This window comes from Neolamprologus brichardi, chromosome 10 (genome assembly GCF_056152115.1).
Source record: "Neolamprologus brichardi isolate AB-2024 chromosome 10, ASM5615211v1, whole genome shotgun sequence".
In the NCBI taxonomy this organism is placed as follows: Eukaryota; Metazoa; Chordata; class Actinopteri; order Cichliformes; family Cichlidae; genus Neolamprologus; species Neolamprologus brichardi.
The window spans coordinates 12,207,351-12,329,246 of record NC_142113.1 but is presented as its reverse complement, the minus strand read 5'-3'; the positions used below and the strand labels follow the sequence as shown (position 1 = coordinate 12,329,246).

Sequence of the window (121,896 nt, the reverse complement as noted above, 5' to 3'; positions counted from 1 at the left end):
TCAACAGCTGTTTGCCATATTAAATGAACAAAAATATGCCATTTGTGCTGTAACTTGCTGTCCATCCCCTGAAGTTGTCTCACTTAACAGGCACTATTTGCTATGTGTACAAGACAACTGGTGCCACCTGTCAAGTTAGCCTGGTGAGACTACAATGAAGAAAAGGACCAATAAGAACGATCTCTGATCCATCTCTGTGTACATCTGTTTACAGTGCCTGTTTCTAAAAGCAGTTCGTATTATCAAAGATTAAAAACAGAACCCCCCTCCCAAAACAAACAAACAAACCAACAAACAACCCCACACTTCAAATATTTTTCTGAATAGAACTATATTGTTTGTAACAGCTTACAAACGACATTTGAAAATCAAATCATACAATATCTGCTGCTTCTCATACGGAGAGACATCCCCAATCACTGGGATTCACTGCATGGAGTGAATGAATCTACTGAAATATGACAAAGTGTGACAGCAAATGTAGCCCTCCCCTCCCCCACCTCTGTGTAGTAAACACAATACATTTCCCAACGAGTTGTTATCACTTCTCCCGTAAGAATTAGAGCAAAACAAAAACAAGATGATTTCTCGCGTAATAACTGTGATTGAATATGAAGATATAGACGAAACGGTGCAGGGCTGCTCATGTGACACCAGGAGACCGCAACATGCTGTCTGTGAACTGATTGGCTGAGAGTATCCACTGGGACAAATGCACAGGCTAGCGCATCCGCATGTGCAGGCTATGCTTGGGTCCATCCACTCGCTCCAACTTCTCAAAGTGTTTCCTAGCATTACGGATATTGATAAGAGTGGCTGCAGATGCTGGAAAAAAAAAGGAGATGTGAGTTCTTATTATTGTCTGTGTAGGTTCTCAGTCATCTAGGACAAGGTAATCTAAGCAGCCTGGAAAGAAAACTGACTGACCTCTCATCTAAGAGATTATTCAGTTCTAAAACCAAATGGTTGAGAGTCCCATGTAATTAAACCCTAGTGAGGATTATTCTTTAAGAGGGTCGTTGACCCACTATTGATCATGTCCCTCATCACATGAGCCATGGTGTGAAAAAAGGTGTGAGTCATTAGCAGCAGAGGTTTGGGGTGAAACCATTAGTCCCTTTTCCATTACTACCTACTTTGATCGATCCGTCACTGATGGCCACAATTTTCAGGGCTTTCCATTACCTCATAGTATCAGGTACTAAAAAAAGTACCCGCTCAGCAGAGTTTCCAAGTGATCTGAGCAAGTACTAAGATGTGACGTCATCAGACTGCATGCCACCGATTGGCTGGTCAGTGGCGTCACTCGATGAGTCACACGATGAGTGAGAGTGTCTCATTCACAAAAATCAAAACCACTATTTTTAAAACCCGGCAACAAGTGAAACGGCTACAAAAAAAAGTCTGACAAAAAGCCACAGACTGAGCAGCAGGTATATCATTGCCTCTACATCCACCTTTGTTGTAGCATTCTTGACGGATATTAATTACGTCATGAGACGCTCTGATGCATTGCTATGACAATGACCGCGCACATTAGGCAGTACTCGATTGTAATGGAAAACCAGTCAATCCGAGTCGAGTCAAGGCAAGTTGATCGGAGCAGGTACTAATGGAAAAGCGGCTATTGTGAGACCTTGCCTCACCCCATCATGTGAGATCATCTGTTGCAAGATCTGAAATGCCTGGGAAGGGATCTCAAAACTTCCTCAAGTCATGAGGTACATGATCAATAGAGGGTCAACAACCCTCTTAAGGGACACTCCCACTAGGGATTTGGTTTTAGAACTGAAGAAGCTTTTTGGATGAAAGGGGAAATATCTTCAAGAAACTTCCAGTCGCTTTTCTTTCTAAGCTCCTTAGATGATGATGATGATTATTATCCTGATTTTTTTCTCATAACTGTGAATCTGCTGCAGAGAAATGTTATCTTCACTACTTACGAATAGAAGGGTCCGACATGATGACCATGACATAAGTGTTGGAGGTGAAGACGTCAATGAAGGCTGCAAAATTTGAGTTCCTTACTTCCATGCTTTGGAAGGAAGCTGCAAGTTTACTGGAATGATAGAATAAATAAAATTAAAGTCAACACACTCCAGCTGATGGCATCTGGAGAGGAGGCGGAGCATCTGCAAAACACTTACCTACAGCTGAGTTTGAACTGTTTGATAATGTTACTGATCTTCTCAAACCTGTGAGCGTCACGCTGCTCTTTGCACTGATAGTGGGAGATCACCTGCATTTACAAAACAACACGGGGAAACGACAAGATAAATGACTCTCATTTCTAAATTTGGATTTCCTGCCCAGACGCTGCAGAGGAAACGGACACTCTCACCAGGAAGGTCGCTCTCTCAAACAGAAGAACTTCATCTGCCTCTATGATCTGTGCAAAATTTCTCAGGTTTGTTTCCAGCTGCTGGACGTTTGGGATGAGCTGGTACACTATGCTGGACCAGGCCTGCAAAGAGAAAAAACCCAACAACGTTCAGCTAAATTTAGGAAAAAAAAGAAAAAGAAATAAAGAAAAACAGCCTCAGCTTTATTAGCTGTGACAATAAATAAATAAATAATATATGGACAGTCAGGTTCAAGACCTTATATAGGGTTTCATCCCAGATTGATGTCCTGAAGCATGTGCAAGCTAAAGGCCTGGACAGTCTTCGCAGATCTTCTTCACGTTCTTTAAAGATCTGTAAAGACAGAAAGGTCACACCAAAAGAGAAGTGGGACCAGCTCAAGATCAAAAGAGACACAAGTAAAATACAAAGAAAAAGTATGAAAGGATGTTATTATAGATGTGATTAACATAACAGGCAGTAAAATTAAGAGGTGAACAATATGACCATTTACAAATATTATTGGTACCCTTAAGAGACCTACGTTTAGGTTGTTCATATTCAGTTCATACTTAAATGGGTCATACTGTAGCTTACACATCAAAGTGAAATAAAAGTTCAAGTTTTAATCAAGAAAAACTAGTGCAAAAGTCTAAAAAGGACCAGTTTAATGAGTAAATATATACAACTCCTTTCCTGTGCTGGTGCCAGAGTCACTTATGTCTTGGTAAGGTTTTATTTTATTTTATTTTTTTGAATAACCAGCCAACAACTCAAGCAAACCTTAATAGTACATACTGTTATATTAACTTGTTTCCCACTTTAAAGGAGTTCACAGACTCAGCTAAATGAAGTTGGAGTGGGAGACTTTTGTTTTTTTAAAGCTTTTTGGTGGAAACACATGGAACTGGTTCTACACTGGGCACTATGGCTGTGCTTGTGGAAAAGACTGAACAGTACAATCTTAGAAAAGATGTAGTATGATCAATATTTTTTTCCTGTTTCTGTTCTGGATGGGCAGTGTCATGTCTGAGTGAACCAGATCAGACTATTAATCAGCACTTGACTCGCAGATTAAATATCATTGTATAACACTGCAAATTCAAGACAGAGCAAAATAGTAACCTGTGAGCGGGACAGCAGCACTAATGATGTATGAAATGTTACTTGAATCTCACCAAATCTCTCTGGTCTTCCTGCACAAGGTCCATTTTGTGCACAAGACAGAACACTTTGGCATCAGGGGAATTCTGCAGGATGGCTTCCAGACATGACTGGTAGTAGTGCATGTCTTTCTCTAGCTCACGGCTCTCAACGTCAAATACGTAAATAAGAACTTCTACATTTCTGAAAATGTTGTCCCTCTGGCTGGTGAAGTAGTTCTCCATGAATGTGTCCTGTCTGTTGGTTTAAAAAGCACAGATAAGTGATTAAAAATAAGGAATAACTTTGGCTTCTCAAAGCTGGTCCAGAAATGGCAAATAATTAGCAAATGTGTGTCTTACCCTCCACAGTCCCACAGGTTTAGAACCAGATTGCCAAGAAACCGTACATGGGAGTGTTCCACGTCAACTATGGTCAACAAATAAAAGCAGAAGAGTTAAATAAATGTAGATAATGAAACGCTCAGCATTAATTAATTAATTAATTAATTTTCATATAAGACGGTGCTCTTACTTGTAGCTCCAAGGCGGCGTGTGTCTCGAGCTATGTAATTGGCAAAGATGATTGATCTCATACTGGTCTTTCCAGACCCACTTTTCCCCATCAGTAGCACCTGAAAAGCACACACACGTGACTCACTATTATAGTGGGAAGGGTAATTAGGTGGATTAATCTCTGATTTTAGAAGTACATGCTTGAAATCAAAGGACACTTCAAAAAGGATAAAATCAGTTCTCTGTAATGATCTAACAGATCTAAGCGATCTTCCCTTGCTTTACCTTTTTCTTCATTGCTGTGCTTGACATCCCCCTCAGCAAACACGAGTGTCGGGTATCTCAGTGAGCTGCGGGTCAGATGACTTCAGGCTGTGTCTGCAGCTGTCCTCCCCTTCCTCTCTTTGGGCTACGGAGAAAATCCCCCCCAGAAAAAAACCCCAAAACGTGTTCATAACACGTGTGAACGCTTAAAACAGAAACAAATCAAACATATCCCGTAACTTTTGATCTTTAATAATCCTCAATAAACTTGCTGGGCTTATATACTCTTCTTTCTCTGTTATAAACACTTGAGCTAATGCTAACTTAGCTAGCCCGAAACAGTCCAGATATAAGGCTAGGTTAGCTTAGCTTAAATAAACGGCTGAATAGCTGCACTAAAATTCAACAGCGTATCATCAACCTACCCGAAAGAGTCGACCAGTTACCTAAACCGGTGCAGTTTTAAACAACAATTTCCCTTCGTTTAAACGAGTACAGTTGATAAACATTACTTGGTGAAAGCAGCAATGAAGTCAGGATCAGCTGCTTCCTGTGTACGCCAAGAGTCACATGATGAGTAATATGGGCTTTGAGCCCCGAGTTCTGTCTCACAGGCGACGTCATAGATTTAAACCTTACAGACGTTTTTAGATTAAAGTCTAAAAGAGAACAACAACCTTCAGTTTAACTCCGAAATAGTTTTAGTTGTAGTCCTTTTTTAAAAAAAAAAAAAAAGAAAAAAGAAAAAAGAAGAGTGACTTTATACTTCAATAGGCTAAAGGCAAACCTTATTTATGAGGCATAATTTAAACCTCCCATATTGATTTGTATCGGAGAGTGGCTGCAATACAATTTATAGATGTATTGTTAATTATTAAAGACCTAAACTTTAACACTTAACATCAAAACAGGTCGTGACTTGTGAATTTCTTTAAAATTATAGCTTTATTCAGTACAATAGCACACCACGTCATGCCTTACATCTTATTTTTTATATATTGTTTTTATTTATTTATTTAGTTATTTTTATACATATGGATAACCTTAATTTATTTTATTGTCTTTCAACCTGGTCCTGTTTTTATTGTAATTTGTATGTGTGTGTGTGTGTTTGTCTTTTTGTGCTCATAATTTTGTTCCGCAATGCATCTGTGATGTATTAACTGAGTGGCAATAAAGGGATATGAATTAAATAAAGAACCAAATAATAACCAAAGTTATGGCTGTAGGCGTGACTGGTTCTGGATTTTTGATTTATTTTTGAAACCTATTACGTGAAGCATTACAACGCGCTTTTAATTTTGCTGCTTTGGAGCGTCTCTATCATGACATTGGGATCAAAGATTTCTCAAAAAAAATTGTGTCTGATTATTATCATTCACACAATTATTTCCACTCACGCAAAAAGCGCTTCTTTACTTACATGATGCAGTTCCGCCTCTTGGCCACTAGAGGTCTGTTATAGACACCCGTAGGCTCAATGTGCGTGAAGGAACAGATTTCAGAATAATAATATAATCACCGAGGTGTCACTTGTGGGTTTAAATGCTAGAATTCATTGTTGAGTATTTTGGCAAATGGCCTGTATTTGTATAGCACTTTACTTAGTCCCTATAAGGACCCCAAAGCGCTTTACACTACATTCAGTCATTCACCCATTCACACACACGATGGCAAGCTACACTGTAGCCACAGCTGCCCTGGGGCGCACTGACAGTAGCGAGGCTGCCGGACACTGGCCCTCTGACCACCACCAGTAGGTAACGGGTGAAGTGTCTTGCCCAAGGACACAACGACCAAGACTGTCAGAGGCGGGTCTCAAACCGGCAACCTTCCGATTACAAGACGAACTGCCAATTCTTGAGCCACGATCGCCCCATTATATCAGCTCTAATGGATAAACTGACACTAAGAAAAAACATTGTTGCCATTGTTGATAGTTCAAAAACAAAACAATAGTAAATATAATAAATATAAAATTGCCCACATTGAGAATCCTGATTTACAGTTGTTTTTTTTTATTGTGACTAACTAGAATAATGTCACTTTAAACTGTGGTAGTACATTTGTGATTTCTTTAACAGATTTGGCTATTTGCTCATTAGCCTTTAAATGTAAGACTTAGCGTGAGAATCACATCAGCAACATAGCAAAGACCGAATCTGTAAGAAGAAAGGATTAAATAAACTGGAACATTACATTTTTTGATCAGAAATTCATTATGCTCGTTCATGTAACACCACTGCACACAAATCTCTTGACATCTCTCAATAGCCATCTAAAGAGATTTTTCTTGTAGAGCCGTTTTAAAGTGGGGTTTTTTTTCTGATCGTATCTGCATACAGTCCAAGTGAATATTCAAAAATAGAATGATTACTGAGGGGGACAACAGACAGAGCAGCTAATTTGGACCACTTGTCTATTTTAAGAGGAAAATTAAAGACTTGACTGGAAAGAAGAGGAAATCTCTCACAAAAGCAAGTCGAGACACTTCACTCACACCTGAGAAAACAGGTGTCATCCTTTACATATTCATAATGTGCTCAGTTTGGTTTTTTTGTGGCAAAATAATTGGAAAGATTACCACTGGAAATTGCTTTTACGAGTATGTGCAGCAGCCCTAACCCTCACAAAGCATGTGCGTACTTCTTAAAGTGGGCATTTCACTCCAAATGAAATATTCATAGTTAACAAAAGGAGGATGAATTGGTTTAATTAAAAAGCACAGAAATAAAAGTGTTATAAAATTTTATTGTTTGCTTACTGTTTATTTTCAGAACCCCTTTTCCAAATAATCAGCAAGATTATTGAAGACCAGAAAAACAAAACAAAAACAAAATTTCAGGCTAATCTTTCAGGAACCTCACGCAAATAAAATAAATCAACAGAAGAAGTCAGTTCACCGATAACTGGGGAGGTCTTCCACTCTTTGATATTAAGAAGACAGAAAGAAATGCATAAATGTTGTCTGCAATCATGCAATCACAAATAAAAATTGAATTCTATCCTCCAAAAATTTTTATCATTTCACCAAAACTATATGAAATTGGCCTATAAATACAGGGTACTAACTGTCAAACTCCCACATCACATTTATGGACTTCTTAAATATACATATTTAACAATAATCATAAATTACTTCCTCTTTATTGGTAAATATATATATTCAAGAATTACATACATTTTCCATACCAAGTAAACCACTTTAATAACGTGATGTTATCATAAATATATCACCAACATGAGGAAAAGTGATACAATAGCCCCCCAAAGGAGACAGAAGATGTAAAAAGGAGAGAAGACATGATGGAAATAAAAAGGTGTTGGGGAGTTATATTCAGGTAGTGTACAGACGCTTTGGAGTCCTCTTCCAGCGCCATTCGACTGCAGTCATTCTTTACATCTGATCTCTAAGTTTGGCGAGCCTTTGAGACAGTTCGTCCTTTGGATATGAGAATGAGAGAAAAGACAGCGATTAAATGAGGATGAAGATGAGACAGTTTTTGTTTGCTGGATCCACAAAGAACTTCTTCCTGTTTTTCCTTCATCTATGCGAGTTTTGCAAATGTGGGAGTAACAGCTATGATGTTAAAAGCATGTGTACCTGTTCTGCAGAGGCCACGCTGGTACCCACTGATCCCGTCTGTCCTTGAGGGAGCTCCATGTTCAGATCCAACCTAAGCAAGAGGCGGACATGGGAAGTGTACACTTTTAAACCAAAATGAAATATCTACTCTTTCATAACACCCTGTAAAACATCAGATCATATCTATGTCTCTACGTCACACACTGGCCCATGTGATCAGATATTTCACAAACAGTGAAAATGTTACCCTGCTTCATCAGCCATTTCGTGCAGCAACGACTCCACTTGATTCTGAAACACACATGACACAGCAGGTTTCACCTTCGAGTCTTTAACGGCCTGACAGCGTGAAAGAATATACGAATAAACCGGCACGGCGTGGGGTACCTGTGGTGTTGTGAGAGTTGTCGTGCTGCTCATCGTATCCTCCATCTGGGCTGTCTGAACATCCAGTGTCTCAAACTGGTGTTCAAATTTATCCATGAGAGCAGAAATCTTAAAACAAGCATTGACAATGTGTTTTAATCAGTTCTTTCTTACTAAAATCATCACATTATATCCACATGTAGACTGTTGTACCTTTTCCAGATTCATACTCTTCAATGTGGCGTCCATGCCTTTCACCACTCCAGCCATTGATTTTGTGACCTGAGACAGAAAAACACCACATCAGTCAAATAGCCACAAACAGAGCTCAAACTGAAATGTTGTCTTCAGCCTCTAACTGATCTTTCTAGGACTACAGCACCTGGTTCATTGTGACTGCAGTTTGGACCCTCGCTGCCACAGCATCTACCCGAGCGCTCATCCGCAGGAAGTTCACAGACTGGTTCTTCTGTCTGATGGCGTTTTCTGCATGAATTCTTGCCACTTCCATGTTTCCTTTCTGGATGGCCTGTGGGGTGGCAGACAAAAATAATGGTTCAGTAAAATCTTGAGCAGTCTTTCATGAACTGATGAATGGATTCTGAGTCATCGCTGCTTACCTTCTTGACTTTAGCCTTCTCTAATTTTTCCTCTTTGTCACATTTCTTGGAATTTCTTTGGAGTTCTTTGGCAGCAAACTTTAGATTGAAGAGATTTTCTGGTACAGCAAGTTAAAGAAGAACAAAGCCCAAATACAAACCCCAAAGACCAAAATCTGCAAACCTCCGTCTCCTCACATAAGTTTGGCCTAAACTAAAACTCTGTAATAATTATTGGAAAAGGAGACAGTTCATAAAGAGACATAAAGATTTTAAATCTGGTATCAGGTGATAGTTCTCACAATTTATTTATTTTTTAACCATGATCTGATGCATTTAAACCACTACAGGAAGATAAAAATTAAATGCATCTCCTTGAATTTCAAGGTAAATAAATGATCACAAAATGTGAAATAAACCGGAAGCTGGTGCTCTGATGTCATGGGAATACTGTGAAACTAAACACTCCAGCCAAAAACACACTCAAACATAGATGTGCAAGCAGAAATTTGATATCAAGGAGAATATGTCTTAAACACAAGTGTTGCCAGGGCGCGTTGTTATCCAGTTTTGAACCCTATACTTTAGTAGAAGATATAAATACAAACTTAGCAGTTCAGTCAGTCTATTCTAGATAAGGGTTGCGTAATTTTGACCCATATTAGTCAGACTCAGATAACAAAAGTCTGACATCATCACGTGACTTTTGGATGGAGAGATTTGCTACAAAAAAATGTCTGTCACACCTTTGAGCCACACAACAATGGTTTGTGTATCTATTTTCTCAGCTTAAATACAGTCATGTGGGCAAAAAGCAGAGTTGCACCAACAGACTGAAGAAACAGCATCACCACTGCATGATCTGTCCACAAGAGAGCACTGACAAGTTCATTTTCCATCCTGTTTATTACCCGTGTTACTTACAATTCTTTTTAATCAAAGTCTATTCAAATGGATTATCTTTAAGATTTACTGTTTATTAAAAATACTATTAGTCAGCTGGATTTTAAAACCCGTAATAACAATGTCAATACAGCCCTTAAAATTCTATTGTCAGTCTGAATAACATTTACATTTAAAAAAAAGTCTCAGATTTGTTCTGATGAGTTATACTGTGACAGGTTACAAAACAGGTATTTTTGGAGTTTTCTAATAATTTGCCTATGTTTGTATGGTTCCCGGAAACCACCGCCGCGCTGTGTTCAACAACACACATCCACCTTGTTCCTTTATTATGATTCGGAGTGCTAGCTAACACCCAAACTTCACGGGAAACTACCGAGCGCCGGCTGCTTTATTTACACCCATTAGCAGTGTAAGCTCTTAAGGCCTTCAGCCCAGCTCGGTCGCCGTGTTACGTCGCCTATACAGACTATGAAAGGTTCAGTTTATTCGGTAAGGCGTTACCTGTGTCTTCGCTCAATATCAAACATGTTCCGCGACGCTTCAGACATCTGTCGCACATTAATCTCAGCAGTCTCGTCAAAAAAACACCGTGTTGTGTTCGCCCGTTTAGCTCGGCGTTAACATTACACCAAGTGACTCTCTCTCACCGCTCTTTTTAAAAGGATACTTTCCATGCTGGGCATCTTGAGGCCGTTCTTTTAAATTCTAACAGTTACACAATAAAATCAACACACAAAAAAGTTGCTAAATATAACAAAACTTCCCAGTAAAACTTCACCTTTTCAGGTTTCGGTCCTCCTCTTCTTCCGCACTTCCTGATGTCTGATCAAAATATGGACGACGTCAGCGTCACGTGGTGACGGTATTCCATTCAGACGTCACGAAGGAGCGGCTAGCCCCCCTCCTCCACCCGAAATGTGAATGAGAATAAAAAAAATAAAAAATAAAAAAATAAATAAAACTAACGTTAAAACACCGCAGTTTTTTCTACGAGTAAACTCCGGCTGAGCACAGTGACCGAGTGAGCACAGACTGATAAAAGTGGACGTGGCGTTGTACCCGGCGGAGTGCCGGTGGGCGGTGAAAGCGGTTGATTGATGATTAGATTTACGGTGTGGATCACGACTGGGAGAGAGGATGACTCACTCCGTCTGATGTGATGTTCACCCCGCAACAGCTCGGCAGTGCGGTGGCACGCCGGTAGTTCAGCCTGACAGGTCGGTGTGCTCTGCCGTTACAAGCCAAACTTTACCAAACACTTCAGATGCGTTTGGAGGGCGCTCAGATACGTTCTTTGTTTCAAACTTGAGTGGTTGTCACTTGCAGTTAAGGAAGACACCGAGCGTCGTGATTTACCGTAAATTTCGTGACGCCTGATTGCCATGGAAACAGGGCTCCTGCGCTGAGAGGAAAGTGTCCGCGTTATAACTTCAGCTTCAGCATCAACCTTTCCAACGAGGTCGCATAAACCTGTTGGATACTTCACAGTTTTCATTTTTCTTGTCTCTGCCCTGGCTTTACTTTCCACCACGAAGCAGGTGAGTTTTTATTTGTATTTTGTAAACGCATAATTATCTCTTCTGCTGGCACAACGCAGTAAATGCACCCTTTTTTCTCCTTCCTTTAGCATATTGCTCAGTTTCAGCCAAAAAAGCAAACAAAGAAACAAAGATTGGCCTGTTTATTTACTTACACTGTCTGTCAACTTGTCAACTAGTAGCTTCTAAATGGAGCGGAAAATCCAGATGCTGGTCACATCTGGAACTAATCTGTAATACATTTTAAGTTCCGAGGACAACACGTTGCTCTGTGGTTGAAACATTAAAGAGCAAAATGTTGTTGGTCCAAGCAGAAATGCCCACCACCAGCCTTTTGTGTGTCCCCCACATCACGATCACCATCTGTGTGCTCAGTATTGTGGAGTGGACTATGCTTCAATCCATTCACAAGCTTCCCTGCCTAAATATTTCAAGAGTTTCACAGCCATAATGCCACCGCAAGTGGTGCATTTGGTGTCGTGGTGGTTTTGTTTTGTTTTTTTGCGCACAGAGAAACAATCCAGGAGAGCCAACGTGTGATGCTTCATTCAGTGGCTGTATGAGTCATATAGTCTTATCTATAAAGAAGCCAAGTGGCAGAGGAGCAGTCCTGCTGCAGGACCGAGCTGATATAACCCCTGAGATTCACTAGAGGCTGCTGTGGGCCATGCTTCCCTGTGCCCTGAGTTGCTGCCACTGACTGCATTTTGCATTGATGACCGTCAAATACTAACACAGGATAGAGGATGCAGAAGGCTGGTCACACGCTGTGCGCAGCACAGTTAATTGAGTGCTGTTTACAGTACGTCACAGGGCCGTGAAAACCATGTGAATGGAATCGGTACAATTTGCGTCTCAGTTTGCATTTTTAAAAATGGGGTTAAAACATTTTCACAGGTATTGTCATTAAGCTTTAGCCACTATGCTCATATTTGATGTAACACGTTAAAATTGAACCATTCCCTTTTCTTTGATCTTTATATAAACTATATACGAGGAGCTATTATGAAGGAGTATTGCATGAAAAATATTCTTAGAACAGCACACTTTTGATTTTAATTGAATCTGACCTGAAAGTTGATTAAATTTATTTATCAAGTTATGCAGATTTAAACATTAGATTTCAAACACTGCTGGTTTCATTTTGATTACCAGCTTATGCTGGTAGTATATAATAAGCTAAATGGACCTATTTCTTAGGTACATTTACAGATACACACATAAGTGGAGCTCTTCTCTGTGGTGTGTTTTCGGTAACAGGCTAAAATCTGACATTTGTCTCTGTACAGAGTGAGTCAGCGTGCATTAATGATGACGTAGACCACCTTTCCCCCACTCTAACTCATTTCCCCTTTACCCCCTTCTTAATTTAAAGAGTTTAACAAAAACTATGTCAGATACAATTTGTTGTGACATTAAAAGACGAGGAACATTTGCGCCATGCTGTGTATTTGCAGAAAGATGTAGTCTGGGGGTATTAACCGCAACCCTGTTTTTATTATGCATGACTCCCTCGGATACCTTTTGACATAGAGGTGCAAGCCAAACAGAGAAATCCAGCTTGCCTTATACAGAACGACCAGGTTCTGTAGTCGCTAAGTTGAATTTCTTCCATGATTACCAGTCAGCTGCTGAATGACAGACAGGTGAGTCACCTGTAACTAGGACATGTAATCATGGAAGAAATTCAACAAACTTGATTACTGAATATTTATCCAATGTGACCAACAAGTAAAATGGTGTGAAAGGCAGCTGGCAGTGTCCATGGCTGGCAGAGAAAAAGCCCCAGGTCAGTGTGGGAGGGGTCGTAAAGTAGAAACAATGTTACATATTTGGCCTGTGTATTTGATTAGCTGATGTACAGGGTCTTAGTTTTATGGTCTGTGGCAGACATTCTGACGCGATCTTATAAGAACATATTTTTATTACATTTGTTGGATTACTGGGAAAATATCATTTGTTACTGTGCGTCATCAGTGGCTTATGTTTAAGCCCTTACTGTGCCACTTATTTGACTTTGCCATATGTTACGATTCTGTTGCCATCTAGTGGCAACACACCAGGCAAGCTAATCACCGAGATATCCTCAATCCTCAGAGATGCCCATTATTCCTAATGCTGAATTGCTGAATTTCAAATCCAACTAATAAACAATTAGCACATATTGCAGTCAGAGAGGAATGAGGGTGGCAAAAGACTTTAGCTCATATATGCATATTTTTTGACTGCATTTTTGACACAATACTTTACAGAGGAGAGAAAAACAAAGTCTACAAAACCTTTCTTTTCGCACACTCTCTTGCAAAGGCTCAGCGCTAGTGGCTTATCCAGCTCTACGTAAAAGTGCATTTTTTCACAGGATGTTATGCTTTCTGATCTCTTTTCCTGCTCCATGCGTTCCCTTGCCAGTGTAAGATGTTAGTCGTAATGTGATGCAAAACTCTGTTTCACAGGTGAAGACGATGGAGCTTCAAACAGAGAAGAGGTTCCACAATCTAACCCTGGAGCAAGTTCAGGCTCTTGACAAAGTTTTGACTGAGGTAATCCCCATCCATGGGCGAGGTAATTTTCCTACACTGCAGGTGAGAGCGAAAGACATCATTCGTGTAGTGAAGGACCGTCTGGTTGAAAGGAACATTCAGGTTAAAGATATACGCCTCAACGGCATGACTGCCAGCCACATCCTCGTTAAAGACAACGGGCTTGGCTACAAAGACTTAGACATCATTTTTGGAGTGGAGCTTCCGAGGCAGGAAGACTTCCAAGTTATTAAGGAGGTGGTGCTGGGGAGCCTGCGAGACCTTCTCCCTTCTGGGGTTAACCGACGTAAGATCACCTGTCTGACAATGAAGGAAGCCTATGTGCAGAAGATGGTGAAAGTTTTCAATGAGCATGATAGATGGAGCCTTATCTCGCTTTCTAACAACAGGGCTAAAACTGTGGGGCTCCGATTTGTTAGTTCCCTCAGACGACAGTTTGAGTTCAGTGTGGACTCCTTCCAGATTATATTAGATCGTATGCTTGAATCTTACTGGGGGAACGAAAGGAAACAAGAATGGAAGTTGGCGCTGACTGCTGGGCCTTCATCTAAAAAGGACGATGACGATGAAAGCAAAGGACAAGAGAAGCCGAGCATTCCTCAGGAGGTTGAACATGATATGAAAGAAGATTCTGCAGTGGTGACTTGCACAGAAAGTCCGTGCCAGGATGAAGCTGTTTCTCCACTCGAGGAAGAGCTTCGTCACGAAGAGGTCGAGAGTGTAGACGAAAAGCCCGAGGTGCAGCAGGTGCTGGAACCGGAGAGCATAAGCTTACAACAGGAGGAAGAGGAAGTGGAGGGCATTGAGGATGTACAATCAGAGGAGGAAATTGTGTTTGAGATGTGTGAGAAAAAAGGAGAAGAGAAAGAACAGTGTGAAATCAATTATCCTGTAGCTGCATCGCCCCAAACTTTATTTTCAGATGTTGGGGATCCTCTGACGACACATGAAAAATACGAGGCACAAGCTTCCCAGCCTGTAGTGTGCACATCACATACAGAAAAACCAGCTCCACAGGATTTAACTCATTGTGAAGAAAAGTTCAACGTAGACTCTGTAAGCTGCAGGACTGATTCTACCCCAAACCCGCAAGATTCAAATCTTGAGTTTTCCTTTCCTCCCCCAGCTAAAAAATCTTGCAGCACATCAGCGGACATTGTGCCAGATTACTGCCCCTCCCCGAAATTACAAAGAAAAATGTCACGGAAGTTGATTAGTAAGCCTGAAAAATGGTCTTTACTAACCGATCTGTCAGACCTCACCACACAGCTGTTTCCAGCCATAGAGCTACCAAAACAACTTCAGCCGAAACCTGCTGTGCTGGAGAGTTCTCAAGTTCACAGTTCAAACATACCAAGCTGTCAGACGGAGAACTCGGAGGGTACAGATGTACTTACAGTTCCCACACACAGTACAGTCAGTACACCGCAGGATGGGACTTGCTCCAGAGAAACTTTAGAACAAACTGTTAAGCCAAAACACTCAAAGGAGCCTCCTGATTCAGAGCCTCAAAACAACCCATGTGCAGCAGGTGTGGTCTCACAGCCTCTGGTATATGAGCATAAACCGGAGCTGGCAGACGCTGTCCCAAACAGCTGTGAGTCAAGCTCATGGCTTGGGGAAGCAGGAGAGCCCACCATCACTGTTGAAGCTGAGTGCATGTACGGAGACTTTAATCAGGCTATGGATCATCTTCGAAACCGCCTCATTGCCACCCACAACCCAGAGGAGATCCGGGGTGGGGGATTGCTAAAATACAGCGACCTGCTAGTGAGGAACTTCCGGCCAGCCAGCGAGACAGAGATAAAGTCCCTGGAGCGATACATGTGCTCCCGCTTCTTCATCGACTTTCCTGACGTAGGCGAGCAGCAGCGGAAGATTGAGGCCTACTTGCAGTGCCATTTCATCGGCAGCGAGGAGACTAGTAAGTATGACTATTTGATGACCCTGCGGCGCGTGATAGATGAGAGCACGGTGTGTTTGATGGGACATGAGAGGAGGCAGACCCTCAACATGATCACAGTGCTGGCTCTAAGGGTGCTGGGCGAGCAAAACGCCATCCCCAACACGGCCAACGTTACCTGCTTCTACCAGCCGGCTCCATACATGACAGAGCCCATTTACAACAGCTACTTCATCACTCAGGCCCAGCCGCCTCTGGTCTACCACCCGTACCCTTTACATGTCCACATGCAGACTGGTCTGGTGTAGCAACGTTGATGTGCCAACAGGGAGGCATGCAAGCTGCTTTCAGCATGGTGCTCTGCAAGCAGAAGCACAAATGCAAGTTTTAGCAACAAAAAACAACCACGGGCGCAGTGGTGTTTAATGTTTTGAAATCCCTCCTGCTTATGACATGAAAGGAAATGAAAGGTCAGAACTGCAAGTGGTCTGGGATCAAAGCACGTCACCCTTTCAAGATGAACACTTTTGACAAAGGAAAGAAACGCAAGGAACCCACTTTTCAGAGAGCTTGTGAAGAGGATCGTATTGAAGCCGAGGGACTTTATTTGTGGCAGCTTCAGCTGCGTTTCGGTGGAGCTCTGAACTGATCATCATCCCGTGATGAGAACATCATATTGTGATACTTTCCTTATGGTTCGATAAACCTCTCTAACAATTAAACAAAATACACCTGTTGGCAACAGAAATCCTAGTTTGAGTAAAGTTTGGGTCATGGTAATTTCTCCAGGGTTAAATCTCCCATATAGGTGTTTTGTAAGTCGACAGCCTTCATAGAGTAAAGTCAAACGTGTGGTTATAACTATGTATTCACTGTAGAGGAATAGGACTGCATTTACTAAAAGAAAACATTAGACGAAATCTCTTGTGGTGTTTCCATAATCTTGGTGCCAAGTTCTGTGTTTTTGTGATTGTAAACATCATTTCAGAGAGCAGAAAAGTTTAGTGCCATTAGGGACTGTGTGGACATTATCGGGTTGATAAGGGGGCCTTTGTAGAAATACACACAAAAAAAAGACCTTCTACATCAAAGCCCTTGTAAGTGTAAATCATACTCTTAGAAAAACAAGAAAGCATCAGAGTTTTTGTTTGGAGAAGACTTCTCTTTAATTATGAAATGAAAACTTTCAAGCTAGCTTCAGATTAAAGAGTTGGCACACAAAAAAAGACAAATTTGAGTTAATTAGGACATCCGTCAATAAATATCAGGCACAATAATGTGTCATAGTTGGCAAAAACTGAGAACAAGACCAGCATATTTTTTTGGGTGACAGATGGAATTTGGTTGGTAATTACCCTGTAGATTGTCATATGTTTTGGCCCGGTTATAGCTGGTCCATAATCTCCTAATGAAACACAGTGAACATCTTATCCGAGAAAAATATTGTTTCACTGAGGGTGTGACTTAATCAGATTTTATTGGCAGTGGAATAGCAACAAAAGGAAAGGTCAAACAAACAGCTTTTGATGGCTGTGTTGCTAAATCCTGACAAGTAAACACACCACTTGCCAACCACTCCATACTTTACAGGAAGGTCAAAAAAGTACAACAAAGACCATATAATCTCTTAATATGTGGGTATTCATGTACAATCTCAATTTTAAAAAAGTTTGGACGCTGGGTAAAATGTGAATAAAAATAGAATGCAGTGATTTGCAAATCTCATAAAGCATTAAAGAACAAAGAAAATGTATCAAATTTTTATACGTTTTATGTTTTCATGAAAAATATTAACTCCTTTTGAAATTGATGGCAGCAGCACATCTCAAAAAAGCTGAGATGGGGCCCACAAAAGACTGGAAAGTAAGTGGTGCTACAAAGGAAATCAGTACTGGATGCCCGTGATGTCCAGGCCCTCGGACAGCACTGCCTTAAACAACATGATTCTGCCATGAATATCACTGCATGAGCCCAGGAACAGTTCAGAAATCACTGTTCACTGTGCCATCTACAAATTCAGGTTAAAGCTCTGTGATGCAAACAAGAAGCCATACGTGAACATGATCCAGAAATGCCGCCATCTTTAAAATGGACTGAAGTAAAGTAGAAAATCTGGTGTGTAGAATTATGGATGCTGAATCCTCCAGACTAAAGAAGCTTGTTATAGCAGCGCTCGGTTTAAAAGCCTTTCATAAATTCAGTATGGGTAATCTGGTGTGGGGGTGCATTAGTGCCTGTGGAACTGGCACCCAGTGCTAAAAGGTATATACAGCAACACGTTCTCCCATGCAGAAGACATTTTTCAGGGAAGGCCTTGCATATTTCAACAAGACAATGCTAAGCTACTTACTGCATCTATTGCAGCAGCATGACTTCCAATAGAAGAGTCCAAGTCTGGCAGTAGACCAAACCTTTCACCATTTAAAAAAATTTGATTCACCATAAAGTGAAAAATACGACAAAGAAGACCCCTAGAATCCAGTATCAGACAAGAATGGGGCAACTTTCCTCTCCCAAAAGTCCAGAAGTTACTCTCCTCAGTTCCAACAGGTTTACTGGCTGTTGTGATGCTACACAGTAGTAATTGTGTCCCTGTCCCAACATTTTTTGAGATGTGTTGCTGCTATCGAATTTAAAATGAGCTACGTTTCTCTTGAAATGCTACCTTTTTTCAGTTTAAACATCTGATATGTTTTCTGTGTTCTACTGTCAATAAAATATGGGTTTGTGAGACTTGCAGATCATTACATTTGAGCACCTCATCATCCACACTATAAAAGCTAATAGATAAAAGATGTTTTCAAAGGTCTTTAATCTTTTATTTTAATACAGAGTATTTATATATAAACCCATATTATTAATGATAACAACAAGGATGGCAGAGAAATAATTTCTGAGGCTTCTTCACACCTAATATGTTTCCTACAGTCCCTTAAAATGTTAAGACACACCTCTGCTCACAATAAGTGACAGATGTCATGCTCCTAGGATTGTTGTTGTTGTGTGTTTCTGAGTGTGTTGATATTTATTATGACATAGTGTAAAATTCTGAGCTTAGATCTGTGCCCATATAAGATTCAAACTTACCTGCATTTTAGAACTAAATTCTCCTATTCCGTGTCAGGGAATTACCACGAACATTTTCCTTCTTATGGATTTGTGACCGAGGGTTTGGCTGTCTTGTTTTTAATTTTGTTCACACAAAAGCTGAGAAATGACAGCATGTTGAATCCCTTTTCCCACAGTCGACAGGCTGAATAGAGTTTGTGTTTGTATAATGTGTTGACAGCTGTTTGTTGTAGTGGACGAGGTAGATGTACGTTCTCTCGGGGTGGTGCCTGCTATTATGTGCAAAAATGTTACTGCTCATTTTAATTATTTCAGCTGTCTTCAGTGCAGCCAGCAGTTATTGCACTTCTGTCTTTGTGTGTTTGTTCACTGTGTATGCATAGTACATGTAATCAGTATTTTAAATAAAACAAACAAAAAAACTAAATCATTTAAGCACAGGTTAGGATATGTGGACTATTCACACTGAGACTGAAGCACAATGTAAATGCACTTAGGTGTTGTCGAGTAATAAAGGTGTTGGACATGCTCGTGACTCTCCACATAAGTATCGAACACATCTAAAGTACTCTGTGGTGCACTATGTAGTGGTTGTATCTATCTTTAGACTCTGGGTTTGTTGTGTATCGTTAAGGAACTGTTATGCAAGTAGAGAAATGTCCCTGTTATGATATCTAGTTGCTCAGATTGTTGTGTTATTGTGATAATAAATCTAACACAACCTCTCTTTGTCTGGAGTCTTTTCCTTTGTGGTCAGACTTCCACTATATCATTTTTAAAAGCTGCATTAAACCTTCAGAGTAATAACCTGTTTGACACTTATCATTCTGTACCAATATTAAACCGTGTGAAAGCCTGTTTATTTCCCTTTAATTCCTTACATTTGTAAGGAAAATGCATTTTGGGGTTGAGCAGCAGAGTTGAGCATGTGGGTTGCACCCATTAAAACCTGGTAAATCTGCTCTGCCAATGCAAAACAGCTGATTCATTGATCAAAACAACCACACTGGCTGACAAATGATGGTTAAAGAATGGGACCCCATCCCACAGCAGTGTGTGACCAAGCGGTTGACCAGCATGGTGGGGAGGTGCCAGGCTACTGTGGCTCTACACGCCAAGGCCCCTGTTGTTAAATGAATACATTTTTAAATTGCTGATATGTCTGGTTTCATTAGACTTCAATCATTCAACACAATAAACAGCACCAAACAAGTGTCAATAGCAGAATATATTTTTCTTCAGTGCAACCTACATGCTCAACTCTGCTGCTCAACCCACAAATGCATTTTCCTTACAAATGTGCCACCATTTAAGGGGAAATAGACCTTCCAGTGGTTTAAGATTTCTTGCCAAGAAGCATTGTTACAAGAAAGAAATGCAAAAAAACCACACTGTCCTTACTTTTTCTGCCACATTTAGAATAATAATATTCTTGTGCTTCATTATGAGTTATTAGTATAATTAGGCAGATTGGTGTATGGTGGTGAAGGTCCTGGGTTCAAATCCACCAGGTGGCTGTGGTCTTTCTGTGTAGAGTTTGGGTTTTCTATCAGGTCAACTACGCAGCTACTTTCATCTTCCCCCTTATTCACCAGGGGATGCCACAGTGGCAGCTCTGCATGTTTGATTGGGCAGATTTTTACGCCGGATACTCAGATACCTCCAGGAATTGGAACTTCCCCTTGTTAGTAAAATGTGTAAACCACTACTCTATGGATCTTCTGCATGTGAGGTCAACTGGTAATTCTAAATAGAATGGCAACCCATCCCAGGACGCATCTCATTTGCCGAATGACATTTGGCTGGAGCCCCACACAACTTTAACCTGTGTAAATGTGGTTAAGAAAAAGGGTGGATGGATCATATAATTAGAAAAATGTCCTGAGGGGTGCTACATCCTTACTCTAGGTTATGTTTTGGCACATTATTAAGATGAGGACCTATAATCAGTCTTGTGAGAGCTGATGGGTGTGTCTATAGGATTTACGTTTTATATGAATAATTCATAGTTTTCCAGGAGCACATTACCAATTTTCACAGTATTTTGGTAAGACCACCCTCAATTGTATAATGCTGCATTTTAAAGGATGTAATTCTAATCATTACCTTATTAATGCTGAAGACAAAACTGGCCAACACACTCTTTTCCTGCTGTGTGCTGCACTCACCCAGCAGCTGTAGTTTACAAAGAAAAAGCCTTTAATCAGATTTTAATCACTTGATATAAGCATTTGAGGATTTAGCAGTTTAAGACTCAATTTAGATATAGAATGAAGGTGTTTTATATAACAAGTCACCTTTTCCTTTTTTTTTTTTGGTTGCTGTTTGGCACACTTATCGCACTAAAAATGACCTTTATCTCTTTATGCACCGAATAGTTAGAAATCATAAGATCCTCCAGCATCACTGCAGTTTCTAGGTGTGGTGGAGCACGGTGCGTCACAGCTCAACCTTGTTTGTTCCTTGTCTGACTCACCCCAGCTTTCAGTGCATTAATGCAGTTAGGCAGTTGCAAATGGTACAGTGAGGTTTATGACTGCCTACCATCACAGTCAGCAGCCCCAGTGTTCAGAAACTCTCGAATCTCTGCCTTCGGTGGCTGTTTACGACCCATTACTAAGACAACTGATGACTCAGTCCCTGTGTTGGGCGAGTAGTCCTTCAAGCTTATGCAGGCTTAGCGTGGACAGATATCAGACATGGAAAATTTTCTAAAAGAAAAAAAAGGGGGGACAAAATTCTAAGAGAAGTTCATTTTCTTTTTTATTAAAAAAAAAACAAAACACAATTAAAACATTATAAAAAACACATTAAGCTTATTCAACCTATGGGAGAACGTTGTCATTGTTGACTAATCTGATGCTTTGAGGCAAGACTAAGCGTCATCTACTGTATGAAAATACTGTATCAAAATAAGAATAGTCTTCCCACACTGAGCCAGGAATTCCAAGACACCAGTTAATGCTGCTGCTCAGCACACCTGATTTTAGACGCCGATTTGTGTTTCGTCTCTCAGAATCTGTCACTAACTGAGCTTTACAATAACTTCGGAGGCCTGCCTCTCTCCTCAGTGACACACGGAGGGGTGAGAAGGTGTGTCTGAATCATAGCATCCAGTGTTGATATGAGAATGTAGGTCATGTAGGGGGTGGGGGGTGGGACAGTGATTGTATAGAGTGATGGAGAAAGCCATCATGTGTGCAGTTGATCTACTATCAAAGTTCGAAACCCATCAGGCTACAAAGAGAAGAAACGGTGATCCAAGGATGACACTTCTGCTGTTAACCAGAAGAAAGCGCAATCAGATGAGACCTTCAGTTTAATCATGCACAGGTTGAAAAAGATTTCTACTTATATTTATATAAAACTAAAAAAAAAAAAAAGGGGGGGGGGGGGGAGGCTGAATCGAAAGTGCCGTCGGCACAGTTCAAACATTCTTACACAAAAATGAGGTTTCATCTTATTTCTCTAATATCTTTATTACTCAGCTGCCACATGGAGGAGATAAATGTGCAAATATTTCCTTTTTCCTCATCACTAATAAAGTATGAAATAGATAAAGTAACCCGAGTATAATGCAATGGAAAAATAAATATTTCTGTGGAAGAGAGCTGGCCAGGGGATTCCTTTGCTTTTGCACAGGCTGGGTAGAGAAGGAGCTGCGGAAATAACCATGAATATTTGCAGGTCTGATCACTCAGAGTACAATAGCACTAAAAACAGTGGCTTTGTTACCCCCGAAAGAAAGAATACACCACTTTTACCCTTTAAAAACAGCACCCAACTCTATCTAAATAACAGTGCTGAAGAGAAGACCCAAGCGAGAAGAAGCTGGGGAAAGACATTTCCTTTCACATTCACAGACCAAGGACATTGAAAGGAATAATATTACTATGGTAATCTATTCTCCGTCTGCTCCCAGGGCGTCAAATACTGCTGTTGTGTCAAAACCACCAGTGTCTCAAAGAAATGCAAAGAGGTGGAGACAGTGTAGTGATGGGTTATGGAAACCAGTCTACCACTCAAATACAAAACAGTTTGGGTCTTATGGACCGCTTGGAGTCGCATTTAAACACAGCAGGTAAACTTTTCTTCTTCAACAAGCAGGTGTAAACAACAATCTTTTTCCTAACCAAGCAGTTTTTGGTGTTCAAATCTCACCAGCAAGTAAAAATTGAAATACAATGAAGCACCCAAATGTGACATAACCCCATCTCAAGACAACATCTGTACAAAGCCAAGAACAACAGCAGTATTTTATGCCCTGGGGTAAGAGCGTGTTGCCATTTTATTTTACCCACTTCTTCCTAATATTGCTAGTCCTCAGTTGAGGAGAGCACAATCAGATGGAAGTTTGTGCTGCAAACGAGAAAGGTTGACATCAGATACCTTAAGTGATTCTGCACCTGTGGCTGTGACCACTACCACAGCAGTTTTGTTGATTTACTCAGTGAAAAAGAAATAAAATTAAACAAAACAAAACTACAGATATCTATACGAGCACCATTTTTTTTGGCATCTCCACATCCTTCTTTGGTGACCAGGAGCAAGAAAGGTTGCTGGAAGGAAGAAGGGGACTTTATATAGTGTTTAAAGTTCTGGACATGAAACCACAGGATGAGGAGGAAGAAGACCAGAGCCGTGTCGTAAGGGCTCTTCCAGAGAAGCAGTAAGGCCGAGGTGAGTTAATCCAGTTGGAGAGGGTCCGTGTTGAACAGAAGCTCTGTTGACCAGGGAAGAAAAAAAAAAATCCGTGGCAACATTTTATGAGCACCGGCTATCAGTTTGAGTCATAATCAGTCTTTAGATAAAAAGAGAAATCATATTTATATATTATATATACACACACACACACAAATTTGTATAAAAAGAAAACGAATAATCCCTGATGTGTTACTCATGTTTTACCGTTCTTTCATTGAGGTTTGGAAAAAAGGGGATGGGTGAGGGGCGACGTGTCAGTGACTCCAGCCCATAAGGTGGCTGACACGGGCTTTCTCAGTCATACGGCGTACTCGTCCTGAGCGGGACATGCCCAGGTTTAGAGGGTCGTCTTTCGACCCATGGCCATCATCCTCCGAGTCGTCTCCGTATCGAACTGTCCTGCGGCCCTGGTTTCGTGTGTTGACCCGCCGAGACTTACATTGGCTGCCTCTCTGGCTGCTAGCTGCTGCTGGAGCTGCTGCTGCTCGTGTCTGCACCTCAGAGTTGTTATCATCCTCGTCCTCTGGCTCCTCCTCTTCCTCTTCTTCCTCCTCCTCCTCTTCTTCTTCCTCCTCCTCCTCCTCCTCCTCCTCTTCTTCCTCCTCATGTTTTAAATCCACCTGTTGCTGCTGCTCCTTCTCTTCCTCCTCCTCCTCCTCTTCTTCTTCTTCCTCATCCTCCTCTGCCTCTTCCTCCTCCTCCTCTTCCTCCTCCTCATCATCCTCCTGCTCCTCTACCTCAAGCTGCAGTCGTGCTCGTTTAGGTCCCTGTGCCTCTGTGTCCTCTCCTCCTTTGTGTCTCCTCTTTCCTGAGGCTGCCACCTTACCCTTAGCTGAGAGGCGTACTGACAGGCAGGGGGCTTTGCTGTAGTCGTGATCTCCTCCTCCCTCCACGTACTTTTCCACCTCAGAGTCAGAGCTGTTGTCGCTGTCAGACGATGAGGAGGAGGAGGAGGATGAGGAGGAGGATGATGACGACGAGGTGGAGGACGACTCCAACGAGGAGCTGTTGGATCCTGACGCCTCCTCTTCATCGTCGGACTGCGACGTTTCTCGCAAGTGCCGCTGTCTGGAGCCGTTACTTAGGTGCAAGTTATTCTGGTGACCTGATGGAAAACAAGAGGGCGGCGGGTCATTTCTGCACCGTAACTTTGCAGAAACACTGAAAAGGGAAAACGTGCATGCTTTTTAGTTACTGCTCGCAATACCGGATTTCTTCACGGGAGTTGCTTGGCTGCGGGTCACCCGATGTGGTCCTTGATTTCTGCTCCTGACACTCGTCCCTGAAGTTGGGGAAGAAGGCTGGACGTCCTCTTCCTCTGCTACACTACCGCTTTGCTGAGCTAAAGAAAAAAAAAAAAGAAAGACACAATGCAATTATCCATCAGAAAAGCTGAGAGTACAGAAGCAACTAATCACATTAGAAGATAGGGCTGGGCTATATCATACCGTTCACAGTAATACCGGTGTAATTTTGGGCAACAATAGGAAAATGAAATATCACAATAGAATATGGGTAAAACGCGCATGCGCAGTGCTTATGTTTACATACGCACATGGCGGCGACGCAGAATGAGAAGAGCGAAAGGGGATCGTTGAATGAAACGATGAACCAGAATTGGTTTGTAAAAATGCTGCAACTTCAGTGGTGTGGAACTGGTTTAGCTTTCGTCCGTCAGATACACAACAAAGCACTATTTTTGGTAGAGCATGCCAGCAGACCGTTGTTATTACCATGTTGTTTGGAAAATACGGCACACTTAAAATCAATCCTTTGATTTTTCTGAAAATCGACAGTGCCCCTTATACCCCCGTGTGCCTTATGTATGAATTCTGGTTGTGTTTACTGACCTCGAAACGATTTTATGTGGTACACGGCGCTCGAAAATCTGTCAAATGTTTTAGTACGACTTTGCTAAGCTACGAACCCGCACCGCTTGATGGATTGTCGGAGCATTACGGCTGTCGTAGTTAGGCGCCCCGCGGAGTGATACGTACTGTGCTTCAACATAATATTACCGTATTGTGTGTGTATAACCTCTTTTTAAGTTTTGTGGATATTATACATGGTTATGCTGAGGATATGTCGGCCAATTTCCACTGGAAATGCCTTTTGGTTAAACTGTCAGCAAGGAATTTGCACTGTTACATTTTCATATAACTTTAATGCACATAAAAACAGCTGCTTGTTTAAGTGAAAATACATTGATTGGGTTTTTTGCACTAATAAAGTTGTGGAGTTGTAAAGCATTTTGTCTAATGTCAATTATATCGTCAGTTATATCGTTATCGCAAAATTTCAAATGTATATTGTGATAAATATTTTTGGTCATATCGCCCTGCTCTATTAGAAGATACTAGAAGCTTTTAGCAGGGGTGAATGTATGTAAGTCAGGTAACACCATCAAAAATAATGCAGAGAGCCTGAATGTCATTTGTTATATTCACCATTTTGTTGTTATGCTAACCTCGATATTAGCTAACTAACACTAAACAAAGTAGAGCCAAATGGACAAATTGAAATGTGACCTGTTTTATAAGTGGGAAAATATACTTTGTTTGCCATTCCTACCATTTCTCTTCAGTTTCTCTGAAAACTGATTTTTTTGTCTTTTGTTTGGTAGCGTTTTCATATTTTCCTTTTTTCATGTCCCCAAGCTTTCAAAACTCCTTGATTAACACGGATATTTCATTAATTCTTCTATCCTGGTTTATTTTCCATGATTTGCTGACCTGCTACAGATTTAGTGACGATATAAATAGATAAATACTGGCTTGTAGCATGTTCCTAAAACTAAAAGCCAAGTTTACACAAAACCTTAGATTGATCAGTATCCACACAGCGTCACCACCACATGCTAAAGGTGGGAAAAGTTGCCTGCATCACTCAGACGGGAGATTTTATTGGCTGACTGACACCTCTAGGCTTGCATGGCCATGCTGAGTACGGCTTTCCCCTTACAGTTGATGTTTGCTGGACAAAGATTTGGGGCAGAACCACTCACTGTTTGTTTGCAGTTTGTTCGATAAACTAAATTTTCCAGACATTTCTAAAAGACGGGATTCTCAATATGCACCTTTGGTCAGCTTTTCTTGCGCTGTGTAGCGTGTTACCTCTGTTGAGATGTGCCTGTATTAATCGTTACAGTTTTATGATGCAGAATTTGATTTAAAATGACAATTTTTAACTCTCTTAATTGGGGGAAACAAACATTCTAGCAGAAACGGAAATTGTTTTTAGAATAGCATAACTAACAGCAAACAGTCACCACTTCCAACAACAGTAAAAAGTGATGCAGGATAAAGAAAAGAGGGCAGAATCTGCTGTTTGGAGCATTTTTGGCCTTGGGGGAAAAAAGAAGAAAAAAAAGGAGAGAATTGCTTTTTGCGTCACATCAACTTTTGCTTAATGCGTTACTCAAGACTAACTGACGTCTTTCCAAATGAATAATTTGTGCCACAAAGTTTGGAAGGAAAAGTGCAAACAGAGTTTGTTTCAAAGCTGCACTTCCCAGCTCTGCTGCAGGAAGCATCAACAGTAAGAAGCCTTATATTGACTTCAGCGTCATTACGTGTGACCTCAGAGTGGAACAGGCAGCTCCTTGTTCCACACATGCCAGTTTTGTTGAAAGATTATGTTTTGTTTCAGTTGTGTAATTTTTTAGTTTATCAAGACATTTATGTTTCTACATCCTATCCAGTCCTGAAGAACGAGTCACTGTAAAGCTATGTGAAGACACAATTATGAAAAAAATGTGTGTTATTATAATTATTAGTTTTTAAAGGTGATGTGTCATGAAAGGCTTCTAAAATACTGGTATATAAATGTTCAGTCATACTGCCCCTGCTACTATATAATAAGTTGTTTATTGACACTTTTAATGAGCCATCTGTACGTACTGTAAAAGCTGAAAAAAAGAAAAATGACACTGATGTTACGCTTTGATTCACAGGAAACAAACATCTGTTAAGTTTTGATACAAACAACCTCTGCAGCTTTTCATTGGATTAAAACCAAACTGAGGTCATTCTGGTTTTTGAAGAGTAAGAGCTATTACTTTAACCAACTCTAAGAGTAGCTCACTGCATGAGTCTACGCAGCAGAAGGATCTCAGGAGCACAGAAAGCCACAACAGTGGAGACGTACCTTTATGTGATCTCTGAGAACGATTCTTTGTTGAGGTCTGGGATTTTTTTTGCTTTGATGCCTTCCCTGACTTGTGCTTTCCTTTTGAGCTGGGCAGGAGAGGGGAACAAGAAAGAAGCAACAGTTCAGAATTATTGTTAACAACACAATAATAAATATAAACAACGACAGGCTGCCTGCAACTTTAAGCAGTTTCTGGAATCGTTTTTCCAACCACGACACCTTGAAATGATATTAAAGAGAAAACATTTCTTTATTTCAGTACGGCACTTCTGAGATGCTTTCAGAAGCTGCAGACACTTTGATGGGCCCGAGTGAAAAATATAATCTGATAACACGGTGCGTCTAGGTTTGTGAATGTGGCCGTGTACCTGTGGGATGGACTATTAGGTGGCGAGCTGCCTCCGTTGTGCAATCTGTTCCTGTAAGTGAGATGTTGACGAGCCCGCCGTTCGTTCTGAATGGCAGACTTGTAGTCAGAAATGATGGAGATGATGTGTTTTTCAAAGAAGGCCGACAAGCTGAGGGTCATGGTATAGATCTAGAAATAAAAGAACGTGATAAGTAAACGCTAAACCAAAGCTTTCTCAGACTGCACCTATAACAACAGCATTTTTTACAGAATGTTTTATTTCTCAGTGAGCTACTCACCTGTGACTTCTTGTTCGGAGTGTATGCTTTAGAGTTGCTGAAAATGAGGCGGATGTCTTTGGCAAACTCCATCGGATTTTCATAATTTCCTACTGCCAGTGTCTCTGACACTGTACCCAGATCCATGGGAGTGTCAATGATGTCTCGATAGTCCTGAACGAAAAAAAGAGAGCAGAAACACTGAAGAACACAGTGATTCACCTGAATGCAACTTCTAGTTTTACACTTGCAGCATGCACTGCAAATGATACTTTAAGCTGTAAAAAGTGTCTGGCATGTGTGGTTTTATTTCAAATGGAGGTTTATGCTGATTGTTTTACCGGATATTCAAAGAGATCCACAGGCTGCCTGAAAGGTTCAGAATTCGTGGAAGCTGTCATTCGACGCAACAGCTCTCGACATTGACCTCGCCAGGCTTTCGGATCCAGAACCACACCACGCTTCTTAGAATTTGCAGTGCCTCCCTGGCAGAGACAAAATGAAAGTCACTGACACTGGGACAACAGCTGGGAGGTTAAAAATCCTGCCAAATATCAACTGCTGCCTTACCCGGTGTCCTGTAGATGTTCCTGGAGTGTCTGAATCTACGTCCAAGTCAAACTGCCAAAAAAAAAAGAAAAAAGAAAAAAAAAAAAACCCCACATAAAAATCCATGTTTCCATTTGCTTTTTGGGACATGTGAATGTGATACAGTGATCTCCAGCTGGGATAGCCTATGTTTCCTTTTCATTTCCAAACCAAGCAAGAGACAAAGGCAACGTCTACATCAGGTCATTAATGGATTACAGGATAACAAATACAGTTGGCTTCCTAAGCTAATCTCTAGCGCAATGGTTCAAATCACATCCTAAAATAAAGTAAGTAATTTTGTAGGAAACATGAAACGTTAAAGAGCTCATTTTCTTTTCTACTGACTTTTTCAGTGATCTGCAGGAATCCTATAGTCAGTCTAATAATACAAACCACACAAACGCAGAAACACTTGTGCAACACCCACCTCAGCTTCACTGCTGACTTCAGACTTCAGTTTACGATACAGATCCAAGACGTCGATGCAACTTTGGTCCCTGAATGAGGCAGCGGGATCAAGGCATCAGAAATGTCTGTTTTCATCATGGTCACTCCACTGTTAAAGCATCGGTGAATTTAACACAGCAGAAACTCTGTCAAGTCTTACCCGATATAGTGAAGGAGAACATCAGTCACCACCTTGGCGGCTGCTACAATGGGGCTTTGAGGTTCATTGAAAGTGCGGGCATTGTGTTCGATGTAACGCACCTCCCACATTAATGCAGAGATCCGCCTGGAGCAGAGGAACGCATCAGTGGTTGAAACTCAGACGTTAACACACCAGGACTTTGAACTCACAGAGAAGGTTTATGAGTGCATGATGCTTCACCTGTAAAAGCGATTCTCCAGACGTGTGCGGATGGAGCTGAGGTCAGTGGGGTAAGCCACTACGGTGCAGTACAGAGGGTAGTCCTGCAAATTTACCGGTAATGCGAACGCCTTTGCTACATCTGGGGAACAAACAAATAAAATCAAACCTAGCAAAGGTCAGGAAAACAAGGTCAGATTGTACTTTACCGCAAAGCTTCATCAACCCTTTTGGGAGGCATACCCAGTGTCAGAAGCTGATCGATGCCATGAATGACTCGCTCACATTCTTCATCTCGTGTATGAGCCCCCCATTCACCTTCCTGAGGCTCATAGAGTAGAGCTTTCAGCTCCTCTTCTGCCACCTCCACACCATCACCAACCTGCTCTGGCAAAGCAGCTGATGGAGCCACAAAAGTGTTAGGACATTAAACAGCAGTTAGTAACCAAGAAAAAAAAAGAGAGAAGTAAAATACTTTTTTTTTGGTAGTTAAAAGTTACACTGCCGGCTATAAAGAATTCTCTGGGTTAAAATTAATGGAATAGAATTCAATAAAAACACAAACAGTGTTACAGTGACAAGAGATTTTGTTACCATTTTGCTACTGAGAGAAAATGGGATAATAAATCTGTGCTGACCGAGAAGAAATACAAGCAATGTAAAATTTTCCATTTATACGAGCCTGTCATTCAGAATGAACTACTTGATGTCAGTATGATGCTATTTGAAAAGGACTTTGGAGAGGTTTCAAATTTTCAGGTACGGTCTAGATCGCTACCTGTTAAAACTGCCATGGCTCCTAATTAACAAACTACAGAAAACAAATGACTGCAGGAAACAATATGTAAAGAGTGTAGGTGGGTGCTGGCATTATTTATATGCAACTCAACAGAACAGTGTGTGTATAATGTCACCCTGTCATTTCTATGGTTATTCCAATAAGGACACGGAAATGAAGGGCAGACGATGTTTTTGTTGTGGGTTTCTACCCCGCTGTTAGATGAATGAGATCTAATGTGTTTATTTTCAATAGAAATGCCATAATGTGCAGTATTTCACTTTTATTGGGTACGATTATGTTTGACATTTTTCTGCGTCTTTTATCTTCTGTAACAGAGCGCCATATTTCAAAATAATACACACATTTCAATAAATATTACCGACCTTCCTCAGGAATAGGCTCCATATCCCAGGGACTCATCTTCTCCCGCTCACCGTTATCCCATCTGATGAAACAAATGTGATAATATGCCACTAGATCATGCTGCGTATGAGATTAGAGATGCTTATCTGATTTTACTGTGGAGAAGGTGACATGAAGCCAGCAAAAAATAAATTAAAAAATTACAGCGAGCTCTGCTCACACACAGACGTACTTTACTGCGTAGCACTGAAACAGGCTGTCGGGATACTCTGGCTGCAGGGGCTCTTGATCCTCCACAGAGCCGAACCACCAGGCGTCGTCAATGATGCTGCGGAACCTCATGCCTGAACAGAGGATCAAACTAAGGTGACGGACAGTCCTTACAATTTTACGTGAGCAGTAAATACAGGAAGGAGACTGCTGGGGAGTGACTAACCAGGTTGCCAGTTGTGCTCTTTAGCCTCGTTGTAAAACTGCTGCAGTACCAGAAAATCAATGACATCAGGCATGTCATGATACCTGGGGAGTGTGGGAATGAAAAAGTGGTCAAATACATGTGGTCACAGTCATTTATTACATTGAATATACAAGTATTGCTCATGCTCACTTTAAGGAGAAAGACTCATTGGTCATTTTCCCTGAGACTGGGTCCAAGAACGCCACTTTTAGGCAGCAGAGGGTAGGAGGTCCCACTTCATACTTAATTCCAACCACTTTCACAGATTCCTGATCCTGAGGCGGAAGAAGAGAAAAGGAGGTCAATGCAGCTGTACAAACGCCTATAAGGAAGGATTACTGTGGCATTCTGTATATTGTGTTTTAAGAGATTCAAGTTGTTTTCATTTACAAAAACAGCAGCAGATTGTGGTGAACTAGTGGGGTTGAAGGGGGACTCAGCAGAGCGCTTAGAGGTTTGCTAATTTTTGCTCAGGTCTAAGAGCAGTGCAAAGTGAGTGAGACCACCAGGTTACCGCTTTCAGGTGGTTACAAAAATTGGCTGCCGTTTTCAGACTCTCCAAACAGCTTGGGCACTAATGGAGCACGCCGGCGCCGATACACAGCACTTGCTATTATATAAAACTGTGCCTCACCCTGAGGTTGAGTCTGTTCCACGGCTGCTTCTGAGGGTTGATGCTGTAAGCCTTAGCTCTGCGAACAGCCCGGACGTAAGCCTGATGGCCCTGTTTGAAGTAGATGAGCTGGAGGAGGACAAGAGAATCATGATTTTAAAAAGTGTGATGTAACATGTATTTCCTGTTTAATATTAGGAGCGTCAGTCCTTACTTCATCTCCCATTTGTGGAACAAAAGGAGAGCGGCGGGGGACAGTCTCCATAATCCAAGATGGCGGCAGCCACTCTTCCGCATCAAGTCCACCCAGAGAGGATGTGGGTTTCTGAGTGTATATGATTTACTACATGTTAAAGTACATACTCGTGCCATGTTGTGTGACAACTAGCAAAATGTGCTTTTACTGTGAATACTGCAGCTGCAGGTGGCTCACTTGTTTGGTCTCCTTGGACTTCTTCTTCCTCTTCTCTTTTTCCCTCGTCCTTGCCTCCTTGGCTTCGTTATCTCCTTCTTCTTCCTCAGAGCTGCTGTAATCTGGAGGCTGTACAGGTCTCCTGGTAGGTCGCTTTGGCGGCTGCAAATTGATCCCAGCATCCGCTGTCCAATCAGAATATTCACTGGAGGAATCGCTGAGAATCAAAGTGGGGTATCGTCAGGCAGGTGATCGGACTATATTTTGAAAATTCTCCTTGATCAGTGTGTTTATTTACCTGGAGCTGCTTTCACTCTGCCACCGAGCATCACCATCTGAAGATGCATCGGTATGCTCCGCCTGTTCTTCTGCCTGCTAACAAAAATACATCCAAAACCTTCAGTATAACATGAATGACTGCTAACAGTTAGCACTTGTTTCTGATTTTATTCCTGTTTACTAAGTGACCTTATAGCACGGTAACTTTACAAATCAAGCAGAACAAGGTGAATCATACTTCTCCATCACTCTCCGAGTCCATCTGGCTGTTAGAGGTACGTCGGTTGCTGGGATTTCTACGCCTGGTTCCAGGACGCCGGATTTGAGCTGACCGGGTTTGATAGGCATGGCGCTTATTAGTTTTCTTCGTGGGCCGCAGGGAGCGCAGGCGTGAAGACAAGAGATCGCTCTATGAAACCCAAAATATCAGGAATGAATTAGCACATGTGCGATTTCTGATGTAACAATAGTGACGCAGAAAATAGCGTACCTTAGGTGCACAGGTTACTGGTTTCTTCTTCCTCTCAGCGTTGTATAGAGAACATTCAATGTCACCTTTGGCTTGTCTGCACTCCTCTGAAACTCTTAAAAATAAATTTAAAAAAGCATTATGAATTTAAAATTCCTATAAAAAAAAGATCTCCTTGCTTTAAAATCAAATCTTTCTATGCAATCCCCTTAAAACTAATCTAATTCCCTTCATCCTCCTCACCTGAATATCCCCTGCAGCACTTCATTGACCACCACTCTGCGGCTCCAGGCCAGCAGGTCCCTCTCGGTGGCCACCTGACTGGGAAGGGCGTTATGCTGCATTTGCCACACCCCATCCACCTGCCCACTTCTGCGAGGTGCAACAACTGGAGAGGAGGGCACCGCCTCTGCGCCTTCACCAGCTGAAAACAAGATTATATATTTTTTTCTTTTAAATATAATTACAGGTTACTTTGGACAAACTCCACTTTTGGAAAAACTTGACAAGAAATTTTTATGTTCAGAGTTTTGCAAAAACAGTAGAATTTCACAAGTATAACCTCAGCCACTGAGAAAGAGCCAAAAATGTTTTCTTCGATTTAATTTAAGTGTATTTATATAGCACCAAATAAAACGAAGCGTCGCCTCAAAGCGCTTTATATTGTACGGTAAAGCCTAGTGGTGCAAGGGATCAAAAATCTCACGATTCAGATCGGATCACGGTTTTAAGTCACGGATTGGATCAATTTTCGGATTAGCAAAAATAGGAAAAAAAAAAGACAAAAATTCAACTCACCATTTACTTATTTAAGTATTTTTAGCCTATTAAAAAACATTCAACTGAAGACTCATTCCACGCACTTATATAAAAACAAATTAAGGTGCAATATGGACATTATGGACCATGCTGGGCATCCTCTGCATCCTCTGCACACGGCCATAAACAACGAGAGGAGTCTGTTCAGTGTCCCACACGCCATCAAACTGTTTAACTCCTCGCTGGAGGGGAAGCGGGGACAAAGGAGGGGGGAACAAGTAAGCTGTAGTGCCTTTTCACTGTGCAATAGTTTTTGTTCATATCCAACGGTGTAATAGACTCACAATACTTGAAATGTGCCGTTCCCTTGTATTCTTATTCCTATTTATTCTATTTATCCCTTTTGTATTCTCTGTATTTATATATGTGTATATATGGTATATTTCTGCTCACATTCTGCAACTTCTGTCGGTGCTGTGCTACTGGAAACTGAATTTCCCGGAGGAACCCATCCGAGGGAAAAATAAAGTGTCATCTAATCTAATGTAATCTATAGGGCAGTACAGGGCTTTGTATCTACCACTCTGCTGTGATATAACGAGCAGTCACGTGGCTTTCCGTTGCCCTGGAGGTCCACCCATTTGTAGTTAGAGCAACAGAAGATGCCTGGGACAGTTCAGCCATAACTTTAAACTTTTCATGCTCATACATGCTTGGAACGATCTTGTCACACTGAAGTGGACGCGCAACGAGATATCATAGCGTGGCTCAAGCACGTTCATTAAACCCCTTGTTTTGCACAACGGAATACGGCCTCCCGTCTGCAGCTAAACACCCCAGTAGCTTTTGTAATATCTTTAGCCCGGTCGGATTGGGCAGCAAAGGGCTGCTTAAATACCGCAAACTCCTCTGCTCCGCCACTTGGACCGCTAGCGCTGGCCATAACTACCGCTTGACAGACTGACCACGCGCACCATACACATACAAATCTTCGGATCACGTGCGTACCGAACCGTGGAGTGGGATCGGTTAGGATTTCGGATCAACCGTGATCCGTTGCACCACTAGTAAAGCACCTGCAATATGGGAGAGAAACCCCCCAAAAATCAGGCGACCACTTGGCAAACAGTGGGAAAATAAAAACTCCCTTTTAACAGGAAGAAACCTTCAGCAGAAGGGAGGGTCTACCGTGGCTGGTTCTGGGAGAGGGGTGGGACACAGGACAAAAGACACTTAAAGTTTTGGGAAAAACTTCGATCATTTTGAGTAAAAAAAAAAAACAAACACACCTTCTTCCCCTTCTGCCTCCCGCTCTGCATTCTGACGCTCATCTTGTTCATTCTGCAGCTGTCTGATGAGATTGTCCAACGGGCTTTCTCCATTTTCTGCCGTTTGCTGGCCAAGAACCTGCTCAACCAACTCTCCATCATCTAAGTAAAGCAAGGAGAAATCAAGCATCAAATACCATCTGTCACTTCTTCTGAATTTTCACCTGTGAATCTGTGCTTACTGTTAGCCATGTATCCCATCTGAGGTATTAGCTGCTCTTCCTTGCAGTTCTCCCGTCCAGGCACCAGGCGCTGGTAGTGAGGAGGATGAGGATTCCCGTCGACATCCACAAGGAAGGGTGGAGGCATGAGGTGTGGCGCCTGTTGCGTCTGCTCATCCAGGACGTAGTTATTAGAGTCACGGATAAGAGGACGATAGTCCGTGTGGAAGAACATCTGGTCGGGAATCTGGAGGGGAACAAGAACAGCGCGCCGCCACAGGGTGACACCGATTCTTATGATTAAAGAACAAAATGTGTAATCACAAATCCACTGTGCTGTCCAAATATTTATTCTAAATGTTCCTTTAAAAGTGAGGAAATGATAGGGGTGATTGTTTTGGGCAAACAAGACTCAGCTAGCAGTTACCTTTTCATATGGTCTGCTGCAGCCAAAACCAAAGATGAGCAAATGGCCGTGTGAGTCAGTGCAGGCAAAATGCTGCCCATCTGCTGAGAACTTGCAGTCAAAAATAGCACCGTGGCCTTGGCCCTCAATCTGCAAACAAACATTTAAAATTGAACTTAAAGCTGGTGAAAAACAAAGCATTGCTGGTAGGTGATGCTCGCTGAGGATCGGTTACCATGTTGAAGAAATTGCGGATCTTGACTCCTTTGGTTAGGTCCCAGATGTAAATGTTGCCATCGTGGCCGGCAGATAACATGATGCGGGAGTCAAATGGATGAGCCTCCAGCACAAACACCTCGTCGTCATGACCCTTGAACAGAGAGACAGCACAGACAATCAAGTAGGCCAATTTGCCATTTTACACCGAATGAGCTGCAGATAATGTCGGCTTCAGCTACTCACAGACAAAATGTGCAGCAGCTGTCCTGTGGATGTGCTCCATACTTTGAGCAGGTAGTTTGACACCGCTGTGATTACGGTGCTGTCAGTGCGGTCCCAGGCAACCATAGTCACCACCAGCTTAGCTTTGTCGTCCCCTGTGGCGGCAGTGCTCCTAAAAAGAACATCCCATCGGACGTGAAATATGATAGCGGCAGAAGTGCCATCACTAAACACTACGAGTCTTCCCTCTCTTACCCTGGAAGCCTTGCAGCCATGTCTAAAGTGGTGCTCTTCCACTCCTGCTGCTGGTAATGCCAAATCTTCACTGTACCGTCGCGACTGCCGCTCACGAACCTTAGGCTGGACACACATACACAGTTATTCTTCACACACTTGTAAAACACACAAAAAATATTTGAAGTCCCTGCAGATTTGAGCAAGCACACTCACCTGTCACTGTTATTGCTGAACTGGACGACCACGACTTTATCCTAAAAGCACAAAAAGTAGGAAAGAATACAAGTTGTGTGAACGAAGCTTAAAAAACACAACAGAGCGGACCAAGCAGGATGTAGCGACTAGATGCTGTTTCTTACCGTGTGAGCATCCATCTCAGAAACCTTCATAGGAGACTCAGCACCAAGATAGTAGACCCTGATCATATGATCAGTGCCTCCAGTAGCCATGAACATGCCACCTATTAACAGAAGAACACATTCAGTCTACAACAATGACCCTCACAGTGTTCTGCCATACTGTATATTAGTTAACTTTTAACCATTTCAAATGATGAAATGCTTTTCATTTTGCAAACACACTACCCTATTTTTTTAAACTGCGGGCAGCATTTATTCCATCACTCAAATGAGATTCTCTTATATGCATCTGTGGAAGTTTGGCCTTCCACGGATAATCCAAATTGTCACTAGGTGTGAATGTGCGAATGAATGTGAGTGTGAATGGTTGTCTGTCCCTGTGTGTTAGCCCTGCGACAGACTGGCGACCTGTCCAGGGTGTACCCTGCCTCTCGCTCTATGACAGCTGGGATAGGCTCCAGCGCCCCCCGCGACCCTGAAAAGGATAAGCGGAAGCGAATGGATGGATGGATGGACTACCCTATTTTTTTAAACTGCGGGCAGCATTTATTCCATCACTCAAATGAGATTCTCTTATATGCATCTGTGGAAGTTTGGCCTTCCACGGATGCATGGATATTAAGTTAATATCTTAAAAGCAACAAAAGTTTACCTAAAATAGGAGATGGAATTGATTTTCAACAGGAGTCACAAAAGTAAAAATTAAAAAAAAATAAGTGCAGTTATTAACTGATCTGTGTTTGCTCTGCTAATCACAGCAGCTGAGATCATGTAACAACAAATTGTTGCCTGGCATGGAGATACACTTACCACTGCTGAAAGATGAAGTGGAGACTTGCACCCCGGGCCGTGAACGCTCCATAAACTTGACTGGCTGATCACTGAAAGAAAGGGAAAACAAAAAACAGAACCTGTGGTTATCTTAATGAAAACCACCAAGCAACCACTAAGCATGGCACATTAGACGCCTCAATACTTACTTAAATTTCATGGTGAGCGAGTGCCACTTCCAGAAACACACCATGCCGTCTGCACCAGTTGATGCCAGGTACCGAGTTGTTCCTCTGGCTGCTGGACAAAACTGGAGGAGGGAGAGAAGGAAAGTTGGTGTTGGTTAGTCACAGGGAAGGACTGTGCAGCATTTCACATAACAAGCCAGCAGCAGGCCCAGGTCAAGTGCTCAAGATAAGATGAAAGCATTAAGTAGATGAATTTGCTTTGAAACATTTAATTCCTGTATGATGTAGTCAAGTTTTTAGTTTTATTTGATACTTCAAATGTTGTAAAAGGGCTCTGCACTTTCTTTTAAGTATCACCTGTATGGATGTGATAGACGCAGCATGAGCCTGCAGCACAGTGATGGGCGCACAGGTGCGTAAGCACCACACTCTGATGACTTTGTCACAGCTGGCAGAAGCAATGAGGCTGTTCTCGTGGTTGACAGCCATGTCACAGATCTCTGCTGAGTGGCCGCGGAGTGTGGCCAGGAGCCGGCCATCATCTGTGGCCCAGATTTTTACCAGGCAATCATCAGAACCCTAAAAACCAATCCGACAGCGACACATTAATAAGACAGCTCCACTGGAAACCACCTTTGGCTGAAGCTCCATGTTGTGTTTTGGAAGAGATCAGTAGTTATCTTAGATCTGGCACGACAACTGGAAGAACAATCGCTAAAATAAAATAGACAGGGATGATGAAATAATAAGAAATTCTTACTCACCGTAAATATTCGACGACCGGTACGGTCAAAGGCCACACAGTAGACTGAAGAAAGGTGGCCAAGGATACGTTTGTGTATTTTCATGTGTTGGTAGGAGGAAGACGGCAGAACCTGGCCAAAACGACCTGTGCCTGTGGCCTGGCGAGCACCCATGATGGACACTTGATGTGAAACACATACGAATAATTAGTAGAAGCAACACACTGCCACTGACAACTTAATACCAGGGGTCTAAGTGCTTAGTGGAAATAAAAGGCATAAATGATATATTGTTGTAAAAATGTATTTAAAAAACAGTTTACACACCAACATTAGGAGAACTTCCATTGCTCACTGGAGGTTCTGGTGGACGTCCTCGGTGGAGTGCAGCGACAGCTGAGCCACTACATACCTTGTGGCTACAACCTATGTTAAAAACAGTGAGTTGAAGAATGAATGCCAAAAATACTGCACTATAGCCCCTTTACCATTAGTACCTACTCCGATCGACTCGCCTCAGATTGACTGGTTTTCCATTACAATCGAGTACCACCTCATGTGTGTAGTAGCTATTACAGGAACACAAAGGTAGACATCAAGGCAACAATATAGCTGCTACTCAATCTGTGGCTTTTCATCAGACTTGGGGACCACAGCATTGTTTTAGTTACCATTTCCCTCGTTGCCGGGTTTCAAAATTGGCGATTTAGATTTTCACAAACAAGACACTCTCATGACTCTTTGGGTGACGTCAATAACCTACCAATTGGTGGCATGCAGTCTGATGACGGCACACTTTAGTACCTGCCCAGATCGTTTGGAACCCTGGCCAGGTAGGTACTATTTTAGTAACTGGTACCAGGTACTAGGACCTAATGGAAAATCCTGAAAGCTGTGGTGAGTTGATCCGAGTAGGTACTAATGAAAAGCACAAAATAAATACATTTAAAAAATCATAGAAAAACAGAAATATGCTCACTTTTGCTGGTGCGAAGCAAGGACTGTCTTCCCAGCCCCAGAAGTGTCTGGACTCCAGGAACACTAGGTGGGATCTCCTTTTCTATAAGTGGGCCTATCCGCTGGCAAATCCTGAGCAAATAGTCTGCAGGAATGTGCTGGTTCAACACCACCTGCACACGTCAGTGATGGTAATTACATATTAATACAACAAATAACAAAACAACACAATAAAGTTAATTTAAATGACTCTAGACAATGGCATAATCCTGAAAAACCAACTGAACTGAATTGATCAGCTAACTGATCACTGAAGAAACTACTATTTTTTAATAACCAACAACAGAACATGGTGAAACAAAATGTTGTGCATGCTGGTTACCACCTCAAATGAGAAAAAACAAAACACGAGTCTCACTTCCTGTAATTTAAGTTGATTATAACATTAACTGACTCATTTTCAATACAGGCAAGAAAGATCCAATCCAAACAGCTCTGCAATCACACATAAGTAGCCTGCAACTGTTTCATTTTCCTCTTCCTGTTTATTGCTGCCTGATATTATAATGTGTACATGGTTTTGTCATGCAGATAGTTGAAAAACAATCAAGGGAACCGGGGGGGAGAGGTAGAGAAAGAGGAGGGAGAGAAAAGCTTGCAGCGAATCAGCGAATCAAAAGAGCTTCTTGCTATTCTTCCGGTTCGCTCGCCAACGCAACTGCGATATCATTGGCTCCAAAAGAAGACTGACACAGCGCTGGATCTAGTTCAGCCTATCACTATCGGCTCTTATCTTCATTCTCCGCCCACTAGCCCACACAATAGCATAGCCTGTATATAGTTATTTATCAACAGGCCTGCACTAATATGGATTCTTAAATAGGTTAAAATAAATACAAACATGCTGAAAACACACCGTTTTGGTTGGTTAAAATAATTAAAACGTTCACATCCATGGAAAGGTTATTGTCAACCGAAAGCGGAATAAAAAGATCCATATTATTAAAAAGTTATTAATGACTATTCACACTCACCCAATCTTGGAAGTTCCGTTTGTATTTCTTCCCGTCCCAACTCCATCGTTGCGGGACCAACTAAAGTTAAAAGAGACGATATCAGAGAGGACACAAAATTGCGAGGCTCGTCCCGGCAGGGAATCGCGCTCCTTTATCTAGCATCGATCAAAACTACTAAAAAGCTGGCCCCAAAAAGCGTCAAGATGGGCATCACTACGGAAACCGCACATGAGAATAAACTCAGAAAGGTTCAGCTGAACCTACCTCATACTCCTCCAGCTCCTCGATCAGGATCTAACAACACAGAGACACAGTTAGCTACGGATGCTAACAAACCTACTTATTTAGACGATTTTAACCAGTACGACTTGCTATTTTGTTCATCGTAGGTTATTACCTTTGCGGCTTTTTTACATGGTCCAGACAGCAGAAATCTGGCAATGAGGTAATAGAGTTCTGAAAAGAAAAACAGTAAATGAGCTTGGTACTAACTGATGTAGCTATTGAGCAGCGCTAGCGTTAGCCAGCTCCGGGCTGCGCTCGGTTAATTAGCTCGCTACCTGGCAAACAACTGGAAACAGCGTAAATGCAAAATATTTAGTCGTGAATTAAAGCAGCGGTCAGTACTCACCAGCTTCGATTTGTGAACACTGTTCTCTTGCCATCACTTGGTAAGACAGGCGACATTAAGACAAACTGATGTTTTAGCTCGCTGGTTAGCCGCCGGCTAGCTAAGAGTAGCTAGGTGTGTGTAGCTAAAACAGGCTAGTGAATGGCCTCCTCTCGCAAGTTGTTCCCATACTATCCGCTGCCTTGGATTAGTGCCCTCTAGTGAATCAACACAGTACCGGACGGAGGGCTTTCTTCAGAAAGAATGAATCCATGTTACAAATAAAACTCGTTCAAATTTCACAGATTTTACACAAAAATTGAATGTTAATACTTTTCAGTGGTAAGATAACATTTTTCAGGATTAATAGTTTTCAGTTTTTCAGTTTTAATATTTTAAAGGGTAAATGTATTCGCAAATGTATTTTGTTATTTTTATTTATTTATTTATTTTGGGGGAGGGGGCACCAATGCTATTTTGTGAATAAAAATATTTGTGGTTTTAAATATATTGTTGTCAGTCAATATACAGTTGCAATTGTTGGAGCAATCTCACTGATCTTAATATATTTGGGCATACAAAAAGTATTTCCAAATAAGTAAGTTTTCTATCAGTTCATTTTCTAGTAGGTACAAATCAGTGACTGTAGAAAACAGTTATTGATACAAATGCATTCGTCTTACAGTCTCTAGCATCTGGGTGTCATTGTGGAAGAATCATCCTTAACTTTAACAGTAACAAAGAAAATATGCAGCTTGTTAAATTGTGAAATAGTATAGCATTTATTTCCACCAGCTCACCTTTGCAAGGCTGAGTTCTAAAGAGTGGGCTTGAACATCATTGCCTTTGTGGAGACAATGTTAGAGAGGCAGGGTTGAGAGGGTTTGGGCATGTGCAGAGGAGGGATAGTGGATGCGTTGGGTAAAGCATGTTGAAGATGAAGCTGCCAGGCAGGAGGAAAAGAGAACAAGCATAGAGGAGATTCATGGATGTTTTTTGTTTAGGAAGGTTCCTAACTCAGTGAAGTGACTGGAATTATCTGCTAAACAGCCAATAAGAGCTGTTCTTAAAATGCTTAGGAAGGGAGCTCTAGAAATAGAAAGCAGACTGTATCATTTTTCAACAGGTAAATATAAGAAAAGAAGATGTATTTAATTTTACAGGCTTTTAGAGGTAAATTATTGTAATGCTGCAATCACAGGTTTATCCATTCAGTGTTTTCTATAGTTTATATATAAAAACCCAGCCATTTCACTTCAGTGATAACCAGAAACAGCTCAAAGCCAGCAAACTCTATAAAGGAAGTCCCAAGTGAGAATGAGTGATGGAGGCCTAATAAAAATATTACAAAAATAATAAGGCAATTACTAATAAAAATATTAATTTTTAATAAAATAATTATGTAATTCACAAATGGGAAGAATTGATGGATGATCAATTTTTTTTATATATATATATAAGGTGTAGATAGACGTCTCTGGGCACTGTGTGTGAGGTCCCAGGGGCTGAGACTCAGGTGGAGCTTTATCCATAGGAAAGCTGCATTGTTTTTAACAGCTTCACCAAATGAACCTGAAATCTGTGTTTAACAGAAGACCTGTAAGATGTGTAGAAAAACACCTAACATTATTTGATTGATCATGGATAGTTCCTGTGATAATTAAAGTACCGTTACTGTGCCACCTGGGTAAATGTGCACATGGCTCAGATATTAGTCTACTACACTGACACAGTCCCATTAATAGCTATATTCTGACAGACATCTCACTGTGTTTGTAACAGACTCAATAGAGAAAAGTCTCTGCGCAATTCTGAGATAAAAAACTCAGTTTAGATCATTTCTGATATGTTTCATGAACACGCCAGTATAATAAGTGCGGCTCGGCTCGTAGCAGGGCTGCGTAAAGAGTTTAGGACGGAGCCATAGTTTTGGCACTTTGCTTACAGTTTCGAACCATCCACCTGTGTCAATTACAGATTCGTTCATAACATCTTGCAACAATATCTTTGTAATGAAGGTTGTTCTCATTTGTAAGACCCACATAAAACAACAGGGTAAGAACACATTATGGTGAAGTATGTGTCCATTTGGGTAGTAAAAGAAGATAGGAAGTACTTTTGAAAGAGGGTGTAGAGGATGTTGTGCATAGGTTAAAAGAGAGGCAACTGATCTGTTGTGGTGACCCCTAAAGGGAGTAAGTGAAAGAAGGAGAAGAAAACCTCATGGCCTTTCTTACTTTAGTAAGTAACACTAAATTATGCAGTTTTACTCGAAATGATGCAGAACTGTTGAGACATATATTTTCATTATTTTATTACTGTCACCCTGGGTGAAGTTTTCTGGGTGATGCACAGTCATGTTTTACACCCTGACATGTTTTCATGATGAAATGTTTTTGAAACACACATTTTTGCACACGTAGAAACAAATTTGACAGACTTATGTATTTAAATAGTTCATGCGTAAACATTAATGATATATTATTCACACGTGTTGACAAAAAACCACAGAATGTATCGGTGTTATACTGAAGCTGAACCCTGCACACGATTCCTTGAAAATCTAAAAACTGAAAAAGCTCCATTCATTGGCTTAGATAGAAAGACTCATGGAAAGGTTGAGAGCATGTCTGAGTCTCAAATAACCACCAAGGTGAGGTCACTATTTTATTTGGGAAGCTGAAAATAAATACCCTATGCTTTCCTTCTTTGTAACTAGCAAAAAATGAACAAACAAAGATTACGTATAAACTTCTTTTGAAGTTTCTCACCGTGCACGGCTGGCTGACACAACACCCATCATCACAGATCACAGCTCCAAAGCTGTGATTGTTATTGGATTTTTGAGTTGTGGCTTCACGTACTCGCTCACATACGTACACTCTCAAGGTTCCCTCGTGATCTCCAGTTAAATTGAAAAAAAAAAAAGTTCTCTTGCCGTTTGCTGTGGTTTGTTCAAATATTGCTTTTGAGAGAATTGGCAGCTTATGTTCACTTCGTCATTGTTTGAAGAGGACTCTTTGTGTGTGAGTGTGTGTTTATGTGTGTGGTTTGACTCCACGATAAAGCTTTTTATATATAGAATAACAGTGGAGCGATGGTGTAGATTTATTTCTCCTCACGTAGAGCCATGTGGTCTTTGCCCTGTTCATGAATAGCTATTCACCGGGAAAATTGTAAAGGAAAATGATGTGCGACGACTGGCAGACTCACACGCTTTCTCGCAGGCAGTTGCAAAAGAGTTTTCTTTGGAGACAAAACATCTATGTGGCCTGAAAATGATTTTATATCCTGTGGTGTCATTCTCCCTTCTGGCAGTATCCTTACATACACCCTTCTGTTACGGTCATGAAACCCACTCGAAGCATTTGGCCTTGTTTCCCCTCCTGAGGAGTGATTTAGAGACACATATCCTGTGAGAGGTCTATTAGACAGCATATCTTTTGACAGATGAAGTGAAGGAGTGGGGGTGTTGGCCTATTTGATCATGCTTTGGATGCAACTCTCACAACAGAATTGTTTTAGTGTTACATGCTACCTTGTCTTTAGACATAGGAAAAACCACAAATCAGTCTAACTTTGTACAAATGCCTCCAGAACTGATCTGCAGGAGTGTGATCTGAACATGTGCTTCAGCTGCCTTTTTCAAAAGGAGCTAACCTTTCCTGTCACATAAATTTTCTTGTGTTTATATGCCACCCTAGAAATAATACAGATTTATAAATAAAGCATTGTGCAAAAGCAAAGAGCCACCCGTTATTTCTTTATATTTTGATTGGAAACTGAAAAATAGGTCCAGTGATTTTTGTACAAACAAGAACATAGAGTATATAGGGCAAAAACAGAGTTTTCACAATTGTAATGAGCTTGAAAGTCAATCTAAACTCTCTTAGGCAGCTTTCTTCTTCAGGAATAGTTCTCCAAGGGTTCTTGAAGGACGTTCAAAGCTCTTCTTTGGATGTTCACTGTCAAGATGATCCCACACCGCTTCAATAACGTTCAGGTCTGGGCTCTGGGCAGGACAATTCTAGACTGACAGATGTTTGGACCCCAGTTGCTTTGACCTACAACACAGCATTTAAAAGCATATCTGCTTATCCACTAACATCTCAACCATTTTCATTGTTTGTGAAGTATGCATGGTATGCATGAGTAGTGACCTGTAGTGACCTAGCTGTAATGTAAAATAGCAAACCAGAGAAACTCAGTGAGGTACAACTCTTCCAGCCTCAACCAACTGCATATACTGGAGTGACTCATTTGAGCTGTTGCACTCTTAGCAGTTTACCCATGCAGATATTACGCACTGAACTAAAGGTGGCGCTGCAGCGTCCACTGATTGGTTGGACTGAGGAGAAAGTAGGGGACAGGTACGACTCAGCGGTGCGTCTCTCAGACCAACAAACTTTACGTGGTCTCTGTGGCTGACCCAGAGACCACGAGTCACACAAATAAGCCGAACAGTGTTGTGTGAAACAGCCAAATTGTGATCTTCAAAACGCCTTAAAATCTTCAGTTGTGTTGCACCCACGCGATATTCTACCTGTAGTGCAGGCACGTGCAGAGGAGGGGGCTAGAGGGGCTTGAGCACCCGCCCCTTTCCTGATGGGTGCCCAAAGTGCCCTTTTGTTGAGGCAACTTTTTAAAATTTTTTTTTTTTTTAATGTGTGTGTGCGTGCAGAGTCCTGTCTGTGCCCCTCAACAATAATATTTAACTATTAATCACAGTTTTGCTAAATAAAAGGATCTGGCTTGCATCAGTCACATGATCAAATTTAACCAATGATCGCCCTTGACGGCAGAACGCGCTGGTTACGAGCCGGGAACGAGCTCACAAAGAGCACGCGCATTTTTTGCGGTCCAGAGCTGTAGGAGAAACACAGGTTAACTCAGAGACACAGACTGATGCGACAAAACCAGTAAGTAGGTGTACAGCGTACACTGTAGTGTATAGCACACAGGAGTATTAGCTTATTACGTACACGTTGGTAAGCTGTCTTGTTGCAACTGACGAACTGAAACAAACGAGCGTGCTGTGTGTGCAACAGCGTGACAAACATTACCTGTCCTTTTATTAACTGCACAAGTAGTGCTGGTCATAGCTGCTGGCTACCTGTGTAAGGCTGTCATGGGTCTGTAGTTCTGTCACCGTTTTAGGGAACATATTTAGTTTTAAAGTAAGTTTCCGGGCTTTTCCTGCCTTTCTGGAGGGATTATATTTCACTAAAAAACGGTCTAATATGCATGTCCACATAATTATGCATTATTATAATTATAATATATTAAAAAGCACACGCTGTATTTTAAAGAACATACATTAAGAAGCAGATTATATTAGATTTATATTTTAAATAAGACAAAATTTGGATTTTACAGCAGTAAAATGATTGTATCTCTACAGTTTAAAAATGTAATAAGCTTTGCCCCTGCACAGAGTGGATAGTGAAACAAATGGAATCATCATAAATACATTATTTCATATTTATTACTTCCCCCTCCTCATTGCTTTATTATTGTAGCTCTAGTAATAAATAATAATGTAAGGATTCTGGATCAGCACCGTGATGCCCATAGTATATACAGTATTCTGAAGAAGGTCTAAAATGTCACTGTGTGTTCGTGCATGTGTGTGTTTTATTTAGATGGATTTAAAAAAAAAAATATTACTCATGATATAACATTGTCCAGACATGGCTGGTAAGGACATGAGGAGGAAACAGTAGAGCTGTGTGAGGCTACTAAAGGCAGTGCTATAACATTTTTCTGTCATCATTTTATTATAGATTAAGTGCAAGAGTTGTTACGTGTGGATAATTAAATTATAGTTTATTGCAATAGCAAGTTGTGCCTTGTTCTCACATAGACAGCAAGTGGAGAGTGATATATGAAATGATGGGATGGAAGGAAGAAGAGAAGCAAAGAGTGATTCACAGGCAGAGCCTAAATTATTTCTCACAGTTTTTTGTTGCCTTATGGTTCCAAGCGCTGTCACCAATCTTTGCATTTTGTTATTATCTCATGACACTTGTTTAATCAGCTACCATCTCTCCTATGGACTTTTTAATGTCTACAGTCTCAGATCAACACAGCCCTGCCCTTCCCATATTAGATTCTTGATGAATGTGTGTTGTTGTTATTCAGCCTGGCTCAATGTGCCCCTTTTTAACTTTGAGCACCCGCCCCTTTAAACCTCTCTGCACGGCCCTGCTGTAGTGTATTCTACCAAACGCAGACGACTTATCTAAGCCACGCCCCCTTACGGTAACCCTGTGGAGAGGGCGGTATTGGATGGCACTTTCCTCCAATAACGTCGTGAGAACAGGCGGGGCTTAAAAGGCCGCCTCCGCTCTTCGCCAGACTGCAACCAGCCTGCTCACATAACTTAATATAGTATGTGGACCAGTGGGCGGGGCTGTGAGCGCGGGCGCACTCTGGCTGCTGCCGGAGGCTCTTCATTCAGCCTGCATGAATCCGCGGACAGGAGCCGGACTGACCAGCGCGCTCTAATGAACGTGTGAGGTTTGTAGGCTGGGTCACCTCAGCAGCGTGCTGCAGCCTAAATACAGCCAGCGGCAGGAATCGTTAGCAAGACTGCAGTGCAGTTTCACATGTGAGCAACTTTCTGGAATGTAACACGTCTGAGTTTTATTTGTTAAAACCCAGACTCACACACACAAACACATACAGCCGCTCCTGTTTGGATCCTTATTCGGCAGAATAAGGTGAGTGTCCGGTTTTGTGCTCGTTACTTGTTACGGTTGTTATAAATGTGGCTTCAAATTGGAAACTTTCAAATAATAATAATATTTTAAAAAGTTGTTTTTAGTAGCTACCCTCTTCTCCTGATTCAGTCTGCTTCACAGTGTTTATAATAGCAATAGATGGTATATCTGCTTCTTTATGTCCCAATCAAACACATACATAACTGTTTAGATTGTTTTTTGTTTTTTTTTTATTTCTGTTTACTAAGTGAAGAAAGTCTTAGTCCTTTAGTGTGTGTTATAATCATTATATTGTGGGGAGCTGTGTAAGAATCTTAGTAAGTGCAGTAACTACTGTATAATGGAATCTATGTGCTGACATAGCTCTGAAATGTCAGTTTTTTCCATATGGAGACACTTGACTCCATCTGAAAAAGGAAGATTCTTGTGTGTGTGTGATTTGAAATATGAGGAATGAAATATGAATGTGGCTTAATTGGCACGAACAGACAAACAAACTAGAGTCTGATAAGCCAAGACACTTGTCCTAGTAAAATCAGCTCTGATATACATCTGAATGTCTGATCTGAATGACCGATGCTATGTCAGTGACAGCTGTAGTTCGGGGACCTGATGCGAAACAAAACCCAGAGCCAGGGATCCGGGGCATTTTGGTTGTTTTTTTTCTTTGCTCCAAAGTGTGCTGCTGTCAGAGTCTAAAAGATTATCCTGTGTGTCCATCTACTTACACTCGTGTTGAGGCTTGTGCCATTTTTCCGGCTTGCTGTGTCAGTGCTGAGGTTGGCCCAGGAGCCATGAGCAGTGATGAGGATGTGTGCTGACAGCTGAGCGGGGCAGGATGAGGCTGTTCCATGACTGACTGAACTGGGCTGTTCATTGCACCATATGCTCCTCTTTATATCGTGCTGCTAAACATTTGGGCCTGCCTCATGACTCATGCTGTCTTCGTCTCCCTTCAGCCAATTCTAATCCTGCTGCTAAATGGGACAATCAGAACATTGTTACACGGTGAGCTAGAAAAAGTTGTGGATTCCACTTTTGGCATTAGGTTTACCACTATGAAAACAGTATAAAGGAGTCAATCAAAATCCTTTTACAGCTTCCAGTAACCGACAGGTATCATGGAGAAGGCCATCCACCACTTGTCAGACTAAAAAATTTGGCCTCTGGGTGATAAACAAATGTAGAGTGAGCCTGGACCACCTGTGTCAGTAGTGCACTGTGAACCACTGACACAGGTGTGGGTGTTTCGTTTTTTTTGTGTGTGTGGTAACCCAGAAACCCAGAAGACTGGTTTGAGGGTGTCAGGTAGTGGGGTTTAACCATTTACAGTGCTGATCACCTGATACACGAGTCTGTGCACAGAAGAAAAAAGGGAAACCCAATCTGCTGAGGTTCTGCTAAGATGTGTTCGAGGCAAACAAGGATTTCAGAGTTTTGAGAAATGCTGCCACAAATGTTACACATCTGTTTGTTTTTTTTATAACCAACATTTATTGTAATGTAATCGCTTGCCCTGTACTCAGTGGAATGGCAATTTGAGACTTTTCTGCTCTCAAATTGAACGTTTTCTTCTCTAATCTTCTTCATGTGGTCTTTTTTAGTTTTAGTCTCCTCCCCTGGAGACCTTTAAATGCAGGGAATATAAGTTATGAGTTCTATCAGGATTTATTTCACCTTTAAGTATAAACTGAGCATGAGGCCATGTAGACATTTCTGTCCTGACATATAACTGTGATTAGTGTCTGTGATTTTCTTCTTCTTCTTTCATCTCTTTGCTGAAACTATGCTGTGGTGAAGGTTAGTTAACTGATGACACATAGCCTCTTCTCTGATGTTACAGAGCATGTTGTGGGGAAAGTAGGTTACTGGGCCATGTCCTGCAAGCTTAAACTGAAAGCTAGTCTGAATATTGCTAGAGCTGCTTAGTGTGACTGGGCATGCACAAATGGTGTAGGTCTGTGTAACAGCAAAGGGACTCCTCCTGCTTTCTGTCTCTTTAAGAAAACAGAGCTGCGCTCCACATAGAATGAATGTTGAATGTTCAACCCATGATGATTCATCACAAACGCATGAAATGGGGTGTAATCTCACAACAGGTTGATTAATAGATCAGAGGTTGCAAATAACCAAGTCCCGCTTACCTCCGAACGCCAGAGGTGTCATCTTTGTGTGTGTGATTAGCTCATTTTGGCCTTATTGTCTCAGTACTGACATTGACTTCAAGTCTTATCACGGTGTTTTGCTTTTTTCTTTAACAAACCATATTAATTTAAAATCTTCCACATAAAACTAGAAGGCATACAAATACAATGTAAGACTTTAGGTTAGCCAGTTATTTCCACAGACATCAAGAAAAGCAGACATGAGCACCACAGTGGCATGCGTACTTGGACAGAGCAGCAGCCAAAACATTTAAATAGGTAAGTTCGAGGTAATAAAACAGAAAAAAAGCTGAGAGAGATGGGAAACAGGCTCCCTGACTACATGAAAGAGGCATTCAGAGTATTTGTAATTTCCATCAGAGCTAGACTTTCACTGCTTCTTACCAACAACAGCTCTTGTTGTTTCAAGTGTTTTGTGTGCTCTCTGTCCCAGAGGAGATGTGCATGAAGCAAGTTACTTTGTCCCGTGTGAGTCAAGATAACAGCTTTTTTGTGACACTATTAAACACAAACAGGAAGTGTGTGTTGTAGAAAACAGCACAAATGAATGACCGTGGAAAGAAAAACACCGTTCTGGCAAATCAGTTTTGACCTCACAGGTTTTAATGGTTAAAGACTTATTTATCAGTGGAAAAAGTTGCGATTAAAAAACATACAAAGGGAAAACAACAAAAACACAACACATCTGACACACAGTCATAATTCCATCAGTTTTAATAAGATTGTGTTTTGAAGATGGCTGCAGACCCTCACTGTTGCACCTCTCTCCTGATCTCCTCTTTACATATCAGTAACAATTTGAAACAGAAATTTGAGATTAGGATTCATCTCTCCATCAAACCTGTTGCCACTGATTTTCAGTCCAGTTCTTGTGTAATCTGGCACACCTCAGCCTTTTCTCCCTATTCACCGAGGCCATTTCTGAGGCTTCAGTGAACAGCAGATGCATCTCTGTCTTTGTTGCTGCTGAATTCTTTCATGTTTCTTAAGAATTTTAGATACTGTTCATCTGCCCTGGGTAGTCTTTTCTTTTGCCCTTGACTTTTTCATTTCTCTCAAAAGCTTTTAAGGACACAAAGCGAGATATGCCAATTTTGTACAGCTAGCAGCTCCTTGGAAATAATTTTGTTAGTGTAAAAAAACAATTTTATTCCTGTTGAAAATGTGCTATGTTTTGCTTTTTCATAGATTCACCTAAAGAAATGGGAAGAAAATGTGTTTTTCAAAAGGCTTCTATTAAAGTTCCTAAAGGTACTTGTTAAAATTGATTATTTGCTCAGTTGTCTGTTATGTGAGAACACAACTGGGTCATCTTTTGAGTTAGGTACATTTTTATGCTTGATTGTCTCAGTGTGAAGTGACGTAATGAATTAACAAGAGAAATGACTCCTCTTTGAAAAACCTTTCCTAGCCTGGAGAACTGCTACTCAAATCCAAAAATTATAAGAAAGGCTGGCTCCTTGGAAGCAAAAATATTGAGAATTGAAGGGTTGTTAAAGACTTTTACAGTCTATAAATCTATAAATGCAACTGACTTTTGCAACATTGTTGCAGAAATGCTGTTGTTTGTGTTGTGGTTTGACTGAGACTTCTCGTAATTGGCCCCATTGTCCATGGCTCGCTTGTCTCCTACAAAAGCCACAGTGATTTTTAATGAACTTCCCCAACAGCCAACTCTGTCGTAAACACCAGGGTGAAAAAATGAAATTAGTTTAATTTAAAGTGTCAGTCAAATTGTTATTATTATTATTGTATTTTAATTAATTTGTTTATTTTTTAACTATATTATATTAAAATTTTGATATTCATATATTTTTTTCACATTCAGTTTTATGTCTAAGTTAACTATAATAACCTTGTTTAGGACAGAGCTGAATGTTAAGGAAGTTAAGTAAACCTGAAATCACTGTGGCTTCTCTAGGAACTTCCTTCAACTGTAGTTAAAGTTTAATGACCATAATCTTACAACCAAGTGACCCAAGGACAATGGAGCCAATTACAAGAAGTAATTAACTCAGTCATACCACAACACAAACAGCAGCATTTCTGCAACAATGTTATTATAGTCGGTTCTATTTATGGAAAACATTTTTTATTTAGTTACATGTACAGTGCAAAAGTCTTGAACCACCTTCTTCTAAAGAGCCAGAATTTCTTGCTCAACCAACACCTTTGAATTCTTAATTTGGTGTCCAAGTCTAATGAAGTTGTCAAAGGCAATAGTTTTATTGCTGTGCACTTGCTGACCCCGATGTTATCCCAGATCATATCAGCTTTCTGTTAGCTGAGCTTTCTGATGTTGCGCTCTATTGCTCTATATCTTAGTAGTTATAGGCTTTCATTTCCTGGAGATGTGTTTTGGATCTTTGTCACAATGACAAACAAACTGAGCTCAGACCATGATGTTGTGTTAGCTCTGCTGGGTAAGCAGTGTTGCCATTAATTTTGAACAAATCTCCAACAGCTGTCAACAGCAAAGTCTTGCAAAGACGCAGCAATTTGAACCAAAAATCTCAAATTTACACTTATGAGAACAAAATGCAGTTTTTCATTGGTTCATTCAGGGTATTTCTTTGTCCTATTGTGTCTTTTTATTACTTGTTGGAATTGGTAACCCATAGGAATCAACCCTTAAGGCCCAGTTTACGCAGTCTCATCCGAATAGTTGGTGTTAATGTGTGTCCGCTACTTGAACTCTGGGAAGTAATGTGTCTCTAATGTGAGATGCTGGTAACTCTAATGAACTTATCCCCTGTGGCAGACATAACTCGTGGTCTTCTCTTCCTGGGATTGTCCCCATGAGGATTAGTTTCATCAAGGGTTTTTTTAAGGCCCAATTATAATTGGTTAATAAAAATATAGAAAAACCACAATTATGATTTATATCAAACCAACCAAACCAAAAAAAGCAGCGAAGGCTTACATCTGAGAAGCTGGAACCAGGGAAATTGCTTCAGTGATTCACTATCAAACTAGAGGGCACCATCCTTGGTCTGAGACAGCTTAATCAAGCAATATCACACAAGAGTGAGTGCTGTTTATTGAATATTAGTACAGCTCTGAATGGTTTGCAGGGACAAGGCCACAGCCATGCCGATATTCTCTAAAGCACTAGGGCCTTGAGTGAGATATTGCTTTCTCAGGTATAAAATAAATTTAAAGTAATAAATGGCAAGAGATTGTGCTTTTTTAAAAAAAAATATATATATAGTGTGGTTTATTTTTTTATGTATTCGCCTCAACCGTACGCTATTAAAAATGGACTGCTGCCAGAAAATACATAAACACATTACCTTGTCGGCTCCTTTGTGTAGGCATTTTTTTTATTTATAGTGGAACTTTATTTCCACTCTTTGCCTCAAGTTCCATGTTACATGATTTTGCTATTGCACTGATTCTCAGGTTATGGTTGGTGTAAGAAGTAAGCGTCTTTGCCTCTTTGCAAATTCTGTGTAACATCTGTCACAGCTGGGCAGAGAATATTTCAGAGCCTTTCTGTTGCAGATGTTACCCTGGAGACAGCTGGCTTTAAAGCAGCCACAATTTAGCTTTACAATCAAATATAGGCGAACAACTATAATTAGCAACTTTGAATGCATGTGAAATGTGTATTGTCCAATAAAAATCAGTCAAATTGCTTAGTTAAAATGATTATAAAAACACTGAAGTGACGCTTACCCTTTTAAAGGCCAATCCACAGCCTTTATTTGTTGGCTTTAGATCGCTGTTGTCTGGTAATTCTGATTCTTAGGTAACATATTCCAGAGAACTCCTGATGGGAAGTAAGAAATGGTTCCAGCTGAAAGCTTGTACTAAATGGTCCATGGAATCACATGGCACACACCTTATCATTTCCTTATATCAGTGCTGGCATATTTTTGTGACAGTGATAATGAAATTGTTACACTGACTCTGGGGAATTCTGCTTATTTCCTCTCATAAATTTTTCTTAAGAATCAATAAAAGAGCCAGTTAAGAAAGTGGCCTATAAGGATAATCAATGATGGCAGAGGTGTCAGTACAGTGTGTAGCAGTATTTGGGTTAAGGCCAAAAGCCACTGTTTATTTACACCATTCATTGCTACAGGGTCTATCTTCTATGGTGCTAGAAGCAACAGTCGCCATTAAATTAAACTAATACCAAGTGAAACTGACAGTTTTAAATTATGAACTTCTCTAAACTATGATTTTTTTTCAGGTTGTTTTCTTTTGTTTGTTGATAATCTTGTGCGGCCTACTGTGTATGTCTAAATAATTTCTATTTGTAGTGTTTGTTCAGACTGTTATAGTTTTTTATCAAACTTTGCAGCTGACAAAGCCGCACACATCCCAGTCTCATCTTTAGACTCTTTCGACCTGTTGGTCTGACGTGCTGTTTGGGAATTTTTAGACTTGTGAATACTTGATCAATCTCCAGTAAGAAGATAATGTGGAAGCATTTATAGCCGTAAGGGCAGACATAAGACAGACATGCAGACTGTTATCATTAATCAGAGCCGTTCCTTTTTGTTCCATACCCCTCTATACCGAGGCCTGCTTGCCTTTTGCTTCCTTTGGCCAGTGGAACTATGTTGCACATGACTCCTGAGAGTATGACTGGTATTCATGTCACCCTCTTTGGCCTTGTAACTATGACAGACAAAATGTTCAGCACCAGTTATATAACTGCCTCTACTGACGTCATCGGCCTTGCTGGTGTCGCTGAACTCTTGCTCTAAAGCACACAGTGATTGTCCTCAGTAGCTGCAGGCTCAGAGCCATTACGCCATCATTAAGACATTTGGCTTTTTCAAATCTATTTATTCCTTTTATAAAAAGAAAAAGCTTTCCTTTTTCTGGCACTGAGACCAGTCACATTATGTGAATTTGCTTCCTCTCTTTTTATTTGTGGCATGAAATGACATTACCTGAAACTAACATGTGTGAGAGCTCCTCAGTGACACTGCACTAATACTGACCTTTCGGAAAGGTTTGTATGGTACTTCATCATTCAAAGGAGTGCGGATCTACATAAATGAGGTTCTTTTAGAAGCTGTTATCATCATCTGAGTGATACACAGTGTGCTTTGTCTACAAATAAATGCTTCCCTCCCCCCCCCGTGTGTCTCTAAAATATAGCTGATTCACAGGATGTAACATTTATTCTTGCTTCACTACAAAAGGTTACGTTTAAGAATCGGGTGTGGCCACACATTGTGTGTCAGATGAAGAAGAAAAATGGGCCTCGCAGTATGTGTGTGACCTAGATCTAGTGATTCAGATCTCCAGTTGAGGGTGTTGGCTGCATGTGCATTACAACGTTGTTTGCTTCAGTGGAGTCACAACAAGATCGTGTCAGGTCTGATGGCGAAATGAAAAGAGCCCTCCCACACACATTTCTTTCTTCCTTTAATGTTAAGTAAGCCATATGTAATCTGTGATGTCATGGAGCAAAACCTGAACATGTCCACTGATGGCGAACTGGAGAGTTCACATAGTGCTGTGATACTTGAATTTCATTCTTAGTCTGGGTCCAGCCAAGGAATTTATTAACTTTCCTACTAAAACTTTCCAGTTTCTGAGGTTTTTTTAAAAACAATTTAAGTGTTTAAACTTTTTTACTGATATTCACTCACTGTCCACTTTATTAGGTACATCTTGCTAGTACTGGGTTGAACTCCCTTTCCCACCATTTAGCACCACCTTAATTCTTCATGGCACAGATAAAACAAGGTGAACTCAATGTCACGTTTAAGAAGTCAGTTTGAGATGATTTGAGTTTTGAGAGATTATCCCGTAGAAAGCCATCATCAGGGTACAGTGTGGCCATAAGTGGTTGGACAATATTCATTACCTCATCCAAGCTTTCATGTTGTTTTCACTCCAAACGACCCGACCGTCTGAATGTTGCAATGCAAGACTCATCAGACCAGGCAACATTTTTCCAGTCTTCTCCCAGCACAGTGGAAAGTAGCATAAGAAAGGGCACAAAGCATTTTTGCCCAGAGTAATGAAACACCTCTTCGTTACACCCAGAAAATTTCCCCTCACTGGAAATCTCCTTTCTTCCCTTTTCCGATGCTCGATTTGAACTTCAGCAGGTCGTCTTGACCATGTCTACATGTATAAATGTGATTGGCCGATTACATTTTTTCAATTAACGAGTAGTTGAACAGGTGTACCTAAAAAAATAGCTGGTGAGTGCACGTGCATCTTAAGAGAAACAAAGAAACATATGATAAAATGGATGAAAATCTACAGGAAGTTCTATTCCACCATCAAGAGGAAGCCAAAAATACTTTTTTTCAGTTTTTCTTACAGAGCTGGCAGTGATTTTAGGATTCCTGAAGGACACTTCATGATTCATGAATTATTATCACATTAAAGCATGAGTAATGTGCACACACAGTTCCACTCAGATGCAAAGGCCTCTTTACGCTTAGCTGTCTGATAGAGAGAAAACCAGTTGTGTTTCTTTTCATATTTGCACATATACACTGTAACAAAGGTTTATGCTCACAATAAACATGGTGGAATTTCAGTTATTAAAATCAATGTAGGTACAAGAAATCCTTTTAAGCCAAAAGTTCTTTTGTTTGCGAGATGCAGCCAGTCAGAAGAAAGTTAACAAAAAGCTAAACAAAGCTAAAGTAGCTGCACCTGAACTGTGTGGCATGGACAGCTACTCCAAGAAGTCCAAGAAGACAAATGTAGTGTAGGAAAGAAGCATCACAGGTAAAAACTTAAAAATATGAAAACTAGTCATTATGCGGGTTGTTTTCCAGAGACTTCTGATGATCCAGCCTTCTGTCATTAATAATGTAGATGTTATTAATCCACTTTCTCAGTTGACTGAGCATCCATCCTGATTACGTGTTAACATTTGTACTACTTTTAAACCACTCATCGGATGAATAAAAGATGCACGATGAGCAGGTTTTGTATCCTGTAGTTCAGCTGAAATGTTAAACTGCCTAAAATAACATGAAATATTTTCATGTAGCTCAAAAATAATCAAATCGAATCAAATATCTGCAGTCCACTGCTTTTTGTTTCTGTAGAATAAGAATTAGGCAGAATGGATATTTGGCCATAGAGGAAGCCAATATTCAATGTGTTTTAGTCTTTCCTCAAAGAGAATAATTTATAAGCTGCTTTCTACTGTTCTGTGAAACTTAAGAGAGGTTTGCGTGCTCTCAGGAGGAGAGCCTTGAAGATATGGAAGCCATCGTTTCATAACCAGGAAAATGAAACAGCAGTAGATAGGAATGGAGACATAAGGTCATTTTTTCCATGGACTCTTTGCAAAAGGCTATTTAAGTTCACTTCAGAGTCTGTGCATAACAGAGGGGCCGGTTGCAGTTTCATAAACACTCACTGGTGAATTCATAACAATGACGTTCGGGTGAACAACTCAAAAATGCTTCATTTGGAGGCGATGTTTAAGAATGAGCCGGAATCTAATCAAAGATCTAACCTGGGATCTGAGCTTGAGTGGTGAAAAGAAAGAGCTCCGCTGCCCTTTCCACCCATGCCCCAGAATGGTGACCCACATATTTGCTCACACTGCCTTAGGTAATTGCACCTTTTTTTTCTTTTTTTTTCCTGAGCAGCAGCAGCAGACAATAACAGGCTTGGAGTAACTGTGATTCATTTGGAATTGTTGAAAGAATATAATTATAAGAAAATTTGAGAGTGGATCTACCTGGTGAAAGGATGTTTGTTTTGTGGGACTGCTTTCTCATTGAAAGGATGCGACCACCCACATTCACCACACACTCTGTGCTGTGCGGTGAATGTGTAATTACAAGGCACTTTTGACTAAAGTGTTACCAAAAAGTAAACGTGGAATATATAAAGAAGAAAATCTACATAAAATATGCAGGTTGACTAATGGTTGACTAGGTTGATGGCTGTGAGTTGTGAATTAGTAACTGTGAGGTTGATGTGAACTAGGATTCATTTCCTTAGCTGATTAGCTGATTATTCAACAGGTACATTAACAGGTGCAGTTAGGAAAACAGGGTAAAAGAACAGTTTTTTTTCCCCCCACAGGTGTGGATGTGTTAAACTCCTCTGAGTAGAGTGGGGTTCAGCTGTTGCCTGGGGCAGGATTAGTGTGGAGCGTCTGTTTGGTGGTGATGGGCAAAGCTTGTGGGAAAACTCTCCCGAGAAGGGACATAATGAATTGTTTCTTTACTGTTTTCCTTTTTTCATTTCATGAATTTGAATGAGCTCTAAGGCTTTAGCCGTGGTGCTCCATCTATACTCAATTACACGGTGTGAAAAGTCATTGAGCATCACCTCCGGATGTGATTTTTCTTCCTTCTGTGAGACAGAGCCCACTATTTTGAAGCATTAAGCCACATATGTCTTGAAATTCTTTTCATTTGTTCTTCTTTAACAAGTGGCGTTGAGGTAGATCGTTTGTAGGCTGTAGCTGAGCCCACACTAACAAATTTCTGCTAAAATGAAAGCAACTGCTGCACACTGATAATATGGTGGTGTAGGTCGACACAGCAAAAAAGTGTCAACGATGATGTCTTTAAAAAAATAGCAACAGAAAGCTACTCTCCCGTCTTACTGCAGTGTTATTTTCATTTGAGTCAGAAAATAAACTTAATCGTGTTGCATCAAGTCACTGTGTGCCACACCGAGCACACAGTCCATATAAAGAAATTTAAAATTAGGTGAGAACTCCTGTAGCAACCCAAGCAAGTGACCATAGTTTATCATAGTTTAAGAAAGATGATACATGAAAATATTGACACAGGGCTGATCAGAAAGACTAGTGTATTTAGAGGTATATTTTACTTTATTTTACAGTAGAAAAATATTAATTATGGAAGCAATAAATGTTAGTATATTGGCAACGCAGTGGCTTATAATATACACTTTATTAGGTACACTTTTCTAGTACTGGATTGGACCCCTTTTACCTTCAGAACACTTTAATTCTTCAATAAACTGCGCGAAACCTTCCTCAGAGATTTTGCTCCATATTGACATGATAGCATCTCACTGAAGATTGTAGGCTACACATTCATGATGCGAATCTCTCGTTACATCACCTCCCAAAGGTCATTTGAGTTCAGTGAACTCATTGCGACGATCAATAAACCAGTTTCAGATGATTTGAGCTTTGCCACATGGTGCATTACCCTGCTTGAAAAAGCCATGAAAAAGATGGGTGCACTGTGGTCATAAATGGATGAACAATACTCGGGTCTGCTGTGGTGTACTATGGGGTCCCAGCGTTTCATTTTGTTTAAGCCAAATTTGGACCCTAAAGTCAAGATATTGCAGCAGTAATTTGACTCGTCAGACTAGGCATGTTTTGCTCAATGTGGTGAGTCTGTGGGAATTGTAGTCTCAGTTTCTTGTTCTTATCTGGCAGTAGTGGAACGCTGTGTGATCTTCTGCTGCTATAGCCCATATATTCAATGTTGGATCTGTTGTTTATTCAGAGGTGCTCTTCTGCAGTCCTTGGTTGTGATGAGTGGTTGTCTTGAGTTATGCTGCCTTCCTATCGGCTTGAGTAGCTTGGGCCCTTCTCCTGTAACCTCTGGCATCAACAGGGTATTTACCCCCAGAGAACTGCTGCTCTCTGGAGACTTCTCTTTTTCAGATCATTCTCTATAAACCCTAAAGATGGTTTTGTGGAAAATCCCTGTAGATCAGCAATTTCTGAAATACTCAGAGCAACCTCTCTGGCCCACTTAAATCAAATTTCTTTTCCATTATGACGATCGGTCATCATCAGACTATGTTTTCATGCCCAGTTTTAGTCATGTGATTGGCTGATTAGATATTTGCACTAAAGAGCAGTTTCAACATGTGTACTTACAGTATTAAACTGTGTAGATTTTGGCACATATACTGTAAAATTAACAGTGACATGCTGGAAAACCTTGATGCCAGTATTAAACTTTAGGTTAACATGTACATTTATTGCGTAGCAGTCTTGAAGCATGTATCTCATTTGTTGTTGTGAGTTGAGAGTGAGTTAAAACTGCTGTAAGGAGAAATCAAAGCATGCAGCCAGCAAGGTTGCTTTGGCACTTTATTAATAGTCAACAGTATAACAAATGACTTCCTGAGTTATGTATGAGAAATCTTGTCGACCAGGAGAAAAATGGAAACCGGCAGCTTGATGGGCATAGCTGGGAGAAAGTAGACACTACACATTGTTACCATGGGAACACAGAGTGAACAGCAGTGCCACCGTCTAATTAATGAAAGTCAGTGCTTCAGCAGAGGGCCGCAATGACATCATCAATACCAGCAGCACAGATGTAGCGAGAGGCAATATTGCTTAATGTCTGAGTAATTATACAAATAGTCACTTTTCACTGATGAAGCTGGGAGCAGTCTGGAAAAAGGTGCAGCGTGTAAAGAACGCAATGATGTGACTTCATTATGGAGTGACGCCCGCTTATGAGCACTAAATGTCATCTCATTATCCAATAGCATGACCTACATAAAAAGAGCGCCACTAATCTCTATGTAGGCGGATGGTGAATAATGCAGTAAAATGTGGGAGATCTTTATGAATCTTAGATGTCTTGTTGGTTGCTGGCAAGGTAACAATGGACTTCAGAATGTTTCTCCTGTACTATCTGCTCAATGCTTTGGTACTGTAATGTGTGTGTAGTGTGTAGGGCTGTTCGATATAACGATATATATCGGATGACGATATAAAAACGTATATCGTTTCATTTTACGCTATCGTTTGTTTCGTGGTGTCGCAAAATAAACTGTTTACTGCAATATTTTTTCATTGTTTTGATGGTCACTGTAGTGGCTATATTAATTTCTTAAAGTTCTCTCTTTCTCTTATATTTAATATAACCACACTACAGACGGACAAGCGCCTGTTTTATGCATTGTGGTTAGCAACAACGAGGGTAACACCATCGCGTGTCCGCTTGTTTATGTTCCACGTAAACCTTTCACAATAAAGCTCAAGATCCTGTTGAGACTTTTCAAAATAAACTGAATCACGTGAAAGAGCAGATTATTTACGCATGAGAAGTAAAAAAGAGCCGCCAGGTGCTAATAAATAAACCTTAGACTCAAACGTTAGAACAGGCTTTTCCCCGCAGCACGCCGTGTAATAAATACTCACAAAGAAAACGGCGGCTGTTACAACTTATGTCTAAAAATGTTTCATGTATAGTTTCATGCATCTGTTAAAACACTCCAGCTACATGACGCGCAGCTGGAAACACTTCCCGCAAGTCGAGATTCACAGAATTTACGGAAAATGTTACATTTTTGTGATTTATATCGTTATCGGGATGATAGAATTCTTATATCGGGATATGAGATCTTGGTCATATCGCACAGCCCTATTAGTGTGCATGGAGTATGCTATAGAAATAAGAAGACAACACAGATCTTTAGCTGAAAGTCTTTCATTTGCTGACTTATTTATTCATTTAATACACAACAGGTGTCAGGAGTTTCTGTGTTAACATGTCATTAAATATGTAAATAGTGGCCATCACTTTATATGAGAGTTAACAATGCAAACAGGACTGCAGTATAGCACAGCAGTGCTCAGAGCTAAACGCTACTGTCAGCATATGTTTAACTGACTTTAATATGTTAGCGTGCTACCATTTGCTAATTAGCACTAAATTCAGCACATTTGAGAATTACATGAGAAAAGCCATTTTGGCCCAGTTTTGCAGTATATTGAAAACATACTATTGCAGTTTACTCTGAGAATCTTCAGAAGACTAAATCTATATATAATTAGGTCAAGGGCTCACCAAAGTCACCAAGAAACATTTCTGGGAATCATTACCCAGTCAAGACAAACAACGGCCAGACCTGATTGACCAGCACTGTCATCCTTAAAACTAAGCCACTACACACAGCAGTGGTGGTAATTAGGTCAGAGCGCCACATCCTTGTTAGATTTGCTCTATCAGCCCAAAGAACATTATTCGTTTGGCACCAACACTACTCATCCATGGAGGGGCACATTTGGAAGTATTTGTGCTCTAAAATGTTTTGGCGAGAGCTTCAGAACTTACAGTGTCAGACCTTTGAAAAAGACAGTCCCAGTGCTGTGTATGCATTACTGAAGCTTGAGGAAAAAATTAATGGAGCATTAAGAGACAAAGCAAACATGTACTTAACGGGAGTTAGGTGGTGGAGGAATCCTAAAGTGAAGCACTCTGTTTAGGAAAGAAAAAGTACTCACTGACTTTGGATCTTTTTTTTCTGATACCTTTTAGGGCATTACAGTTTCACAGTTGACAGATGGGTAAATCTGAGTGTACCTTATGCAGTTTATTAACTTCATTTTTCTTAATTTCTGGATGGAGTTTGTAGATTTTTACCAATCATAACCCCATGAAGCCTCTGAATACCTCTGTGTGGTCTAATTGTAGGTTGTTTGAATTCCTCGTGACTGATTTATCCTCCAGGACTTCTGTCTGTTTCATTCACCATCTCATATGAGAGAAGTGTCTTTTACAGGTCTGATCACAGTATAAGCAAACCTATATTATGCAATCTATTTTCTAGAGGCATATTTACAGTTGATGCTTGAAGCTGACTCTTAATAATTATTTACAATTATTCATGCTTTTAGTCTGAAGTGCATCGGTTTGCTTCTTACTGTTGCCAGACTGTAAGTGAAAGTACATTTTATTCTAGTACTTTTGTGAAAGTGACTTAAGCCTCCAGAAACCATCAAAAGTATCTGCAGTAACAAACCTTTCGTTCTTACTTTCGCTCGCTTTCTTTCGTTCTTGAGCAGGCTGAAATTGCACGCGTATAGTTTTGTTTTCCGTTTTTGGTTTGCGTTAGCACACGGCGCATTTTGCATAGTTTCTTTGTTTAAGTTGAGCCATCGCAAACATGTAAATCGTGCTGTTTCTTCTTTGGGATGGCTGCATTAACGATAGCTTCCTCGGGATACATTAACAATACATCGTTCTTGCTATGTTTTCTTCTATTTTTCTTTTTTCAACTTGTCAGCACTTCGTTTTTTCCCCCAAGGTTGAATTAGGTCACATTAGCTGTGCTGCATGCTCTACGACTTGATCGGCTAAATTTCTACAATATAAATAAATCCATTAATTACAACAGGTAGTGACTAAAATTTAAGGACAGTTCACCTCTTCCCAGCCCTACCTACCAGATTTGTCATCTACCTGACTTTCAAGTTTCTCAGTCGTGACAGAAACTAGAACAACCAGTGTGATCACACTATGGGAGTAACACAGAAAGGGACAGCACTGAATGCAATACTGAATTTGCTCAGTGCAGTATGGGGGTGTCAGAGGTGCACTGTGCCCTCCACTTTGTTGGATGCACTATTACTACCTTTACTTTTAAGTAATGCAGACCTGCCAGACTAAGCTGTTCCTTCTGCTGTGTTTTATTTTTATTTTTTTAAATAGTATATCTTTTTATTCATAGAAGATACTTAGGGGTTCTGCAGATATCCTAGCAGTTCTGCAGTCACTTTCATAAGTGCAGGACTGAGGATGTTGCGCAAACTACACAGATGTTAGGTGTGCAAGAAGTGTGTGAAACTGTGTAGCTGCAGTGGTGCAGCCACTATGAGGAGTGGTAATACAAGGTTTTTAGTTTCAAGGTTGGTTAGCGCTGACAAATCACAGCGGAGTCATGCCAACGATGCAAGAGTCAGTTAAGAAGGTTCAATCACCTGATGGAGGATGTTTATGTCTCCAGAGAGGCTTCATGTTTAACTTGGCTGGCAAAACTGGCATCATCCTGGTACCACCTCATGAGCCAGTCACTGAAATTGGGACTACTACAACAGCTGCAGGCTGCATCAGCTGTGTGGAAAATGTGACTCATTACATTAAGATGGTCATTGAGACAAGTGGTCTGCATATCTACCGTGGCCTCAAATGTGCGTCTGGAGTTCAGGGACATCTGGAGAGAAATTCAAATCATAAAACATCACGACGACCGGCCGAGCCAGAAACAGACGCTTTGACTTTGAAATTATGTGTCCACTGGTTTTTTTTTAAAAATTTCAAATACTTTTTTCCTGTCTGGGTTAAAACATTGTTTTTCTTTTGTTTTCACCTTAGCAATAAAACCTGTATGCTTTAAAAGCAATGATGGGAAAAAAGGACCCAGAAAGACCCACAAAATATAGAAAAAAAAGTAAAGATTTTCATGTCATCTGTTCAGATTATTTTACTGAAACTGTTCTCTCCTCATATTTTTAATATTTTCTTGCATTTTACAAGTTGCTCTGTTTTATTGATTTAAATGGATTTAGCAAAAACTCCTCAAAGTACACGCTGGCACTCACAGGTCAACACTCACACTCTTCATTATGAAAAGCTCCATTTTTCTAATTAAGAACATGCACTTAAAGCTCTCTGATGTCAAAGGCTAACTTGTCAAAGCAGTTGACACTCACTCTCTAATGAGATGAGGCACAACAGGTGACAACGTTGATTCTCATGTGCTCTGTGCTCTTTATTCACACGAGAACTGGCCTTGATTACAAGATCTGCCATTAAAGAAACATATTTATGTAACCCAAAGTATTTTAAATAAGAAGGAAAGGATAGCACATCAGTGCAATCAAAGATGTGGCTATTTCCTACTGAAAAATTTTGTTTTTTTAGTTATTATTTTACTTAACATTGTCTATATAATCCAAAATATGGTCTCCTCAGTTGTTTGTGAGTAAGCAAGCCTCACATGCAGTTAATAATGTAAACCATCTATGTTGCTAACAAGTACAGTAGAGCTTGATATTTGGGAAAGTATGAGTGTAAAAAGAGTCTCACATTTACACATTTGGCACCTAATTGTTCACGATTACTGTTTTTAAGATTATGGTCTTTAAAGATCTTAAAGATCCTTAAAAATTAAAGGTGCATTCAGAAATGTCATAGGGAAACAGAATAACTAATTAGTCTACCTACCATTAAGTTATTAGAAATCATTTATCAAGTAATGAGGGCTATAATCAGTAGCAGTGAAATTGTGGCTTTAGCCACATAGACTAAGTGGCATCTATCCATACAAAAGCCATCCATACATGTCATGTTAATAAAATTTAGGACTTGGTTAAAATGGCTGGTGTACTGATAGGCTTTGTCCAAATAGCACAATTAGATAAACTACTGATATGACTGTGACAGTCATATAGGCGTACTACAGTAAAACCTTTGCCTCATTTTTTTAACGCTCCAAATAGTTTCTCCATGTAAACGTTTTCTTTGGTTCTTTTAACATTCTCGACACGCCCACATCTGTAGCTGCTTGTGAAGCCACTTGACAGACACAAAATACTTGGAGGCTGTCCATCATTAAAGCTTGAAATTAGTCATGTAGACTGCTGACCCACATTTGGGACTTCAGCTGAGGAGAGAAGGGAACCAGGAAGTTGTTAAAAAAACACACACATAGGAAGTGTATGGGGAAGTCCTTAGGGGGGGCAAAACAAAAGTCTACAGCTTCTTGTTTTGCTTATACATTGAGGTGTTGTCATCTTTCTGTATGGCCTGCCTCCCTTCACCCTGCAGATTTAAATAAATGGTTTATAAACTTATAAACAGGGTCAGACAGGCTAATCTGCTCCGTGTTGCTGGCAGGGAGGAGGCACCGTTCACCACCTCCTCCTGCCCATGTGATTTGCCTTAATATACCAGCAGTACCTGTAAGGTCAATTTGTAGCATGCCATCACCCCCTCCTATAGATTCCTTCTTGTGAATGTAAAGCTATATCTTAGTAGATTAAAGGTCAGGCTCCTATGGCCAAGTCTCGGTAGGCTTCACAGTTTCAAACAGTCGGAAAACTGCGGTGCAAAAGCCACATTACAAATCTACTCTTCTTTGCATTGCTCTAATGACATTTTAGTGGGTTGTTATTATTCATTAAGCACGTGTTAAAGATTGCAATCTGCCCCCTTCCTTCCCGGTCACCAGCGCAGGTTTCTTTCGGTTGTGTTGCACAGCATTGCTGCTTATGCTGCTGCTGCCTTCGTTACCCGAGTATTGAGCTACCAGCTGACCTACTTTCTCTGCTCTCAGCCACTCGGTCCTGTTTACAAGCCGCTGCCAGCGGAGGATGTGGAGTACAGACCCTGGAAAAGAGAGAGAGAAAGACCGCAACTACAGAAAAAAAAAGCAACGAATCAGAAATTTGGTCCTCCGTTGTTGATAAATTAGGACTGTCAAAGCCGCAGAGAGCTCACCGGCGATTAATAACAGCACGTTATTAACTTAAGGCGCTGTTATGCAATTTAACGCTTTCAGCGCTCTCGCTTGGTTAGTCAGAGGCTGCTCGGCTGCTATGCTGTAGTTTTTACATTTTTTTTCTCTTAAAAATGACTAGTTTGGTTAAAGTTAAGTGTGGATTCGGATTTCTGCTGGAGACCTGTTTTCAAGGTATGTGAGATTTAACTTAAGCTTTCGGTTTCGCGTCACTGTGACAGACGAGCGCAAAATGTTGTCATAGGCTGCTGCCACCCGCTTACTCCGTTTTATATGATCAAAGTTCACGACTGGACTCTTTTCCCAATAAAGGAGAGGTGGGCGACCGCATGTTTATTAGACGGAGCGCAGGCTGATTTGGTTGGTTTGGGTAAAATCCAGGTGTCTGTATGTTTGACAGCGTTAGCGCTCTTGAATGCTGCTTACATGTTTTCAGCTCAGAGTCATCAAGTGCCCTGGTTACAAGGCTGAAATAACCTATTTTTTCCCTCCACCCGTTGTGCCCCCGATGATGACATTAATGGCCAAAACACCAAAGGGGTTTTCGTCATTGCTTCCTCTAAGACGCCACAAAGAAAAATGTTAAATGTCACCGGAAAATGTATGCTTAGATAATTTCTCAGCAGGCTTAGGGTCAGGCTGATGTTACCCAACCTGGCAGCTTTAAGCCTACTGGAGTTCACATTTCTCTGACAAACCCACAGGTCTTCGAATTCACAGTTCATTCAGGGATTTTTGTTTATTTATTTATTTGTTAATTTAATTATTTGCAACTGAAAGGGATTTCTTATTACAGCAAAGCATTTCCACTGTTTGAGTCTACATCAAGTGTGGCAATGCTATTTATTTACCCTGTACATACTGGAAAGTTAAAGGGTCAGTGAGGGCTGTCAGTGGCCTTTCCTCTGTTTTTCATTTATAGGTTTGCAGCCAGTTGAAGTGTTTCCTGCTTTCTTATCAGTTAAAGGCAGCTACACCTACACTGGAAATCATAACACGACACATTTAGAAAGACGTTTTTATATGTTATTGAATGCATTTTGAAACAAGTGTTCACGTTTGCATGTGCTCATCTGTGCGTACAGTATGTAGCGTTACACGTGTGTTTGATAAATGGTGGTGAGGTTGTAAGCTTTCAAATAACCAATAATATGAATGTTGTACAGTCATGACGCAAATGAGAAAAGGGTAAATGCTGTGCAAATTATTTCAGATTTTATGTAATCTAGGCTTAAGCAGCAAGACCTAGATACATGTTAAAAACGTTTCCACACTGACTGAAATAAAGCTTGTCCAAGCCCAGTTAGTGTTTACCTGACGGCTTGAGCTGTCAGCTCAAACCCAGATGCAGGTGGATGTGGTCAGACAGTTTAAACCTGCAGACGAGCAGATAGTAGTCGTCCAGCGCCAGAGCCACAGAACAGCTTTCTGTGCGGAATACCAGAGTAGTTGTGGGGAATGGTGTTGGCTGTCAGAAAACCTGCAGAGAGACTTTTTCTGTTGCCTGGTTCACTTTCCTGTGTGTTATTCTAGGGTTGCAAAAAGTTATATATAATACTTTTGTGAGTCATTAGGCCTACTCAGCTTATCATGACACAGTTGTCCTGGTTATTCAAAGCCGTGGTTTATCTTTTTTCTTTTTTAATTGTAACCTTTCAATCTGGGAACCAGATTCTTGATTATTTTTGGGGGAGCAAATAATTTATATGTTTATAGCATGTCTATGTTTTTCACTTGTAACTGCATAATGTAAATGTATAACAACTGGTGGGTGACCACCGTGCAGTCTGTATTTCCTAGCTAATGTCCTTTTGAATTCATTACAGATTTTTCCTCGTGGCTCCATAGTGCACTGCTTTCCAGGTTTGATCCCGGGAAAAACACACAATTCCCCTTGGTGTTGAGACAGGAAGGGCATCTGGTGTGAAAATGCTAAAACATGCGGAGCTATCTACTGTGGTGACCGCTTGTGAATGAGGGAGCAGTTGAAAGTAGCTACTTTATTACATCATTATGTTTTTTGTTTGTATTCTAAAGAGGTTTTGTGCATTTAGCAAAATCTGTATATAAGACAGATAAAGCAATGGTGCCCCCATCTTGGGTTTTTAATCAAACAAGAGGTTAGTGTGCTAGCATATTAGCAAAGGCTGTACACATACCTTTTAATTAGGGATAACATATAGAGTATTGGAGCAGGCTTCTTGGTTGGATTGCATAGCAGACCACATTATATGTAAAGTAATTTGATTAAAAGGCACTAACAGTGGTGCAGTGAGAGGAACAGTTCGCTGTCTCTAATTAGCTGATGCTAACACCGCTAACACTGCTGTGTTACCATGCAGTTGTCTGTCAAACCAGCTCTGCCCAAATAAGGCATTACTGTATACCATAATAGCATTTAAAGGCTTAGTTGTTAAAAAATATATCACCCAGTAGGAGGGATTTAACCTTTTTCTGTAGCCATCTGTTAACCTCAAACTACCATGTTTGATATACTGCAGCTTTTGCATTTCCAAAATGGCCTAATTTTTCAAACCTAGACAATGCATTTAGAGTTGTTTTTATTTTGGGGGGGGGGGGGGGGGGGGGGGCGGGGGTTGTAGTTTTTAAAACAGTCATAGCTGATAGCTAATATTTAAAGGGATTTGACTTTCCGAGCTAATTTGATATTAGTATTGGCTAGTTTTGTTAGTTTTTTATGTAATGAGCAAATGCTCATTACTATGCTAATGGTTAGCAAAGGTTTGCTAGGTTCTTGTTTATGGATGGAAAAGTAGTGGGCAATAGGGATGCATTTTAAGTCGAATTATGAATTGTGCTAGAAATCAGAGGGTGAAACAATCCATGGATACATCAGATTTGTTAACTAAATTCAACAAATGCAATTTTTGGAGATTTAGTTCAAAGTACTAATTTCTTGATTGTAACTCCAAATTTTTAGTTTAAGTGTTTATTTATTAGATCTGTTCAAATGAAGGCTAACTTTCCAAGTCTTAATTCTGATTTGTAAGTTGTGAAATAAAGTATAAGTAGAAAAATTATAGCTCTTGATCAGTTAAATACAGTTTATCACATTATCTGGTCTTTTGCCTTACAAATTAAATACTGAGTTTTGCTCCTATATACTTGTGATTTTAGAAAATAACATTTCACCAAGCTGTACTTTGACAATGACACACTAGCAGTATGTGCACGCCATCAATATAGGAAAATGTTAATTAAATGTATTCTACATCACATGACAGAAAATCTTTAAAACTCACATGCTCGCTGCCCGTATCGCTAGCGCTGTGTCAAACAGGTATTTTTTTTGTTGACAGAGAAATATCTACTGTCAGCATCTCTCATCTCATCACGCGCCCATGCTTCTGCAAGCCAGTATTAAAGTTTCTGATGCTATCAAAAACAACCAGTTTGCTGCTGCTTTTGCATGAGGGTAATCCATCATTAAAAAGATCCAGAGATAATATGACAGTTCCTTAGCATCTCAATACGTTTTAAAACTACAAAATGAAAAAAATAAAACTCATCCTGCCTGAATGTGTTTGCAGCTCATTAACTGAGTGTTCTAAACATCATCACAAATACCCACCAAAAGGTGAAAAAGCAAAAGTGGAGAGGACATGATAGCTTTTTAGATGTCATTCACTGCAGTAGAGGAGTACTTTAGGTCCTCAGCTCTCAGCAAACAGCATGACACCAGCATGCTTTTTTACTCATTAAAGCCATTAGTGAGCTTCACCGACTCACATCTGAAATGAAAATAAGGGTTGTAAATGTTTCAAATGTGGATGTAAATTATTTTAATCTCAAAGTGATAATAGTTATTACGTTTAAATTAAATGCACAGATGGAGCATATTAAACCTAATAACAAGCTATAGTTGAGGGTGGAGAGTTCTTTTAAACTGCAATACAAAGTCTAAATGCTGAGAATTCACAAAGAAAATGAACTATTTCATGACCATTGTCATTGGCTCTGCCTCTTTTACAGCCTGTTTACATACAGTGTTCATCATGAACTTGAACTTCAGTGTACCACCTTGCGAAGTGAGCTCAGGTTTCAATTTAAAGGGTTTTAAATACCCGAAGGCACGAGTGTAACGAGACTCGGATGTTTTCTAGCTGTTGACCTTGCGAGGTGTGGTTTAACCTCAGTACTAGAATGCGGATGGATATGTGAGGTTTATTTTAGCTGTGCAGAGAAAAGATACATTTAAAGCTGCATGAGGTGATTCTTAATGCAGTGTTTCTCTTTAATCTTGCGAAGGAAAAAAGGACATTTACACAGTAGATCAGTTTATGAGTGGTAATTTCTGTTGCTTGCTATACAAACTTCAGCTTTTTTGTTTTGTCAACAATTCAGGAAGATCTTTTTCGTCTGTGTCTATGCTGTAAAAGCATAAACAGTGTAAAGAGTAGTTTGGCAGTAAGTAGGGCAGTAAATGCAGAAATTGTGTTTCTGATTAAACATTGGCATTTCCCCTCTGCGGTAACTAATGTTTTTTTGTTTTGTTTCATTTAGTTTTTTTGCAAGGCATTTCTCATCAATCTGGCCCAATTAAATAAGAGCTTGATTTTTCAGTAACACTTTCGAGCTTCATCCTGAGGGTTGCTCTGTATACAGAGGGATTTCTTTTCTCGTGTGTTTTTTAGACACCTTTGTGTCTTTACTAAGCTATGGAAACCTGAAAGTGGGATGGAAGTTTGTGTGTCATAAAGAGGACATCCGTAGCTACAAGCTAATGCTAAGACGTCACAAATTTGTAGTAACCTAAGGCATAATGTCACCTTGTTAACATGGGAACCTTTTCCACAACAATATACAAGTAATGACATTAAACATGCTTGAATTACTGCTTTGCAGTGAAAGACTTTCAGCAATATTTTCTTGCTTTGTGCCTCTCATTTGAGTTACTTACCTTATTAGCTCATGCTGACCCATTTGACGCCCTACAAATGGCTTCATATAAGCTACAAATAGACTACATATATGCCCATGAAGTATGGGGAAAGAAGCAAACTAGAAATATAAATTATGGGTGAGTGTTTGATTTTTGCCTGCTGCTCTGTGTTTTGGATTCTTTTTGGACTGGAAGGATTTTACTGCGGAGCAGTTGCAGGAAGCTAAGGGCAGTTTCTGCAGTAAAACACAGACAAGGATAGCATAGCAAAATGTTAAACACCAGAGCCTGAATTTAACGCAAAATGTAGCATTTGGATCTTTAAAAATATGGATTGGCATGAAAACAAAGTATAAGTGATATGCTTTTAGTTTAACAATGGTCACCTTTGAAATTTCAGCTGTGTGCATAGTCTCCAAACATTATACATGCAAAGTTGAAAGTTCACATAATATTCCTTTGCTTTGTTTTAGATTAGACCCCGACCTATTTATTGGCCATGTCGATATATTGGCTGATGTTACCTATTTCAAAACATACCAGTACTGGCATTTATAAAGATCAATAAATAAAAATGTTGCACGGGGCCTGCTGACATCACAGTTCAGGTGTTTTTGTCATGCCACGCTACCATTAACCTAAGCCTCTTGTCGCGCCTAGATGGACCATTTCTTCTGCAGTGATACAGTTGGGAGGTGTTATTTATTAATAGAGAAAATTGTTTCAATATTTACCGGTGCACAGAGCAGGGAAACAATTTTTAGTTCCCTTATATTCAAGAGGAGGAACACATTTCCAGGCTGATATCCCCAAAGGTGGGCAGCTCAAAAGTAGTCTTTGGTGTTAGCCATACTGTCCCTTTAAATCAGATTTAAATGCATATAAGAGCATGAATTTAAGGATTTCACTGATGTAAATGATAGAGAATAACTGAATAAAATGGTCTGAGGTAAATTACGTTATTAAACATGCCAGTGGGGAAATGTATACTTTAGCATATGAAGGAGGTTGAGAATGAGATTAATCCATGGATTTCCTCTCCAGAAGTTGGCCCATCATCTTTTCATATATTCCCCGTTAAGGAATGCACATAATTACATTTCTACAACAGTGCTGGCGTGCAAGTGGTTACTGGCTCAATTACCTCAGGCTGAAGTGGTGCTTAAACACCAGCTTCAAACAATTGCGTGTTCCTATATGCTCTATAGGAACAAGAGTCTGGAAACCCAAGATAGAAAATGATTCCTTTTATGAAGAAGGAAAGGGTGTGAGCTAAAATGCAGTTTTTCTTTTGCTTAGGCCAGAGACTTTTATTCTTTTTAGCAGTGAGCTGTTAAAGACTGCAACACATCACTCAGATATCTCCAGTCATCGTGATTCTCTTGTCCTTCTGGGTCTCGTTTAGATGCAAAATAATGGAAGCAGCAATATCTAGTAATTTTGCCTGAGGCCACTCAGTGTAGGCTACATTTGGAGTAAGACAAACACAGACGACTGCCTGCATTAAGAAGGACCACTAACTATAATTATAATTTGAATATAACTGATTCAGAGTTGAATTTATTTCCAGACCATGAAACCGCGGACAATTTTAATCAAGGTTAAACAAAAGCATGAGCGTTGCTTTCCTACTGGAAAGTGTCTGGAATATAATAATTGCTCTTAATTTCTGGCTTTCTAAGAAGATGCACGGTATTCTGTCAGCCACAATTAGGGGAAAACATATGTTTTCATTTATACATTATATGGAGACGTGTTATTAATTGGTCTGCAAGTGAAAACAGTCTCATGCTGTTTAACTGGAGCTGTCCAAAGCTCGTCTGAGTGAGTTCTTAGTTTGGTCTATAAAAGAAGCGTCTGCTCCACGTTGTTTAAGATTGCCGCATACAAAGGATGTGTGAAGAAGGTGGCTGCTGTGCGCTCTGTTTTTTTAGGCCAGGTTATCAAAAGAAGTGTCTGCTTCAGACATTTTTCTAGGTCAGAGGAGCTCGTTCTAAGCAAAAACACTTCTTAAGTGATGAAGTACTCTAGCCAGGTGAAAATAGCTAATTTGTTTCATGCTGTGTTATTAATGTCTTTCAGCAGCACACATTAAGTCCTCACAGTAAAAACAGCATTTTTGAATGCAAGTCCTACAGAAAATGCTAACTTTCACGGTATTAACATTGGTGCGACTGATTGATTTGTTAAAACGGCAAGCTAATGGGGCGCCTGAGTGGCTCAACGGATTCAGCAGGCAAACCATGTGCTGTGAGAAGGCTTCCTATTGGTTGCAGAGGCCCAGTTTCAAATCTGTGATTAGGCCATTTACTGTGTGTCGTCCTGGTCTTTCTCCTATCTTTCCTGTCTTGTCTCCACTGTCCGCTCTTAAAAAAAGCTAGTGGTCTGTTAGTGGTCAAGCTCGCAACAAATGTCATATTTTCTTGATGCGTTTAAAAAAGTGGCTTGGGAGAACGTTCGTTTCAAATATTTGAACACAGTGTTCTAATGGAAAATCTTGTGGTGACAGTGATACCATGTTTGCTCAATTATTATGGATTTAATTGCAGAAATGTCCTGAGAACAAGCAGTCAGTCTACACTCACTCACTGGGTAGACCTTGCTAGTTTTGACCCCCTTTTGTCAACAGAACATATGCACACTGAACAGGATGGATCTATGCTTTCATGTTTTTTACACCAACTTCTGAGCTTGCTATCCAAATGTTGTAGAGAAATCAAGACTCATCAGATGGGACGTTGTTTCAGTGTTCCACTGTTGAGTTTCAGTGAGTCTGTGTGGATGGTACCCTCAGTTTCCTGTTCTTAGCTGACACGAGCGATGGTCTTCTGCTGCTGTCACCCATCTACTTAGAGGTTCAATTTGATTTGTGTTTAGAGATGTTCTTCTACTTATCTTTGTTGTAACAAGTAGTTATCTAAGTTACTGTTGACTTCCCATCAGCTCCAAGCAGCCTGTCCTTTCTCCTCTGACCTTTGACTTCAACAAAGCGTTTTTGCTCAGAGAACTGTTGCTCACTAGTTGAACCTCTTGTGTTTTCTCTCCATAAACCCTAAAGATGGCTGTGTAGGGAAAATCCCAGTAGATCAGCAGTTTCTGAAATACTCAGACCAGCCCGTCTGGCACTAACAAGCATGCTATGTTCAAAGTCACTTAAATCACCTTTTTTCTTCATTCTGATGCTCGGGTTAAACTTCAGCAGGTTGTCGAGCAGCTGAACAGGTGTGTCATTGAGTTAATGCGTGCCCTGCAGTTTTTGCTCAGGAGTTTTGTCTGTTTTCACAGGATTTGGCTTTTCTTTAATTGAACTGAGGAGGTGGTGGACAACGGGACCGTGCTAAGTTTTACTAAAAGAGCGTTCAGACAAGGACGGCGCGGATGGGACTTAAAAGACTTCAGGAAGGGCCTGGTTGGCAGAAGGAGTGAGTATGGACAACCTTTCTGATTTCGGAGGCCCCTGTCCGTCTGGCCGCAGGGAATGGGAGTGAGTACGAAATAAAGTTCTTTATTTAGTTCATGCTTCATAACCATCACTGTAGTGGTAAACACAATATACCATTCAAATAATTGTGAAAGTTTTCATGTAATAGTTTAAAGAAATCTGGTATATCTTTTTAGACATTACCATTTAGCAAAGTTTTTCATAGTCTTTCATTGTGAGCATACATGCACAAAACTACAACACATTTAAGAAATGTATAAATATAAACTGCATAACAAACATGTAGTAAATGTTGTATTTTAACAATGAGGAACATATTTATCTTTAATGACCCTCAATTTGAGTTGTGTGAGGAGCGCGCTGTTCAATAATCAGGCAGTTCTTTTAGAACATCATCTGCAATGCAAAGCAAAAAAACCCTTTTATACAAATGTGATCAAAGCACTTACATCCATCAAGAGTAATGAAGCATTTTATGAATCACTGTGGGACTATATTAATATTGATCCAATACCACAGGAATAATAAGTTACACTCACGCAGAGTTGTGCACTCATAACGTTCAATGTTCCTCAGTAGTAGTTTTTCCTTTTTGTAATACCTGCTGTGTCTATGATGTACAAGCCGGTCACTTCTTTTGACATTTTAAAGATAATGCCCAAGTTACAGCCTAGCACATGATACTCTCATGGCAATGAATATAATGCAGGTCATAGTCAGTGTAGTCATGTAAAAACATTCAAGTGTCGAAAAATTGATACTGGCCATACCCGGGTCAAAGTCATGCACTGACAAGGTTGATTACATTTAACACATTTTTTTATGACTGATTATCTCTGTTGCTGCTGATTAACCAGTTACACGCGATAAAAATAAACTCCTGCTGCTGTGTTCTCAGGTAGTAAATATCCTGTTACAACCAGGAGTAATTTGTAAGAAAAAAGATAAGGAAGTGACTCGTGACTTGTCTGCCTTTAGACATCCAACCACGCGAGCCTCTGAGTATAAAGCAATAATACAAATATGGAGTAGGTCACTTACAAGTCACAGTGACCTGTTAAACATGGGAGAAGACCAGAGGCTTCAAATGCGGTTACCTCTAACATAATCACAGCATTAGTAGTGGTTGGTCCACACATTGTCTCTGGAAATTTCTTGAGATTGACAATTAAATGGGCTTTTTTTAAAAAAAAATACAACATATTTTGCCATCTCACAGAGGGTAGTGCAGGACCACAAGACAAAATAAACAATGGCTACATTCCTTTTATCTGCTTTACTTGTGAATCCTGGATGATTGAGCCATTGTTGAGGTTGTTAGTGAAAACTGCTCTCATACTAGGACAGCTCAAAAGTCTTGCTGTGAAAACTGTTTGTTATATTGTGCAAAAGACAAAAAATATGACCTGAACTCATTATATTATCACTGACACGTGTTTGATGACGTCAAAGGAACTACTTCCTAACGCGTATCCTTCTTTTTCAAGCACCAATAGCTGCATGGACGATTTAATGGATGAAGATGAGAAGGACAGGGCAAAAAGGTACTGACGTCTGTGCATACTGGGCAAACACTTCATGTACAGTATCACACATTTATTACTATTTACATAAATGGGAATGGAAAACAGATTATTGGTGGTAGGTCATCACTTTAAAAGAAACTGGACTGGACATAATAAATGAAGAAATTCATTTCATTTTCTGTGACATTACGGTTAATCTGGGCCTCTTTTGGCTCATTTTGTATTTTAAACACTTACAAATACTGGTGTCTAAGGCTACGTTCACACTGCAGGCGAAAACGCATCAAATCCGATTTTTTTTTACCCTATGCGACCCATATATCCGATCATGGTGTGACAGTGTGAACGGCACAAATCCGATATTTTCAAATCCGCTCTGGGTCACTTTCGTATGTGGTACTGAATCCGATACATATCCGATGTTTCAGAAAGCGACTGCTGTGTGAATGGTCAAGTCGCATTAAATCCGTCTTTTACGTCACTGACACAAGACAGACGCCAATTATCAGCGCCGGAGAAGCGCCCGATAAGACATCGCGAACGCTTCCTGGCCATCCGGTGAAACTGTTGGGAAGACAACGTTGGAGAAACGTTAACATTTTATTTGTACTGTATAATCTGCAGATTCTGACAGAAATCTGCAACTATCCTTTGAAGCACCGCTCCTCTAAAACAGCAATCAGGATAATTATTAGGTTATCTACATTATTATGTAAATAACAAAATAAAGCAAAAATTAGGAAACGTGAAGTCCGAAGTCTTTATATTAAGGGCCATCAGTCAAACAATATTGTTTGCTCTGGGTCTAAACAGAGCGTGTTGTGTGTGACGCCTTCTTTTGCGCATGCGGGCCGCTTTGAGCATTCACACTAGAGCGCGTTTGCTGTCGCATTTTATTTGTAGTGTGAACGAGCAGACAAAAAAATCGGATTTGATCAAAAAATCGGAATTGAGCATTAAGACCTGCAGTGTGAACGTAGCCTGAGCAACTGAGTTCTTAGTTCACAAAGGTTCAACTCCAGATTTACATATTACTTCTTATCTGAAAAATTCCTATGGACACTCTAGGACACGGTGTCAGAAGATATCAAATTCAACCACAGGGCTTAGCCGTTGGTAGAATAACCAGCCTTCTCTTTTTAAAAATGTAAATTCTGTATGATTAAATCTATGTTTAATTAATTGTTTTCATGCCCTATTTTTAAACAAAGTACCCACAGATTTGAATATATTCAGGCTCTGCTTACATTTTCAGTGCCGTGCCGCTGTTACATTTACCTTTCTTGTTCTGCTAGTTTTCTTTTTTCCTTATTCCGAACTATCTTCCGTGTAAACAGGATAGCTGAACTAAAGTCACTTAATTTTCACTTGCAATAACCGCTCTGTTATAGGGCATCCCGTAACAAATCAGAAAAGAAAAGAAGAGACCAATTCAATGTGCTCATCAAAGAGCTGTGCACCATGCTGCAGGGCCAGGGCCATCCACGCAAGATGGACAAGTCCACCATATTGCAGAGGACCATCGACTTTTTGCAGAAACAGAAAGGTACGGGCTTTTATGTAGTCTTTCTATTTCTATAGTCTTGCTATTGAGTTTTGTTAATTTAATAGACATATTTCTAACATTTTCTCCGCCCTTTTCTCTTTTCCAGACATCACTGCACAGAACGACACCTGCGATGTGAGGCAGGACTGGAAGCCTTCGTTTCTCAGTAATGAGGAGTTCACTCAGCTAATGCTGGAGGTAAACTTCAGGAGGATGTCTTTGAAGAGTAGCTGTTATTATTATAACTCTGCCATTAGGTAATATTAATAAACACAAAGGCAAAGCTACATCCTCTCTAAAATGATGATTTTTATTTTAAGTGCCTGTATTCATAGTTTGCTATAAGATCAGCAGTGAAAACATGAGGTCTCTTCAGGCAATATGCAAAAGCAGAGTAAATATCAGCACGTTAACACGTCAGCATAATGTGCTGGTAGATTAATTAAGACCCGATGAGACATTGTGCAATTATTGTGCAATTTTTCAACATGCTGTAATACAATAATATAATTGTGGTAACTTCCTCCCTCTTGCAGGCCCTAGATGGTTTCTTGGTTGCATTAACTACAGATGGTAACATCATATACGTGTCTGACAGTGTTTCCTCACTTATTGGCCATTTACCGGTAAGTAAGAGGGCCTCAAATTCATGCAACCATCAAAGCTCTGTATTGTCACTTGAGCATAGCAGTGATTTAGACAACATTAGATTTCACTTCACCATATCTGGTCCTCGTTTTATTTTTGTTGCAATAACAGTGAAGTTAGACAAAAAAAAAGCTCTGTTTTGCTGCTTTATCTGAAGCAGATTGCCGTTGTGACTCCCATTAAGACTGTTGTGTAAGATATCACTTGTTGAAATGGTGCCAGGAAGACTGACTGCCATTCATCTGTCTTTTTTGCACCAGTCAGATATGGTGGACCAAAATATCTTGAATTTCCTCCCGGAGCGGGAGCACGGGGAGGTGTATAAGCTGCTATCATCCCACATGCTGATGACTGACCCCATTGCTGCTGACTTCCTTGACAGTGAGTATCCCGCTGAGCGGGCTCTCTGCACACACTGTGTCTGGGTCATCGTGTTGAAACACAGCGGAAGTAGAAAGGTTAAAGCCTGTAGACTGTCTCCCACTTTGGGAGATCAAAATGCTGTGGACAGAACAGTTGCCGCTGGTGTAATTCTCCACTAAAAATCAGCTCAAAAAGTTACGTTGGCTCAAGAATCTTTTTTCTTTGTTTGAAGTACAAAAACAACACTTGACGGTCTGCAGGTTATTGGATTGCTGATTAGTGTGTATCTATGATTAGACTTTTAGCTAATAATAGGAGCTAGCTTAGTATCATAGTTAAGACTTTAAATCACTGTTATGTTAGCACAGTAATCCAAAGCAATGTAGTATGGGAGGCTCAAGAACCTGACCTTAATCCTGTCTTACTATTGGACTTTTCTGGGGAAGAGAGAGGGCGAGTCGCAAGAGTCTCGGCCTATCTTTAGAGACCTAAATAGCAAACTGTCACAAAGCCAAGTCTGCAGTAAACAACATCCTTTGAGCACATCCCTCATTTGTTTTTTACCAGTAAAAAGGATTACATTTTATTACCTTGCTATGCAAAGGTAAGTTTATTTTACACTGTCCTAGTACAGGAAACAAAGCAACCTCTTCTATTGGTGTCAGCATTTTTGACTCTTTGGTTTTTCTGTGTCAAAAATACCATTGAGAAGCACCTCAGCTTTTATAATGATGCATGTAAACTTCATTATGTTCAGGGTGTAACCATGACAATATCTGCTTTTTAGGTGAGGCACACATTGAATTTTGCTGTCATCTAGCTCGAGGTAACATGAACCCAAAAGAGCCACCTGTATACGAGTATGTCAAGTTTGTTGGAGATTTTAAGTTTCACAACCATGGTAAGGATTTGTTTTCTTTTTAAAACAAATACATTTAGAAAAAACAAAACAGAAATACACATACATATGTACATGTTCTTGGTCACACAGTGCCTACGTCGTCTTGTAATGGGCTCGAGTTGACGTTACCAAGGAGTCTGCAGTCGTCTCTGGAGGAGCAGGTCTGCCTCATTGCTACCGTGCGATTAGTCACTCCGCAGTTTCTGAAGGTAAAACCAGCTTGAATGTTAAATCTTGTTCCTTTGTTTCTCTGCTTGTGACTCCACAGAGTAACACTTTACACATTTGCCTAACAAGCAAAAGACCCAGGGGGTGGAGGGTTAGGAAATCAAATATGTGGCGCTACCTGCTGTGGCATCATCATGTGAAAAAGGCAGCAGCCTGATGGCGCTTCTGTTGCTTTGTTTCTCTGCTTGTGTCGCTGTGTGTGCTGTCACTAAATCACTCGAGGGCTAAAATGTGGCACTAAAAGCAGTTTCGGTCCATGCAGCAATAGTGAGCTTGGATCAGTGGCACCATGAGGTCTGAGAGGTGACACACTTCGGCATACACGCATCGTGGCGCACGCACTCTGGAAAACTTCTCGTGGCAAATAGGTTCAGTGTGGCACACTGTGTACTCGCCAACTTGTTACATCATGAGGATACGCTGTGATCCCTAAAGGGCCCTTTGAATTGAAATCTGGCCACTTGTCAAGTTACAGAAGGGAATTAAAGTCACACTCTTGTGTGTGAGATCAGCTCAGATTTTATACTTACCTCTACCCTTTCCAAGCATCCCAAAGGAAATGTATAAAATGGCACGTTTCCAGCGATGGTTTGTAGAAGATTAATTAAATGCCAATATGTAAAAGAAGTCAGAGTGCAGTTTACATGTACAGGATGGTCAGTTGTTATTAAAAGTCAAAAAGCTTACCCCCCCCCACCCCCCCACCCTTCCAATCTATTGCACAGACTTCAGCTCTGCCGACTAGTTATTCCAAACTGGAAAACACACTGATTACACTGATTGGTCAGACTGGAACAATATCTACTGGGACGAATGACATGGAAAGATTTTTTTCCTTTTCTCAGTCTCAAGATGAATCCTTTGTAAACAGTAGGCATCAGTTTTTCAAATGTAGACAATACTAAGTTCCCCAGTTCTTTTCAAAGGTGCATTGTTCTCATTTTCCATAGAGGTTCAAGGGCACAGCATTTTAACTGTGACACACAAGTGTTAATAAAAACGTTGGCATTATCCCGGGCAATATGTAAAACGATAGACACAGCAACTGTGTCTTTGGTTTGTGGATTAGCATTATGGCTGTTGCTACGTTGTCTGCTAGTAATCCTTGTTTGGAAAAAGCATCCATCTGTACATGGGTGTATTGCACAAATACAGACGCCTGTTTGTTAGTAAGTAACATACTAATAAAACACTTGACTTTCATTCAGCAGAGCTGGAGCACAGACTGTTTGGCAAGAAGCCATACTGTTTGTCAGATAATTTTATTAACATGTTCCAAAATGCGCACAACAAACGTAGATTAGCTAAGGCGACACCTCAGAGACTGCTAGTATCCTAGTTACTATGATGACACACAACATTAAACCTTTAATATAAAAATTCTAGAGTAATAAAAAAGAAATCATCCTCTTTACAGTTATTATGGACAAATTAGCCAGAGACCAAAACACTTTTCTGTACCTCCTCTTCTCTAACATCGGAATCTAAAGGGACTGACTCGCTTTTGTTGCCAGCCTCAAGTGGCCATTTGAGGAACTGCAGCTTTGTGCACATGCTCGGTGGCTGTTGCTGCTTGGTCCCTCTAAGCATATTCTTGATGTGTAATGATCTTTTTGTGTTAAGTTTCATCATGCACTGTACCAACTCTGATATTAAAAACTATGACCATATACAGGACATACTGTACATAAAACACAATCATGCCTTGCTTCCCTGTGAAATATTAGCAGGGACTTTCCTCAGTCTTTTTGTTTTTGTTTAGGACTTGTGTAACGTGGAAGATCCCTGTGATGAATTCACCTCCAGACACAGCCTTGAATGGAAGTTTCTGTTTTTAGATCACAGGTAAAATATTTCTATTATCCTGACAGCTACCAGTCTATACTTAGAAAAAGTATTTCTTGTATGTTTATTGCCCTGTGTGCGCGTGTGTGTGTTTCAGAGCCTCGCCAATCATAGGCTATTTACCCTTCGAGGTTCTTGGAACTTCTGGCTATGATTACTATCATGTGGATGACTTAGAGCTCATAGCCCAATGTCACAAGCAATGTAAGCTCCTTTTCTGTTGCTTTTTTTCCTACCAGTCTTCATGATCACTGTATCAAGGGCAAATGTAAAAATTGACAGAAATGTCGAAGCACTCATGTGGACTTTCTTTCTTCTCTCCTTAGTAATGCAGTTTGGAAAAGGTAAATCCTGCTATTATCGATTCCTGACCAAAGGTCAGCAGTGGATTTGGTTGCAGACTCACTACTACATTACTTACCACCAGTGGAACTCCAAACCTGAGTTCATTGTCTGCACTCACACTGTTGTCAGGTAAGCCTGGTTTCTTCTTTCTGTGTTTTGTGTGTTTCCTCTCTCTTTGGGTAAGGGGTGTATCGATCTAGCCTCCCTTAATACTGCATTTTCTGTTGTCCTTCAGCTATGCTGAAGTGCGAGCTGAAAGAAGGAGAGCGTTTGGCCTTGAAGATCTGTCGCCACCTGAGATAGCCCCGTCCTCTGTGAAGGTAACTCGGACACATACTGCACAGCGTGTGACATTTACAAGGTCAGCTTCAAACTTGGCCCACCATGTTGAACATTACTCTGTGTTCCAGGCTCAAGAGCTCTACCTGGACATCTGCTCCACACTGGACGCTCCACGGGACAGAAACAGCGGTGCACGTTCGGTGTCCTCCCACAGCTCCCGGAAGTCCTCCCACACAGCGCTGTCAGACTCTGCATGTGAGTCATCCTCTGCTCCCCAAAGTGCTAACTCACTCAACAGTAGGTCATTATTTACAGAAATCCTGCTCCTGTGTATGGGTGGAAGATCTGTTATTGGGGATTGTAGGCAGCAAAATAATGCGAGTCTAGTGATAACCCTCTGTCCCTGCGTTTGACATTTTCATTAGCAATGGAAATGGAAGATCAATTTTTAGTTTCCAGAAGAGTCCCACACTCAATCCTTATTTTTTATGTAATCTTTGTGATCACTAATAAAACTCCAGACGTTGTCACTACACCCACCTCGGTGTATGTGGGTGATGATGCATCTGTGAAAGGTTTCCAAGGCTTACTTTAGCCTGCCCTATTTGTTTGAGCCCCCATTCTGAACGACTTGCTGCGCTTCCACCCACCGCCTAGTATGCCAAAAACATTTCCATCTGCATATTTATGAAGAATGCACCAGTGGCAGCTTCATTACAGTTGTAGTTTTTGCAAAGTAAAACAGTGTTCCAGTCTTTCCTTTGCCCACACGTATATTAAACTTTGCTACAATGAAAAACCATTTGTGGTAGAATGAGAGAGTAATCACAGAATCCAAATCAGCAGTTTGCTATACAAAGAAGTTTTGGCTTTCTGTCAGAGAGGCTATAGTTTCTCTGTTTAGGGGAAAAATGCATAAAGGTCTCCCTTTTAAAATCGAGTCAGGCCATTTTTGTTTGGGGAACTTATTTTAGAAATCAAAGTCTGTTGATAGGTCTTGTGGGAGTGAGGCTACAGTGTGGAAAATGTTGCATGAAGGCTTAACTGTGCTGCAGAAATTAGACATTAAAATTAGCTTCTTTTTTTTTTCTTTCTTTCTTTCTTTTTCTTTTTTTTTAACCTCGAATGTTGACACAGGCTTTATTTTTATCCTAAAGTCATAAGCAATTCTTTGGGCACCAATTTCCTTGTAGAACTGTTCTAAATAACTTTGCAGGGCAGGTCAGGATTTATTATTTCCAGCCAAAAAAAAAAATTACTGAGTGTCTACAGATGAAGCCTAATACCTGTAAATGTGTTACTGACACAATGATTATCCCACTCATGAAATGAGTATAAACGCAAGAAGGTAATTCACTCAGTTGTCGCAGTTACAAGTGTTCACATTAATTCACGTGATTATGACCAAACCCGGCCGAGTTGCTTAGAGGTGACCTGTCTCTGCCCTGCAGCAGCAAACTCCTACCCAGAAGCCTGCACACCATCGTGGCAGTCTGCTTCCATCGGGCCTGAAAAAACATCTGCCAGATTCCAGCCAAGCAGTTCAAAGGTCAGTTTACACAATGTTTACATGTATCTCTTTGTCTTTGGAGATAAAAATGGTTTGCGAGAAACAAGCGTGCACAGATAACACATTAATGTCTCCTAAATTGTGTTACATAAAACGACTTTTCCCATTTTTTCCCCCTGTAGAATTTGGCACAAAGACAAAATTCCTTTGACCTTGTTTCCCCAATGAGCCTCCCCCTTTCTCCTACCTGCAGCAAGCACTCCGCAATGGTTAGTGTTAAGACTTCCTCTCCAGCCTGTTGCCTTCTGACTTTCTGTTTGTGTACAATGTCTTACTGTTACTGCTGGATGTGTTTATTTCACCCGCTGGTTGTGCACAGTTTAATAAAAAGAAGTTATTGTGTATTTCTCCCAGAAATCATTCATCTGTGTTACATTTGAACTGTAGAATCAATATTGCACAAAAGGTTGGAAGATTGGTGTACTTTCCTCCGTAACAGGAATAAACCATTACATGACTCACGCTACTTGATTGTAGCCACATTTGTCCGTTTCTCTGAAAAAGCACAAAAGTGTTCTTACGTCCCTTTCACCTGCTATTTCTATCCAGCAACAGCAACCACAGCAGCAGCAGCAACAGCAGCAGTCCTCCATGTATCAGCTGCAGCAGCCGCAGCTCGGTGTCATGAACCAGCTGAAGGAACAGCTGGAAGAGAGGACGCGCATTCTGCAAGCTGACATTAAGACACAACAGCAGGAGCTGCACGACATTAAGGAGAAGCTTCATCTTGCTAACCTACAGGTAGTGTTCCCACACTTTCAAATGAAGAGACTGCAGCGATTGTTTATTCAGCCGCGAGTTAATCTTGAGATCTTAACACGACGCAGGTGGAGTGTTTTTGTTCTGTATTGGCAAAATGGGCAGCCTTGACTTCAGAAATAAATGCTCATTACGTCCAGATCAGCTGTTGAGAAAAGTCAGCCTAGATTACCTATAATAGCCAGTAATGGATAAAAGGCTCCACCTAGAGGCCAACATGAAAGACTGACTCCAGTGATTGTCTCTTTGTTTTGTGCTCACCTTCTGGGTGTGCAGGCAACATGAGATGAGCTGTAATTCGAAGCATAAACATGCCACACATCAACATGTAACTAATCTGAATTGAACCTTAAACGATCCCCCTATACGTATCAGTATTACAGCATCCTGACAATGCCCTGTCTTGCTGTCAGAGACAAGTGATCTGCGCCACAGTTTGCTATCTCTTGACCAGGTTTTGTGAAATTCAGCTTCTTTTTCTTCTCTTGTGTAATCCTGCTGACTTACAAATAAACAAGAAGTAATTTTCCAGTACATCCATCCATCAATCATGTGGGTGCTGAGGTGTATTCCACCCGTCATGGGGCGAAGTTAGAGGTTATGGAAATCAGTAAGTTGTCTCCTTTTAGAAAGAATTAATTCAATTTGTCTATTTCTGTGTGTGTTAGATGTTGTTACAGCAGCCTATCAACAATGACTTTAGTCAGGCCCAGCAGCAGCAGCAGCCTCAGCAGCAACAGCAGGGCCCGGGAAGGCCTGCCCAGCTGAATCAGTCTGGGGTCATCAGACAGCTGTCGGGCCACCCTAAACCAGTCTGTGGGGCTCACAGCTCATCCCCACACTCGCTCCTGAGAGAAAACAGCTCACCTTCAACACAGGTACATCGCTGTGCAAGAGAGAAATCCAAACTTGAAACCAGAAACACAACCAGCTGGAAGCTATCCTCTTAAGTAGTTTTATTGAAACCTCGTTTGAGTTGACGGTTGCTCTAAAGTGTCTCTGTTTCTGTAGGTCCAGCCGAGGATTTCCCGGAGTGGGCAGGCTCAGTCAGTGAGTTTGCCAGTGCAGACAAACACGAGTCTGACGATGCCCTTCTACAGCAACCCCATGATGTTCTCTCAGACCAACACGAGGCCTCAGCAAGATGCAAACCAAAGACACCCAGACAACCAGTTCAGCCAAGATGGACAACTACGGTAAGAGCCCTGAGAAACACTCATAGTACTCAGAACTCCAGGTGTTAATGTCAGTATGGCAGGTGATGATGAAACGGTATATTTTAGGAATCACATTCATTTTATGTTTACCTCTTCATGTTCTCCAACCTCTAACCCTGATATGTTTCTTTTCCTGCAGAATGCTTCTCAACCAACCAATGCAGACTCTGGTTCCCACCAGCGTCTCCTCGCAGCCTTCCCAGTGCAACATGGGCATCTCCCCATCGATGTGAGTCCTCTCACTGTGCAGACGTCTTTATGTTATGTTATGTTGTGTCTAACCTCTTCATCGTGCGCCACATACAGATACACCTTGGAGCAGCAGATCCTCGCCCCCTCATTCCCCATGCAACAGGTCAACTGCAATGCCGTCCTCGTGCCCTCGCCGGTCTTCACGTCTCCGATAATGATCCCACACAACAGCTTCATCACGCACCAGTCCCAGTCAGCCTACCACTCGCAGCCTCAGACCTCTCAGCACTCCCTGCAGCTCCAGCAACCACAGCAGTTCTTTCAGGTACGCTGCAGCATGAGTCAGCATGTCGTCCTGAGCCTCTTGCACAGATTTTTAGACTAAAAGGCAGTTTGGCAAGGATTGCTGCATAATGCTGTATAATATAAATAACCAAGGCTTTCTATTTATTTATGATCTTTTTGGGTATTAGACTGTATCTGAATACTGAGTTACCACAGCAACAAGCTACGGTGCATTTCCCACAGGTTTTAAAGCCTCAGCTTTGTGCCAAAGCTGTGCTGTGACTTTAGAGTGATTCTTACTGTTTTTAAGATTATACTGAATTATTTTTTTGTGTTAAGAAATGTTCATTAAAATCAACAAATGTTTACAATGAGGGCATATACCTTTAAAAACAAGCAAACAAAAAACCCCAACCACACAAACCATGAGGGATGGTGTTGTATTTCCAGAGTGATGCATGTGATGTTTGTGTCTATGTCAGCAAGTATGAACATGTGAGTAACAGTTCACAATTAGCTCGTTGAGGTGATGTAGGTCATCACCACTCTCTCTCTAAAGAAGACATCCATATAAAAAGTGGCCAGCAGCAATGTGACTTCCTGGGATGATACAAAGTCAGTCATTCAGCGAATTCAGGCAGCAACAGGTGAAATAACTGCCGGCAGTACTGAGCGAGTGGATCCCGCTTAACATTTCTCAACTTCAAGCTGTGTGACTGAGTTAACTACCAGTGAGAGCGCAGGATGACATGTGATGGGGTGCCAAATACATTAGAGGGTTACCAAGGCAATCGGGACCTAGAATGTACAGTAGCAACCAACTGTCAGTGACAAAGTGATGCCTGAAGAGCAAATTCCTCCCAGTGTGGACACCCCTTACATTTGAAATGACCACATTAGGCATTCTTAACCATAGCTGCTGACCTCTTACTCCCAAATAATGTCACAGGTGGTCACACTGATGACCATCAGGGGTGTGCCTCTCCAATATTCTTCCAATATCTCACAGTCAGCTCACAATCAGCTCCACAGCTTGGCTTAACAAAGAGTCCACTATCGACCAAAACCTATTTTATATAATCCTCTACCTAATGCAGAGCAAGTCCTGATATTCAGAGACAGCCCTCATGTGTACACTGTTTGCACTGCAGTCAAACATTAGATTCTATAAATAAAACTTGATAAAAAGTATTCTGTCTGCTTATTGTAATATATTTATATTCCTTGTTGTGTCTGCAGATGACTCAAGGACTCGTACACGGTGGATCTACTCCAGCATTCTTACACACCACTAATGTGCCACAGCAAAGCACTGTGGGATACATTCAACAGCCACTAGCGCAGCAGCAACAGGCGCCACAGCAACAGAGGCAATACCAACATTCCCAAAACCAGACTGGCAGCGTTTCAGAATATCGAAACATGCTGACTCGGTAGCGTTGTGGACTTGACCGTGGTGCTGAGATTGCCTCTGTGACGAGGCCGTGAAGGTGGAAGCACTTTGTGTCATGTGGGAGTCAAAGTCGATGACAAGTTGGTTAAAAGTGGGGAAAACTGCTTGTTGTGATCTTTAGATGTGAAGCTGCCCTTTCCAGATGAAGCCGGCCTTTTACGTCACTGGCGAGAAACCACAAGCAGAGATTGCACTGACCCGACGTTGAACATCGGGGACCTGAAGAAGTGTGAGGTGCTCGGCCTTCATCTGCAGGCTACGTCGCACTCAGTGGGTCCATCAGTGAAACTGCTGGGACGAGTGGTTTATCAAAGCTCTTAAAAAGAAACTTTTTACATGTTTACACGTGGAACATTTTTGTCTAACAAAGTTTCCTTTAAGTGTCTGTTCACACTTAGGTACCACCTCCTACTCAAAAGTAGAGTATTTATTTTTGCCCAATAGTTGTTTATTTCATTAACTAATGGTGAGATTCTCAACACCCCTCCCACTGGCGACATAACTCGAGTGAAAATGACAAATCTCACAATGGGATTTGTGTGCATGAGAACTCTACATTTCAGTTGGCTCCCATATTGTCCCCAAAACAAGGTATGTTCATGGTAGGTCACATGACAGGGGCTTTACGGTGAAACATGCAGTGGTAAGATGACCATCATATCAAAAATCAGGGTTGGTAAATACTAAGATGTCACAGGACCACGCTCAGAGAGTAATTCTCCAGTTTTTTAGTAAGGTCTATCTAGATTTTTAAAGCCTCAATCTGGGACTGAAGAAGGGGTGCTGCAGCTATTGCACCACTTCCTCAAAACGAATGACAACAGCAGATATTTGAAGTTACAAATTTTTGGTGCTTTTGATGAGCAGTGCGGGATGAGTCCTCTTTTGATAACCAACCTACCGAGTGAATGGGGGGGTGGCTTAAATAATGTGCCTTCAGCCGTGGTACATCCATGGCGCAGTTTGATGGTTGTGTCTGATTATGGCTTTAAAAATCCAGCTCAGGTCTATTTGGAATACAAAGTTATATTTTCATAAGGTTATAGATTATTATTTTGCTGCATCAGAGTTAAATACAAAAGCCTAGATTTGTATTGGATATATGACAAATATATATTGGAAGATTAAGGTCCCCGGCTGTAAGGATAGTGTCTCATTCACAAGTTATCCATTTCTTGAAATCCTAATGAAATCATTTCATTTTTATTTATTACACTTATAATTGAAACACTACATGGGAATTTAATTTTTTTTTTTAAACACAAAAGTTTGAATTGAGTTTTGTCTGTTTGTGTTTGTGCTTTAGACATTGAAAGGTCAACACTGGTCCTTGTGTCTTGCCCTATGACAGTTTCACACAAACCGTTTTCAGTTCTCCATTCATCTGTATGGGCCAGCTTTGGTTTTACAATACAAAGCAATGCAGTGTAAGTTGAGCGTAAGCTTGGTGATTTGAATACAGGGTGGCAAAGATTTGGGATTTTCACCAGATGACGATGGTCTTAGGAAGCGCACGTTCCATGGTTATTACACAATTATTATCGGTTACATAATAAACTTCAATTTTCAATGTAAATATTGGTTTAAAAAAAAGAAAAAATGGTTCACTTTTAACAATAAATATAAAAAACATGCAGGTGAGATTCTCTAGTCTGCTGTGACAAGGCCATTGCCATTATTAACCATCACTTGTCGTGTTATACCGTGATATAACAACGCTGTACCTGCACAGCTCTGTTTAAATATCTTTGAAACAGGTTTAATTAATCTAAGACATTTTCATTCCATTTTTGTCTCTTTGAACGTCTGGGAAGGAAAACAAAGTACGCTCCAACCGTGACCACGTGACCCAATTTATTAGCGTCTGAAAAATGCAGACATGGAAGTACAGCAGCCTCTATTGCATTAAAAAAAGCCACCCATTTCACTTTATTGTATTCATGCATGAGAAACTGTCTGCAGATCTGGAAAGCAGTCCTGGCACCATTCCAGGATGTTCCAATCTTTTTTATGCAGTCCTACGTCTAACCTTTTATATTACCGTGCTTTTGCAGCGACGTGTCCAACTGCAGTCCTGTGTCCATCAATTCAAATCTAAAGCTAAATGTAAACATGCCCTTTGGCTGAAGTTGCAAATCCGCATGGTGTGTTGTCAGATTTTGACACGATGACTTCACAATGATGAGAATGGAGTACGTCAGTGTAGACAGATTAACAGTAGAACCACATTGCAAAAGTAAACTCCATAAAGAACATTCATTCATCTCTTATCTTGTTAATGACAATCTCACACAAACTGCTGTGCGTTCCCAGTACAGCTCTGCGTTTCCTGAAATTCTCACTGTGCTACACTTTATTTAAAGCAGCCCGTGCGGCTCGATACGACAGCTTGGTCTCCACACCTCGAAGCTGAAGCTACTGTACTGGTGCTGTTCACGTTGGATAACAAGAAGCATCCGTCAGAATACTTTGAGCATGTCCATTCAGTGCCGTTTTACACTTTTCTATGTGCAATGTCAAACTGAAGAGAAGAATGTTAATTTATAGTTTTAAATGTTTCAGAACAGATGTATATAGAGGTGTATAATAAGCCGCTGTACCATGTAATTTATATGGAAATATTTTTTTAATGAAAATGCCCTAACATTCCCTTAACCGTTTATATCAGCAGTATCTTTCTTTAAAGGGTGTCCACTATACACTACGACTGCAGTGATCACACTTTATAGTCTGTCTGCATGGGAATGTAGTGCAGAGTGGTAGCTCCTCACAAGCAGGAGGTAAAACACGAGAGCCTAACCTAACAAAGAAGCTCTGTAGTATCATGCATTTACAATAACGAAGAGATTAAATAAAGAAGATGAATCCTTATTGTGGGGTGCAGAAACAGCTCTCCAACTGTGCAGACTTCACACAGTAATTCAGCCAAAAAAAAGGGGGGAAAGTGCAATTGTACAGGATTATCAAAATACTTCTGATGGGTAAAATCAAGTTTCATTCTCCATTTATTCATGTCTATGCTTCTACAAGTGTGGCAAAGAAACAGTAAAGGTGTTACTCAGCAGTGCAGAGGTGCCATAGACAACTATAGCTGTTTTCTTTCATTATTCAATAGTTATCAATACCATACTTTCAGACGGTGGTAGTAAAATCTTTCCTTGAGTTAATTTTACAGAATCCAGGAAATATTTCGATCCATGTCTTTATACAAAATTGTTGTCTTGTTTGCCTTGCAGAGGTAGTTGAGGGAACTGCTGTTCATTGCCACTGTGCTCAATCGCGATGGTTTTGCTCTGGATGTGAGACGATGTTTTGTGTTGTTTTTTTTTTCCTTTTCCTTGTAGGTGTGTATTGCTTTGTTGAAGTTGTAAATAATCCATCCACTCAGTCAGTACTGTTGTTCCTTTTAGTCAAGTTTTAATGCTTTCCCCAACAGTAGTTACCTTTTCTTTTGATGTCTGCACCTTTCACAATGCTCTTCTTCCTCCTGGATGTTGCCATTGAGTGTCACTGTTTTTGAAGGTATGTGAATTTAATCACATTTAACTTGTATTTTCCTTTTTTTTTCTGATCTGTAAAATAATGACTGACACCCTCAGTGTGAGAGTGGGCAGTCAGGTCAATGTTTTCTGTGTGAGATTTGCCAGGACATGAACAAAATAAACCTGGTATTCAGCCATTTCTGCAGTTTCAGTGCAGAAACTAACATTGAATATATTGTATAATAGAATGTAAAAAAGCAAAAACAAAAAACAAAACTTTAGGCTACATAGTTGTTTATTTTATATGTCTAATAGATTACATATGTATGTTACATGATTTTAAAATTAAAGTAATTTTGTAACAGATGAAGTGTCTTATTAGAGGAGGTGAGGCTTATTTTGCGTTCGAGTTGGTGTTGCACAGTCACTTGTATGGTTCATTTTCTTTCTGTATTTACCATCAAAATAAGCTTTAAAAGATACTGTTAACATTGTTTTAAAAGAAATTTAAAAATTAAGTTTACATTCGAAAATATCTTGATATTAATAATGATACTGAAATATTTATAAAAAATAAATCAACCTGAATATTGTGAAATATTTCAAAATAAATATTTTTAAACATATGCATGTCATTCTGAGTTTTGCTTAGAAAGTTATCCATCAGGAGGGATATTTCTCATCAGCTTTGAGTTCTTGGTCGAAAAAATAAGGGCAAATTTTCATTTTCACACCACAAAGTTGTTCCCTGTGGAAACTTTTAATGGTAAAAATATACACTTCAAGTCTTCAAGTAATTAAAAAAAATGTTATAAATTATTTAACATTCAATGTACATATAACAGGGAATCTCTTTCTATTGCTCCTGCTATTTTAAATAACTGTTAAGTTACATGATTAATGCTGATATTTACATGCTGCGCTTGCTCTCGTGTACCTTCTAGTCAAGAGAAACCTCCGTCAGCCTGTACACCTTGCTGATCATGACTTCCACCTTATCTCCACCCAGGTGACAAAGGTCAAGGATGCACACGACATGTGTGTCTTCAAGCTCACTGGCAGTTGCCAAGATTTCCTCTGCAGGAAAAAACCCCAAAAAACACACATTTTAAATATTAAGTGTAAAAGATGCATGTGTCGGCAAATGCTTCCTGAATGGACGTTGTCTCCCCCATAGTGACTACCTGGCCTGGGAAGAGTCTCTTCGCTGTTGTTGGCAGTGTTGCTGAGAGGACAGAGGAAACCAGATGAAAGGCAGGACAGCATCGTGTTGCCATGTGGATCCTGAGGAAGGCCCACAGCCTGTGGCTCGCTGGAGCTAACAACAGGAATATACACAGCATCAACAGCTATCTGCTTATTAATGCCTGCCAGGGAGATAAAAACAGAAAAAAAAAACTTAAGTGGGAATTCATTTCCAAATGTTTTTTTTTTTTTTTTACTCCTACTACCACCAGATAAGCTTTGCATGATTCATAGTCCAAAGAAATTCTGATTTCTTTAATATTGGCCCCTTCTTCAGTCCCCCAGTTGAGCCACAGTATAAAACAAGATTTCTTTCATCTCCCTTTAGGTAAACTTTCCTCTCATTGCCTTCCCTTGTCAAACAAAGGGTTGGTCTGCAGGTGGATAAGGCTCCTGTGCTCACAGAGCTCACACAGTCTGAGCTGTGTCTCTGAGATATATTACATATATCTTTCTTTATCAAATATAGCTAAAAGAGGCAAAAACTGTTTGAAAATGAGTCTGAGGCCTGAGCTTTTGGCTTAGAGACACTATTTTGCGCATATGCTGACCTGACTGTTAATTGTTAAGAAAAAGTCTAGCAAACCTTATTGGTTTATATATCACCATTCTTCTAATATTAAAAAAGTGCTGCTCATCATTAAAGATTTTTGTTTTCACACCATTTCTAGGAGTTGGTTTTCATCCATAACTGAAGGAAGACCTAGCTAACAGTGTAGGCGGGGTTACACAATGCTGTGATTGTAAAAGGGATGTTTAACTGTAAGACTAAAGGAGACCAGAAGGCACAGGAGCAATGTTAAAAGAAGCAGATCAAACCTAATAATACAAGATCATATAAATTCTGGTCTTTTCTAAAGGTGGCTCAGACCTCTGACTGTGTGATTGTGTTTCCACTGACAGTGAGTTTCCAGCTCACAATGACTCACTGATGACGCATACGCAATATAATAAAGATCTGTTTGCTTTGGCTATTCAGGACTAAATGAATAAGACCGAAGGTTTTTGTCTGGTTGAGACTCTTAATAAGAAAGAAAGTAAGAAAATTTAAGAAAGAAAAAGTGTTTGCTGACATTTTTTTAAAAAAAGAAAGAAAAAAAGAGTATTATGCAGGAAATAAGACGATATTCCACTGAGGCTGAAGTGGCAGGAACAGCAAAAAGTATGTTTTTAAGTTTTGGGTGTCACCACTGGGTTACTTCACCTAATATTGTTACGTGGTAGTATCCTGGACAAAGCACAGGAGAGAGAGCGTCAGCAGTCCGCAGTGGTGTCCACCGTGTTGGCTGAAGGTTACTCCACTGCAGCAGGACGTTCTTCTCATCAAGCGTGAACCTCCGACAGATGCTGTCCTGCCACAGACCGCTTTTACACAAATGCTCGGACACTTCTTGTTGTTGCCTCACCCAGCTGCTGCTTTCCCATGATAAATCGTTAGAGTCTGGTGAAAGACAAACGTATCAGCATGGCAATATATCAGGAAGCAGAGTTAGATGTGTATTTAAGGTGCAGCAATTCACCTGGATTTGGATTTTCCGCTTGCAGACTCAGTCCCACTTGTTGAACTTCCTCAAATGCAGAGTTGCTCTCTTCTTCCGCCTGCTCTTCACCCTCGTTTGTATTTTTACGTCCAGCGTTCCTGCAGAAGACAAATGAGCTCAGACTGGTTGACACATAAATGTTGTGTTACCTGCTGAGTTGTTGTTACCTTTTAGCTGGAATGTTACCGCAATTCAAGGAGGATTGTGTGGTTTTACTGGAAAACATGTTACATCAAATGTAATGAGTGGGTTAAAATTTAATAACGACTCAGCATCAAGCTCAAAAATCTGAAAGTTAGGAGTCAATCCTACCTTATTTGAATTCTTCTTTTCCTTCTGCTCTCAGAGCTGCTGTCAGTACAGTGAGACGTTAAACTCTCCACAAAAGTCTGCTTTGTTGTTGAGGAATGACTGGGGTACGTCACAGTTTGATCACACACATCAGTGGAAGCACTGGGCACCTGCAGAAAACCAGCTGACTTGTTTTATATTGTTAATGGCAACTGCTTTTGGGAAGACGATTTAAAATAAGGTCGTTCACCTCTTTGTCTTTTAGTCCCTGTGGCTCTGGAGTTTCCATGTACTGCACTGCTGCGATCTGCCCTTGGATTGCGAGTTTCTTGTGTTCTCTGTACTGCAGGGTTTCTAACTCTCTCTTCAAATCAGCTGCAGCAACCAGAGGAACTTGAGCTGAAGGTAAAGAATAAAGTCAGAACCTATGCTGACAACGAAACTAAATCATTTTTGCTGCAGGACAAAGATGTAAACACGAGTAAGGCGATATATTTTATGAAATAAAGCTGTAACACATGATCTGAAAAACAATGTAAGCTAACATGCAACTACACACACCATCAGCCATTGACTGTGTAAACATCGCTGGGGGGCGAGGGTAGCGGTAATAGCCACCAACAGCTGTTTTCTGGAGGACAACATTGTCCTTCAGAGTCTTGGTCCACTGGATGAAGCTCTTCACTCTGGGGTCATTCACGTACGGCTGACCTTTATGGTAACCTGTTGTTTAGGCACATCATTTACAGTTCACTTACACAATCAATTTGCCACATTATCAGATACTTATTGTTCCAGCTTGTTCTAACCTGTGATGAACGTCTCAGTCTCACAGCTGCTTGTGAGGTACGGCAACGAGCCTTCCACATGACAAACCCTCATCTGAGTGCAAACCAAGTAGGTCACTATGGAATAGAGGATATATTTTTTAAATACACTGGCATGCTTACAGTGTGGCAGCAGACTTGACACAGCTGACTTACTCGGACAAATATGACTGAAGATTTCTGCTTGAGAAGTGGAAAAAAGCTCCAGAATAAAAGGATGGTCAGATGTTCCATCCACTGCATGTACCCAGCGATACGTCCAGTACTTTTCTGGACCTAAAAAGGTGAACATCACCGACCAAAATAAATTCTTTCAATTATCAAAAACCACTTCCAGGCAACAGACAAGATAAGAACATTTCTTACCTTTCCCTTTACTCTTCACTCTTTCAACACGGCCAACAAATGTCACCAAACCAATTATATCACATGCTGAATTGTTGGCCAGCTTCTCCAACTCTGACCTGTGAGCATCAAAAACATCATGCAGCAGTTGTTTAGGCGAAACTCAAAACAACTTCTTCATTTTGTAGAAACACAAACACGTAGTTTTTTGTAGAATAGGGACAAACAGCAGATAGAGTCCTGCACGCTGTCTACACACACAGTAATAAATCTAATTTCCCAAACACTGTAATAACTAATTTATTTGCAGTGTTTCTATACTAGACTTCATCAAGCAAACTCTAGACTGGAATGTTCAAAATATATTGATGTTTGTAAGTTAGAAATGATGTGGTAGTTTGCAGTAATGCATAAACCAATACTTGCAGCACCCAACCCATGCCTTAGGTGCAGATAACAGAGAGATACATGTAAGACAGTAGACTAACTAATACGGTTCTAATTCATTACCGAGCAGTGAACTGGTAGGAAATGTCAGGCAGTCCCCACTGAGGAAGTATGCTCTTTGGTGAGACCACGGTGATGACTGAAGCTGGGTTGCGAGGGTTCAGGCAGATTTCTTGGAAAAAAACACATGCAGACGACAGTTTATAGGTCTTTACAAAAACCATGTAAACACTAAATGGTGAATAAATACCAAAACAAATCAACAGAAAATTTATCATTTATATATGAAAATACAGATTCTAAGATAGTGTATTGATAGTATATGGTCATTTTTTTCACAGAAAACAGTGCTACTATATTTTTAAAAATTACTGAATATCATCAGTAGTTACGTACATACCGACAGAGTTAAAGGTCTTCATTCTATGGTGGTCCATTTGGGGGCGTGACCGGTTTGAATAACTCTGTTTCAGAGTGTAATTTTGAAGGTACAACACTGTGCCAACATTCAGTCGCTGGTAAAACTCGGGACAAAGTTCGTTCCAAAGCACAAGGGACATTGTGCCACTCTGGTCAGCAACTTCAAAGTATGCCTGAAATATGATGACATAGGAGGTGAAAACATTTAAACTATGCTCTGTCACAACATGAATGTATATTACAAAAAACTGAGCTCTTGTTCACATCACACCTGGTATGGGTAATCAATCTTGAGGCCAAACTTTCCATAATACCTTAACCTGGATTTGTGTATGATTTTCACCAGGAGAGGGAGGGGTTTCCACGTGTTTTTGAAGGATGAGTCCAGGCTAGAAAGAAGTGTAACCTTGGACACTGTTGGAATCAAGACATTACAGAAAACCCATTGTCGTTAATTTTACTACCAAGTAATAGTAACTAAAACTTTTGTTTACTATAATTTTATAGAAATATATATATGTTTCTGTATGTTTACTTTGTCTGTGTGCAAGTGTTTTACGTGAGTACATTTTAATTTTGTTAATGCAATCTACATCTGTTATTAAGTATCTGTGTTGCTGCCCTGTTGGTCAGGTCTCCCGTTTAAAAGAGATCTTTGATCTCAATGGGACTGCATCACCAAGCACCCGATTAGTAGATGACCTGCTCTATCTCCTGAGCTCAACTCCAAAATCTAATACCTTAGGTTATTTCCCTATGTTAAGCCTTTTTCTGTGATGGTCATTTATAATCTTTTATTTTTTCTGAGGTCTAAGAGATAAATCAAAACCAACCTATCAATCAATAGAGGACATTATTTTTGGTCATACACCACATCCTGCCTTTAAGCCACTTAATTGCCTCCTTATTTATGAGTGTATCAATTCCCCCTGCAAATAGCAAAGTTTACTGCAGTGTTATAAATTATAGGTGACACAATAATGATGTAAACAACACAATGTGAGAGTGAGGGAGGGGTTGAGATAGCAGTATCTCACCGTCCAGCACAGTATCAGCTGAAGGGGATCCTGACATCCAGATGTCGCCCTCTGGGTCGTCGTTGTTCCAAAGTGACAGGTAATGTTTGCGGCTCACCTGAAGGGGGACATCACTTTGCAAGACCACGCTCCTCTCCATGCCCTGCTTGACCAGCATGGGCAGTGAACTGACAGTGTTTACACAAGCCAGCACAGCAGATCTTTTTGCAGCACATCTGAGCTGTTCAATGCAGATGTAGCCATGTCCCAGCCTCCTTTCGTTGTAAACAAAGGAGCACTGCGTGATGCTGATTTCAGACCCGGTCTTTAGGCTGTTGCTGTGCACCAGATGATTCAAACTGGGGTGAAGGAAGCATTTAGCTCGCCAGACTCCATCTGTGACTGTCACATCGTAGCTGTAGCTGTCGAGCTGCTGCCCTTTTGTTTGCTCGGACAGGTATCTCTGAAGTGCGATGACAGCGACAGGAGCTGCCTCCTCAGTTTTCAGTTTCAAGCTCTGTGTGGATGATAACCGCTCCAAAGTCCTCTGGAGGAAAGACGCTTGAGTGACACCACTCACCACTGAAGAAGAAGACGAGTTATCCTCCATCACAAATGTGTAATTAAAGCAGTTAGTTGGTCGGTTAGTTAGCCGTTTTCTGTCACTCTCTCATGTTAGCTTGTTGGCTAAAGTTGTCTTGCTAGTATTAGCAATAACTAAACTAAACTAAATTCGGTTAACATTACTGAAAAAAACTATCCGAGTTCGCCCAATAGTAGGCTTATCTTACAAGCAATGCGTCATACACAACTTATTGCATTTTCAGGAGGCTTCTTCACCTGTGAAGTTGCAGTTAACGTTAGCTAACGTTACAAACATCGCGGCTTGATGGCGTCACTATTAGCCTAGAAAACCAAAACATGTACACATACAAAGAAACACACTTAATATACACACGCAGTTTATATGTGTAACCCTGCCATGTCAAATTATTTAATATAACTTCGAAAAGAACTGCCTACTGTACTAAAGGGAAATTCCTGCTTTCAAAATCCGCGCTTTACCTAACAAGGACCATTTGATATGACGTCACCAGAGCGCCTTGCGTAATTTTGTAGTTTTTAAAAATACAATCATGATTCCAAACGTTTTCCCTTTTAAATAACAAGGAGTATTATATTTTACTGACAGGAACATGCACTTTACACATTAGAGACCAGACACGTGTTTCATATGTCCTCACCCAATAAAATTAAACATACATTCCCCCAAAATTAATTTCATATCACAGTATATAACAGAGAACACCTTGTATAAAAACTTGCTTCCTCCAGTGAAAAATTAAATAATAAAAAAAATTAAATAGCATTTTTTTTTGTTGTCCATAGGTTAAAATTCAGGGATTATCCCAAAATGTCCATCTAGTAACTTAAATCTTAGAGGAAATAACTTGAAATTATTAAGTCAGAATTTTTAAATAATAACCCAAAATTTTGACAGTTTTTTTCCAACAACAGACAGAAGCTTCCATAAACACCACTAAAGGAGCCTTCCTACTCAGTTTCATTGGATTTCTTTTAGATATCATAGCAGACTAAAACTTCCTGATATAAGCGTATTCAGCTATTACAAAATACCACCTCGTTATAGTTAAAGAAAACTATAAACAGAACAAAAATGACCATTACCCTCCAAAAGCCTTCAGAACAAACACTAAATGTGTTTGATGTGCAGCCATCAGTATTACTCCTTAAATTGGCTTTGGTTCATCAAATCCCTGGATGAAAATTGCTCTACAGACAAGACAAGATAAAAAAAGACCTGTCTGTATTTTCCAGCATCTCATTAGATTTATTTATGTGAAAACAGAAACTGAAGCTTCAGAAACTGAACTTGTTGGCTTCTGTGTCAAAGATGTACTCATGAGATGATAAAAGCTACAGATGCTTTAAAAACAAAAATCTCGAGGTACATAACATACTCAGAACCTAACATTAGCAAGACAGACACTAGCTGGTAAACACTGGAGAATTTAACAGGAAACAACAGCCTAATATTTCCCTCAGGAGCTGGAAGCCAAAAACAAACATAAAAGAGTGAATTTTGTTTTTGATGTTTGTCAGTTGGACACATATGCAGTGTGGCCAGGAAAACCTGTGATCTGTACCCCAGAGAAGAAAAGAACGGAAACTGTGCACACTTAGCAAAGACAAGGTTGAAAGGTGTATCTTCAGGGTGCTGCTCCAAACTCACTCTTTGTCTCTTTGTACTTACCTGCTCTACATAATCTTCTTCCCTGTCCCTCTTTGTGGAGATCAAGGGAGTGGCCTCTTCTGCTCTGTGAGACACTGAGGGTTCTGGTGAGGCAGTGAGAGCAAAGAAAGCGGGAGCAACAGCAGCTCTCCATCCCTCCCAAAAATCTTCATCTGGGTACTCCTGGACAAGTGGAGAAAGAGGCCACACTTCCACATTTTCATCTTCTGTGTCCAGCTCAGCCTCATCTATGAAGGAGTACCCAGAATCCTCACTGGTCCACTTTTCCCAGTCCCAAGTTCCTCGGTGTCCACATCTCGGCCGGCCTTACCTAGTCCACAAACATTTTCCACCAGGTAGAAAAAGCAAAACAAAGGCTGTACTTTTTCAGGAAGCTGCGTCAGGCCCAATTACCCCAGAGACTGCTAATTAACTTCTACCGCTCCACCATCGAGAGCCTTCTGACCTACTGCTCCACACTGGTTCAACTGCTGTACTGTGGAGGACAAGAGGAAACTGCAGGGGGTTTATCATCTTCGCCTATTCTAAAAGAATCTGAATGTAAACCTACATTCAATGGAGAGATGCCGAACTGTGTTTCATTCTTATTGTAATAGTGACAATAAAGATCTATTCTATTTTATTCTATTCTATTCTAACTTTACTATTCAGAGCCATGCCAAGGTAGAAACAACCTAAATAAAAATGTTCAATGATTTTATAATTTCATCTGGAAGTGGTCTTGTTGAACTATTAGAAAAATACACTGGTCAAGCTCAAGATATTACAATATAACAATGTTGTTCTAGACACATGCCTTTATTTAATGAGATGTCTTAAACAAGTGTTATCAAAGGAAATTCACAGTTTATTTTGAAGTGCCATCTAATTTTAATTCATCTCTTCTGGATTAAAAAAACATTTTTATCAGAATTTAAAGATACATATTGTTATGGACCAATTTGAAAAACAGGAGTCGTCACAGGAATTATTAGAAAAAGATGTTTTTTATTTATTTAACCCAAAAAGTTACATTTACAAAAACAATAAATGTTAAGCTCATAAAAGAGGTCAAAGAAACAAAACTGAACTCAGGCAAAGAACTGTGAACTTGACGAAGCAACTGACTGCCCACACAAACATAACTGACCTAAACAGGAAATGACACACGAGGGTATATACAGTGTTGGGGAGTAACGGAATACATGTACCGCCGTTACGTATTTAAAATACAAAATATGAGTAACTGTATTCCGTTACAGTTACCGTTTAAAAAGGTGGTATTTAGAATACAGTTACTTTGTTGAAATAAATGGATTACACGGCGGTACTTCCCTGTTTCATATTGTAGCGGGTCAGGCCTGTTTGGGTTTTGTTTGACAGCTACGTTCTGTTGTTCCAGGTGGCAGCGTTACGGTTGCCATGGTTACAGGGTGACGCTCTCTCTCTGCGTGTTTCCTGGGTGAGAGAGCGCCTGTTGTTGTTGTGCTAAGCTAATAGGCAGAATGCTACAGGTATAGCTCTAAAGAATGTAGCATCATAGGCAGTGTAGTCCGTGCTGCAGGGAGAATGGACTGCCATACCCGTTATGTGTCTGTGAGCGAGGGAGGGAGAAAAGGGAAAAGTACGAGCTGTCATCGAGCAAAAACGGGAGCTGGAAGCATGTAAATATAATAATAACCACTGCAGCCAAGAAGAGTGCCTGACGAGCCCAGTTGTAAGTAAGCTATTAAGCTATTAAAGCTAGTTTTCGGGTACGAGCCCGACACAGAACCCACCGTATTAGTCAGAGGTCCCTTTACTACGGTTTGGAGCCGCGGACCTTCAGTAACAGTAATAAATCACCCCAATAGTACATTCATGTAGTTGTAAACAGCATGATAATATATTAAGTAATCCAAAGTATTCAGAATACGTTACTCTCATTGAGTAACGTAACGGAATACGTTACAGAATACATTTTGGGGCATGTATTCTGTAATCTGTAATGGAATACATTTTAAAAGTAACCTTCCCAACACTGGGTATATATAATGGTTGATCAGGTCACTATGACGCAACAGGGGTAACTAAACACAACACAATCAAGAACCGTTAAAAAAGATGCAGTACCATGCAGTTAATAAACTAAACACCAAAGAAGAAAATCAAAAACACTAAACCCTGAACTCAAATATTTAGTTAAATACAAAAGCTTGTTTAACTAAAGAAAATACACTTTCTGTATGTATTTATGTATTTAAACCATCAATAAACTTACTGCAAACTAAAGTGTGTCATTGTGTTTAGATGAAGGAATGACTAAAAATACATGAGACTGTAGAGATGACAGGTGACTTCAGGAGACATCCCTCAACACTGCTCCTCCTCACCATATTAGACAGCCCGGTGTCTACTGTGGAAATCTTCAAGTACCTGGGTACCACCATCTCCCAGGACCTGAAGTGGGAGACCAACATCAACTCCATCCTCAAAAAGACACAGCAGAGTATGTACTTTCTGAGACAACTGGAAGTACAGTCTTCCACAGGAGCTGCTGATCCAGTTCTACACTACAGTCATTGAGTCTGTCCTGTGCTCCTCCATCACAGTCTGGTATGGAGCAGCCACTAAACAGGACAGGGGCAGACTGCAGCGGACTGTACGGGCAGCAGAAAAGATCATCGGCCGACACAAGAACGGTTTCTTTCCCCTCGCCATCTCCCTCCTTAACAATTGAACTGTCCCACTGCTTCAAACTGCTAGACTGCAACTGCACTTTATGTACATTCTGTGGTATTCATTTCATTTCTGTAATCCTGTATTTTCTGTATATAAGATTTAGATTAGTTATTTCATTGTTGGTTTATACACATTTGTATATGTATATGTAAATATCAATGCGAGTCTGGCATTGATATTTGACATGACAGCAGAGAGGTGAATTTGGCATTGATATTTGACGTCTGAGCATTACCTCATCATTTAGTCATAGATGATGACTGGGTAAGTCGGTAGAAATTCATTGTTGAACTTTAGAACTAAATAAAATATGACAAAATAAATCATATGCTGAGATGAGATGCAAAGCCGTATGAAGCCGTTCCATCGATGGGGGTAAAAATATCTCAAGAGCGAAAAGTTGAGGAAAAGTTAAAGTAGTTGATTGTTTTTTGCTTGTTTGTTCTCCTCTTGCTATTTCCTTAAAATATCCACAGAAACCAGGCCTGTCTTTCCACCAGATAGCATTCTTTGACTCTGGGTATAATAGCAAAACAATGAAAAACACAGTAATTTGAGCAGAATCAGATTACATTCACATTACTCTTTGTTCCAACACAGTCTGCTTACCTGTGACTGGCCTGGCCTATGAGGTGGTGATAAACCTCCATCTGAGTCCCTTCTACTCAGTGGCCGCACCCTGGGTGGAGACTGTCTGGGAGTCGGAGCCCTATTTGGTTTCTGAGGGCCTCCTTGGAGGAGACTGGTCAGAGTCTGAATCATGTCTATTCTGAACCTTCTTAGCCACCGCTGACTGATCCGGTGAGCGTTTTTTAGTTAAGGATTACTTAAGGATGAACTGAACTTGCTTTTGTTGAATGCTGAGTCTGACAAAGACACAGTTAATTTCTTGTATTAGATAAGTTGATCTGTGAGGGAAACACAGAGGTTTGATATTAGCAATCATATCAAACATTATTATTATCTAAATGAGGAGTTTTTCTTTTGTAATGACTTTTGAAAAACCTCTCTTTAGAATACAAATGAAAGATTTGTTATTAGATCATGGTATGTGTGTTAAAAACTCTTATTAAATGGTCCTCTGTTTGTTACTTTTATTCACATTGACTTGCCACACCAGCTTTAGAATTTAATTGGATCACTCACCTTTACTTTGCACCTTTTCTAACTTCTCTGAAAGTTGCCTCGGTGGTGACAAGTCTGGGGAGTCCTGCAGACTTCTGGGAGGAGAGAGATCCAAAGAGTTGTGCCAGGTCTTTCTGACAGGAGAATCGCGTCCTCTTCTCTTTGAAGACAACTCTGGTAAGTAATTTCGACTTCTGCTTGATGTCTTAGCCTCTGTATTTTGGTGTTCTTTTCCTTTTCCTTCCTCTGTGTCGTCATTTTGATCCACTGTCAGGATAGTAAGTAAAAGTAGTAAACAACAGTCTTCATTTATACAAACACAAATCCCCCCAGCTTCTGTCACTCCTTATTTAACTCAAACTACTTTCCATCTGTTGCTGGTCCTAAAGACTTCCATCTGTTTCACTTCCTCGGGTGAAACAGATGTGTCAATCACCTCAGCAATCTGACAAAAATGACCCAAACTACAAACATACCCATTTTAAAATAGTAGAAACAGCGCTGGACAACAACAGAGGCGTCAACTAGCTTAATGGCTAAACCATACAGCTAAATCTGTGGCAAAACGTCGGCACCCTTTCTCGGAAATCTTGTGCCACTTCTCTTTTGTCTTTTAGACTTCGGGGAATCATTGTAGGCTGATAAATAACGTTAAAGGTTGTCAGCCTTAGAAAGTTCCTGTCCTTTCCTACTGCCAGTGGAAGCAGCTTCATTGTGTTGTTGGAAACTATGGGTTGTGCTGAGGTTCAAGAATGTCAGGATTGTTTGGATAGAGGATGCAAGGGGTAGGGTTGAGACTGAGCCCGGCAATCATCCCTAAAATCATAAATATTGATAACAAAAGTAATAATAATAATACACATGACTTAACAGCAGTAGAGTTAGCAAATAAAAGAATAAAAATAAATAAATTTAAAACAATTCCCCTCAGGACAAATACAGTATTATCAATCAATCAACCAATACAAATAAATTATGAGGTTTTTAAGAACTGTATCATTGTTGACTCCAATTTCACTCCAGGTGCAGTGCTGTAAAAGTATTTGTGTGAAGGGGGGAAAAAAGCTATCCAAACTTACCTGGGCCTGTGTAAAAAAGTAATTGCCCTGTTGTTCAATCATTAATTATTGTCATTAACCATTTATTGCTGAGGTGCAAAAGCGAGAGTGAAATATAGTGAACATGAACTGTGTAGTTATTTATTTTTAATTGATATCAGTAAGAGGAAGTTAAAGTATCACATAAAATAGATAGTCATGTGTTGGTGTTGTTTCTACGTCATCATAACAATAATGGTCCAGGATCAACATCACAACTGACCAGTGATCATGTCTGAGCCTTCAGTTAGCAGGAGCAGCAGAAGCCAAGAAGTTGGGTAATCCTTTTAAACTATCTCTGGCAAACCAACATAAACTAATTAGGCTAAACTAAACAGCAATCTACTAATTTACTATCTTGTATAAATGAATAAAGAAAACACTTATGCTGACCAATTGTTCTAGAATAGAGTTTCATATAAACAAGCAATGTTGATCCTGGATCAGCATTATTATGCTAATGCAAGAACAACACCAACACAAGGACATCAGATACACCGTCACTCATCATGAAAACCACCATGACCTCAACATAAAAGGGGGTTAGAGATACCTCTGTCACCACAGCTATTAACACAGTGCAGCATGATAGATGAAGTTGCTAAGCTGCTGATATTTTGTTCTTAATTATTTGTACCTGCTTGGTAATTTTTCTTATTTGCATTTAGTGGGACCTGGTGTTGTGCTGCTGGAATCGTAATTTCCCTAAAGGGACCTCCCCAAAGGATTAATAAAGTTCTATTTTATTCTAAGTTTGTAGTTAAACTGACTTGTTCCCATGTTAAAATGTTTCATCTATATTCCATCAGATCCTGCTCTGACCTTTCTGTGTTGGAGATGTTGGATGAGTGCTTTAAAAGTGTCACAGTGGCTTTAGGACCAGCATCCAACATGTAAAGGTACAAAAACACTAAAGCACTGACAAAACACGTATTGTGTGTTAACATTTTTAATAGTTGCAAAACCAAATGTGTAAAGTTCTCCACATCTGTTTCAGACAAAAATGAGTGCTTGAATCCTTCACACTTGTCCTAGTGAACTTCAATGAGGGTGTCCCAAAATCAAACGAACACTGCAGCATCACTGAGAGTTAAAAACTGTCTAAATTCTTTCATCTTTAATAAAATGATCAGTGTTGCTGCTTTACCAGGTGTAACAATTAAGTTTAACATCCAGGCATCCATGAAAACAGAATTTATTAAATTCAGGAATTAGAAGTTAGCATGAAATTAGCTCGCTAGTTTCCACCTAAACATGATATAGCATGTTCTGACTGAGAGATTTCTGAAAGAATTAAAACGTACAGCTCTGCTTTCACTTTCAACAAAAATGAAGACAGAAAACTAAACAGCAGTGACTTTTGTAGGGTTACTGAAGTTGGGCTAGCTGGTATATAATGATGTGCTACGTGATCACTAGCGACATAGCTATGTTAGCATAGCATAAACACAGTGAAGCTGGAGGATGAATGCTAACTTTTTTCCATTTGATAAAAGTTACGTGAGGGTTCCCGATGGTTAGGGACAAATGCAATCGCATGGCAGGATGCTGTAAATGGACCAAACTTCAGTCAGGAAAATAATTAAGAAAATCCATCCACAATACGAGGTTAGTCATTAATATAGTGCAACAACACGGGAATAGAGCAGCTGCGAAAGCATTCAGCATTAATGGCCCACCAATCAGTAGTGATTTTGTTTGGCCCTGGTTTGCCCTCATGGATGAGGTGATAGGACAGAGGCCTTCCATTAGGCCTCCTGTCCTAATTTCCTCTATCTCTGAGGACACTCCAGGGCCAAGTGCAGCAGTGGGTGACCAAAGCAAAAGGAAAGAGGAGACTGATGAGGAAGCATCAGAATGAACCAAAGTCATCACAGAAGTGTAGAATGCAAACTACCAAGAAAACCTATGACGTTCATCTCTGTGTCATTATATTTGGATATCAGTCAACACTTCGCAGCGTTCTTCACAGCACTCAGTAGCATTTGATACTGAAGGCTTTCTTCAGTCAAGCGTGATCTCTTGACTGAAGAAAGCCTTCTTGTTCTGAGTCAAGTAATCCATCAACTGCCACAAGATGAAATTGAGGACAATCTTCACAATAATGAGGAAGAGGCTCATGTTCCAGCAGGAGGCATCGAAATAAAATCCACCTCAGGAAGTAGAAGGACCCTGGGACAATAATAGAGCAGAGATCCCAGCATGAGACTGAAATAAACCCGACAGAGCAAGCAGAGGATCCAATAATTGAGGAAATGAGGTGGTTCTGGGAAGATGAGGGGTCTGAGAGTGACACTGAAAGTGGTCCTGACAGTGACACTGATGACAGCATCACTAATGAGAATGCAGACAATGGTCATGATACCCCTGTGTTATTGCCCCTCGGCCCAGTACCGGGCGGTTCCAGGAGAAGACCGAGGGCGGAGGAAGAGGATGAAGAGGAAGATTGGAGAGCCAGAAAACAATTTAAACACTGAACTTTGAGCTGAGCTGGATATTCAGCATTGCAGCCCATTGCCCAAACCTACATGTAACATCCTCAGAAACTGAATCTCAGCTGGCTCGCTCAGACCCAAATGACTTACAGTAGTTTCCTGTCACCAGGTACCTGTTTACCTGACTCCCATGTACCACCTGTGGATATTTGTTCATACTGTGACCCAATATGATTGTGCATACAAGTGGTATGCAACGTAGGTGTTTCATAACACTGGTATCTTGTTACCTAGTGATGATCATGCTCTTACTGGTCACATGCATGGAGGGAGTGGTCCTATTGGTTGGCTCCCACATTAGGAAGTTGGGTAGAGGCCTTCCAATCACCATTATGCTAACATCAATATGGTTATCTTGTATTTCAGGATATGTGGACAGTCCAGCTGTATCTGAGCTGCTCAGGATGTACTTTGACTGGGCTGCTGTCAAAACATTGTCAAACAAAAATGCAACAGAAAATATTGTTGCAGGTAAAATATTTAAATCCACTGAGCTCACAGAGGATGAAATGTATCAGTACACTGGCATAACATTGCACATGGGGAATCTGAAGCTGCCAAAAATGAGATGTCATGGCCACAGACCACTCCCTCACCTTCCATTGGAGCATTCATGAGTGACCCTGTGAAAGATGCCCTCAGTGACAGCAACAGACAGATGATCATGATTGCCTGCACAAAATAGTCCCCCTGAATGACAGTTTACTGTGTACTGCGTTTTTACTGTGTTTGCTGTGTACCATCTCCAACATAACCTCTCTGTGGGTGAGCGCATAGTAGCAACCAAAGACAGAATTGCAATTGCCTGAAGCAGTACATAAAGAACAAGTCAACAAAGTGGCAAATTTAATGTAGAAGTGCAAAAATATGATCACAAGTGCTTTACAATTAATGGCACAAAATGTGTTTGAATGGAATGAATGACAAACTGATGTAAATAAAAATTCCAACATTAAACTGCAAATCTGTCCTCAATAGTTTTCCTTTGTCACCGATGCACAAACTCTGTCAGCTCTGTCCCAGTGGTGCCCCAGTGGAATATTGAACGGGTTTGGTCCTCGTTCAAAATCTGACCCCTAGAGGAGGAACAGGGAAGCTTCTTAATCATTGGGAAAAGAATATTCATGTTGTTATCCATCAAGTTGCAGAAGGCCTCCCAGTGTATGAAGTCAAACCAGAGCAAGGAAGAGGAAAGAATCATGCATTGCAACATGTTGCTGCTGTGTGATGACTTACCTCTAGAAACTCAACCAAAATCACTATCCAATCAAAAGAAAAGAAGGATGAAGGAGAAAATGTGTACCAGGAAGTGGAAGATGAGGAGGAGGAATTGAGGTACTATTAAAAGCCAGTAACAAAGCCCCAAGTGCCCAGTACAGAGAGAGTCATGGAACATGATGATGATCAGGAGACACCAGAGGTGGCTAGTGATGGACCATTGGTTAAATAAAGGATAATAACGTACAAAAAGGAGTTTGACATACAGTAGGAAACAGGTCACAGGAAGAAGACCATAGAGAGGAAGATGGACAATTAGTTGGACAAACAATGGATGAAACTCTAGTATCTCCACATCCAGGTTTGGGTAAAGGGGACAGAGAAAAGACCTATAGTTTACTATCACTTAAAGTCAATAAAGAGTACTTTTTACTGATGGCATTAAGTTGGCTTTAATGTGAGTTGTAAAATCTTGGGGTTGATATTGTTACAGCTTCACCTTGATCACAAACTACACCACCATCGAACTAAAACACAACATAAAATTTAATGAAATAGTAAGACAGGTGAAACAGAGACATAAAATGATCTATATAACATACAAAACAAACCTCGCTGGATGACCCATGCTTTGAGGCAGAAATAAGCACTTTACAGATACTTTTAAGAACATTTGAACTTAAATTGGCCTCTCCTCAACTTGCCATGCTCATACATCAGCATGGGAGTGCTGATGTATGAGCACCAGGTGCACCAGTGGAACCATCATTCAGCACAATAGTTCCTACATGAGAATTTCCACAATAAATGACCTGCTGGCATATGAAATATGCATAGTGCAAAACAAAATACATAAACTAAAAAGACAAGCCCCTAAAGTCTTCACCCTATAATCAACTGGGGAATCCAACATGCTACAGTGCAGTGCATACAAATGAAATTCCCTACCAGTAACAACCCATACGACACCTAGACATAACCATGTGGCCTAATCCATTCCAAATTTGTCAGCCACTATTCATGCAAGGATACTGAGTGAAGAACATATTTGAGATTCAGTACAAAAGAGGGAACTAAGAAAAAAACAAAACTGGATTTGGTGAAATACCCTCAAATTTAGTTAGATATCAAAACTGTCACTAAATTAAAAACCCTTAGTTTAAAAGAGTTGCGATTTCGGGACAGCATGTAATTTTGCCGGGGAGTGGGTGATAGATTGATTACGAATCGAAGATCAGAATGAAGTAAACAGTCATGTTAAAAAATTTATTTCGTTAAATTGTTTTCAAAATGTATAAATAACGGTAAATGAAGTCCCAGCAAGGAGAAGTAATGTAAAACAGGTTAAAACAAAAGAGTTAATAACGTAGTTCAATGGGATAAGAATTTTGACTGTGGCTACAACCTCATTCGTAATCCTGTTGTTAAGAGATGGCGGATGAACCCTGCTTCTGGACCTAAACTACTCTGCTGTGATTAAGATTGTTGTGTTTTTGACATTTTTTAATGCTTTGCATTTTGTTCTATTTCATCTGAACAAGCCCCTTAAAAAGTCATAAATAATAAGTAACGTAGGACCTGGCGTCCACATATGTGGACATCACATTTTGGGTTGTCTAAACCAAAATACTAAATTTTGCTCTACAAGGACCTGATATCCACTTACGAGGACATTGTACTGCTGCTGTTCTGTCGAAATTTAAAGCGAATGTCCTCATATGTGAATCTCATTCTTCTCAGAAACAAAAATCAGGTAAAAAATAAATCACGTAATTCTTTGTTTTTACATTCATCAGGTCCCAATCATCCCAAATAGCAAAGAGAAATTAAAAATGCATGCCATGAAAGAGTTCGGGTCTTTGGAGATTAAGGCTACGTCCACACGTACACGGCTATTTTTGAAAACACAGCTTTTTCTATGGATTTGGGCCTTTCATCCACACGTAAACTGTGTTTTTGATCACTGAAAACTGAGATTTTGAAAAACTCCTGCCAGGGTGGAGATTTTAGAAAAGTCAGCTTTTGCGTTTACGTGTGGACGAGGGAAACTGAGATTTACTCATGCAACGGTGTGCACCTTTTTTGACATCATGCTGTGGGCCACGTTATTGTTTACGTGAAATGAATTTCTACAGTGACAACATAGACAGAATACGGTTGCTGTTAATCTTGCTATGTGCAGTTTTTACACACTTACATACACACACAGTTACTGTCCCTCCATTTAGAAAGACAGCGGCGTCAGAGTGAAGTTTGAACGTGGCTTCTAGTGATGGGTCGGTCGCGAACGAAATGGCTCTTAGAGCCGCCTCTTTGACGTGAACAACACGAGCCGGCTCCTTATCACGAGCCGTGTAATTTTTTTTCTTTCTCTCACCCTCTCTCTCGCACTTTTTTCCCGCTTCACTCAGCATGCGAGCCTTTTGCTTTAAGCTGGGAAAAGTGGGGAGGGGCGGTAGCAGTAGCACCGGAACAGAGCAGGAGGGAGAGAGAGAGAAAGAGAGCCAGGGGCAACAACGTCACATTAGAAAGGTATAGTAATCATCCACAACTATTTTCAGTTGCAGATGATAAAGGATTCAGAAAGTTTATTCATGCTGGCCCATATGACAGAGAATATGCATCTTCTTTTTGTTTTCATATTTTAATTTATATTTAATTGTGTTGTGGTTTGCAGTGTTTTGTGTTGTTTCACTTTAAATTTGTAAAAGGAAAAAGCTGAAAATTTAAATAGTAAAAAGTTGAAATGTGAATAGTTGATTTTTGTATTATATGATTTATTTATTACATTTTATGTGGAGTGAATAAATAAAAGTATATTTACGGTGGCCCCTACAGACAAAGCACATACAAACTTCAAATCACGTACAAACCCTGAAGCACGTACAAACACGTAAAAACTCCAAAAAAACGTAAAAACACGTACAAACTCCAAAACACATAAAAACACGTACGAACTCCAAAACACGTAAAAACACATACAAACTCCGAAGCATGTACAAACTCCAAAACACGTAAAAACTCCGAAGCACATAAAAACTCAAAACACGTACAAAAGACAACAGAAGTGCTCCAGGATGCTAGGGGCAGTGTTGAGCTTTTGTTACCTAGTGGCAGCACAAGTCAGCAAGTCCCAACGACCAGATTTGGTGTGTGGCAATAACAGGTAAATGAACTTTTTTTTTTTTGAATTATTTGACTATATATGAATACTTGTGTATAAATACACAAACAATACACATATGCTTTCATGCTTTCAATTGTGTAATTTAAGTGATCTAGGTAGCTCTGTTTTGGAAGTTCAGTTCATGCTAGAAATGTGTTTTGGAGTTTGTACGTGTTTTGTCTCTAGGGGCCACCACATATATAAACATATATAAATAAAACCACTTTTTTTTACATTAGTAATTTCTTTTGTGCATAATTTTATATTATAGTTAATAATAAATTAATTAAAGCAACAAAACAACCTGAAGAGCCGGTTCAGAGCCGGCTCTTTTTAGTGAGCCGAGCCGAAAGAGCCGGTTCTCTAAAAAGAGCCGGAAATCCCATCACTAGTGGCTTCTACATTCAACGCAGACGCTCTCACAACCCAAATCCCAACGCCAACATCATGGTTGGTTTTGAATAATAATTTAAAAAAAAAAAATTAAATAGCGTGCACCTGTCGGTGTAAATAACCTAATTAATATTTTTCTTATCGCAAACTGGTTCATAAGTGCTTACTATTCTATTGCAGCTTGGACACAGCTACTACTCTTACTTTGAAAGGCATAAAACAACAAGTTGTCGTAAATCAGGTGACGTAAACTATACAGCAACAGTGTGAATTTCACTGTACACACTGGAAAACCTAGTTTTGTGCTTAATTAAAAATATTAAGTAGACTGAACTCAATTTTATCAACTTATTAGAACTCAGTTTAAGACCGTGCGTTATCGGTCTTGCGTGCTGCTCAGTAACATTCAATATTTATTATTTACTCTGACTTATAATTATCTAGGTTGTTGCTGTGGTCTCCCTACTGTGTTGTTCTGTTTTTGCTTGTTTTCTTCTTTTTTTTCCCAGCCGTTGATCCAGTGGATTTTTTAGTGTCTTTTCTCACCGTCCCTCTTCCCCTGTTTTTTCCCCCTCTACTTTTATTGAAATTCTCTTGTCTACGTCTTTTCCTTTCCTATCCCCCAGTCATGTCTGTTCAGATTGTAATAACTTAGAAGTTCCTAAATAAATAAATAATAATAACGATCAATCAAGTGGACCAGTATAGCAAAGCTGTAATGATCCACTTGAAAAAACAAATCTTTTAGGCATTTTTCTTGGCTTTCAGACAATAATTCTGATTGCTACAGTGCTGAACACGGCAGGCAAAAAAAAAAGAACGCAGTGTAAGTAAGTTACCAGCAGAGATGGGCGTTACTCTAATCAAATTACCTTTTCCAAGTAATGAGTAAAGGATTATCATTTAAAAAAAAATAAAATAAATTTGATTACTGTTACTTTCTCATAAACATGCTGCGTTACTAAACCGTGATTTTGTTTGTGAGAATATCTCATTACAATGACGTACAAGCATGCGATGTCGGTGGCACCAACAGACGTGCGTAGATCAACAATGGATAATATGGCATGTGGGAGAGTACAACGTGCAGTGTTGAAAAGCTGCCACAGAAATTGAAATTCATTTGCATACTAACTGCCGAGTGGGCTGCCGAATACAGTGTGAGCCTGCGCACAAACAGCTCGGAGGGAAAGAGAAAATGAGAAGTGAAACCTATCATCTCTGTTGTGCCTTTTCCAGTGGCCTTTTCAGCTACTGTAGTAAATATCTTGTCCATATTGAGTTTGTAATCTATTATTTTTCTCAACTTCTAAAAGTTAGTTTAGGCTTATAGAGATATGTGTTTTTTTTTTAGAAAGACCACTAAATTAAGGCTATGTCAACACGTACCCGGGTATTTTTGAAAACACAGATTTTTCTATGCGTTTGCACCTTTCATCATCCACACGTAAACTGCGTTTTCGGTCACTGAAAACGGAGATTTTTAAAAACTCCGGCCAGGGTGGATATTTTTGAAAACTCAGTTTTTGCATTTATGTGTGGACGAGAAAACGGAGACAACGCAGCGTCAAAGGTGTGCACCTTTTTTGACGTCATACTGCGTGTTATTGTTTCGGTGAAAGGAATTTCTACAATACTGTTACTGTTAATTGTACTCTCTGCAGTGTTTAAATGCTTACATATATGCACACAGTTACTGTCCCTCCACACATACGACTTGGTTCTGCTTCTAAGCCCCATTCTTGTTTACTATTTCCCACCGAGGCTTCTAGACTTCTGATTGGCCAACATTTCTACACGGTTAGGAATATATCGCCACCTGTTGCTTTGGCATGTTCCTAGCAGCGTTTTCCTTCATTACTGCGTTTACATGTGAACAGGATTATTTTTTAAAACAAAAACGGAAAATCTCAGTTTTCAAAAATACCCGTGTACGTGTGGACGTAGCTTAAATGTAATCATTATATGTTTGTTAAAAGCTAACTTCCAATATACAAAGTTTCTTATGAGCACAAAGACCAGTTAAACATGTGGCAGTGTTTATATTTAACCCTTGTGCGCCCACCTGTTCTCGGGGCGTGGGTCGTGGTGACCCCCCCGAGGGGCGTGTGTGTTGTTATTAGGATGGTATTGATGATGATGATGATGATGGGGGGGTCTTGGTGACCCCCCCTTCGGGGCATATGTGTGTTATGGTGATGATGGTGATGATGATGATGATGATGGGGTCGCTAGGACCCCCTCGGGGCATATGTGTGTTATGGTGATGATGGTGATGATGATGAAGATGATGATGGGGTCGGGGTCGCTAGTAGGGGTGGGTTTTTATAATCGATTTATCGATTAAAATCGATTCTGGCTTGGATAACGTAAAATCGATTCATTAAAATCCTGAATCGATTTTTTAATATAAATTTATTTTGCCCGAAATGCCAGAATCTCTGGTGAAATCTCACAAAATTTCAACAACCACCAAACAGCTAAGACAGTAAATGAGAGCAGGAACACGGATTCTGCACAAAGACTTAAACACACAGCGCAACCCGCGGATCAGAATCAGTGAGATGTCGCCTTTCTCACCTGACCGCACAGACACGGTCGGGGCTGAAAGCCGACAGCTCGCTGATTCTGATCTGTCGGCGGGTCCGCGCTTTGTGTTCATGCCCTTTATGCGCTGATTCTAAAGCTGTTAGTTTTATCTCCCTCCAAACAGACCGAACCAGCAGCAAAAGAAGATCCAAACTACACTTCACATAAACATCGTCATGTATTCACTCTTACTTTTACTGTTTTGCTTCAACCACGATGCACAGCTCTCTCTCGCTCTCCCCCCCCCTCTCTCTGTACTGTTTTCTGCATTATTGGCTTGCTTGTTACGCACAAGTCTACCGTTGTTTACAGCACTGTCGGCCGATGGGATTTTTTTTTTTCGTTTTATATACTTCCGAAAAGAAAACCTAATTTCTGCCGTTCAATACTGAACAAATTTAAACTTTTTAGAATTATGCAAAATGCAAAACGCTTAGCCCTGTCTCTAATAAAACCGCTGTAACTTCAGAGGTAATGTTCATATGTTGATTGATGGTTTTCTTTCGTTTTTGATGTACTGCAGAATATTTTTATAAAATCCCAGGCCAGGAAAATCGCCTTCATGTTTTTCTGTGCTTTATCCTCAGCTACTTTGACACAAAGGCATCTGCTGTGATGCTCACACCATTGATAAAGTCTTGCGTGTGTCAGCTTCCTTTTTATAGATACAAAAATATGTAACTGTACTGATCTGAATTATAATATTTCTGACTGTCAAAATTTCCCAGATTCAAATCGAATCGAATTGAATCGAATCGAATCGAATTAAATCGAATCGTGGATCGAATCGATTCGGGACCTTGTGAATCGGAATTGAATCGATTCTAGAAATCAGTGACGATACCCAGCCCTAGTCGCTAGGATCCCCTCGGGGTATATGTGTGTTATGATGATGAGGATGATGAGGATGGGGTCGGGGTCGCTAGGACCCCCTCGGGGCATATGTGTGTTATGGTGGTGATGATGATGATGATGATGATGGGGTCGGGGTCGCTAGGACCCCCTCGGGGCATATGTGTGTTATGGTGATGATGATGGGGTCCTAGCGACCCCCTCGGGGCATATGTGTGTTATGGTGATGATGATGATGATGATGATGAGGTCGCTAGGACCCCCTCGGGGCATATGTGTGTTATGGTGATGATGATGATGATGGGGTCGCTAGGACCCCCTCGGGGCATATGTGTGTTATGGTGGTGATGATGATGATGATGATGATGGGGTCGGGGTCGCTAGGACCCCCTCGGGGCATATGTGTGTTATGGTGATGATGATGGGGTCCTAGCGACCCCCTCGGGGCATATGTGTGTTATGGTGATGATGATGATGATGATGATGAGGTCGCTAGGACCCCCTCGGGGCATATGTGTGTTATGGTGATGATGATGGTGATGATGATGATGGGGTCGCTAGGACCCCCTCGGGGCATATGTGTGTTATGGTGATGATGATGGTGATGATGATGATGGGGTCGCTAGGACCCCCTCGGGGCATATGTGTGTTATGGTGATTAGGGTGGGGGTCGCTAGGGTGGGGGTCCTAGCGACCCCCTCGGGGCATATGTGTGTTATGATGATGATGATGATGAGGATGAGGAGGAGGATGATGATGAGGATGATGACGATGATCATCATCATGATAGGGTTGGGGTCGCCAGGGCCCCCTGTGGGGCGCTCGTGTTATTACGACGTCGGTGGCGTCTGGGGAGCGGCGGTGCGGGAAGAAGAAGCGGCGCAGTTGGGACAGTACGTGACGGCGCAGTTGGTGCACACGTGCACTCGGCACTCGTGGCACAGGATCTTGGTCTTGACGTCTTTGCTCCTGGGACACACGCGGCACCTTCGCCTCTTGACCGGAGAGGAGTCGCGTGGCGTAGCGTTATTATCATTAGAGGCGGCGGCGGCGGCACGTGTAGTACGAGCATCCGCGTCAGCCTCGCCGGCAGCACCTCGGGCCGCGGCTCTGCCTCCTCCTCCTCCTCCTCCTCGCACTAACGCCCTGGCTTCGAGCATGGGGCGCGCGAGCGCTTTGCCCAGTCGCTCGAGGAAGAGCCTTCGCTTGTTGAGCTTGCCCGCCATCCAGTCGGGGTGAATTTCCCTCCAGAGCACGAACGCGTTGTAGGCCGCCACGTCGACCATGTTGTGGAAAAGGGCCACGGGCCACCTGCAGGTCTTTCTCCTGCAGCTGTACGTGCTCACGACCTTGTCCAGGTTGTCGACGCCTCCCTTGGTGCGGTTGTAATGCAGCACCAAGCGCCGCCGCCGCTTCTGCTGTCGCTGCTTCTGTTGCTGCTGCCGCTGATGCTGATGGTGATGCTGTTGCTGTTGCCGATGCGGCGGCTAGGCCGGGGCTCGGGACCGGAGCGATGGCGGCGGTGGTGGTGGTAGCGAGGAGCGGTGGTGAGGAGCAGCACGTTCTTGTTCTTCTTTGCCACGTAGGAGAGGATAATCGTGTCGGGCCCTCGTCCTCCTCCTCCTCGTCCCGCGGAGCCGCCGAATACTACGGATTCGACGGAGCCCACGGCCCTGCCCTTGACGCAGCGAAGCTCTCTGGGGATCTCGGGCCTGTTCGATCGCAGAGTGCCCAGCACGGTGTGGCCTCTTTCGCGATAGAGCCTGTCGGCGAGCTCGCGCGAGGTGAAAAAGTTGTCGCAGGTGACGTTGCGTCCCGGCGTCAATCCCTCGGTGAGGTCCACGACCACTCGAGTGGCCAGGTGCTTTTCGGGAGGGCCGCGCTTGTCGGGCTTGCCGGTGTAGACTTGCATCTTCCACGCATAGCTGGAACGCGCGTCGCACGCCACCCATATCTTGATCCCGTACCTGGCCGGTTTGCTGGGCATGTACTGTCTGAACAGACACCTTCCTGATGGTGAGAGAGAGAGAGATGGAGAGAGAGAGAGAGACGTGAGTTTGACAGAGAACACACGTGCAAGCGTGGACGATAAAGTCATGTAAAAGCAGAAACGCAGAACCCGACGACGACAATAGCAGAAAGCTAGTGTCGTCGTCGTTCCCGCTCCTCTTCCTCCTCTCATCCGCACGCAACACACACGCAACACACACACACACCACGTACCTCTGAACGGCACCAGCCTCTCACACCACGTACCTCTGAACGGCACCAGCCTCTCGTCGACGGTGACCTCCGGTCCCGGGCGGTACATGGCGGGCAACCTCGCGCACCACTTGTCCCACACGGCTCTGATGGGGGCCAGTTTGTCGTAGCTATCGCCGCCTCGCCTGGCTGGTCTGGTCTCCCTGTCGTCGAAGCGCAGCGCGCTCGAGTAGGCTCGAAAGGTCTTAAGCGGCATCGTGGCTCTGAACACGGACCTGCTGCTCTCGGCGTCCCACAGGCTCTCGCAGGCCTCTCCCCGGGACCTGTACACGCCGGCGAGCACGAGCAGCCCCACGTAGGCTCGGAACTCGACACGGCCCATGGGTTTCCATCCGTCGATGGCAGGCCTGCGCCTGTCCGTTTCCAGGTTGGTCATGGCGATCACCGAGTCCTCGATCTCCGGCGGGAAGTAGGCCATGAACGAGGAGGCCTCGTCTCGTGCCGCCGCCACGGCCTCTTCGGTGGGGCCTCCTCGTCCTCGCGGGTCGAGGTCGTCTTCTTCTTCTTCTTCTCCTTCTCCTTCTCCTTCTTCTCCTCCTCCTCCACAGCTCCGAAACCCCCCGCCCCGGTTCGGCGCCTGCTTCTTCTTCTTCTTCTTCTTCTTCTTCGCCCTCCTCTCGGCCTTTCTGGCCGTCCTGGCAAAGTTGCAACGACATTTCGTAACCATGATCCTCTGTGGCCGCGTACCCTTGGTGGTCCGCCGCCTCATCGTTTTCGTTCCCCTCGGCCTCTTGCTCCTCTTCCTCGGTCTCTTCCTCCCGATCCTCCCAGTAGCGCTCCTCGTCTGCGAGCGTTCGGGCTGTCGTGTCGTCGTCGTCCCCCTCGGCCTCTTGCTCCTCTTCCTCCCTCTCCTCCTCCGAGTTCTCCTCCTCTTGTTGTTCCTCTTCCTCGACCCCTAGCCCTCGATAACGAAACGTGGCCGGTCGCAACAACGGAGCGACCACACACCACCCCGCGTACGCCAAACGCGCTGGCGATGGCGACGGCGACGGTGATGGTGAGCGGGAGGAGGAGGAGGAGGAGGACGATGACACCACCGGCAAAAGCGGTCCACCTGTACCGACCTTTGTGCTCTTTGGCTCCCACGGTCTAGTGCGTGACATTGTCTTCTTCTTCTTCTTCTTCTTCTTCTTTCACGTTGGCACCTTGTTGCCAGAGTTGTTGTTGTTGTTGTTGTTGTAGTACAGCACGCGCCTGGATGCCGCCTCCGTAACCAAACCCCGACACACTTAGTACCCGCCATCCACGCTCTTACCGTCTCGCCACGCGACACGCTGTGCTTTCGCCGGGGTGTTTCTCGACCATCAATCTCTCTCTCTCTCTCTCTCTCTCTCTCTCTCGCGACCCCGACCTCCTCATTCCATCCCTCCGTCCCTCCGCAGGGGACCCGCATCCCCCGACCCCGCCGCTCTCCCCCTGGCGGGTACATCAGGGTTAACAAAGACATACAGAAATTTCAGTGTAATTGTTATGTTTTAATTAATTTGTGATTCGTTAGAATGAGGAAGACGTTGTTGCGCCAAAGTCTCCACAATCTGTAGGAAATGTACTTTTACCTTCAAGAAAAGAGGTAATTATTTGTATTTTATTCAGTATTACATTGTGATGCTTTGGAAAAACATTAATTTGTAAAGAAACAAAAACGCTTTCTCTTCCCAGGATGCACTTCAAAAAACTGCAGAGAGCGGCATCCATACCCCAGACACACAATCCCTCGAGAGTGACTCTAACGGTGTGTTCACACCGAACGCGATGGACGCGAATAGAGCGTCAGGTTTACATGTAAAGTCAATGGAAAAGCGCGATGACGCGCGATTGTGGGTCCCGCGAAAATTCGGAAGCAGATTTGCGTCGCGAAAACGCCAAAACGCGTGAAACGCGCGTCAGTGTAGCGCGTCTGGCGCGTTTGACTCGCGAATAAAACCACGCGCGTGAGTTTTTGTGTTGCATTTTGTGCATACGCGCGTTTCGCGTCTACCGCTCGAGTTGGAAAAATCTGAACTCCAGCGTCAAATCGCGCCGCGACAACCAATCAGGAGCCTGGTGACGTGGCTCTGACCTAGGTCAAAGGGGCAGATCCAGCCAAAGCCCTTCATTCTTCATTCAGTATGGAGGAAAAGCTTATCAGTGCCGTGGCTAATCACCCGGAGCTATACGATGCTAGCTACTACTTTTACCGAGACAGGAATAAAAAGGACCTAGCTTGGAGGCACATAAGTGAGGAGATCGGGCAACCTGGTAAGTTCATTCCTTCTTTTTAATTTTCAGACTGACCCGATGTACCCGCGCAAAAGCTAGCAAGCCCGCCTACTGTCCCGCTATTTTCCCACTGATGTACAAATACCTTTCCGCTAACAAGATAATGCATTTATTCAGAGGACATCTGCAGGAGAAAGTGGAAGAGCCTCAGGGACACTTACAATAAGGAGAAGAAGGCAGAGAAGGAGAAGAGGAGTGGGTCTGCAGCAGGATCGGGGAGAAAATGGAAGTTCTTCGCGGTCATGGGGTTTCTGGACCCCTTCCTCACCCCGTGGGAGACTAGCGGAAATATGGTGCGGACCGTGGAGAACTTCTCCCCCGAGGACCAGGGACAGCCCGAAGAGGCAGCAGGGGAGTGTCAGTCAGAAGGTATGTTTACATTGAGTTAATGTAGGCAGTTAATTTATGCGTGTTGTCATACAGGAACATATTTTGTTTATTAATAAACAGTATACAGTAGTCCCGCTGTTCATCCGTCACTGCTTCGCCTTTTCGCGGATTTTTTTTATTGCACCGTACAGCTTTCAACAATGCGCATTGCATTCTGCAGCCCAAATGACAAATCTCCTCCGTGTCGTGTCTCCTGCGCTTGCCAAACTTATCATGTTTGGTTTTGATAACCATCACGTCCAATAGAAAAAAACAGCACAAAAACACTCATAACTATGACCCTCATTCGGAAATACACACCTGCACCGGGAGCAAAAAAGGCGCACAAAAGTGGCGCCGCAGACGGAGAAAAAGCGCGGCATAATACTTTTACGTTTTAAAATCGACAAAGGTTTTCACTTTGAGAATCAACTTGTGAGAACTGTGACTACTGTTCATGTGCTGCAATAAATGAGAGACCACTGTATATAATAATAAGTATATAAGTATATAATAATATAATATTCTCTATGACTATTGTCTTCAACCTGTTAACATTTAATATTGTCTTCATAGAGTCAAGTAATCATGCAGCTGAGTCCTCCCCTGTCTCTTCTCCTGGCTCTCCAGTCCCTGGTCCCTCAGCTCCTGCTGCTGCACCCACAGGTATGAACATCAAGCACTGACAGCTTTTTACTCGCTTGAATTCCCTTGTGATCACCTTTACTAAATATCTACAACCAATCTGTTTATATCATGTTTTTTTCAATTTTGAAAATGAAAATCTAGTAGCAGCCTTCTCATTACTTTGTGTTGTTTTGTGCTGTGTTTTACAGGCCCACAGAGGAGGACAGCTCGAAGGCGGGCGAGGGACGGGTCCCAGGACGGTCCATCGGCGGTGGAGCTGGCCATCCTGGAGTCCCTAAAGAGGCCACGCCCGTCTCCAACTGAACATTTCCTCCTCGGCCTTGTTCCTGCTCTGGAGAGCATGCCGCCTCAGACACGAGAATTCGTGAAATTTCAAATTTATAAATTAGTTTTTGAAAACGGCACAGCTGTGTTAAATTTGGAAACATTGGACCCTAATGATCAGTAGTTTTCTGATGAGGCAGCAGCTCTCCAGGGCAGAAACAATGTTCTTATTTTTCTCCTCCTTCTCCCTGAGGCTCTTCCACTCCAAGCTGGGTCCTTTTTATTCCTGTCTCTCTGTAAATAGTTAAATTTCATATATTTATGATAAATGTTTTTGTTAATGAATTTATATTTTTTCAAATAAACATTTATAATGACAAAATGTCTCTGTTCTACTACACAGCAAATATTGGCACCCGACTTGACACAAGTAGAATTTATTTCATATTATACTAATGACAAAACATACTAATACAGTGGGATGCAAAAGTTTGGGCAACATTGTGAAAAGTAATTATTTTCCTGTACAAATCATTGGTTGTCACAATAAAAATTGTCAGTTAAATATATCATATAGGAGACACACACAGTGATATTTGAGAAGTGAAATGCAGTTTACAGAAAGTGTGCAATAACTGTTTAAATCAAGCAGGTGCATAAATTGGCAACACAAAAAAAGAGAAATGAAATAAATATTTAGTGTATATCAATGTGTGTGTCTCCTATATGATATATGTAAGTGACATTTTTCATTGTAACAGTGATTCATACAGGAAAATAATGACTATTAATAAGGTTGCCCAAACTTTTGCACCACACTGTATATAGGAACATAGTGAAGACAAGTTATTTAAGAGAGTAAAAAGAGGTTAGTTTATTTTGGAGTAGAGCTCCATTTATTAAGAAAAATTTAAAAAGACAGGAACACTCTTTAGAGGTTTGTGGGTGGCTCTTAAAAGAGCTGTGGTG

At 41.0% G+C, this 121,896-nt stretch overlaps 7 protein-coding genes across 12 annotated transcripts; 3 read left to right on the top strand and 4 right to left on the bottom strand.

Annotated features, from left to right (window-relative positions):
* Positions 1-312: 312 nt before the first annotated feature.
* On the bottom strand, positions 313-4,861 carry rraga (Ras-related GTP binding A). 2 transcript variants are annotated; one of them, XM_006802117.2, is made up of 10 exons: positions 4,690-4,861; positions 4,286-4,409; positions 4,020-4,119; positions 3,848-3,914; positions 3,521-3,743; positions 2,601-2,696; positions 2,342-2,464; positions 2,148-2,239; positions 1,944-2,059; positions 313-825 (listed from the first exon to the last, which is right to left on the bottom strand). In XM_006802117.2, the coding sequence occupies exons 2-10, from the start codon at positions 4,310-4,312 to the stop codon at positions 722-724; spliced, it is 948 nt and encodes a 315-aa protein (XP_006802180.1). In that variant the 5' UTR covers positions 4,313-4,409; positions 4,690-4,861; the 3' UTR covers positions 313-721. The 2 variants fall into 2 exon arrangements, with proteins under 2 accessions (XP_006802180.1, XP_087703314.1); XM_087847188.1 differs by having other exon boundaries at positions 4,777-4,858.
* A 2,134-nt stretch (positions 4,862-6,995) lies between these two features.
* Positions 6,996-10,688, bottom strand: LOC102787284 (charged multivesicular body protein 1b). The gene is made up of 9 exons (XM_006802116.3): positions 10,500-10,688; positions 10,389-10,416; positions 8,837-8,934; positions 8,599-8,745; positions 8,430-8,498; positions 8,238-8,345; positions 8,098-8,141; positions 7,869-7,941; positions 6,996-7,706 (listed from the first exon to the last, which is right to left on the bottom strand). Exons 2-9 carry the CDS (start codon positions 10,402-10,404, stop codon positions 7,662-7,664), a joined length of 600 nt encoding a protein of 199 aa, XP_006802179.1. The 5' UTR covers positions 10,405-10,416; positions 10,500-10,688; the 3' UTR covers positions 6,996-7,661.
* On the top strand, positions 10,617-19,487 carry LOC102787000 (terminal nucleotidyltransferase 5D-like). The gene is made up of 2 exons (XM_006802114.3): positions 10,617-11,259; positions 13,713-19,487. Exon 2 carries the CDS (start codon positions 13,722-13,724, stop codon positions 16,008-16,010), a length of 2,289 nt encoding a protein of 762 aa, XP_006802177.2. The 5' UTR covers positions 10,617-11,259; positions 13,713-13,721; the 3' UTR covers positions 16,011-19,487.
* Positions 19,488-22,139: 2,652 nt separating this feature from the next.
* Positions 22,140-41,228, bottom strand: brwd3 (bromodomain and WD repeat domain containing 3). The gene is made up of 40 exons (XM_006802113.3): positions 41,022-41,228; positions 40,788-40,846; positions 40,655-40,684; positions 40,409-40,468; positions 39,397-39,547; positions 38,745-38,843; positions 38,439-38,599; positions 38,032-38,253; positions 37,696-37,796; positions 37,526-37,596; positions 36,716-36,816; positions 36,570-36,610; positions 36,375-36,479; positions 36,141-36,291; positions 35,914-36,048; positions 35,700-35,828; positions 35,294-35,519; positions 35,073-35,213; positions 33,268-33,448; positions 33,046-33,139; positions 32,794-32,964; positions 32,575-32,651; positions 32,298-32,493; positions 32,079-32,189; positions 31,886-31,993; positions 31,402-31,526; positions 31,231-31,313; positions 31,027-31,138; positions 30,815-30,876; positions 29,894-30,049; positions 29,672-29,792; positions 29,450-29,575; positions 29,270-29,339; positions 28,822-28,872; positions 28,593-28,736; positions 28,273-28,425; positions 27,993-28,162; positions 27,622-27,710; positions 24,683-24,817; positions 22,140-24,580 (listed from the first exon to the last, which is right to left on the bottom strand). Exons 1-40 carry the CDS (start codon positions 41,053-41,055, stop codon positions 23,730-23,732), a joined length of 5,403 nt encoding a protein of 1,800 aa, XP_006802176.2. The 5' UTR covers positions 41,056-41,228; the 3' UTR covers positions 22,140-23,729.
* A 6,209-nt stretch (positions 41,229-47,437) lies between these two features.
* npas2 (neuronal PAS domain protein 2) lies at positions 47,438-91,707 on the top strand. 3 transcript variants are annotated; one of them, XM_006802108.3, is made up of 22 exons: positions 47,438-47,722; positions 74,285-74,483; positions 75,929-75,985; positions 77,359-77,513; positions 77,620-77,711; positions 78,050-78,139; positions 78,422-78,542; positions 79,312-79,425; positions 79,516-79,634; positions 81,416-81,498; positions 81,596-81,702; positions 81,825-81,972; positions 82,079-82,163; positions 82,254-82,380; positions 83,577-83,674; positions 83,818-83,904; positions 84,245-84,436; positions 85,123-85,332; positions 85,466-85,650; positions 85,811-85,900; positions 85,978-86,188; positions 87,388-91,707. In XM_006802108.3, the coding sequence occupies exons 2-22, from the start codon at positions 74,428-74,430 to the stop codon at positions 87,583-87,585; spliced, it is 2,625 nt and encodes an 874-aa protein (XP_006802171.1). In that variant the 5' UTR covers positions 47,438-47,722; positions 74,285-74,427; the 3' UTR covers positions 87,586-91,707. The 3 variants fall into 3 exon arrangements, with proteins under 3 accessions (XP_006802171.1, XP_006802170.1, XP_006802173.1); XM_006802107.3 differs by lacking the exon at positions 47,438-47,722 and adding an exon at positions 64,469-66,270; XM_006802110.3 differs by lacking the exons at positions 47,438-47,722; positions 83,818-83,904 and adding an exon at positions 64,469-66,270.
* On the bottom strand, positions 91,368-98,300 carry radx (RPA1 related single stranded DNA binding protein). 3 transcript variants are annotated; one of them, XM_087847185.1, is made up of 17 exons: positions 98,239-98,274; positions 98,056-98,121; positions 97,237-97,797; positions 96,471-96,613; positions 96,180-96,372; positions 95,843-95,951; positions 95,354-95,451; positions 95,144-95,263; positions 94,970-95,065; positions 94,722-94,883; positions 94,411-94,559; positions 94,182-94,330; positions 94,037-94,084; positions 93,849-93,967; positions 93,533-93,769; positions 92,268-92,450; positions 91,368-92,160 (listed from the first exon to the last, which is right to left on the bottom strand). In XM_087847185.1, the coding sequence occupies exons 2-17, from the start codon at positions 98,093-98,095 to the stop codon at positions 92,024-92,026; spliced, it is 2,544 nt and encodes an 847-aa protein (XP_087703311.1). In that variant the 5' UTR covers positions 98,096-98,121; positions 98,239-98,274; the 3' UTR covers positions 91,368-92,023. The 3 variants fall into 3 exon arrangements, with proteins under 3 accessions (XP_087703311.1, XP_087703313.1, XP_087703312.1); XM_087847187.1 differs by having other exon boundaries at positions 92,268-92,401; positions 98,056-98,300; XM_087847186.1 differs by having other exon boundaries at positions 97,237-98,299.
* A 21,322-nt stretch (positions 98,301-119,622) lies between these two features.
* On the top strand, positions 119,623-121,454 carry LOC148100860 (uncharacterized). Its single transcript, XM_087847184.1, has 3 exons — positions 119,623-120,015; positions 120,592-120,681; positions 120,852-121,454. Exons 1-3 carry the CDS (start codon positions 119,889-119,891, stop codon positions 121,109-121,111), a joined length of 477 nt encoding a protein of 158 aa, XP_087703310.1. The 5' UTR covers positions 119,623-119,888; the 3' UTR covers positions 121,112-121,454.
* The last annotated feature ends 442 nt before the right edge of the window (positions 121,455-121,896 follow it).

Excerpts from the sequence above, each read along its gene's own strand:
- rraga (XM_006802117.2), bottom strand. The coding sequence starts at position 4,312 with ATGTCAAGCACAGCAATGAAGAAAAAG. Across the intron at positions 3,744-3,847 it reads AACCTGTGGGACTGTGGAGG|ACAGGACACATTCATGGAGA; the intron begins GTAAGACACACA and ends TTAAACCAACAG. Across the intron at positions 2,240-2,341 it reads TTGAGAGAGCGACCTTCCTG|GTGATCTCCCACTATCAGTG; the intron begins GTGAGAGTGTCC and ends TTGTAAATGCAG.
- LOC102787284 (XM_006802116.3), bottom strand. Across the intron at positions 8,499-8,598 it reads CTGCAGTCACAATGAACCAG|GTCACAAAATCAATGGCTGG; the intron begins GTGCTGTAGTCC and ends TTTCTGTCTCAG. Across the intron at positions 7,942-8,097 it reads GAAATGGCTGATGAAGCAGG|GTTGGATCTGAACATGGAGC; the intron begins GTAACATTTTCA and ends CCTCTTGCTTAG.
- LOC102787000 (XM_006802114.3), top strand. The coding sequence starts at position 13,722 with ATGGAGCTTCAAACAGAGAAGAGGTTCCACAATCTAACCCTGGAGCAA.
- brwd3 (XM_006802113.3), bottom strand. The coding sequence starts at position 41,055 with ATGGCAAGAGAACAGTGTTCACAAATCGAAGCTG. Across the intron at positions 36,611-36,715 it reads CTGAGATGGATGCTCACACG|GATAAAGTCGTGGTCGTCCA; the intron begins GTAAGAAACAGC and ends TTGTGCTTTTAG. Across the intron at positions 31,139-31,230 it reads AGAGCACAACTGGCAACCTG|GCATGAGGTTCCGCAGCATC; the intron begins GTTAGTCACTCC and ends TCCTCTGTTCAG.
- npas2 (XM_006802108.3), top strand. The coding sequence starts at position 74,428 with ATGGACAACCTTTCTGATTTCGGAGGCCCCTGTCCGTCTGGCCGCAGG. Across the intron at positions 81,703-81,824 it reads AGCCCAATGTCACAAGCAAT|TAATGCAGTTTGGAAAAGGT; the intron begins GTAAGCTCCTTT and ends TTCTCTCCTTAG. Across the intron at positions 83,905-84,244 it reads GCAGCAAGCACTCCGCAATG|CAACAGCAACCACAGCAGCA; the intron begins GTTAGTGTTAAG and ends ATTTCTATCCAG.
- radx (XM_087847185.1), bottom strand. The coding sequence starts at position 98,095 with ATGTTTGTAACGTTAGCTAACGTTAACTGCAACTTCACAG. Across the intron at positions 95,952-96,179 it reads GAAGACCTTTAACTCTGTCG|AAATCTGCCTGAACCCTCGC; the intron begins GTATGTACGTAA and ends TTTTTTTCCAAG. Across the intron at positions 93,968-94,036 it reads GGTAACATTCCAGCTAAAAG|GAACGCTGGACGTAAAAATA; the intron begins GTAACAACAACT and ends TGTCTTCTGCAG.
- LOC148100860 (XM_087847184.1), top strand. The coding sequence starts at position 119,889 with ATGGGGTTTCTGGACCCCTTCCTCACCCCGTGGGAGACTAGCGGAAAT. Across the intron at positions 120,016-120,591 it reads AGGGGAGTGTCAGTCAGAAG|AGTCAAGTAATCATGCAGCT; the intron begins GTATGTTTACAT and ends TTGTCTTCATAG. Across the intron at positions 120,682-120,851 it reads TCCTGCTGCTGCACCCACAG|GCCCACAGAGGAGGACAGCT; the intron begins GTATGAACATCA and ends TGTGTTTTACAG.